This window comes from Gossypium arboreum, chromosome 6 (genome assembly GCF_025698485.1).
Source record: "Gossypium arboreum isolate Shixiya-1 chromosome 6, ASM2569848v2, whole genome shotgun sequence".
NCBI classification, from domain to species: Eukaryota; Viridiplantae; Streptophyta; class Magnoliopsida; order Malvales; family Malvaceae; genus Gossypium; species Gossypium arboreum.
This window is the reverse complement of record NC_069075.1, coordinates 141,882,591-142,007,213: the sequence shown is the minus strand read 5'-3', so window position 1 is coordinate 142,007,213 and position 124,623 is coordinate 141,882,591. Positions and strand designations below refer to the sequence as shown.

The following is a 124,623-nucleotide window of genomic DNA, read 5'->3' as shown; positions in this document are numbered from 1 at the left end:
ATATAAATAAACCAGTTAAACTATAAGTAGATAGATGAAATGTTTTTTTTTTGTGGCGCTTTTTAAAAACGCCGCTAAAGATCGAGCATAGGTCAATACAAAACGTTTGTAAAACTCTTTTGCGGCGCTTTTTGAAAAACGCAGCTATAGGTGTACCTATAGCGGCGCTTCTAAAAAAACGCCACTATAGGTGTACTTATAGCGGCGCTTCTTAAAAAACGCCGCTAAAGATGTACCTAAGCGGCGTTTTTAAGAAGCGCCACTAAAGCCACTAAAAGGTCAATACAAGACGACGTTGTTTTGTAAAACTCTTTTGCGGCGCTTTTTGAAAAACGCCGCTAAAGGTGTACCTATAGCGGCGCGTGTTGAAAAACGCCGCTAAAGGTGTACCTATAGCGGCGCTTTTTAAAAAACGCCGCTAAAAACGCTGCTAAAAACCTGTTTTGCTGTAGTGTATCTATTAATAAATATAAAGTGACTTGTTTGAAATGCAATCAATGTGAACATCTCCTCCAATAAATCATTCATTAAATCATTCATTAAAAATCTAAACAATTTTGATCAAAACATGTCAATTAAATAAGGCAAGTTACAATAACATGCTAGATATTACTTAAGTTGCAACTAACGTTGCATCTAACAATTGCAATTGGCACTAGTAATCTCCTATTGGAAAAAGTGTTTAGAAATTTTACTAAAACCAACCTTTATCGTGATATCTACCGTAATAAATCTAATAAAACTAAGAATTTGTGCCCTAAGGTTGGGGGATGATGAAATTGCAAGGACTTCTAAGAAAGTACTTAGATTTGTCAATAGACTCAAACTAGAGTTTAAATCCTTCAAGCTTTCAATCAAATAATCTTTTCTGTTATTCTCGAAACTTTAGATGTTTAGAGAGTGGGCTTTAGCTCAAAAAACCAAACACAAGATGAAATCTCAAAACTTTTCAAAGGATGCCTACTTCTATATGTAGGGATTCAAGACCGAAAACCAAATTATAAATTTGAATTACAATCTTTAGATAGTTGCAATTGTAATCTCACAAATCTAGAACAAGAAAAAATATAATTTATTTGAACTTAAAGAAAAGTAACTCAAATAATTTCTTTCACTAAATTTCGACAATGTACCATATAATATTTATGGAGGAAATATTGCAAGAGTTTTACTTTAACTCAGAGTACATAAAATCATTATTTAATAAGAATTTAAGTCCTAGTAGTACTCTTAGGCCTAGAAGTTAGTAACATTAAGGAATTTTACTCCCTATGTGTCGTGGCACCCTACCCTATGCGTAAGTCACATATAAGAGACTAAAGAGGATTTTAAGGCTTTACTTAGTAGATTGAAGAGGAAATTAGAAAGATGGAAAATTAAAAAGATAAAAAAAAATAGAAAGATAAAAAATACGTGCATCTAAAAAAAAATTGATTTCTATCTATTATTTAGTAGAGTTAAAAATGAAAAAAAATTAATATATTTGAAAAATACATATTTTTAATTAACATTCAGATTTCTCTTATTTTTTTCTCCTCTCATCATTCTGCATTAGAAAAATTGATTTTTATTCATGATGATTCTTTTCACTTTTCTACTCCCTCCTCTCATTTCTCTCTCTTTTTTTTTTTTTTACCCAACCAAACACACTCGCTTAGCCACCCCTTGCTCATGACTGGTCAAGGCCGATATCCTTAGTTGGCAGAGTTGCTCGTGCTATTCGTTTGCTGCCCCTACCATCTTATCCTAGCCAAGTACTATTGTCAGTTCTTAATGGAAAACCCAGTAATTGCCCATTGCGCCATTACTATCTACTTATGAATATTCTTTTCTCTTGGGCTGGAAAACATATCTGGGCTTCATATCTTTAGTAACAATCTATAGAGAGAGAGAGAGAGTTGTTCATATCAACAATCCATTACATTAAGATATTGGCGGCAAGGGGAAATGACTCGGAAATTTGAATGCCACAAGAAGACTAACTTCAATTTGGCTTTTCAATTTGTCTGGAAACAGTAAGAGATTAAGACAAAAATGAAAAGGATAAAAAACGGAAGAGATTAAGACAAGAAAAGAAGCTTCAAAGAAAGAAATGGACCATTCGCTACAAAAGTATTTTGTCCAAAACATTTGTTTTCAACGGAATGATATAATTGTAATGATAAAAACAGCCTAGAAATTTCGTAGTGAGCTGCTAGAAGAAAACGTTTAGTCCAAAATCAAGGCTAATCAAATTATAATTTAGATTTTAAATTGGTGGAGGGATTGATTTTTACAAGAGAAGACCTTGAAATATTGTTCCTCAGTGAAAATTTTGTCTCTCGTATTTTATAGAAACCTAACATACCGTATAAGGTGTGATAGTAATTCTATAAATTACTTGACGGACTTATAAGATTTAAAAAAAAAAAAAGACATCAGTATAATGTATGATAGTAATTCTATAAAACTTATAATTCACCTGCAACTATGGTACCACTGGAATGAAATTATTCATGGTTTTTATAGCTTTTGTCTGTAAAAACGTAACGCTGTCTTCTACACACAGTTTCCACGCAACAGACAACCATGCAATCATTGTCGATGTAAAACAAGGACCAGTTCCCAATTTCCAACACCATTTCTTTTCATCTTTTGGACCCCCCATTTTTCAAACAGTGTCGAATAGGCCCATAATAATGTTTGATTTTTCAGCATTGCAGTCCCCACCATAGATATTCAACACAGAATCGAAATTGGATCTAACGGGCCTTTTTCTTTTAACCTTTGTAAATGCAAATTGTACAAAGTCATGGAGGGTAATAAAATATTGAAAGCGACCCTTCACCTTATATCCAAAGAAAAAACAGTACCAGAAGCTTTTCAATTTCTTCATTGCAGTGATGATGAAGAAAAAGGGCGTGGGCAATTACACGACAACCAACAAATGGGGAAAACTTGTAGGTTTTGCTTTTTTTATAGTCTGAGCGTGTTTCCTCCATTTATCACTCTTGTCATATAGTACAAGGTATTTAGGTAATATTCTTTACCTTTGCTTCGGGTTTATAATTATCTCTTTAAATAATATTATTTTCATGATTCGAATCTAAATTTTTTCTTTTAAGATTAAGAATGTAATGCATTTATAATATTAACAGGTTAAAGTATCATGAAAATTTTTATATTAGGAGTCGGATTAGATTTTATCCCTTTACTCAAAATGGGTGAATTAGTCTCGGTCATTCTGTTAAAAATTGGTCATCGTACGTCAAGTATAAGTGGCATATTACGTGTTACTATCTAGTTATTACACAAGTCACACCAGTTTTTTACCATGCAAATAGATGAAGTTCTTAACAAAAAGACTAATTTAATTTTTAATTTAATGTATAATAATTAATTTGTCTATTTTTTAAATATAAAAAAATATAATCTAATTCGTAATAAAACAACTCCATGATACTTTAATCAATATTAACATTATCACTATCCCTTTAATTTTAAAAAACCATCGTTTCTTGTGTTTCCAAAAGATCTTTGATTTGCCTTTTTATTTGAAAACATGAACAAGCCCTCAAGTATACTGGAGAGGATACCTCAACCAAATCAGCCTCATTTCACCGACATGTATGTTTGTCTGTATTAAGCTAGGAATTGTGTAAAGTGGGTATGAGATAAAATTTTAAAAAAGATGAGGTGAAATTAAAAAATTTATATTAAAATGATTTAATCAAGTGGACAAAACACCTACTTGTGTCATGAGGTTAGAATGAATTGCGGCTCGTGACATTTGCACCTAAATTAACATGTTCTTTTATTTCTCGGAAAAATATCATTTATATATAGCATTTTGATCTAATATTTCAATTCTTTCATGTTTCAATAGTTGTATGTTGTTCCGTAAAGCTAAGTTTCAAAATATGGAAGAAATGAGTGTTTTCGTAACGCTATCATCTGATTAATTTCATTTCACTCAATCTTTATTTCATGGTCACATATCTTTCCAATTAAGTAACGGAAACTTTCTTCCTCTCAACCATTTTGATTTGATTCAATAGTCTTCCGTTAAATAAAAACATATTTAATAAATACTAATAACTCCCGAATGGATAATGATGAGAAAATTCAACTATTGAGTCTAAAAAGAAAGAAATCCTGGTAAGTTGTATATGCGAAATTAACGCTTAGATTAGAGTTTTGAAAACTTTTACTTGCTTCTCGAAAAAGTGTTGCAAGGGATTGAAATTTCAAGAAGTCGAATCACGATTTTAACAACAAAAATTAGAATGTTTTACTCATTTAGCATTGCTTTAGATAGAATACCTAGCTTTAACCTTGAAAATTAGGGATGAGTATCAAATTTATATATAAACTTTAGTTTAATCTGCAATTTGATACATAAACTTTGATTTAGTATAATTATACACACGAAACTTAAATTGTGATTCATATGTATATATAAACTTTAATTTTGATTCAATTGTACACATTTAAAAATAAATACAAACATTTATTTTCATATTGGATTAATATAATTGTTTATCTTGTGGTGCTAATTCAATAATATCGTTAGTGATGTGTGAAAACTTAATCAAATTAAAATTACATGTATAAAATATCATAAAATTAAAGTTTATATATGTATGAAATTACACATTATATCGAAATACATATATAATTTTTATATTCATCTCCAAAAACTGTAATAATAGTAATACTAAACAAAGCCTAAATCGGTCTGAATTGAAACAATTAACAAGCAGCCAAATTTGGTGGTCCCTTTTAAGTTTCTTCTCTGCATATATTGGCCCAGGGTAGTAAATTTAAGAAACAATTAATCATCATGATTCATGACTATTCTGGAAAAAAATGGGTCCTAAATGAATATGATCACACTTTCTTTTGCATATGTGTTACTTTAATTAATACATAGGATAGGGATAGAGCTATTATTACAAAATTTCTCCATGACCCCTCTGCATGGAGCATGGACCTGTCTCTTTATCAAATTTTGTACGTTCAAAATGTTATTCATCATATAATTAATGTGTCATAACTCACAAAATCAGCTATCCAAAAAAATCTAAACCACAAACCCAAAGAAAATTAAAAGATAATGTCATTGATATTTTGATGGTGGTACAATGCTTAATATTGTCTATAAGTCATTCTCAACTCTTAAATAAAAGAATAAATATATTTCAACATGCTCGAATCTACATCTTCTTACACTGACAACAATATCATTGTCAACCAAACTAAAACTCAGTAGGCTATTAGTTAAAGATAACTAATACAGTTCAAACCTTAACATTTCTTTCCCCTTTCTTGATATTGTAATGACTAAATAATACATGGAAACAAGAATAAGAAAAAAAGGGGGCTTCACCTTTTGTGTTGTTTTTCTTTTCATTGCATGACAAAATTGAAAGAACAGGAACAAGGCTAGTTCATATTCATACAAGTTAGATATTTCATCCCCAAAATAACAACAACAAATAAAGCAATATATTTGCTGGTTTTCTTTTGTTTTTATTATTAAAAACATGTTTTTTTAACACTTGAGAAGAGTTAAGTCATTTGAAGATTCATGAGCAAAGCTTGGCCTTCCAAGGGTGAATTCTAGGTTAAGCAACATGTCTGGATTTGACACATGAAGCACTTTATTGTCTCCATCCACCTATGAAAGAAAAACACACAAAATTAATATTCATTATTAACACAATGTTCCATTCTTTTCCTTTCAATGAAGCAATCATACCTTAGCATCATTTGGATGTAAAGTCAATCCATTCCCATTGCTTGATATGCTCAAATTATTCACCTCCAATGATGGTAGCCAAGAACCACTGCAAAACGAGGAAATCACTAATTAATAACATGAAATATCACTCTACAGATCATTTACTTTTATCATTTGACTATGTGGGCTCTCTTTATTACAACCTTACCTTATTTGTCCGTTAAAATTTTGAATGTTATTAAGAGTTGCCGTTATATACTTATAACAGCATTTGAGACACTTATAAAAACATTTGAGATTCATATCATATTTATTTTAAAAAATTTAACTTAAAATACTATTAATAATAATATTAAGCACCAAAACTCTAATCATATCTTTAATAAAATTTATAAATATAATTTCATTTATTAAAGATTATATCATTTAGTAAATATATGATTAAACATTTTATTAAAATAATGTCTTAAATAAAATTATTATTTTTATTTCACTTAAAATTTTAGATAAAATATTATAAAGAATTAATTTAGTAAAAATTTTACTCCATATTTTATATTATTATTGTTATTATTATACAAAACTCATCGTTTAGGGTACTTTTCGTAAAATGTAACAAAAGAATGGCATTGAGATTTGAACAGAAAAGCCTTGACTTTGATTATGAGGATTAATACATTAATTCCACATCTAAGCTTAATTAATTACCTCATCTTCATCAAAATCTATGAAAACTTAGCCTTATCTACACACCATAAACAATGAACAGACAACATGTTGGACCAAACACAGTTCTCCATGGCCAAGGATGTGTGTGTGTATATATACACGTTAAGTTAATATGATCCTCACCTTTGGGTCCTTTGTGGTGTCGGTTGTGGTGATATTAGTCTACCATCCAAATCAACAATCCCTGACCTTTGATTCAAGCTCATGTCTGTTTGCATTTGTCCTGAAATGGTGATGTTGGCAAAAAATGATTTCACATTTTAGATTTTTTAGGCTCAAGCTATGTCTAATAGTACCAAATGAAAAATGGAGCTGTCATAATTGTGTATGGAGAAGACAACAAGAAAATAATTGAAGAGATATAAAAATGTTGGAAAAAATTTCCAATTACCTGATCCTTTGTCAGTGCTCTTCACTGTTCTATACATCTGCATGAAAAAACCAGAAATAAAAGTTAACTCAACGTTTATATAGGTGGTGAAAGCTTAATATCTTAAAACCTTAAGCTTGCCATCCTGGCCAAGGACTAATATGCAAAAGGAAATTGCATTGTTAAGATTACCATTTAGATACCCTTTTGTCCTTTCCCTTTGTTTCTCTCCCTTACCCACTACAATTGAAACATATATAGAAATACAAAAATAGAACAAGATAAAAGTGCTAAAACAACTCTCAAATCATAAAAAATAACAATTTTCATAAAATATTGTCAATTGAGTCTTAATTCAATTATTGCAATAATTAAGAAAATATGGATTTAAACCCGCTTAAACACATATCTCGGGGATTTATGGGCAAAAACAGGCATTGTATACAAAAAGACTGAAGGATTGCAGAGTTAAAGCCCACCTGCAAGTGACTCTTCACGTGAGCTAGGGTTAGATCCTTAACATTCATCAACTCTAAGACAGATTTTGGTGTTGCTCCTGTTTCAGTTGCCGAAAACATGTAAGAAAAAAAACAAAACAAAAATAGATATATTGCATATATGAAGTGTATATATGTATATGTTAGTACTTTCATGGCCACCAAGAAGCTGGACTGCATGAACAAAATGAGCATGAAGTGTTGTAGTCCATCTCATCCTAGGAGCTCTAATACTTCTTTTGGCTCCATTGATATTCGTTCTTGAACTTCTCTTGAAATCACGACCATAGATTTGTGGCTGATATTGATGATGATGGTGATGATGAACCATTTCAAACCCTAAGCTCAAAGTAGGCTCTATAGGATTATTGAAGTACCCATTTTCCTGGCTTAAATCACTCCCACTGCTCCCAGAATCAGTAGTTGAACTCCTATCACTGTAAATAGATTTCATCGACAACCCATCATCGGCCATTTCTTTAACCGATGGTGGGCTAATCTGCAAAGATAGATCAGGCAAAGCTGTGGTTCTCATCATTGTGGAAGGCTGAAAAAACCCAGATACAAAAGGGAAAAAGTGGATTGATTAGATCATGAGTGGCTTATGATTAGTTTGCATGAATGGTGCTTGGTTATAAAGAGAATATAGGCTTTTTTATTAGGATCTACACTAGGGTTGATAAAAAAAAGGATTGCAGGAAAAGAGAGATTGATTTTTTATGGGGATGATAGTTTTGAAGAGAAAAGGTTAGTAAAAAAGGGAAACTTATGCATTTAAAGGATGCAGAGAAAAAAGATCAGAGCCCTTTTGAATGGAGAAAGATATATATATATTGTATATATATGTATAATAATGGTGGTTTTTATACTTATGCTATTGCCAGAGGAATGGTTGGAATTCGAGAAAAAAATAAATAAAGGTCAATATTTAATTTTTAATGGGAAAATGTATTTTTAGTCACTCTCTCTACTCTTTCTTTTTGGGGTCTAATTGTTTTTTAGTCCTTGCACGTTTTGGACATTTAAGTTTAATTTTTCTAATTTGCGTTTCCGCAATTTAGATAATTTGTTGTTTTGATTTAATAATTGAAATCTAATTGATAATAGCGTCAAATGAATTTTGTTAAATTGAATTGTGTGACATTTTTAAAATGAAAAATTTGCTCACGCGATAATGAATTTTCAATCTATAGTCAAATTCTGGATCTTAAAACATCATATTCAAATTGAGATTTAAGCATTGTACTTAAAAGGGTGAAAATTAAATTTTCCTCCTCCTTTTACAATTTAAGAATTCTAATCCAATCATTAACGGCAATAGTATTTGTTGACTAGAATTATGGCATCCCAAATGAATGTTGCTTAATCGACATGTCAATTTGATAAAATTTAAAGAAATGTACTAATAATGTTAATGATTGAATTAAAATTTTAAAAAAAAAATAAAAGAACTTCGACACATGTAATATTAGTCACGTCAATAATTACTTTTTAAATGTCGCATAATCCAAGTTAACATAAGTCCTTTGACGTGGTTATTAATTGTATTTCAATTATGAATCAAAAGAGTAGAAAGATTACAATTCTAAGATTAAAATAATTGTACTAAATTTTAAATATGCAAAAATTTTAAGGATCAAGAACAAAATTAAACCCCTTTTATCTCTCCTTTTCAATGGAATATTTGGAATACATTTTTTTATTATTAAATCAAAAACATGATAATAGCTGCATTTATTTAGTCTTATTTTTTCCCATGCACACGTGGCTTAATTTATTCTTTTAATTTTTTTTTCTTTGAAAAGGTTATTACTGCCTAACACATGATGTTTATGCTTAAGCTGCTATGATGTTGATATTTAATAAAGTCACAAACTTAATTAATCAAACTCATAACCATAATCATTAATTAATCCCCTTTCTATATATACCAAAACATACTTAACCTTCTTTATTATATTTACGACACATCTACAATGCGGTGAAAAAAATATGTAATATATATCATATTTGAACGAACGAAGTCAAAAATTCTTTTTTAAGATGAATATGGGAGTTAAAATTCAATATTATCATTGTGTTGACTTATATTTTACAGTTTCGAAGGGGAAGTTATAAAATTTAAGGGTCTAAAACAGAATATTTTTTTTTACTTTGGGGCCCTTGCGTCTGTTTATACTTAGATTAAACTCCTGGCTAAGTTGGTGTCACAAGTCAACCGGATATTAATTCAGTTTACGAATTACTAAGAGGCCTCTTTATGTACAAAATAAATTATATTATTATGATAATATTTTTTCTATTTTCACTTTTTTATAAATCAATAAAAACTCAATCAAAATAAGATTTGAGCTCATGAGTTATGACACAATGAACTTTAAACATTTAATTTCGTAAAGCATCTTTTGATTAAAAAAAATTCACCCACACGCAAGCATGCCATAATCTAAAGATCAAATAAATTTTTAGTTAAAATGTTAAAGTTAAATGTTCAAAATTCATTATATTGCGGGGTCAAATTTTATTGTGATTGAGTTTTATTATATATAAAAGGGTATTTTAATAACTTATCAACTATATTAGTTTTCACTTGACTCGTGACACAACTTAATTAATAATTTAATATAAGTATAGATAGATACGAATGTAACATGTCTATAAATTGAGCTACATTCTCAATTATATTTATGAATTTACTACTTTAATATATTTTTTTAAAAAAAAAAACACATTCAAATTCTTGGATATTTGAACCAAACACGACCATTGACGCCCTTTGCGTATTTGATATTTGATCACCCCATTCCATTGCTATCCTAATTGTCGATTCGGCATGTATGGCAAAAACTCAAATTGCCCAATGAGCGTTGAGCTGTACACGTGGGAAGAAGTCTCCTAGTGTGGGACTATAACTATTTAGGAGAAGAGCAATGTCGACAGATTGGCCGGAACGTTCGGTGATACCAGGGCTGCCAGTCCCACATTCACATGCAACTATTTGTTAATTGCCTTATGACCCTATTTTCTTTAGTTTATTTTCCATTTTAATCCTCTAACCAACAAGCTCAAACCATCTAATTAAATCGAGTTAATCTAAATTAGATCAAATTGAGTTTAATTTTTTTTAATCATTTCGAATTATGATCAATTTCAAGTTCGAATCAGTTTAATCTTATTTGCCAAATAAATTTAACTAATTAAACCATTTCAATTTTTTCGTTTAAAATTTACATTCGAGCTTAGTCTACTCCAATGTATTGGGACATATTTCACAAAATTAATGTTTGAGGAATGATGCCAACAAAAATATCAATATGTGCCCCATGGTCAATGCTACATTAATTGATTTGACTCATTTATCAACCTCATAATTCTATCCAAGCATAGCTATTTTCTAGTATTAAAGCATAAATAGTACTTATTATTCTAACTAAATTTGGAATGAACATTGAAAATACATAAAATTGTAGTATAAAATGCACTGATTTCTGAAAATTTTGTAAATAATAAAACCAAAAAAGGAAATAGAAAGAGAGATATAACTTGTACATTATTGACAATTTAGTACCTTATATGCATTGAATTATATGGTAGGCCATATAAAGTTTTCCATACAGAGTCATTAAATTTGATATATTTTTTTTAAAATCGAAAATTAAATTTTGAATTCAGTAAAATAAATTGAGGATATTATTGGAAAAAATAATTAAACCCTTGCAAATTTTAAATGTAAATATGGTTGTACATGAAAAAAAATTGCTTAAATGCAACATTGGCTCTCAAATTATATCACTTTTTTCACTTAGGTATATGAAGTTTTTTTTATTTTTTCAAAAGTAGCAAGCTCAAGCTCAACTAAAAATTCGGGGCTAGATACTCAACTTAAACTCAATCAAACATCAATTGCTTAGCTCAAGTTTAGCTTGAGACATAATCAAGTTACTCGAGCTCGAGGTCAGTTAAACTTATTTTTCAATTTTCATACTCAAGCTCAATTAAGCTGATTCGTATTCATGCTCGAGCTCGTTCATACTTAAGCTCTTTCTATATGATAAGAGTAAGAACATGCTAAAATGAAAACCTCGTTTAGGCTCATGAGCCAATCGAATTAAGTATCACAGTGCTCGAATTCGACTCGAATGGTAGCTCGAGCTACTTAATCTCAAGCTCGACTCAATGATTACTAAATCAAATTTGAGTTTTTTTCAAGTCAAACTTAAATAACTTGTAACCACCAATATCTCATTTACACCTCTAAGCTAAACAATCAATTTTATCCCAAATCATGATACCAATCAATAAGAATGTAATATATGTCATACACTTTTGGGTAAAATGAGACAAAATTGATAATTTATATACCTCTTTTGACTAAAAAAACTATTAGAGATTATGTGACCTGAATCTCATCACTTGTTGAAGAAATAAATACAGTGGCAAAATAAGGGAATCAATAGGGGCAAAAGGCCAAGGGTCGTACAGCACAAGTTGAATCCGTATAGAACTACTCTTCTTCTATTTGACTTTGATTAGAACATGACTTTTCAACCCTTAAATTGATGTAGTCGAAACTCCTCTTGTATCATTCGTTTTTCTACATTAATGAATTTCTCCTCCTCTGCCCGTGGTTTTTCCCTGAAAAAGTTTGTATTATTATTTTTCCTTTTTTTTATTGCTTTGCAATCATTTTACTGCCATTATCGACGTTTATTATAACAAAAACTTTATATACCTAACTGAGAAAAGAAAAACAAAACAATTTAAGGGCCAATTTTAGAATTAACCGAATAAAAAGATAGATAGAAGGCGCGTTGAGAGCACGTGAAGGGAAACTTAAAGATTGAAATAAAAAAGGGGTAGTGTTTGTCGAATGCGTAATCTTGGCTGATGCCCCAATATTCCCTCTCCGTGTCCAAATATTCCTGTTTTTAATTTTGCATTAATTAATTAATTAATTAATTATGCTGTCGAGCCCCACCCGCGCGTGGAAATCCACAACCATAAATTCATATTCCCTAAAAAATAAAACATATTCCTCGGCGTCAACATGGCTCTTATTATGGTCTTAACCTCTTCTTTTGGTCAAATTCAAGTTTTGGTCCCTTTTACTATATTCAAATCTTGATTTACTCTCTGTAATTTAGAAAAACGGACCAAAACTTGAAATATGACTCTTATTATATGCAATTCCAGTGCAATAAAAAAAATACTCCACAAGCAGATAGTGTTTGGCACGAAAATTCATACATTTTAATTAAAATAGTTAACTATTCGGACTAATTAACGACATTATAAAAACTAAAGTGATCGAATTATTTAAAATTAAACTACAAGAACTAAATATCAAATGTAAACATCATATAGGGATCAAAACCGAAATTTGCCCCCTTCTTTTGTTCTCTTTCTCTAGTTCTTTTATTTCTTCAATTCCCCCGTTTTATATGCTGATTTTTCCCTTTAATTTATTCTCAATTCTCCAACTCCAATGACCTCCCTTCCTTATTCTATAATCCCATTTGTTTTTAATTAAAGAATTTCATCCATAATTTTTAAATTTAGTCCCTATAAATTTATTTTTAGGAATTTAGTTTCTCTTTTTTTTAAATTTTAAAATCGAGCTAACTATTAATATTGTCAAAATTATTTTCTTAAATTCACGTTCATTACAGCATCATTTTTGTACTTATATTGCCTCAAAGTGAATTTTTTTCATTTTAAAATGTCACACAAACAAATTTAACAGTGTTAATAATTGGATTTGAATTTTAAAATATATAAAACAAAGGTACTAAATTTCTAAAAATAAAAGTATAAGGAATAAATTTTAAATTAAGTGAAGAGTACAGGACCTATCGTGAATTTTAACCATTATAAAAAAAATGTAGATTTATTTGAAATGCTTAAAATCATATATAATAAAAGTTTTGGAAGCCATGCAGGGTCAGCGGCTGATGCGCTCTAGATTCTTTGGGAAATGAAAAAAATAACCTTTTTTTTTCTTTTTCTTTGGTTGCTTGTGTTGGGTTTTATTTAAAATTTAAGAATGTAATTGAATTCCTTTGTTATTTGTCTTTTTATTTATTTGTTTGTTAAGTTAAATTAATCTTTCGCATTCTGTAGACTTATTAAAGGGTGGATATTAATCGCGAATTTTAAAGCTGCTTCATACTCAATGTGAGGTTCAAACTTTCAACTACTAATTAATATAGAAGAGACCCTCACTTTCTCACTTAATTCTGATTGGCTTTTATTCGTCTTGATGTAAGGGTTTTTTATATTTTGGATTAATGAATTCATAGGGTTTGCATTTTTGCAGTGAGGTTAATTAATATCCGGTCAACATGTCTCTCTATGGCTCAATTGCTTGGGTTTTATTCCATATTCCATGTGTTTGTCTTATAAGAACAATTTCCTATAACTTCATGTAGTTTTTCGATATAATTTTTTGGTAGAACTAATTTAAAAATTTTTGTATTAGGTGTGATTGTATTTTACTTCTTTTATATAAAAAAATAATAAATCAATATCTGTACACTAAATTAAAAAGTAAATTGATCATCTTTTATTAAAAATTTTATTTATTTCTATTGTTAAAAACAAGCGTAGCTGACAAAATAGTCAAGTTATACATGACATGTCATGTGTACCTCATTCTAATATACGAGGGCTAGTTTTTAACAATAAAAATGGATGATATTTTTAACAGGGAGATTAATTTACTCTTTAATCTAATGTGTGAAGAATAATTTATCCATTTTTTTAATAGAGGGAGTAAAATGCAATTCAACTCTTAGAAAAGGGCCTCCATGATACTTTTACTCTCTCTTTTTTTTTTTTTTAATAACCCATCATCAACAAAGCCTTAGTTTAATGGTAAAGTTAAGGTTTTGAGAATTTTAAAATTTTGGGTTTAAACTTGCTATATATACACACTATGTGTTCTCAATTCAAATTTTATATATCCAGGTTTATTGGTCTAGATCTAAATATTATTATGATTATCAATCCGATTGTTTTGAACTTGCAACCTTTGATTATACTTGTAACTTAAAGTAATAATAATAATAAATAGAAATTATTTGAATCACATCAGATAAAAATTGATTAATAAATTTATTTAAATATAGGGTTTGAATTAACCTTATCGGAACCAATAAAAATTAGATATCGGACGAAAAATTAACGATTGAACCATTTTATAATTTTTATCATTTATTTAATTATCATTAGACCGGCGACAATTAAACTAATTGAATAAAAATTAGTGATTTGATTGATTCAACTATCAATCCAATTAAAAAAATATTTATGTTTATGGGCTTTTTTTCTTATATGAAAACAACTACGCCATTTAAATTGATCTCATTTAGTAATAGTGTTTATTTTTTATTTATGGATGATCACCTCCTCCAGTTGATAGCTGTAATTTAAATTATATATATATATATATATATATATAAATGTATTTTAGTGGTGTGATGTTTGTCCACTTAACAAGCAAGAACAAACATGTTAATTACTTTTGCTAATTACCAAAGTCATCTGCTGGTAAATGCCTGTCCACAACACAAATAATTATAATAATAATAACAATATTCAATGACCTAGCTTTATACCTAAATATATGTTTAGAAAAACCAATAACACTAAAAAGTCAACTTAATATTTACACAATGTACGAGTAAGTTTTTTTTTTAAGTTATATCGATTCCGATTGTAAAAGTATCATGAGTTTTTTTATATTAGGAGTCAAATTACATTTTATTTTCTCTACTTAAAAAATAGCAAATCAGTCCTTGTATGTTAGAAACCGCTTTCTATACGTTAGCATGAATTACATATGACATACAATGTGTCACTATTTGATTATTCTGCCAATCATGTCAATTTTTAACACTACAAATAGATGAGAAACAAAATGTAATCTGACTTCCAGTACAGGAATTCATGATACTTTTATTCGATTTCAATACATTCAATAACTAGCTTAACAACTAAATTGAATAACTAATTAAGTAGTAAAGTAATTGAAAGAACCCACAAATTTTACATAAAATGAGACTCAAAATTATAACATCTCAACCTTGCTATCACTATTGAATGAAAGTGTGAATGGTAATGTACTGGTAAGTTTTGGTTTCATACATACTTTGTCTTGATTCTTGAAGGTTAAAAAGAAAAAGATGTGTATATTCCTGGTGGAAGAATATTAGGTTGTACATGGTGATTCGTGAGTTAGGTCTATAGGGCATGTGTTGCTTTGAGATTTGCATGTACATATATATATATATATAATGACCACTACCACCACCTTCTCCAACAGTGTTTAATTAGAGAGAATTTGGGAAAGAAAGTGGACAAAAGAGAAAGCAAGGAATCACCGAAATCAACGCCGTTTAGGCTGACGTGCTCCACGACATTACATCACATGAATCACTGTGAATGTATAAATAAAACCCCTGGCGGGAGCTGGATCCGGATGGCTCCCCATCCCACATCGTTCCCGTTGGTTTCTGTAGAATTTTCTTCTGTCTCAATCTGCAATATTTGTTTATTTTATCATCAATGTATTTTTTTATATTTGTTTTACGGATTTTAAAGGTTAATAATTTTCATAAGCTGATGGTTATTTCATTTCATTATTATCACTTTTAAAATTTAAATTTAAAGTCTTTTTACCACTAAAGGCTTGAATTATCTAATCTTATTTGAATTTAAAAATCGATCATGACTCAATTTAAATTTAAAGTGTCACCGAGATTCTTATATTAGGGGTTAAATTGTATTTGCCTATTTTATTCAAAAATGGGCATATTAATCTTTACACATTAGATCAAATATTAAAATAATCATTTTTGTTAAAAATTTCATCTATTTCTACAATAAAAAATTAACATGGGCGACAAAATAGCCAAACTATTACACGAGGTGTACCACGTGTACCTTATGTTGACATATAAAGATCAATTTTAAATAGTAAAAATGGATGAAATTTTTAAAAGAATGATGAATTTACTTTTTGATCTAATGTATAAGGACTAAATGGGACAAAATGTAATTTAACGCCTAGTATAAGGACATCCATTGTACTTTTATCAATAACAAGTGTTAATAATCCAAATTTGCTTAATTCAAACTGGAACGAACCTAAAATCAGGAGTGAAGTCACTAGTTTTGCCCCTTTAGTTAAATGAAATAATTTTAATTTTAACCCCTCTTAATAGTTAAATATCTAAATCTTCTCACTTGATCCGCTGGTTAATTGAGATAATTTTAATTTTAGCCCTTTAAATAATTATTTATTTAATTTAAACTTTTATTAATGATAAAATTATATTTTAACCCTTAATAAATCTAACAATTCAATTCAAACCCTTTTAATAATTTTTGAAGCTTTGGTCTTCGAAAATTTTATATTCTTTATCTCGATTCCCTTTAAAAATTCTTTAATTCCCTTTAATCTAAACTCAAAATTAACTTAAATAAATAACTCAAATTAACCTTAAATAAACCAATTTAAAAAATTTGAGTGTCAAACTCAAATGATCCAAAGCTCAAACTTTGAATACTTGATCCAAAATCAATATGATGCAACCAATAATTAATGCATGAGAAAAAGAAAGTAAAAGGACTATAACTATAATTAAGATGTTAACCATAGTAAATTAATCAATGAGTAAAACTAGGTAGAAAACACAACTTGGTCAAAACTAGCATTTAAAAACATCAATAATATTATTAAAATAATGTTAATTATTATTAATATTATGAAAAATAATATTTTTGAATAATTTCATTATAAGTTCGATCATATCTATTTTATTTTATACAATGTCTATAATTATTCATAATCCCTCCCCAACTCATAAATATGAGGATAATGTGCTTCAACGCACTCAAACTCACATCACTCTACATTAATAATAATATTTGTACTAATCAAGTTAAGACTTAATCCAAAAAAGAAATTAATATTAAATGGACGTAGGCAATTATTTTTTTTTTGCTTTGTCAAAGGGTTAGGTTTAAAAGAGGGAGAGTTCCTAGGTAAACATAAAAAAGAAAAAAAATTGAGTTTTGAAAATAACAACAAAACATTAATTACGTCATTGTTAATTAAAATTAATTGTATTTACTAAAGATAAATGAAGTCAAACCCTACACAACACTTAACAGTATAATTTTTTTTAGCTGTTGAGCTCAAAATTGAAAACGATTTCAGACCTTGAGACTTGAAAAATCTTATATATTATATTATATTTTGGGTAATTTGCTTCCATGGCCATTGAATTATTAAAAAGTTTTTGATTTAGTTATTTAACTTCAAAAATTTACAAAATGGTTAGTAAACTATTTGACAATTTTCATTTAAATTATAGGGCTGTTAAAATTATCACTTTATGACCTTCTTCGTTCTCACCTCTAGCACTAATAGAAAGGGTAAACTTTCCCTCCTCTTCTATAATTTAATTTTTTTTCATCAAACAGCTGAATGTCATCAATCTACAAATAAAAAGTCCAAACAACTTTCTGGTCTAATCTCCAGCACCGACCATTAAATCAACTTGGATTTGAGATATGTTTTTCTATTCGTTGATCGGTATTGTTCTACTGTACCAATTGACAAATCGTCACTCGAAGCTCGCTGACTGAACTTAAAAGAAAAGACTTAATAGTCTAGTGAATTAAATGAAAACATACAAATAGTTAGTGATCATTTTGTAACTTTTTAAAATTGAATGATCAAAATGTAAACTTACTAAATAATTTAGTGACCTTGAGTGTAATTTACCCTTATACTTTTTAGGCTTAATATAACATTCGGTACCTGAACTTGACAATTTTTCTTGATTTGGTATCTAGACCTTTTTTTTGGTCCAATTTGGTCCAAACTTGACATTTTTTCCTAATTTGGTACCTAATCATCTTCTTTGTTTGATTTGATATTTGAACTTGTCAAACTTTTTACAAATTACTCCAATATGCTACAAATGTTATTTTTTTATGAGGTAGCAAAAATAATTAATTTATGACCGACATGTGACGAGATGATATGATATTTTTTTGTATTTTATATATTTTATAACTTTTAGTTTTATTTAATTAATTATTTTATTAATCTAAAATAATGAATTTCTTTTAATTTGGGTTTTTAAACTCTTTTTATTTAATATTAATTAGTTAAGCATACCTCAATATTTATTTTTCAACATGAATTTCCTCTAATACTTACAATATTTTTGTAGCATAGCAAAAACATTTTAACATCATTAGTGTTTTATGTAATTTGTATAACGTTTAATAAATTTAGGTACCAAATTGAACCTAAAAAAAAGCTTAGGTACCAAATTAGGAAAAAAAATGCCAAGTTCAAATATCAAATTGGGCCAAAAATTATTTAGAAACCAAATTAGAAAAAATTGTCAAATTTAAGTACCAAATGTTATATTAAACCTATTTTTTTTATGTATTTTTATATATAACTAGATTTGAATAATTATGATATTGGAATGTTACTATCATTGTGAGCTTGCTAATTGGTCCGTCAAACTTGGTTGGGTGATTATTAATAACTTCAAGAAAGCGAAATACAGTATTGACCAAACCATATGATGCCAAAAGAAAATTTTAAATTTTTTTCACATTGGGAATAATTTTTAATTTAATTTAATTTACTACCTAATCAACAATAGATTCCATCAAAACATCCCAACATTAATTGAGTCAAGCTTTCAAATGTGGAACTAAAATACCCTTTCTATTTTGGATTCTATTGACTTTAACTTGGAGTCCTTTTCAATCTTTATTCGAGTAATTTTGAGTTTGAATTTAGGGGGTTGAAATTAATTGGGATTCAAGTAGGGATGGTGCTAAGGAAGCAAGTGCCTTAGCCTCAGAAATGGTGAAATTTTAATATAAGTCCTTTTAAAATTGTAAAATTATAAATTATTAAAATGATAAAATTACAATTTGATCCATCAAAAGTTATATAGTTGAGATTTTTTCCTAAAAAATTTCTATCTTCATCTTTTGGTTCAAGTTGGACAAATTCGTATGCATGGACAAATCCCTTTTTTTTTTTTTCTTCAAGAGCCAGAAGTAAATTATAAATGTTTGGGAGCTAAGATAAAATGTTGCCAACTTACTAACTTATATTCTTACAATTTTTAAAGGGGCTCTAAAGCAATTATACCAGTAAAAGTATCATGGAAACCATTGTACTAGGAGTTGGATTGCATTTTGCCTCCTTTACTAAAAAACCAAGCAAATTACCCCTTGTATGTTAGATCAAAGAGTAAATTGGTTATTCTGCTACAAAATTCATCCATTTCTACTGTTAAAAATCGTTCCATATACGCCAACATAAGGTACACATGGCAGGCCACGCGTAACTGTCTGGTTGTTCCATCAACTATGCCACTTTTTAGTAGTAGAAATAGATGAAATTTTTAACAAAAAGAATCAGTTTACTCTTTGATTTGATGTATAAGGACTACTTTATCAATTTTTTAGTAAATGAGGGCAAATGTATAAAGATCTCACCTTTTGAGTAATTCCACTATCATTAATCACGAATACAACAAGTGATTCACACTCGTCTTCCTCCAAGTATAAAGATTTCACATTTGTACTTAAATACTAAAACACTTACCTCCAAATCCTCCCCTTGAGAACTTGGGTGGTAAACACTTAACAATGTTTATACTTAACAATTTGCACTCTTTCACAAAATAATTCCTTAATGAACAGATTAGAATGCATTCAATAAGCTCTCATACAAAACATAACTCCTTGGAAATAGTTATTACAATCTCAAAAATCAAAGTACAATCAAGCTACATAATCTTCATCGATCTTCCATATTCTAAGGGTTGATTTGATTCACACGTATCAAATCCAATCTCCATATACCAATGATTGGTTTTCCATAAATGGACCAAATATCTCCAATAAAACAACACACAAACAGGTCCAAAGATTTTCTTTATTAAGTTACCAAATCAAATAAGGCAAGTATTTAACCAACTCAGTAGCGGTATGTAGTTGACACTACCGAGTGCCACTTAGCAACTCTCAGCACATTTTAACAAATCTTATATTAAAAAATTCTCTTTCTAGCAAAAAAAAATCAAATTGATGTGCGATTAATTCATGACACCAACTCAATCAATAACATAATAATAGTACAAATAGATAGATAGATGCCATCATGGACTTTTCTTCAAAAGACATCTTCTAACTCATCATAATGACGTTTTTTTTTTAATTTATTGAAAGAGTGTTTTTAAGAAGAAAATCATATAAACATCGGTTTTTTATAAAAAAAAAAATAGAGGTCAAATTATATCAAAGTAAAACATAGATACTAAATATCAAATTTAAGTATAAAAGAAGAACCAAATTAAGAATATGACCAAAATGACATAAAATAGATAATAATAAAGAGTGTTGAAATTTGAATGATCAATTTTCCTAATTTCAAATACCAAATTAGGAAAAAAATGCCAAGTTCAAATACCAAATTAGCAAATTTAAGTATCAAACATAGATACTACTCCATTTGCTACTTATTTTTGTTGCTTAATGCAACATTATCTCCCTTTGTGCAATAATCATCAGAAAATGACATAAAATAGTAAATAATAAAGAGTGTTGAAATTTGAATGATCAATTTTTCTTTTATTTAGTAAGTGGGATCTGCTGCCGACCGCCAATTGCAGCATTTTAAAATATTCCGCCAACCGGCCGGCCGACTAAGGCTTTCATTTGGGATTTCATTCATTTCATCGTTTTATATTTGTCGCTTTGGGAGGCAAAAATCAAATATGAAAATAAATAGCTAATATCCAATTAAACAGATTAAATCCAAATGTAGCTTTGGAAGAAGAAGGGAGTGATCAAGCACAAACATATATGGTTGAAATTACAATCTCATTAAATCACATTATATTTCAAATGTTTTGGACCAAAATATTAAATTCAAATAATGACTTTTGGTAGTTAAAAAGAAATTGGTATGTTTAGAATATGTATCGAATTTGATTTTCAGTATTCAAAATTCAAATCTGATCTGATTTGTGTGAATTTGATTTTCAGTATTCAAAACTCGAATCTAATCTGATTTGTGTTTCATGATGTTATATTATATGTTGGTACATTCAAATTTCGAGCAATTTTTTTTATAATGTAATGGGAATTGGGTTATTTATATTTGATCTCTAAATTTAATGTATTTTGCTTCTAAATCAATAGTTTGATTGATTCTAAGATAATACATGTATAATCAATTAAAAATAAAATTAACTTAATAAAAAGCATATCGGACTAAAAATTGAAATATATTTAGATTTAGACTAAAATAAATTTAAACTACACTTGTTTATGGGTCAGGTTAACTGTTCAAGCTTGAAGGCCTATTTGAAATATGGAAGGTCTTAAACAAAAAAAAATGAGACTTGAAAAATAGGATTGGGTAAAAATTAAGGCCCATGTTTATTTGGGTCAGGCCTTGGGCATAATTATTAGGCTTGCCCCAACCCGAGATATAATAATTATATTTATTATATATTCATAAGAGCTAATTGCACTAAACATCCTCAAACTTCAAAATATTTTAATTACATCCCAAACTATCAATGTTATATCAATTAAGTCCTTTTGTTATTAAAATTGTTAAACGACACATCAAATCCTATATAGCTAAATTTAAAATGAGAAATTTAAAGAAATGGAACATTATCACATAACTTTTAAGCGTAACAACTAAAAATAAAGTAATATTGAAAAAAATATATGAACAATAAAGCTTCTATAAATGCTTCAAAAACCTTAAAACAAAGATTTCTAAAACATCAATTTTTACAATATTCGTTTTTTCATAAATTTTTCATTTTAAATCATGTCACATAATGTCAATCATGTCATTTAACAATTAAATTAAGGATTTTAGTGACGAAATGACCTAATTGATATAATATCAATAGTTTAGAGATGTAATTAAAACAATTTGATGAAATTAACTCTATTTATAAATATGATGTCAATAAACCCAAACTCAAGTACCCAACCCAAAGTCCAAAACTCATTAATCTTAAAACTTAAATTTTAATCTAATAAATATAATTGTAGTAAATTATGTAATATTAGATAGATTATATTAATTTTATGTTTGATTTTAGTATATAATTTTAGATTATATTGAATTTAAGTTTGATTTAATATAATTTTGTGTTAATATTATTTTAATTAAATCATTTAGTAAAGTAAAAAATTAAATATTGGTGGGCTGAGTTTGGTTTGGGCAAAAAAATTAATGTGAACATTTTGTATAAGTCCGACCCAATTTGATCCGTGTACAAATCTAATATGAACACATCTCACATATTATAAGACTTAAATCCAAAATAATTGAGAGAATTTACATATAATATTTATGTATGATAAAATTCAAATTTTAACCGTGTAGATATTGTTAATCTTTAATTCATTAAAATTTATTAAATTAAAGAGTGAAAAATAAAGTTTAGGATACGTAATCTCTTTTTTTTTTCTTAAGTATTTACCAGAACGAGTTCAGTAACTAATTCTCCATATTATATATTAGAATTGTAATTTAATGCATGTAAATTTTAGAAAATAACTTTTAGCTAACACAATGGGTGCAAAAAGTTAAAGGTAAAGTATATTAAAGTTATTAAACTATCAGTAAGTTTACACTTTAGTCAGTCAATTTTAAAAAGTTACAAAAATAGTCATTAAACTATTCGAAAATTTTCATTTAAGTCATTGAGTTGTTAAAATCGCCATTGTATAGCCTTCTCCATTCTCACTATTGACACCAATTGAAAGGGTAAACTTCACCTCCTCTTCTACGATTTAGATTTTTGTTTCACGAAAAAACTTTGAATATCACAAATATGCGAACTAAAATCCAAACAGCTTTCTTCTTCAATCTTCAACACCGACCATTAGATCGGCTTGGATTTGTGATATGTTCTACTACTTGTTGATGGGTACTAGTCCATTGTACTGACTGTCGAATCATAGCTCGAAGCTCGCCAGCCTGACTTAACAATCCAGTGACTTAAATGAAAACTTTTGAATAGTTCAGTGACTATTTTGTAACTTGTTGAAGTCGAGTGACCAAAATGTAAACATACTAATAATTCAGTGACTTTAGATGAATTCACCCGAAAAAGTTAAAGCACACATAAAATTTGGAGTCCCAAAGGCCCATTGCTCATGATATACTAATCGGTATTTTCAGGGCTTATTGAAGGCCCTAAACAGAAACAATTAAACAAAACAAAACCATCTGCTCGTCGCAGATTCAGATCGAAAATTGGGGCCAAAAAATACGAAGAAAAATGACGATGTTTCACTTCTTCAATTGTGCGATCCTCACTTTCGGTCCTCACGCCGTCTACTACTCCGCCACTCCCTTGTAATGTCCCTTCTTCCTCTCTTTTTTTGCCTCATTTTTATGTAATTTTTGTGATTTGTTAATCGATTAAAGCATTTTTTTAATATCGTTTAATTTTTGTAATTTAATAATAAATTAATACTGATCTGGTGTTCAATTCAAAATTTGAATGAAAAACAGAAGCTGTTTCGATAAAAAATGTTTCTTTAAAAAAAAAATTCCACTGTTAAGTAGTAATTGCTAAAATGAACTAAGATCTAGAGCGAAATGTTTAATTAGTTTGATTAAAATGCTGAAAAATATTATGTTGAAGGAATTTGTTATTTTCTACTATAATTATGGCGATGGTAATTTATGAATCAGTGTATTTAACAGTAAATCATGTTTATGTAGATCGGAGTATGATACTCTTGGTACTTCTGTTAAAGCTGCCCTTGTTTATCTTGGAACAGCTTTGGTAAAGGTGAGTACGTGCTAAAAATCTTTACTCTTGTGTTTCTCGTCACTCTATTTGGATTGTTAATTTGTTTTTTTTCTTTTGGCTTTAATATGGTGGCAGCTTGTTTGTCTCGCAACGTTTTTGAAGGTTTCTGAGAATGATGGCTTCGATCCGTACCAGGTACTTCTGTTTCTTTTGTTCTTAAATCGGAATTTACATGGAAGAACGTAGATATTGGGCGGATTATTTTTTTGTGATGTAGTTGAAGATAATCGTATTCTAAAGTTAGAAAATATTTTGAAAATTAGTACCACTTTCTTATTTATAGTTGCATGCTGTAGGTTACAGATGTAGCGTGTGCCATGTAGTAGTACTATGAGTCTTTTTTGGAAACAATCTATGAATTTAAACTTATCAACAATTTGTGTTGTTTTCGTTATTTTCAGGAACTTTTGAAGGCAGTGATTGGTTTTATAGATGTTGCTGGTCTTTATTTTGCCTTAACACAGTTGACTCATAGGAACATCTCTCAAAATCATAAATTTCAAGCTGTTGGACTTGGTGAGTGAGATTGACTCGGTCATCTTACTTGAAAATAATGTGAATCTTTGAAATTTGGTCTTACTAGTAGATGAATGAACTTATATTTGAAAATGTGGCAATGAAATGCTCTGTTTACTCGAACTCAGGTGTGAGTGTTGAATACGGGTTGCATCAGATACAGATGTGCTTAGATTTTTCTTAGTTTTGCATCTATCCAACGTATTTTCTAAGTTTTTCTATGTATTTGCAGCATGCTCTAAGCTTATATCCCACATTCATATGTCGAACATGGGTATTTCAAGAAGAATGAAATGTCTTAGCGAAATAGCATATATATTATGGTTCTTTTCACTTTTCTTAATTCTTGAGCACTATGGCTTCTTTCTTTTATGTTGATAGGATGGGCATTTGCTGATTCGGTTCTACATAGATTGGCACCCCTTTGGGTGGGAGCTAGAGGACTTGAATTCACTTGGGATTTCATTCTACAAGGCTTGGAAGCAAATGCTAATTTGGTATGTATATTTCTTCAATGATTGGAACATTTCTTTTGTGACCAGCTTGTCGGCATTCTTGATGTTATATCAGTAGTTTGTTTCTAAGTGCTTTCACAAATTAGAAAAAAACGACCATGTAACGGCTAGAATTTATCTCTATCCTTTTATCAATTCAGGTGTTAAGTATATCTCTTGCTGCATTGGGATCTTTAATGTGGCTTCGCAAAAACAAGCCCAAGACTTTGATTCCCATAATATACGCATGTGCCGGAATCGTTGCTACCATGCCATCCATTACAAGGTCTGTTTTAACTTTCTCTATACATGGCCGCCTTTGCAATGAATACTAGATGATAATTTTTCGGTTTTTGGTTGGCTAAATCTCGGCAGCTATCTAAGGCGAGGATTGGGATGGCACTTCCCGAAGGTGGTAGTCTTCGAATTGTTCACGTCTTTGAGTATGGCTTTCATTAGTTGGCAATTGTTTTCTGCATGCCAAAGGCCCTCTTAATGAGGAGCACAGTTTATACCCTCCACTTGATGTTTGAAAGAGATTTTATTGCCTATCAATTTTTCAATCATCTTTGATGTACTGTTGGAACTATCTTAACATCAATCTGTAAGATTTTTGCCAATGGCAGAAAAACTCAGATTTTGTATCTCTAGAAAAATTAGCGAGAAAAAAAAAAAAGATTTTGGATGTAGAATCTGGGAGCATTATTGTTTTATACCTCATTCTTCAATGACCTTTTACATCACATAAAAATGTTGGCATTAATTTGGAAATTTACATGTTCTGTATGATGGATTGGATCTTCTTTACCTACATATATGGGGTTGTTGGTATTGTACTAGTATGCAGGGACGAAGCATTTTTCTTAGTTTGTGCATTTTTGAAATTTTGAAAATTTAATTCTAACCAAACAGTGGCAATTAAATACGATTGGTTAAATTTTACTATTGATCTTGTCCTGTGTGTAAAGTTAAAAATTTAGTCTATGTTCTAAAACATAAAATTTTGAAATTTTAGTCTTAATGTTAACAATTGTCATTAAATCTATTAATCAATTTATTTATTTTTTGTTTTTAATAGGTGAAGACAACCGCTTGAATTGATATGTTTAACACATTAAATTTTGAAAATAACAAGTTTAACTTAATGAATTTATAGTTATAGTTGTCATTTAATTAGGATTAATTTTAAAATTCTAAAATATAGGAATTGAAAACTGACTAAATTAAAATACAAATAAATCCAAACTTAATCAAAATAAAGGGTCAGATAACATAATTTAATAACTCAATATAATACATTGAAATGTGCATTCAATGCTATGGTACTAAATTCTCTTGGTTGTACAGATGTTTTTTAAAATTTTTATTATTATTTAATTTAGTACTTATAATAATTAATTGATTTTATTTATTTCAAAATTATTTTGATCGCACAAACCAGCAAAAATTCACATCAACATTACACCAAGGACCTAAAAGAAAAGAAAAAACAAGGGGTTGTGCTCACTCCTCGGATTCCTCTAGCCATGCTTCAATACGCAAAAGAACAAACCCAACTGCAACCCCAACCAAAACGAGTCCATTCATTATAGCCGCAATCTTGAATATCTCAGCCGTTTCATTGCACGTAGACGATAAACCACCACCACCCTTTCTTCCTTTGTCATTCCCTTTCAAGTTGCTAACAACATGAGCAAACCACTTCTCGGTACTCACCGGCATCCCAAGTGAAACCACGTTGTTATGTGCTTTCAATCCACCATAGCAACTCATTCCACCAATGTAAACCACTTTGGATGTTGTTTTTCGAGCTTTGCTGCCGTAATTCACCACCGACGCGATGACCGTGGTTGGAGCGACAACAGCCGAAGTACTTGTTGCCATGTTCACAAAGCTATAACCTTTTCTGGTGAGTTGGATCGTGTAGGATGTTGGAGATAGAGGAGAGGGAAGAAAAAGATAGTGTGGCGTATGTAGGGAGTGATTTTGGATAAGGTATGTTGGATTTTGGTTGGCTGCCAAAACATGAGATGAGAATATGATGGGCCCTTTAAATGGAACAAATTTATTCTATTAGCCTAGAAATCGGTAAAAGTATTATGAAGATTCTTATATTAAGAGTTAGATTGTATGTTATCATTTTTATTTAAAAAAAGGATAAATTAGTTCCTTTACGTTAAATTAAAGAATAAACTAGTCTTTTCTGTTAAAAATTACATCTATTTCTACTATTAAAAATTGGTATAACTAATAGAATAACCAGACTACAAGTGACGTGTCATGTGTACCTTATGTTGGCATATAGGAATCAGTTTTTAACAGAAGAAATGGATGGAAATTTACTCATTTTTTTTTAGTGTAAGGACAAAACGCAATCTGACCCCTAATATAAAGACTTCCATAGTATTTTTACCCCTAAAAATCCAATTCAACTAATTAAAATTTAAATTTAATTCAATTCAATTTAACTACAAAATCAATTAATACGAACTTCTCCAACTTGAGTCCTCATATATTTGACCTAGAAATTATCCAAACAAAAAATGATCGTAACATGAAAATAACTAAACCCACAACCAAAATAAACTGCAAAAGTAATTTGAAAAACTTAAATTTAAATATCAAATTTGAAATTATCTAATTTCAAAATAATCCAAACTCAAAAACCAAACTAACATATAAAAAATTTATGAGAAATAACTATTTTAATCCTATGAAAAATGAATATTAGTATTTTCTATTTTCAGTATCTTTTAAAATTTTTTGATAATCGGTAATTATATTGGATCCTAATTAGATTAGATGCTTAACGGAAGATAAAACTCTTCCAATCTTGTTTTCTTTGTTTACAAGACACGAACTTATCTTAAGGAATGTCAATGTTTCCTTGAGTTTATTTTGAGGGTGAGTCAAATGTGAAAGCATAAATTCTCTTTTAGATTTATTTTGATTATAGTTAATTATTTTGTTCCATATTTATAATAATTTATTATTAAAATTATATAATTCTTTTTATATATTTACAATTGACTCGTACACCCGTAACAGAAACAAATCACTATCAACTCACACCACAAACAAGACTACCCCATCTAATAGCATTAGCCCAAGAGCCGAGTATTTTATTAACTCAGTTCTTAGTCATTATTGGAAGTCATATTCCATTAGTAAAAGTACTATGAAATCCCGAAGTATTAGGAGTCGAGTTGCTTTCTGTTCTCTCTATTTAAAAAATTGGTAAATTAGCTCTTAAGTATTAGACTGAAAAGCGAATTGATCTTTTTTGTTAAAATTTCATCCATTTGTATTGTTAAAATTTAACGTACTAATCAAACTACGACACATGGCATGCTACGTGTACCTCATGCTGACGTACAATAATCAATTTTTAACAACAAAAATGAACGAAAATTTTAACAGGACTAGTTTGCTCTTTGATCTAATATACAAGAATGAATTTGTAATTTTTTTAAGTAGAGAAGACAAAATGCAATCTAACTCCTAGTACAAGGGTCTCTACGATACTTTTACATATTTAATTTTCTTTCAATTGTTTTGGACCAACCAAAAAAATCAGTAAAAAGAAAAGAAACTTAATTGAATTTGAATCATATATTGAAATTATTTCAAGCAAAGCTTATTGTAGGTTCAATGGCACATATAAACACCCAAACCCCCACCCCCCCCCCCCCAGAAAAAAGGACTTCTCCTTATACCCAATGTCAAATTTCTTGCATATGACAGTGACTTTACCTTTTACCTATAAAACATCATTGAACTTAGCATAAAATGGACAAAAATGGTAGATTAGAAAACAGGGACTAAGATTGGAAAATACAAAATTTTGTTGACAAAATATACCATTTACTAATTTAAGTCATGTGATGAGTCAACAAAACCCACATACCTAACTCACAATCCCACACAATTATCATACAAAAATAAGGTCACCATAATGAAAAAATATGATCATAGATATGCATGAATTTCAAGTTCATCATCAAACTATATTTTTGTGTCTTGAAAATCCCTTCTTCTTTTTTTTTTTTCTCAATTCTATTTTGCATTACAAATTACTTGACTCTTAAGCTAACATGCCAATTGTAAACCAAACTCTACATTACACTAAAAAAACCCATGATTAAAAACACCCGAAAAAGGCAAAAAACAAAAGACACACCTCGGTTTTACGAGAGCAAATCCTCTTGGACTCATGTTCCTGAGCCTTCAGATATCGCGGATAAATCGTTTTCTTCGATGAATGATGGATTAAGAAACTTAGCCACAAAAGCCCATGTCTTGTAAACATCTTCAAAGTTGGTTAGGAAACCGAGTGATGCTGTAATTACTTTAACTCGAAAGAATAAGCTTTTTCCGTCTCGGCAATTGTTAGCCATTGGTTGACAAAGGGCTGAATCTTCGAGCTCGAGTTCCTTGCATTGTTGCTTCACGTTGTCCACAACTCGTACGTGACTGAGTATACCGATGCCAAGAGAAATACCGCTCTTCTCAGCTAGCTGCTGAACGATTTCCGGGTCAATTAGTCGTCCTCCGTTGCTGTCACGCACGTTGAAGGCTACGGCTGCACCTCTTTCGTATTTGATCTTTGGGCCATATATTTGCACGAGATGGACTCCCTTGCTTTCATCTGAACTAGGTAACCGAAGTTGAACTAAAGACGTAACGAGCCAGTTGATCAGGTAACGTAGTCTAAGAGTCGTTTTGTTTAGACCCAACATGTTGACGTGGTCGAGGTGCCGGCAAATGATCTCAGGTTCCTTTCTACTGCACTCTTGGTCATCGTAATCGTAGTCTTCATCGGTACCGGATTCATCATCAGGCAAGGTAGTCAACGAAACTTCACCAGGCTCCAACCGGCTCGGAATTTCAATACTGCTGTCTTCCATGCTAAAAGATACCTTGCGACCCAAGCTTGCCACTTGGTCGTCATCATCAAAACCGAAAAGTCTACCATTGGCGAACCTGCTCCCTTCTCTCCCGCCCAACAGTCTAAACTCACCCTCAGTCTCTCTCCTAATAGCACTTTCCTTCTCGAACATACCATTCTTCGGTTTGAATCCATTTACCTTAGAACTCAAGGTAGAATTAACTATGTCCGACTCAACGCTGATGCCGGATTCTTCTTCAATCTCCCCGTACTGAGAATCTTTATGCTTCCCATCATCTCCTGAAGCAGGGTCCATTTCAGCAGGCTGCTCTTCAGGGATCTCAGTAATTTGGTCTGGCTCATGTGACACGGACAATACAGCTGCATCAAAAGATAACACTGTATCACCCCGCGATCTCATGTTTATTTTCTTGTCATCACAAACCGGACTCGTAGACAATCTCGAAGTCATTATTGGAGACAATCTCTTATTGTTTCTCTTCCCGGAAAACCACGACGGTAGTAGGGTCGAATCTGTTTTCAATCTGGTTAGTTGACCAGAATTATCAGACCCTAACGGACTCTGCCCCAAATCAATCCAATACGAATTGTCCAACGATTCATCTTCACTAAAAATCGGACTTTTCATAAGATCACCAACCGAAAGATTCTCAGCTTCCTCGAAAATAGTACTTGCTCCGTCTCTATCCGAGCTATTATCATGATCCATCTCAGTTTCAAACACATCCCTAACTTGATTTGAAGTAAAAACACCCGAAAAAGCCGGCATTTGAGACCCACCATTCCTCTCCGGCAACCCTTCTTCCTCATGTTTACCTCTTTCATCATCAAGTCCAACTAAAACATCAAGTCCGTCAATAGAATCACTCAAATACTGCGGATAAACCGGTAATATCTTCACCAAACCAGACCCGGTATGTCCATACGGTATCTGCAAGCTCGCCATCACAGATTTCTTAATCAAAAGACAACCGAAACCAGTCGGATCATAACCAAACAACCTATAGAATGAAGTGATAATAAAGTCTGGCCTAAACAGCGACAAACCAAGTGAATCCATATCTTTAGGACCTAAGGAACCGGCATCAAGCAATGTATGCCAATGGTTTTGTTGAGCAAGTGCCATCCATTGATACGAATACTTTGCACCCGTCACTCTAGATTGAACCGGAAACACGAAAAGACCATTAGCATGCCCTTTCTTCCTCTTTTTCTTATTTGAAATTTGCTTCCTCAACTCCCTAGAACATAGCTTCAACGAAGGCCATTTAAACCAAGCATTGTAAACCTTAGCACCTTTCTCTTTAGCACATTGAGCCATCCAAATTACAGATTGACTTTCATGATCAAACATGGTCAAAAGTTTCTTATTTGTCTGAAAAGGATAAACTTCAGCCAACAATTTAAAAGCAGACCCTCTACTAACAGTAAAAACAAGACCATATTCATTACAAGGTATGTTCAAATGCTCCAAAATCCTAGTCTTTATGTCATGTTCCATGGTACCAATCTCAGCACCACCATATAAAGCATGATTACTCAAATTTGCAGTCACTTCAGACAAATTAAACATAGTTGAATCCCAATTCAGTTGTGTTTGGTTATAAGAAAACAAACCAAAACCACAATAATCAAGACATACCTTAACTGAAGATTCAGACAAGTGACCATATTCTTCCATTCTCAAATGATCAACTTTTTCAGTACCCTGAAACTTAGGGTACACTGTAATGAACTTTGAAAAAGCATCATTGAAGCTTGGAATTGAATCTTTTGAACAAAAAATACGGTCTGCAACAAGAGAAGTAGCATTCAAGAACTCATTTTGAGCACGAAGTCTAGCTAATGATCTTGACCGTCCATTGGAACCATCTTGATTTAATGATGATGGATCAATGTTTTGTGATTTTGAAAGTGACCCATCTTCAGATGCTTCTTCAAGTGCTTCTTTAAGCTTATTTTCTTGTAATTGACGAAGGACTGATAAACTAGAACCACCACCATTGTTTCTTCTTTTGGTCTTCTTCTTCTTCTTCTTCTCTGCTATTAAAGCTGCACAATGAGATATTGGTTTCCATAGTGAAAAATGCATGAATGGTTGCTCCTTTTTTTTTTCACAAGAACCAAACTTTTCTTGGGCAGTTTAATTCAAAGAACCAAACATTCAAATGGGGTTTATGTTTTTTGGTTTTCAAGATTCAAGCTTTAACTTTTTTTTTTTTCTAAAGCCCTTTACTTTATTGCCTAAAAACATTCAAAAAACCAAAGATTGTTGAACACTCAGAGCTTTAATAAGATCAAAAGGAATAAAAAGCAAAGATAAGAATTAAACAAATAAAAAAAAAGCTTTAGCTTTCATCAAAGAATTCATCTTTAGAATAAGAACCCTTAACTTTCAATTCAAATTCAACTTAACCCCCCCAAAGATACAAAACCCAGATTTGAAGACATTAAAGGAGAAAACACAATGAAGAAGAATGGGAAGAAAATGGGGTTTTTTCTTTTTTCAATAAAATTTTTTATAAAGGAAAAAGGTGAATCCTTTGAGACCAATCAATTCCTACATTTACTAATGGCAGTTAATACAAACATGTCTGCATTGAATGCTGTTTGCTGCTACCTTCCTTCCTTTGCCCACCATTATTATTACAACCTTGCTTTTTTTGTGTACCATATTTGCCCCTCACATTCAATAAAATATTTAAAAAAAACTCCTTTCAGTGTTCTTTGCTTAGTTTTTTTAGTCAAACTCTTGGTTTTAAGTCTTTTTGACAAATATGGAAAAATCAATGATAAAAACAGAAAAGATCCGAGTTGAAATGATGCCATGGTTGCTTATAACATTTCCTCTCATAATTCTACCCAAAAAAACGAAAAATTAATTATTATACACTTACATTAAATAGTAAATTAATTTTATCTGTTAAAATTTTTATTTATTTGTACTGTTAAAATTTGAAATAATAACATCTAATGTGTCATATATAGTTCATGTTGACGTTCAAGGCAAGGACCAAGCTATAAAATTTGGGGAGAGCAAAATTAAGTTGTATAATTTTATAAGAGCTAAAATACAATTTTATTATTTTAATAACTTATATATTTATGGTTTTTAAAAGATTAAATGAAAATTGTCATTTTAGGAGTCAAAATATAATTTTATCATTTACTAATTTAAAATTTTATAAATTTTAAAGGTCTAAAATTTAAATTTTCAACTTTAGGGGACGGAGTCCATAGCAACCTCTGCTACTAACTTTAATCTAACATATAAGGGTTTTTATGATACTTTTACCTGCATTATCTTATATTGCGAGTACATTTTGAAATTTTGAGTAGGTTAATCATTTGATTTTATTATTTTAATTAATTTTGTATTTGTATTGTTAAAAATAAAAAATCCCTTTTTTCAAAATTTATGAAACACAATAGAGGTCATTTTAAATTATATTTATTATATTTATTTCTTAATATATTAATTATAAATATAAATTATGATATGAGTTATTATAATAATGATTTATAAATATATTTTAATAACATATATTCTCTTTTTAATATATACAAAATTGTAATAAAATTATCATAAATTATCATAATTGTATAGAAATTGAGTTTAAAGCTAAAAATATTAAAATAATTAAACTTGTTCAAAATAATTCTATAACTATGGCGATTTACTAAAAATAATTATAAGTAATTTTACATCCGTCTCCCAAATACCAAACTCTAACCAAACGAACCAAATAGCATAATTTAACATATATGATATTTTATCTTATAATCTTACATTCTCGAAATCGTATTACCAAAAGCAATCTTACATTTCTTAAACTAAACACACCTGATGGTTTACATAATCACACTGAATTTTGATTATATTCAAAATCAAGTCAAGTCAAACCGTAAAACAATTTTTCTACCTTTTTTTTTAATCTACAATACTTAAACTCGAATTTCTTACTATTTAACTCGATAATCTCTAATAAAATAAGTTTAAATCATTGAAGAATCACATAATTTTGAATGTGACATGTAATGTAAGTACCCCATCCAATCATGCATCATGCAATAATTCAAAGTTGTTGTTAGTATTATTTTTCTTTTAAAGGGAAACTAGGAAACATGATTTAGAATTTAGATTGAATCTTTGGCCCACCATTCCTCCAATTTTTACCTAACTAATAATGTTTATAGCCAATTTCTATAAATAAATAAAAGGGTAGGAATGTCATTTTGAGTTCCAACTGTGATTTTTATCGCTTAGGATTCCAACCAATTTTTTTGGAAGAATATTTGAAAATAGACACTATTCATCTAATTCCTTTTCGACATTTTCTCACATTAAATTATGATTTTTTTATTTAATATCTTATTATTATACAAAAAATTATATGATGTTATTTATAAATATTTATATCTATATATTATATATTAAAGTCGATTAAATCTTAGTTCGATTGACATCGATATTATTGTCAACACAGAAAGACGTAGATTTGAGTGCGTTGAAGCGTAGCATTCTTTTATTATAAATTAAGGAGAAGCTATACCTAATTTTAGATGTTGTATCAAAAAGAACAAATAATCTTGAAACTGTTAACCTTATTTAAGAAGGAGTTCGCATTTGTTCTAATTTTACTTTAGTTAGAAGAATTTTTTTGTTTTTAAAGCTTCTGAGTCGTTGAAATCTTCAATATATTCTCAAATAATAGACATGATAGTTAAGCTTAGGCGAGACAGAGAACCGGGTTTACGGTTGGTTGATAAGGATTATGTGTTGAATTTTTTTAATACTTGATATTTGATTTGTAATTTATTTTTCAAAAAAAAAATAGAAATAATAAGAATTTACAATGAAATTAATATTAAGAAATTACCTAAAATTTATTTTATTTATAAAACAATAATATTTATTTTAAAGGTATAATTTATTTATTTTTATCATAATTGACTATTTGATGATGAGATAATTTGGGGATAAACATCTATTGACCAAACAATGAACATAATCAAAACTTTTAAGGATGTGTTAGATTTCGAGAACTTCAAAGTTCAAACCACGTGACTAACCTCTGTCGTTGACCTTTGGTTCTTTGGAATATGGAAAATGAAACATTTCAACTGTTGATAATTTACTATTAATGTGAGTTTAAACGTGTTTAAATACGTAATTTTTACGATTTAAAAGTTTAAGAGTTTATGAATATAGGTATTGAATCAAATAATATATTTTTACGGTATCTTAATATTATTGATATTGTTTTTATCGTAATAATTTGGAGGATGTGTTTAAACAGTTAATGTCATTTACTTTAGAGATTAAAGGTTATAAGTTAAGCAATAGAAATTTAAGTTATTAATTGGTATCTCATTTACTTTCATTTCTTAAGATTAATATGATTTGACACTCAGGGTTGAAATTAGGAAAAAAAATTTAGAGGTCGAAATTAAATTGTAATTTTTACGATAGCAAAAATGTAATTTAATCATTTTAATAGTCTATATCTTTATAATTTTTAAAGAATTTAAAGGGCTTAAATGAAAAAAATTTCATTTTAGGATGCCGAGTTTCACCCCTGTTGACACTCCTCTGGAAAAAAAACTATATAAAAAATATGATGTCGTCTAATATAGAATCTTATAATAATACGATCTATTTTAAACCTAGGGTTGTGGTTTAAAAATAAAAATGAAAACCTTAGAACCATTAGATGAAGCTATGTCAAGAACTCTGAATATGTACAGGTAATCTTGAATTTGTTCAATCAATTATCGAAAAAGAGAAAATATGTGTCTTCTCGTACAAAAACTCATTCTATTTCGCTCTCTCTTTATTTGATGTTAAAATTTATTGAATTAGTTGAAAGATAAACGTACGTTTTTTCGCAATTAATTTTAATCTTGTCCATGTTAAGATTTATTTAAAGTTGTAATATACATTTAATAATAGTAGAGATTTGTCATCAATCCATATACTTTAACAAAGTTTCAGATTTAATCCATTTATGTAAAGAGTTCATAATTAAGTCCTTTTTCTCATCAATTAACCATTGATTTATCTAATAGGATTTTCATAATTTCAAAAGTTACTCATTAGATTTGAAAGGTGAAATGAACCAAATCAACAATTTTTGAGCTACAAAAAATTTTGAAACTAACACATTAAAGTTTCCAACTTTAAAGTATTAAGCTTTTACTTTTCCTCTTTGTCAAAGGATTTTTCTTTATTAATGACCTCGAAATTTTCAGTCATCTTTTTTTTTTCAATGCAATTAATTAAACCCTAAATCTATGTTAATCTCCAGCAAACATTTAACATTGAAGTTTGTTTGGCTTTTAATGATTTCTTTTTTTCTCTCAATGTTTTATCATCATTTCCAAAATCTAGATTCTTTTGTTTTCTTTTGTGGTAAAATTATTATAGAGGTCCCTATATTAAGAATTAAATTATATTTTATTTTTATAAAAAAATATAAATTAGTCCCTATATATTAAATTAAAAAGCAAACTGGACCTTTTTGTGAAAAACTTTATCAATTTCTACTGGTAGAAACTGGTATGACTAATAAAATAATCAGACAGTTACACGTGGTGTGTCGTATGTACCTTATTTTGATATACAGGGACTAATTTTTAACAGTAGAAATGGATAGAATTTTTTAACAGAAAGACTAATTTGCTTTCTGATCTAATGTACAGGAACTAATTTACCATGTTTTTTTTTATAAATATATTTTTCACATGTTTTTTTCGCGCACAAGATGTGCCATAATCTAGTATAATTTAATCCCTTTAGCCTATTTGTTTAATAAAAAAATTTACATTTTGACCTTTTTTAAAAGTTAAAAGTTTTCAATTAAGTCATTTTACTACAAATACTTTAGCTTGGCCCCAAAAAAATTTTTAATTTCATATCAACTCCCAATCACACAATTCCTAATTTGAATGTATCTAATAATATAATCCCTCTTTAAAGTATTTAGACAAATATTTGAATAATGATATTAAAGTAGAAACAAAAGGAATATAGACAAGCAAAAAAGAAGAAAATAACAAAGAAACAAGCCAAAAAAAGGAAAAGAAGAAAAGAAACCGACCAATCGAAAATATAACTTGGCTTAAAATGGTTATAAATTGCTTTATGAGGGATCAAAGATAAATCATAATTTTTAGGGGGCAAAATGTAATTTTTCTATTATACTAATGTGTAATTTTTAAAAATTTAAAGGGGTTACAAGGTAATTTTATCATTTTAAGGGTCAAGGTCATTGCCGCCCTTGTCTACGCCTCTACTTCACTCCAGTTAGAAGTTGATATCATTTTGAGTTCAAGTTATTTTATGTTTAGATTAATTTGGTTCTAGATCAATTCGAGTTTGAGTTAAATGAAATAAGTAAATAAATATGTATATTTAAGTTCATATCGGGTTAACTCTAATTTACGTTCATATAAATTTGTTATATTATACATTGATGAAGATTTTACGTGAAAAATCATTATCAAGAAAATCACAGGTAGAGGATGAAAAATTTACTAATGTTGAAAAAACCACAATACAAGAGGTTTTCGACTAAACACATTTTAAGGGTTAAACAACCTTGTTATAATCAATGTTTAATAGATGAAGTATAGTCTTATACAAATTCAACTTGTGCGGCATGGTTTGTTCGACCGTCGGTCCTTCACCCTCACAAATCTCCTATTTTACCTCTCTATTTTATTTCTTTATCGAATGAGCTACACTTCAAAATTTTTAAACCGAATCAAGATGAGATTCGGGTCACAACTCTAACAAAATCAAATCAAAATTTTGTGTTAGATTCAAAATTTTGTATTATATTTATACTTTTTCAATGCTAGATAGAGGTGTATATGTTTAAAATTTGTAAGAAAATTAGCAATGGAGGGGTTGAAAATTTGTTTTAGTTTGAATCACTTTCCCTATAATGTCCATTTCATATATGAATTTTTTAAATCTTTTAGGGCATAAAGTTCATCAATATCCATGCCATTGGGGATGATGCTGAGGCTCTTTAAAGTTGTTTTCTTTAATTATCGAGATGAGACAGACAGCCATGCAAATGTTGGTTGGTGCTGTCTTTTCCATTTCTTTCTTTATTACAACACTTACATTGCTATGTTTTTTTTTTAATTTATTTTTTTATGTTTTGGCCATTTCCTTTTGCAAAATCATGATCTTACCAGCTCCAATTACCTTTCAAGAAAATGGGCAGAAAAAAAAAAAAAGAAATCCCAGAAACCTCGTAAAGATTAGCTATTGAATCTTGAGGTTTAATTTTTTTTAAATTTCAAAATTTAGTATATGAACAAATTGGATATGATATATTTAAGAAAATACAATTAAAATTTAAGAGTTTTATTTCTTTTCTTCTTTTAATACATCAGGAGGACGTCGGTTCGAGTACGTTGAAACGCATTATGTTTCTATTTATGATTTGGGAAGGGACTATTGGTAGTTTTAGACATTATGTCAAAAAGAACTGATATGATTAGAACCTATAATAAATGAAATTATTAAAAAAATCTAAATTGTTCATATGATCTATACAAACATATTTAAACTTTAATTCACGTGTTTTAAACAAGTTTTGTAAGTAAATTTGTTCCTAAACTATATCTCAATTTTCATAGTATTTTTTTTTGGGTAAACTACATCATAACTATGGGTCATTTTTTTTTTTTGGTTATCCAACTATGAACCATAGTGCAATCAACGGAAATTGATAAAAAAAACCAGTCTTGATTAATTGAGTGGCTAATTTAAAAAAAGCATAACTCTGTGACAAAAAAAGAAACAAATCCATAGTTAGGTGACCAATTTAAAAAATTCATAGTTGGATGAAAAAACAAAAGGCTCATAGTTTGGTGACTTGTGATATAGTTTACCATTTATGGAGGAGTCAGAAATAATCCTAAACATCAATTTTATCCATTTTATCAAAAAAAAAAAGTATTTGGCATCCAATAAAAATGGTAACATTTGTCATATTCTTATTAGTTGATATCATGATAAAATAGGAGAAATTAATAATTTAGGACGATTTTGACAAAAAAAAAACTTTAAAAAACCATTTTGTGAATTAGGGTATAGTTTGATAGCACCAATTTACAAATAAAACTTTTAAATATGTTATGTTATATTCGAACTAGTATTTAAGTTTCAAATTAATAGTTAGATCGATAGAAAAACATTAGTAATATGACATAAATACTTTAGAAAATCGAATAATGTGTTATAAAGTTAGATTATTTTAACCTTGAATAGGAGGATAACGTGTTTCAAAGCACTCAAATTTACGCTCTTCTATACTGATAATAATATCGATATTAATCGAATTAAGACACAATCGACATATCCTCTTAATTATTAAAACAATAACGATGGGAAATGAATAAAGGTTGAATCCACGCTTAACCCTTCAATTTAATATGATTTTCCCTTCTGATTTTGTCTGTCAATTAAACATATGATATAATTAAACCCTTGAATTTAATAAACAATGGAAGAAATAAAGACAGGAAAAAGGACATAATTGATGCGTTGAAGAAACCAATTATTGAGACAAATTTTGATCATAGTTGGAACCCTCTGTTATCTTTTACACTTCATTATTATAATCATATGATTCTTCTTCTTGATCCATTTTAATTACAAAATATTGTTTATTCCAAAAAAAAACTTACAAAATATTGGGACATGTTGCTTTGGATAGTGGGTCACTTTTCTTTATTTTTAATTTTCATTATTTAAATAATAATAAAAAAACCTACAAATCTCAGTGTTCTTAAGAAACAAAGTTCCAGGATTCAGACAAAACAACAACTTGCAATGAGAAACAGAGAAGAAAACAAAACCAAAAAAATGGTAGAAACGAAAAAAGTATAAAATAATGTTAACTGGTCAGAAAATTTCCCAATATCAAAGGGTCCGAAAGACAAAAAGTGAAAATTCCAATGTACCAAAAGAAAATTAAAAAAAAAAAGGAAAAAAAATGCTTGGGTTTTTCAGAACTGAAAATTTCTTATTTGTATGCTTTAGATAAATTTGCATGCAATATAACTTCTTAACAACATAATACTCTCAACCGTTAGATCAAAAAGTAAATAAAATTCATTCTGTCTGTTATCGATGATGTCATGTTTGAAATTTTCTTTGAACCTTTTAACGTTTGAACTAGTTATTGTCTGAAATCCCTAAAATGGCAGTAATATACAAGTTTAGGATTTAAGATTAGAGCTGATGAAGTGTCGATAAATTAATAAAAAGAAAACTTATTTGTCGATTATTTTGAATTGGGCTTATTCTAAATTTAGATTATTCCGGTTTTTAATTATTTTTAGATTTGAGTTAAACAAATCTAAATAATTATTTTTTATGATCAAATTAAATTAAATTAAATTTAAATCCATCACATCGTATTTTCGAGTTGAGCCAAATTTTATTAGAGCAAAAACTATAGCTGTATTTCTATTTCTCTAGACTCTGAATCCAAATTGTTTGGGCTACATTCAAGGAAATAAACAAACAAGCCGAACCCAATCTATTGAATGCCTTAGCCACAAGCCCTGAGCCTATGTGATTGGGCCTCATCCAATTCAATCACCCAATAACTTTCCATAAATAAAAAAAAAGCCCCAACATAATTTAAACCCTTAATGTTTACATATATTGTTAGTTTGGTCCTTATTTTTTAATTAAATTTGACCTCAATCTTTTAAAAGGAATCGATTTTGACCATCATCCTTTCAAAACGAGTCAGATTGACAAAAATACTAACTATAATATTAATTTTTTACATATGGCAACTAACATGACAATTCACGTGTACTTTATGTTTTTTTTTTATAAACTTTATTTTTATTTTTAAATCATTTGTTGATGTGGCTATATAAGACAAATAGTATTATGTTAGCATGAATTACATGTGGACTTCCGTGCAGGTTGCCACGTTAACATCATTAAAAAAATAATATTTTAGTCAACATTTTCGTTAAAAGAAAGTAATTTAACTTTTTTTAAACGTTGATGACTAAATTTATTTCAAAGAAAGAACAAATGTCAAATTTACCCCCAAAAAAAGTAAACATTAAATACTAAATTTATCATTATATAAAAATAAAATAAAAATTAATATCTATATTTATATAAATTATCTTGTTAAATTGGTGCCGCTAGTCAACTCATCACTAACTCGATTAGTAAATTACTTAAAAGCCCTCTTTTAATAAATAATTGAATATAATTAATCTATACTTATATAAACAGGTTGAATCGGACTAAAAACCTATTTAAACCGATTAAATTGATTTTCTTTATTTTTAAATTTTTATGATATGTTAATTATTTATTTAATTATACTTCTATATCATTAATTACTATAATTTTTATTGGCGAATGTATCGAAAAGGTCTCTCAATTATAAAGACTAAATTAAATTAATCTCTCAATTATTATATGGATCAATTTAGTTCTTATCTTGTTAAAAGAATCAACTAGAGCTGAATTGAATAGGGTTAACATTTACTATTTTAAAATATATCATTTACTACATAATGGAGTTAACATTTTTAAAGTTTTTATTGCTCTATAAATAAAATTTTTGTTTGAAATCAAACTGCAATTGAAAAGAATAATTTTCAAGACATGTTTTATACAAGAAATATTAACTTTATTACGATTTAGATTTATTTGATTCTTTTTAACGTGTATGGATTAATATTACGATTTGGATTTATTTGATTCTTTTCACAATATATGGATTAAATCAATTTATTTAATAAATAAATAAACTAATTTAATTGAATCCCCATAATATAAGGACCTCCCAAATACTTTAACCACCTTTCATTTATTAAAATCTTAAAACAATAAACCCATTTTGTTTAATAAAAACAGTGACATTAATACATTAGTATAGGAATAATTATGAATTCCATCCATTTTTATCTTTTACGAAAATTGAAAAATTAAAGTTCAAGCTTAATTCATTTTTTAAATTTTATATTTTTGTCTGAATCATCTCATATTATGAGTAAATAACTTTATCAATGAACAAATCAAGCACTATATAACTAACTAGCATCACCTTTATAAGGATGAAAACACCAGTTTAAACTTCGAAAAATTATTTGTTGAAGAAACTTTACGTTGATCGTTTTAGACTCGATAAAAATTAATCTCAAATTCAAAATTACTCGAAGATTCCCTAAAAAAGAAAATTGTATATTTTATTCATTTGATTACTTCCCAATGACAAAATTCACAGTCACAAGATATATAAAGCATCTAACTATATATAAGATTCCAAAATTTTCCTAGCATCCAATTTGTCACTATATGTATATACATATGAAAAGTGTCTATGGGTATCATCATGGTGAGACATGTCCAGACAGAAAATGTTGGTGAGCATTTGGGATAATGAATAATATACTAATTTCAGATTCAGTCCCTGACATTTTGTTATTTATGAGACTAGGTTCATACTTGAAGCATTTAGCATGCTCATTTAGGTTCATGCCATTAATTAATTTATTTAGACCAAAATAAGTTATATTTGCTCAAAATAGTAGAATACTAAATTTGGATAAAATTTCATTAATTATTTAGAATGATAAATAAGGGAAAAAATAATTTATTGATTTAATATTTTAAAACTATATTTACAATTTTAAATGATAATAAATTCAATGTTGTTATTAAATTTGTATAAACAAAATTATAATTTTAATTAATTCAGAGAGCAAGGCAAAGTTTAGGGAAAAAACAAAATTAGAAAATGCTTTTAATATTATTAATATCTTAGCCATAATCACCATATTCTTTCTAATTTAGATTCTAATTGGTAATCTAATTTGAAAATTTTCCAATGGAGTCCTTTAATTATCAATATCATACCAATTATGCTATTTTTAACCTAATATATAGTTCAGATATTAAATGTTAGCTCAAATATGACATGTAGCGTACTTAAAAAACACATTAATCGAATTTTATACGCCTCTATACTTATCATATGTACAAATTGGATCTAAGTCGTTAAAAAAATAGCTCTAATCTATTTTGTACTAAATTTAAGCCTTTTTTTGAGTTAATGTTAGCCGAGAAATAACCAAAAGATCAATTCCTTTATAATGTAATAAATATAATTATGAGCGTATTTTTGTCTTTTACATTTTATATAAAGTCTATGAAAATCAAAATTTTCCTAAAATATATAGATTTGAACAATTTAACACTTGAACGGATGATTAAACTGACAGAAAGACTTAATGACTACTTTGAAAAGTCAATTACTTTTTCTTTTCTTTTCTTTTTTTTCAGATTCAAGATTAATTTAAAACCCAAATCATAACTTCAAGGATGCTTGATGCAATTAACTCTAATCTTTCCCCAACTTTCATGTATATTCCATATAACTGTCAAAAAAATCACCACGGAGACCTTTGTAATATGAGTCGAATTATATTTTGCTTCATCTACTAAAAAGTGAACCAATTAGTCTTTGTACATCAGATAAAAAAGTAAATTGATTTTTCTGTTAAAAACTTCATCCATTTTTACTATTAAAAATCGATTCATGTATGTCAGCATGACGTGCACATAACACACTATGTGTAACTATTTAATTATTCTATCAATCAGTTAATTTTTAACAATAAAAATAAATAAATTTTTTAATAAAATGATCAATTTATTTTTTCATTTAAATTACATAAATTAATTTACTTATTTTTAATTAAATCAGCAAAATACTATTTACTAGCAACTTTCTTAAAAGGGTAAAAAACATTTTTTGTTTATATTTCTTAAACAAATATTAAAATAAAATAAAACAAAAAGCCTGTGAAGTTGTCCATTTCTATAAAGTTCACCACCACGACTGGTTTCATCAATACTCATCAATACTCAGTACTTTAAACTAACTATTATGCTGCCTTCTCTCAACTCAGTCGCCGTCGCCGCCGTACCTTTCTTCATCTTCTTCCTTTTCCTTAAAAGGTTCCTTCCTTCCGGTCGAAAAATGGGATCCAACACCCTCCCAACCGTCCCTGGTATATATATACGTACAGACCCTATATATATATTATTGAACCCTCAAAATTTTTTTTTAAAAATAAACTCTTGCTGGGATTGTTGTTTTGTTGTTGCTGCAGAGGTGCCAGGGTTGCCGATCGTCGGAAACTTGCTGCAGTTGAAAGAGAAGAAGCCTCACAAGACGTTTACGAAATGGGCAGAGACACATGGACCGGTTTATTCTATCAGAACTGGAGCTTCGACCGTTATCGTCATCAATTCGCCGGAGACGGCCAAAGAGGTTCGCACTTTTATCTTCTTCCTTACTGTGCTTTTAATCTTTGGGTTCCTTGAATATTTTGATCAAGGTTGGTTTAGTTTCTAATTCGAATTTTTTCAATTATTTATAAGTTTAGATTTGTGTTTGAGTCATTCGAGAGTCGAGTTGTCTGAGTTGGATTATTTAGTGCTTTTCATTCTAGTGTTAAATTAATTCGAGTTTAGATAATTTTGACTTTGATTTATTTAAAGTTTAGATTGTTTTATACTCAACTTATTTTAGATTCAAATTATTTTTAAAATTCGAGTTATTAATTTTTATTTAAATTAATTTGGGTTTCATAATTTTTTTAAGATATTTGGACCAAAATTTGTTTTGGTTTCGTATTTGAGTATTTCAGATTTGTAGGGTTTAATTTGGTTTTGTAAGTTAGATCATCTAGTGCTTTTCATTCTAATTCGACAATTGAATTGAATTTTTCAAAGTTCAAATTGTTTCATACTCAAATCATTTCAAATTGAGTTCGAGTTGAGTCTTTATTTAAATGAATTAAATTAAAATTTTGAAAATAATTAAAACCAGTAATTTTATGGTAATATTTAAAGAAAAAAAAACAACACATTTTATGACAGCATGTAATTCCTCCTAATCAAATAAAAACTCAAAATGATTTGATATTAAAATACTCAAATCCAATTAAGTTTTAGTTCAATTGGCATTATATTGTTGTCAGGACAGGAGATCGTGAGTTTGAGTGCCAAGAAGCGCATTATTCCAAAAAAATTCCAAAAGAAAAATTACATACAATCTTTCACAATTGATTTTAAAAAGTTACATTTTACTCACTCTACTCAAAAAATCGATAAGTTAATCTCTATACATTAAATCAAAAAACAAATTGGCCTTTCCGTTAAAAATGTTCAGTTTTTTAGTAAAGAAGGTAAAATATAATTTGACTCCTTTTTCTCATTTAAGTCAATGAAAAATACTTTTTTATTCTCAAAATTAACTAATTTTTCCGAGTCCAACGTAACGAGGGTCTATAATTTTATGCATTATTATAAATAAAGTTTGATTTTAAATTTTTCTGACTTATCATTTGATTTACTAATATTCGTCCCTTACAGGCCATGGTGACCAGATTTTCATCCATTTCAACAAGAAAGCTATCAAATGCCTTGAAGATCCTCACATTCGATAAATGTATGGTCGCGACAAGCGACTACGACGAGTTTCACAAGCTCGCTAAACGTTGTTTACTAACAAATACTTTGGGTTCAAACGCTCAGGTTTACTCGAATTTCTCGTTTTTGTTTTTGTTTTCGATTGCCATTATTGTTTTTTTACTCTTCGGTATTACCTTAGAGACGACATCGTCACCTCAGAGAAACCATGATCGAGAACATATATAGCAAATTGCACGATACGTTGAAGAAAGATCCTATAAGACCTATCAACTTTAGGGAAGTATTCGAGTCCGAACTTTTCCGATTAGCGATGAAACAAGCTTTAGGTAAAGACGTGGAGTCGATTTACGTTGAGGAGATCGGTACGTTGTCGAGGAAAGAGATACATAAAGTTTTGGTCATGGACATGATGGAAGGCGCTATCGATGTAGATTGGCGTGATTTCTTCCCATACTTGAGATGGATTCCGAACAAAAGTTTCGAAATGAATATCCAACGGAAACATTTCCGAAGGATGGCATTAATGAATGCTTTAATCAAAGACCAAATGAAACGAATCGATGCAGGGGAGGTAATTTCGATTTCCTTTACCATGTTCTAATTCGAGATGTAATCTCTAATACCAACTATGATCCAGGAAGTGAATTGTTACCTTGATTACTTATTATCCGAAGCAAAGACACTTACAATGGACCAATTAGCGATGTTGTTGTGGGAGACAATTATCGAAACAGCGGATACGACTTTAGTCACAACAGAATGGGCAATGTATCAACTTGCAAAAGATACGACCCGACAGGTTCGTTTTTCATCACTTTATACTAATCCGCTCAATCTCTGATTCCGAAATTTTCTCGTATCTTAAATAGGACCGTCTTTATCACGAACTCCAAAAAGTATGCAGTTCCAACAAGGTTAAAGAAGAAAACTTCTCACAAATCCGATACTTGGATGCCGTTTTTCATGAAACTCTTCGGAAACATAGTCCGGCGCCGTTAGTTCCGTTACGATACGTGCATGAAGACACACAAATTGGAGGGTATCATATACCAGCAGGAAGTGAGGTTAGTTTCTTTTTTGCCTCTTTAAACTCGCCAGTCAGCCATATGGCGGTGAATTTGTTCCCGGACCTTGCTATTAACGTACATTTTTGAACAGATTGCTGTTAACATCTATGGTTGTAACATGGACAAGAACTATTGGGAAAACCCAGAAGAATGGAACCCGGAAAGGTTCCTCGACGAGAAATACGACCCATTGGATTTGCAAAAGACAATGGCGTTCGGAGCTGGGAAAAGGGCGTGTGCCGGTTCACTTCAAGCAATGTTGCTAGCTTGTGGTGCAATAGGTAGATTGGTGCAGGAATTCGAGTGGCAACTGAAAGATGGCGAAGAGGAGAAAGTCGACACCGTCGGCCTTACCTCACAGAAACTGCATCCATTGCTTGCTGTCTTGAAACCAAGAAACTAGAAACTATGAATGTTAGATCTCTTACAGGCTTTGAACATTGCAGTGGAACAATTAGAACTTGAGCTATATGTATAGATAAATATGAAAGTCTATACAGGTTTGCTTTGATGCATCATCATTGGATTATGGGGTTGCAATCACTGCTAGAATTGAAATCAAATTTACAGAAAAAATAATGCATTCATTTTAGTTTTTTGGGCTCTAATGTTTTAGTTCTAATTATTTAATTAGGAGACTAAATCAATTGAAATGGCTTTTAATATTGTTAAATGTTTTTTTTATTATTTATTTAAATGAATAATCTGAACCGAACATACCGAGGAACCGATGGTCTAACCAATTCAAGTATATAAATATTTTTAAAATAAAATTTTAAAAATTAAGTGGATAATAATTGGATTTGAATAATTGATATTTAATAATTAATATCTGAATTCGCTTTGAATTTTGTTGCAGATGGTAATTAGAATATCTTAATTTGAATACTATCTGATATGCAAAAAGAAACAAGTTGGATGTCCACAAACATCTGAATTTGCATTATCCATTGCCATCTCTAGATTCGACCCACTTAATTTTAATAATTTGAAGCAATCCAAATTCAAAAATTTTAATTTGAAATAATTAAATTTAAAATGATTTAAACTCGAATTGATTTGAATAAATAATTTGAAATTACCCGAACTCAAATATCAAAATTGAATAAAAAAATTAAATGAAAAAAATCCAAAATTATCTGAACTCAAAACAATGCAACTGGCAAGTATGAATAACCCAAACCTCGAATAATTTAAACCTAAATAACTTTGACCTGAAAAAATTTGAATTGAAATTGACTAGAACCCAAAATCAAAATGACACTAAACCTAAATAATCTATACTCACAATTTCTAAAAAAGGCATAATAATAAGTTTAGCCCTTAACATTTATATCTTTTGTCAATTTTTTTAATTAAATCATTAACCTTTTAAAAAGAGTCAGATCGACATTTTTAACGAAAATATTAACTAAAACATTAATTTTTAAAGATGGTATGGAAACCCCGTGTAGCAATCTATATATACTTTATGTTGATATGACATTATTTGTCTTATATACCACATTAACAAATAATACAAAAATTATAAAAATATTAAAAACAAACATGAAATACATGTGAATTATAATACAAACTGCTGTGTTTAAAATTTTAAATTATATTTTCAATAAAAATAATAATAATTTGACTTTTTAAAATACTATGAGAAAATCAAGTTTATGAAAAACTTTAACATGCCTTTTTTCAAGTTAAAACATGCCTTAAATCATTGATGCAACTTTTTCAAGTAGATTCATCATTTTCCATCATCTATAATGTGATCATACATAAGAACAGTACCAGGACAGTCACAATGAAACACTACTGACCACGCATGTCTGTTGCATGCGCATTCTAACATGTTGCCCGCAGTTTACGGGTCTATTAACCTCATAAAAATGACATACTTTCATGCGGCTCTTGTATTAAAATTAAATTATATTTTATTTCTTTTATTTAATAAAAATAAATTAATTTTTACATATTAAAATAAAAATAAATCGATTATTTTATTAAAAATTTTATTCATTTCTATTGTTAAAAATTAAGAGTTATTGTTTTATTATTCTCTTAATTATGCTAGTTTTTAATTGTACAAAGAAACAAAATTTTTAACAAAAAATAAATTTACTCTTTAACCTAACGTACGAGATTAATTTTCTCATTGCATTTAACCATACAACATTCTACATTTATCTGATTTAATGAAAAAAGGAATGCATATATTGTATATATAAAATAAACCCAACTCAATACTTTACAAAGAATTTTAAGACACTTGAAAAATATTACACCCTCAACAACATTAATTTCAAACATCCAAACATTCAAAACATGTTTCTTGACAAACAAGCAAACATCCAAAAAGACTTTGTTTTTTAATTAGGTTTGAAGAATTTCAGTTTAAGACCATCATTCACTATGCTCCAAATACCACCTATGGAGAAAGCTAAGCTAAAAGCAATACCAAGGCAACCAAGTATCCAATTGAAATACCAATTGAAGCTATATTTAGTCGGTCTTTTTATTAGAACCCACATGAAACACGGGTACGCGAACGTAACCGGGAGCGTTAGTCCTCCTAATAGTCCGGCCAGACTCGAAAGGAACGGCAATGCTACTCCTATGAAGAAGTTGACGAATCCGTAGAAAACTCGAAAACCGGACCGAACCCAGATTGAACAAGGGCGGTTTGTACGACTTGTGTATCCAGCTTCGAAGCTATCGAAAACCGGCATTGAATATATTTGGAAACTGCTTAGACAATTGAATACTACTAGGAGGAAAGCTAGCGCGAGAAGACCTCTTGGAATGTCGTGACTGTGGAATCCATAAAGTGCGTTTAAAATCCCTCCCGATGGCATCTGAACCGACATAGAGAATGGCGTTACCTCGAGGTACCGAAAAAAAGATAAACTATACTAGGTGGTCATCCAACTAGTAGTAATTTTTTTTTATCACCCGATTACGAAAAGTTACAAAATAGTCATCCACAATTTAAGCTAAAGATGATAGCTTTTAAAATTGATATAATAGCAATTTTAACCTTCAATGTTTATAAATAGTGTCAATTTAGTCTTGATTCTAAAAAGAATTTTAACCCTCAACATTTACACATTGTGCAATTTGATTTTTTTTGCAATTTTATTACTTTTCTTGAAAAACAAATTTATTAGCTAAATTTTATTGAAAATATACAAAATAGAAAAACCCAAAAATTCAAGATCATATAATTTTATTTTTTCTTATTCTTTTAAAACTAACCGTCAATATCACAAAGGAAAATAAAACTAAAAAAAAAAGACCAAATTAAATAACGTGTAAATGTTAAGAGTTAATCTTTTATAGATTCAAGACTAAATTGATATAATTTATAAATATTGAGGGTTAAAGTTGCTATCATGCCAATTTAAAAACTACTACTTTTTATAGTTGAATGAAAAATCCTATTTAGTTACTTACAAGGTTACCGTAAGCCCAAAAACCTCCAATGGCAACAGGGAAAAGGCACATTGCAATGAAGAAATAAGCAACCTTGGCTCCAATCCACATCGGAACATGAGCCGGATGTTTAAACGTCGATGGCATTGTTGCCTGAAACGATATCGAAAACATGTTGAACACAAAGAACTATGGGTAAAAAGTAAAAACGAGTGACACATTGTGCATATACCTGAATCTCTAAGACTAAGTTATGGCCACGGAATGCAAACGCTACGATTCCAAGCGCATTCATTACCGAGAAGAAAGCAGCGGCAGAAGATGGAAACGAGAGAGGTTCATAAGAGATCGTTGGCGGCCTTTCTTGGCTAACAGAAAGCACCCAAACCATAGTCGAATACGTAATAGCAGTCACGGCTCCGACTAAAGAAAGACCCGCGATTGAATTAAGATTAGGTAGTTGAGACAAGACAATGCACAACGAAGTGAACACCAAATACCACTCCACCGTCGTTAAAGGATTCGACGTACAAAGTGGCCCGCAAACGATTTGAAAGAACAGTTTCATAGTTTCCCCTCCAATTAAAATCAAAGCTGTTGCAGTTCCTGCCGATAAATAAACCGTTGGGAATAAAGCAAGCCAAACACCTAACCTTTCTCCTACAACAAAAAGAACATTACACATTACATCCGTGTCCAACTAACATAACAACATTAAAGACATGTTTTTTTAAGCTTAATGTTCTTACCAAAAGCTGCTTGTGCAAGCTCAACATATCTATTGTACCTCTTTCCTGGTACAGCTTCATGTAATTGAACTAGAATCCATAAAGTGTAAAGTTGCCAACAATATGCTATGGTTAAAGCCAATATACCCCAACTCCTATACAAACAAAACAAATCAAGTTGCTGTTACAATTATTACATATCTGCAATATATTGGACAAGGGAAGAATCTCTGTTCCCTCGAAAAAGAATCCAATGAAAATTAATTTCAGTCCAACCCACAACAATGGCAGGACAGCATAGTTTTTTTTTTTTGCAACAATGCTTATCAGCTGATATGATGATGTACAAAATCATGAGCAATGGAACATCATGGATCATAATAATGAACCAGGAAAAAGCAACACAACTAGTAATAATAAAAAATGAAGCGCCTTGCAGGCCCCTACCCCACAGCTTAATCACGCAAAAAGAACCAGAAAACAATAAGTGGACCATATATTTTTTAAGGGTTAAATCACTGTTTGGAGACTAAATTTAGAAAAAAAACTCACATTAGGATCTGATTTTTTTTTCCTACAACTTAATCTTTCAACCTTTGAACCGTAATTATTATCATATTAGAACCTAAATTAGGTAATTGTCCTCACATTGGAGCTTAAATTTTTTTTATCCAAATTAGTTCCTAAATTTAGCGTTTACTCTCATATTAGGGCTTGAATTTGACAATTACTCTCACGTTAAAGCTTAAACTTTTAGGTTTTCAAGGAGTTAAGTTGGATAAAAAATGTTAAACCGAAAACAATTGTTAAATTCAAGAATTAACTTATACCAGTGAAACAATTGCTAGGTTCAATGACTATCTTAGATAAAATAAAAAAATTAAACCCTAATATGAGACAATTACTAAGTCCATGGAATAACTTGAACAGAAAAGAAAGTGATTTAACCCTTTCCTTAATCTTCCGTGCTCAATTCCTCTCCCAACAATATCGTTTAACATGTGCTGTCTACTTTGGAATGCAACGTGAATTAACACTAAACCGGACCACTAGATCTTATCCTCTACGTTAATGCTACTTTCAATTCAAATCTATGATAAACTATAGAAAAAATAATAATAAAGGATAACTTACGACCACCCCACAATCCCACATAAACATTTAGTCAAATACAAGAGATTCCAAAGCAGAAAAAGAGTGACAGATATTAATGCAAGAAATAGAGATAAACAAGCAAGAAACATAGCTGAAAAAATCCTATAACATCGCCATTGTCATTGCCATTGCCAGTATATATAATCTTAAAGCAAAAATGTTTAAAGATATTGATACCATCCCAAAAACGCAAAAGCAACAGGCAAAACCAGAGCTTGAAACCCAACACCAGCATTTAGATTATGAAACGCAGCATAATGAGCATTCCCATTACGAGATTCGGTAATAGGAAGCCAAGCATCTTGTGGGTTAAGCTTAGTAAGGTGACCCACTTCTTCTAAATAACCTTTCATGTTGATTAAAACCCTTTTCATCGGCGTTCCGATTGGACTTAAAAACCTTGGTGAAATAAACGACGTCGGTGTCCATGCCGATGATTTCGTCTCTTTTGAAGCTGGTCGCGGTGACCTTTGACCTGACGGCGTTTGTATCTCCGGTGTAGATACACGTGGTGTCGCCGGAATCGATATTAACTCCGTTTCCGGTCTCTCTTCCATGACTGTGAGTGAGAAGGTGAAGTGGGGGAGGTGGTGTTTTGTTCGTCGGATTTTTATAGTACGTGAAATAAAATTGGCTAAAAATGAAAATAAAAGGGAATAATTATTTTTAATCATGGCCGTTGATCGACAATGATGAATAATGAACGGTTGTGATGTAGTTTTTGTATAAAATCTAGGTGATAAATGGAATCATATGGTGGTGCTGGAGTGTATGACTTTGACTGATGGGTTGACTGCAAGTAACATGATAATTAAATATTAATTTATTTTGAGGTTAAATAAAATTTTGTAAATTTAAAATTAATTAATTTTTTATTTTTCGAAATTTAATTTTGTTATATTTTAGATATCAAAATTTTTATTTAATTATTAATAGTATTTAAATTATTTTGTTGAATTTAATTTTATTAGGCATATATTTTTAGTTGAATTGCTATTAAGTGATTATTTTTATTATTTTCAAGTGTCATCAACCAATTTAACAAAAAGAAAATTAACAGAATTAACAATTGTATTTAAAATATTAAAATTTAATATTAAATTTTGAAAAATAAAATATATAAATTAAATTATAAATTTATGAAAAGTATAGGTACCTATAGAAAAATATTATAGGGTCCAATGGTGTTGGTACGCGCGTATTACGGTTGTGGTGGGACAGGGAAGAATCACGCGATGTCGGGGCGCGTTACAGAAGAAAGTAACTTTGTCTTAAAACTTTGAGGCAACTAAGGCTAGGCGTGAAATTCTATTGGTTAAATTCTGCTATCAGACCCTGTATTTTGTGCAAATTTTTGATTCAGTAGCTGCATTTTAATTTGATCAATTTTAGTAACTCAATGGTAACAACTAAATTTGTTTAGTTAAATTATGTTATTAGTCCTATATTATGCGTAAATTTATAGATTTAATCTACATTCACCAATTAGATTATCCTTAATGGCTATATTTTTTGAATTTTAAAATTTTAGTCTTAATGCAAACGGCGGTCCTTAAATCTTTTAACTGATTTTTATGAGTAATATATATGAAACTAACAAATTGACTTAGCATTACACATATAATAATATATTTAACAGATCAAATTTTAACAAAAACAGCATTTAGCTTAATGGATTTAATAGTTATCATTTGCTTAGGACTAAATTTTCAAATTCTAAAAGTACAGGACTGAAAATGATCAAATTAAAGTATAGATATTAAATCTATAATTTATACAAAATACAGGGTCTAATAACAGAATTTGACCAATTCTATATGGGGTAGCACTGTCGCAGCCTTTTTTAAGTTCACAAGTTGTAAGCAAACGACACTGTATGTTTTAACTAAGATACAAATTCACTTGTCCTAAAATCATTTTCAGTTTTAACTAACAAAATCCCTGTCTTTTGCTTAATTTACTACGCTCATTTTCCCCACGTCTTATTCCAAAATATTTTTTTATTATTTAAATTAATTTAAAAAAAAATTGTTTAAGTCCGACCTAAGTCGTATCTAGTCTATTGAATCAATACTTGGAATTTTGAATATCAAATCCAAATCCCTTCATATGTAATATGTCATTTTGTGTTCTTTCTTAAATTATTCTAATTTTATGTCTCACTACATATATGTTCTATCTAAATTTATTTTAATTTAGATTTAGATATATTCGATTTTTAGCTCAAAATAATTTTATGTTGAGTTAATTTTAATTTTAATTGATCGGATATATATTACTTATAATCTATACTATACTTTTACATAAAAATTCTTTAAAATATATATTTATTAAAATCATATTATTAATATGTTTAGAAAATTAATAACAAGGATTTATTATTATTATTATTATTATTATTATTATTCAATCACATAATTAAAATCATTTGGAAATCCGATTAATTACGTTGGAGCGACAATAAATTTATATGTTAACTAAATATTTAAAATTATTATTTTAGATCATTTAACAATTAGGAAAAAATTGTTTATGTTATGAAAAATTATTTTCATATTTATGTAGTAATTAAGCAAGATTTTAAAACTAAATCAATAGTCGAATTTGTCCATTGACACATATAGTTTGTTTGAATAAATCATTAAGAAAAAATATTTAAAAAATAAAAAAAATCAGCTCAATCAATTTTTTAACTTAGTTCAACTGATACGTATTGGTTTGCGAGTCAATTGGTCTGATGCCTTTATCGAATCGATACCTTAAGTGGTTCAAACAATTGTAACTTTAAGTCTCTACACTTCGTACATTTAAATTTAATATTACTTTTATATTTAAGAATTTAATCTCTACATTTTAAATTTATAAATTTACTTTTAAATTATATATAGTTAAGTCGCATTTTAATTAAAAAATAATTATATTAACTATTTAAATTAATTAGTAAATCAATTAAAATTAAAATATAAAAATTAAATCTCGTAAACGATTTTCTTTAAAATAATTATTACTTTCATCGTTAAAATCATTTATGGTTCTCGAAGAGCGCGTGAGGAAATGGAAAGTGGTCTATTTACTAAGCACAGTCATCGATGTTTTGTGTGACGGTAACTTTGAAAAAACAAAAAACTGGAATCCGAGACCAAAGCTGTCAGATTTTACCGACATAAGCACGTGCCACCGTCTCGCGTGGCGTTGCTCCAAAAATGTCTTGCCCTTTTGATAATTACATCACCGCGCGTGACCACTGTTAAAAAACATATTTTTTTTTTTGCTAAAAATCAAATTTTTTTATCCTTAAATTTATTACCATAAGAGTAGAGCACTACTAATTATTGTAAAACAGCATGCTTAATTATGTTTTTATGGTAAGCATGCGCATATTAGCCTTATTAGCAATCATCCAATTTAAAAAAAAAAATTGTCACATAGTAAATGATTTTATATATCATATAAATATTTTTTTGGTAGATTATAAGAGAATGACAAAATTCTAACAACAACGTGACAAGCACAACTTGAACCCAGATTATATTTGAGACGGTGAACTTCTTGATTATTAATCCAACAGACGAGAATTTTTTTGAAATTTTAGTCAAATAAATTTAGATTGTTAATTTTATTAATTAAATCAAATTGAGTCAAGTTTAAATTCATATTGAAATTAATAGTTTTAGGGTAACGTAAAATTTTGTTATGATTATTATAAGTGGTTAAGAGTAGTTCACGTGTCCCTAAATATAAATTTACTTGCATAATAACACGAATTCATATAAACAAATTGTATAATTTAACTATTAAAATAAAAAAAAATCAAGTTGGAAATGACTAGAAACAAAAGTCAAAATCAAATAGCTTAAAATATTATTCCCTAGCATTTGCCTTTATTATATGAAAGTGGTATAGGATGACAAACATATTCAAAGATGCTTGCTATTTGACTTTTGCTACATTTATTTTTGGACATTATTATGTACCTCAAATCCATTTTGCATTTTAACGCTGTCCAAGTCAAATCCCAATCCATACTATTTGCTTTAGAATTGTAAATAAATTATATCCATTTTCAACTTTGACAATGCTTGGTAAAATTGAATATTCCTGGTTAATTTTGAGAGGAAAAAAAATGAAAATTATTCATATGTCATATCGATATGTCAAATAGATTATTCATGGACCCACATTATCTTGAAAAAATTAACACTTTTCTCTATATAAGTTTATGTAGGTGAATGTTCGATTGAATCAAGTCTAATTGAGCAAAAAAAATTTCGAGTTAACTGAGTTGATGAGTCATATTTTATCATCTTAACTTGATTTGAATTTTTTTCAAGTCGAGTCAAGCTAAATCAAATTCAAGTCCAATCAAATTGAGTGAAATTATTCGAGTTAAATTAAAAATTTATATATGTCAAATTAAAATATTGTTACAATATAACTAATTTCATTTAGAGCATGTAAATTTGAAACCTTATATATTTGAAAAAAAATTCAAAGCAAAATAATAATAAAAATAATAAAAGACTTTAGTATGGTAAACTTGAATTATTAATTTATTTATTTAGGTTTCCATATTTATTGTTTTAGAAATTTTTAAAGTTTTAATTTTCTTTATATATTCTTTAGATTTTTAATTTTTTAATTTTTAAAAATATAAATTTTGAATTTTTATAAATTTTTTATTTTAAAACTATTTTGAATTATTTTGTAATTTTGTTGAAAGAGAGACCAATTTGTTTATTTTCAAAATTGACAGGGACCAAAAGGGTATTTATACAAGTTTGTTATTCAATTGTAAAATTTAACTTGACTCTAACTTGAATTACTTATTTGAGTTTACTCGAATAACTCAATTTGATTTTTTTTTTTATTTTTCAAATCGAATCGAGTTTTGCCCACCCTTAAGTTTGTGTATTGTTTATACCTATTCAATAATTCATCCTCGCGATAAATAAAGTTCATATTCATTTAGCCAAATGAAGCTTACTTAAACAATATCATATATAACATAATTTTGTTTCATTAACCTTCGAATGACTACAATCTCATAGTATCGTATCACATTATTTCAATATCAACCTTTTAAGCTAATCACATCAAGTCCCCTAAAATAAGAAATTTAAATTTTAATCATTTATTATAAAATTTTAAATTAATATAAGATAAAATTACACTTTTACCCAAAAAATTTCTCACTTCACCTCTACTTTTCTCAATACAACCATGTGAAGCATTCACAATTATCAAATATTGTATCACAATGTATAAATATGAAAGTATTGTTTATTTAATTTTAAAAATTGTTTTACTCTGAATATTGTTTTATATTTTTATTTAATTAAATATAAATATTTTGAATTACTAAAAGCTGGTCAAAGATTCTGTTGAAGTGTTTAATAGTATTATTAACATTTCTTGATAGGTGAATAATAAATGTTTTTAAAGTTGATGTTAGTATTAAATTATTAGTAGTTAAAGACATTAAAGAAAAAATGGCAGGTGATCCATCAAGCATGTATTTCTAATTAAATTAATAATATTAAAACATCAAATATTAATTCGATTTGTATGGGTATTATTGTCAATATAGGAGGGAGTAGGTTTAAGTGCACTGAAATGCTTTAGTTTCTTATTATGGGTTGAGGAGAGACTATTGATAATTTCCGATATTATGTAAAAAAAGAAAAAGAACAAATTTGATCAAAACCCATAATAATATTGATAATAATAATAATAATAATAACCCAATAAACTACAATCCAATTGTGTTCAATTCTTCCTCTCTTAAAGCTTAAGCTTATTTTGATTTATAAATGATGTACAATAAACCTTTAATTGCATTTGGAATGATTGAGATTTTGAGTACTTAAGTTTGAGCCTCACTTAAAGATGTGATATGATAAAAAAAAAGATTTGGGATAAATTCTTTAGTTGGTCATTCAACTTTTAGAGTGCTTTCATTTTGAGTAACCAAAAAGAAATCTTTGCAATTTTATTACTCAACTTTTAGGGCGTTTTCATTTTAGTCACCCAACCGTTGAATCCCTCCCTAATTGTAGTTAACTTGCACATGTCATATCATGTTCACACTTTCATTTTGGTCACCCAACTTCCAACTTGCTTTAATTTTAGTCACCTAAAAAATATACTTTTTAAAGTATTGATTGAGGTAAAAAAATTAAGAATTAAAGTAAAAAAGTGGTAGAAACTAAAATATTGCATTAAAATTTGAGTTTCATTTACAATTATTAAATATGATTTATTTGAGTTGATTTTAATTTGGAAACGTAAAATAAATTTTTAAGATTTCAAGGAGACTAAATTAATTAATTAAATTAATTTTAATATTACGATAATAAATCGTTTGACATTGTCATGAGATAAAAAATTATCAATTACTTATTTAATTGATTTTGATATTTTAAAATTTAATATTTAAATAAAAAGAAGTTAAGAACTTTTTGCAAATGAGTAAACAATTACAATTTGACAATTTTCAAAGCATTATTTTAGTTCCTACCACATTTTCATTTTAATCTTTAATGTCTTTTCATCCCGATCAATATTAAAAAAAGGATATTTTTTGGGCGACCAAAATGAAAGCAACCTAGAAATTGGGTGACTAAAATGAAAATGTGAACATGGTGTGGCGTGTACAAGTTAACAATCGTTAAAGATTTAACGGTTGAATGACTAAAATAAAAGCTCCCTAAAAGTTGAGTGATGAAATTGTAAGAATTCCATTTTGGGTGACCAAAACAAAAACGTCCTAAAAGTTAAATGACCAACTAGGTAGCTTACCCTCATTTTCTGAAATCGCTCAACTTGTTACGCCTAAAATAATTACCAAAATACCTTTATATATAATATTAATAGGGACGAAACTAAAAATTTGTTTAGGGGTCAAAAATGAATAATTCTTTTTAGAAGGTCAAAGTGTATATAATTTTCTAATAATTAAAGGGATCAATAAATAAATTTTATTTTATTTTTGTAGCCACGACCGAAATCATTAAAATTATTTATTCTATTGTGATAAAAAATTAATATTTAATTTTAAGTATTGAGTATAGTTTTGATTTTTGAGTCGAGTTCAAAACGAATAAATTAATATTTAATTTTAAATCAGATCGAATCAAATTATGTTGGGAGCATATTAGATCGGAGTCGGGCAAAATATCGTCACGTCTCATTTTCATATTTAATGAAATTAATGAAATAATTAATTAGAAATTGTTGTAATTTGGAAGGGAAAAAAAAAACCACAACACTTAAACAAGTGATTCCTTAATTAATAATATTATTAACTAACCTTAATAGAAAAGCAATACTATTAGCCATTAAGACAAGTCAAACTTTATGTGGTCAACTTATTTATGGCTGATGTATGCGCTTACGTCACTCACTAAAAAGTGAGTGATCGCTAGAACAATTTTTTTATAATATATCCAAACACTCCCCTTTCTTTTCTATACTTTGCAATTCCATCCAATTTCTCAGTACACCTTCTCTTCTCTTCAACATCTCAACTTATTTATGGCTGATGTATGCTAGAACAATTGTTCTGTATTTTTCTTTTATGTTTTTAGTTTTTTTTTGGGTAAACTACATACAACGTCACTAAATTATTGATAAATTTACGTTTTGACCATTTAATTTCAAAAAGTTACAAAATGGTCACTAAATTATTCGAAAAAATTTTATTCAATCATTGGGCTATTATATATATATTTTAAGTCTAGATAGCGAGCTTCAAGTGACAATTTGACGATCGATACTATGAATCAGTATTCATTGACAAGTAGAATAACATACATTGAATCCAAGTTGATCTGACAGTCAGTGTTGAAAATCGAAGAAGATAGTTGACATTCAAAGATACGTCATAAAAAAACACTGAACTATAGAAGAAAAGGAGAATAATAACTTTCGATTGGTACAAATAGTGTGAATAGAGAAAGCCAAATGATAATGATTTCAATAATTCAGTGACTTAAATGAAAATTTTTAAATAATTTTGTATTTTTTTTAAATTTACCCAATAGTTTACTATTAGAAATGAGATTTGCTTTGAGGAAGGAATCTTCGAAGAAGCCACGTCTTTCCCATTAGTGTTATTCCGAGAAAAAAAGGAAAATGAAAACCCGAAAATGCCCATTTGTATTCAAAGTCAATCTAAGTAATAGAAAGATTGAAAATACAAAAATACCCTACATCTTGCACAAATTTACACAATCAAACCACAAAGCAACCATATCCTTTATTTTTGTATTTTTTAATCTTTCATTAATTACACTTTCATTTTGGTCACCCAACTTCCAACTTGCTTTAATTTTAGTCACCTAAAAATATACTTTTTAAAGTATTGATTGAGGTAAAAAAATTAAGAATTAAAGTAAAAAGTGGTAGAAACTAAAATATTGCATTAAAATTTGAGTTTCATTTACAATTATTAAATATGATTTATTTGAGTTGATTTTAATTTGGAAACGTAAAATAAATTTTTAAGATTTCAAGGAGACTAAATTAATTAATTAAATTAATTTTAATATTACGATAATAAATCGTTTGACATTGTCATGAGATAAAAAATTATCAATTACTTATTTAATTGATTTTGATATTTTAAAATTTAATATTTAAATAAAAAGAAGTTAAGAACTTTTGCAAATGAGTAAACAATTACAATTTGACAATTTTCAAAGCATTATTTTAGTTCCTACCACATTTTCATTTTAATCTTTAATGTCTTTTCATCCGATCAATATTAAAAAGGATATTTTTGGCCCAAAATGAAAGCAACCTAGAAATTGGGTGACTAAAATGAAAATGTGAACATGGTGTGGCGTGTACAAGTTAACAATCGTTAAAGATTTAACGGTTGAATGACTAAAATAAAAGCTCCTAAAAGTTGAGTGATGAAATTGTAAGAATTCCATTTTGGGTGACCAAAACAAAAACGTCCTAAAAGTTAAATGACCAACTAGGTAGCTTACCCTCATTTTCGAAATCGCTCAACTTTTACGCCTAAAATAATTACCAAAATACCTTTATATATAATATTAATAGGACGAAACTAAAAATTTGTTTAGGGTCAAAATGAATAATTCTTTTAGAAGGTCAAAGTGTATATAATTTTCTAATAATTAAAGGGATCAATAAATAAATTTTATTTTATTTTTTGTAGCCACGACCGAAATCATTAAAATTATTTATTCTATTGTGATAAAAAATTAATATTTAATTTTAAGTATTGAGTATAGTTTTGATTTTTGAGTCGAGTTCAAAACGAATAAATTAATATTTAATTTTAAATCAGATCGAATCAAATTATGTTGGGAGCATATTAGATCGGAGTCGGGCAAAATATCGTCACGTCTCATTTTCATATTTAATGAAATTAATGAAATAATTAATTAGAAATTGTTGTAATTTGGAAGGAAAAAAACCACAACACTTAAACAAGTGATTCCTTAATTAATAATATTATTAACTAACCTTAATAGAAAAGCAATACTATTAGCCATTAAGACAAGTCAAACTTTATGTGGTCAACTTATTTATGGCTGATGTATGCGCTTACGTCACTCACTAAAAAGTGAGTGATCGCTAGAACAATTTTTTTATAATATATCCAAACACTCCCCTTTCTTTTCTATACTTTGCAATTCCATCCAATTTCTCAGTACACCTTCTCTTCTCTTCAACATCTCAACTTATTTATGGCTGATGTATGCTAGAACAATTGTTCTGTATTTTTCTTTTATGTTTTTAGTTTTTTTTTGGGTAAACTACATACAACGTCACTAAATTATTGATAAATTTACGTTTTGACCATTTAATTTCAAAAGTTACAAAATGGTCACTAAATTATTCGAAAAAATTTTATTCAATCATTGGGCTATTATATATATATTTTAAGTCTAGATAGCGAGCTTCAAGTGACAATTTGACGATCGATACTATGAATCGATATTCATTGACAAGTAGAATAACATACATTGAATCCAAGTTGATCGTCGATCGGTGTTGAAAATCGAAGAAGATAGTTGACATTCAAAGATCGTCATAAAAAACACTGAACTATAGAAGAAAAGGAGAATAATAACTTTCGATTGGTACAAATAGTGTGAATAGAGAAAGCCAAATGATAATGATTTCAATAATTCAGTGACTTAAATGAAAATTTTAAATAATTTTGTATTTTTTAAATTTACCCAATAGTTTACTATTAGAAATGAGATTTGCTTTGAGGAAGGAATCTTCGAAGAAGCCACGTCTTTCCCATTAGTGTTATTTTCAAGTAAATCTAGCCCTCAATATTTATACATTTATCAATTTGGTCTTGAATCTAAAAATAAAATAATTTTAATTCTCAACATTTACATATTCCACTAATTGGTCCCGATTCTAAACAAATTACCGATTTAGTGACAAATAACTTGTTTATGAGTTGATTTAGTTTTAATTGGTTGACATCATCATTGTTACAACAATATGAATGGTCTTGAGATCAAGCACGCTTAAGCGTGTAATATTCTCTCGATTTAATTGATTTGAGGATTTATAAGTAACTTTTAAAATATCTCTAAAAATTTGATGGTATTAATTCTAAATTGACTTGAATTTAGAGTTGAAACGCTACTTTACATTGAATCTCCTCAATTTTATAAACATTAATTAAGAAAATTAATATACTTATTCGTAGTAATTAAAAATTTCTACCGTCAATGTATTAAATAATTATCTAATAAAAAACTAAATTACATTACACTCGTTTTGAGAGTATAGGAAAAAAATTATATAAGATTAATACCAACAATCAAAAATGCTAATATGTATCATCATCATTATTATTATAAAAACAATACCAACCCGAGCAACAGGGGTATAGCCAAGGGGGCTGGCATGGGCCCCGACGCCCTTAAAATGAAAAATTATATTTTAGGCTCTTAAAATTTTAAATTAGTAAAGGTAAAATTTTATTTTAGCCCCCTAATAAAATTTTTGGCTTACGCCTTCACCGTCAGTTTCTCCGGCTACGTCGCCCAAAATTTAGCCTCCACCGCCGGTTCCGTCTCGGTTCTTGCCCTTCCCGGTCAGTCCACGAATGCTGGCTCCGGTCTCGTTTCCTTTCCCCAAACAAAAATCCGACGTCGGCCCATCCCCTCCTCGTACCTACCACGCCACCGCCGCAGCCGACCTCCGCCGCCCGCGGTCGACCATGTGTTCGACCCTAGCTGCTGAATTCCTCAAAGACGGTTACAATAACCCAATCGTCGCTGCTTTGATCTCGTTAATGAAGTCAACGGCTTACAGCTCTTATTCCTCATCTACCAGTGTGGGAATCTTACCATTCAAAGCCGCTTCAATTATCCCTTTCCTTCAAGGCTCCAAATGGTTGCAGTGTAACGAATCCCCTCCGGTCGGACCGGAGAGTACCGAGGTGGATAAAGGAGGAACAAACGACGATGGTAATCAAAGCTTAACCTTGGAATTAGATCCCAAATCCAGTTGGATTACAAAGATGTTAACTTCATGCTCCAAAGATGCCAAGGCAGCTTTCACTGCCGTCACCGTTAGTATACTTTTCCGATCATCTTTAGCTGAGCCAAGATCGATTCCTTCATCTTCTATGTGCCCTACACTGGATGTTGGTGACCGCATTTTGGCTGAGAAAGTATCTCCTTTTCTCCAATATCACTTCTATAGAGCACTAAAATTAAAGATTGTATGCTTAATTTTGTTTCTTTTTAATTATGAACAGGTTTCATATTTCTTTAGAGAACCAACTTGTTACGCCTAAAATAATTACCAAAATACCTTTATATATAATATTAATAGGACGAAACTAAAAATTTGTTTAGGGTCAAAATGAATAATTCTTTTAGAAGGTCAAAGTGTATATAATTTTCTAATAATTAAAGGGATCAATAAATAAATTTTATTTTATTTTTTGTAGCCACGACCGAAATCATTAAAATTATTTATTCTATTGTGATAAAAAATTAATATTTAATTTTAAGTATTGAGTATAGTTTTGATTTTTGAGTCGAGTTCAAAACGAATAAATTAATATTTAATTTTAAATCAGATCGAATCAAATTATGTTGGGAGCATATTAGATCGGAGTCGGGCAAAATATCGTCACGTCTCATTTTCATATTTAATGAAATTAATGAAATAATTAATTAGAAATTGTTGTAATTTGGAAGGAAAAAAACCACAACACTTAAACAAGTGATTCCTTAATTAATAATATTATTAACTAACCTTAATAGAAAAGCAATACTATTAGCCATTAAGACAAGTCAAACTTTATGTGGTCAACTTATTTATGGCTGATGTATGCGCTTACGTCACTCACTAAAAAGTGAGTGATCGCTAGAACAATTTTTTATAATATATCCAAACACTCCCCTTTCTTTTCTATACTTTGCAATTCCATCCAATTTCTCAGTACACCTTCTCTTCTCTTCAACATCTCAACTTATTTATGGCTGATGTATGCTAGAACAATTGTTCTGTATTTTTCTTTTATGTTTTTAGTTTTTTTGGGTAAACTACATACAACGTCACTAAATTATTGATAAATTTACGTTTTGACCATTTAATTTCAAAAGTTACAAAATGGTCACTAAATTATTCGAAAAATTTTATTCAATCATTGGGCTATTATATATATATTTTAAGTCTAGATAGCGAGCTTCAAGTGACAATTTGACGATCGATACTATGAATCGATATTCATTGACAAGTAGAATAACATACATTGAATCCAAGTTGATCGCTTTCATTAATTTTTCAAGTAAATCTAGCCTCAATATTTATACATTTATCAATTTGGTCTTGAATCTAAAAAATAAAATAATTTTAATTCTCAACATTTACATATTCCACTAATTGGTCCTGATTCTAAACAAATTACCGATTTAGTGACAAATAACTTGTTTATGAGTTGATTTAGTTTTAATTCGGTTGACATCATCATTGTTACAACAATATGAATGGTCTTGAGATCAAGCACGCTTAAGCGTGTAATATTCTCTGATTTAATTGATTTGAGGATTTATAAGTAACTTTTAAAATATCTCTAAAAAATTTGATGGTATTAATTCTAAATTGACTTCGAATTTAGAGTTGAAACGCTACTTTACATTGAATCTCCTCAATTTTATAAACATTAATTAAGAAAAATTAATATACTTATTCGTAGTAATTAAAAATTTCTACCGTCAATGTATTAAATAATTATCTAATAAAAACTAAATTACATTACACTCGTTTGAGAGTATAGGAAAAAATTATATAAGATTAATACCAACAATCAAAATGCTAATATGTATCATCATCATTATTATTATAAAACAATACCAACCCGAGCAACGGGGTATAGCCAAGAAATGGCATGGGCCCCGACGCCTTAAAATGAAAAATTATATTTTAGGCTCTTAAAATTTTAAATTAGTAAAGGTAAAATTTTATTTTAGCCCCTAATAAAATTTTTGGCTTTAATAAGCTTTTTAATTAAATCAAAACAATCCATCAAACCGTTGGAACAGAAAGCTGGTGGGATGACTTGGTCGGTCCGACCACCTGCCGATGACAAAAGAAATCCCTTTTAAAAATGATAAATTGGGCAATTTCGTAAATATGGCAAAAACTCTGTCCACTATTGAAGTGTAAAAGAACCCGCCGTCTCTTATAAAACCCTAACCTTTCTCCTTATTTGACGTTATTGAAGTTTCCCTCCCAAACCGCCGCCCGCGGTCGACCATGTGTTCGACCCTAGCTGCTGAATTCCTCAAAGACGGTTACAATAACCCAATCGTCGCTGCTTTGATCTCGTTAATGAAGTCAACGGCTTACAGCTCTTATTCCTCATCTACCAGTGTGGGAATCTTACCATTCAAAGCCGCTTCAATTATCCCTTTCCTTCAAGGCTCCAAATGGTTGCAGTGTAACGAATCCTCCGGTCGGACCGGAGAGTACCGAGGTGGATAAAGGAGGAACAAACGACGATGGTAATCAAAGCTTAACCTTGGAATTAGATCCCAAATCCAGTTGGATTACAAAGATGTTAACTTCATGCTCCAAAGATGCCAAGGCAGCTTTCACTGCCGTCACCGTTAGTATACTTTTCCGATCATCTTTAGCTGAGCCAAGATCGATTCCTTCATCTTCTATGTGCCCTACACTGGATGTTGGTGACCGCATTTTGGCTGAGAAAGTATCTCCTTTTCTCCAATATCACTTCTATAGAGCACTAAAATTAAAGATTGTATGCTTAATTTTGTTTCTTTTTTAATTATGAACAGGTTTCATATTTCTTTAGAGAACCTGAAATTTCAGATATTGTCATATTCACGACACCTCCCGTTTTGCAGGTACGTCTCAAAATCTGAAAATTCATTGCCTTATAATTTGTAGAATTTGTAATAACGAGCATTCGCCCGATAATCCTATAATTATCTTAAGACCGATAGACTATATGAGTCAGGATGGATATAGGTATTGGCTTTTGGTTTAATCTACTGACTAAATCTGCTTGAACCGAACTCCTTCATCGACTAAACCGAAAACTGATAAAATTGAAATTTATGGCCAAATTGGTTTGGCTCAATTTGGTTTAAATGCTTAACCTTTTCTTTTGCACCTCCCTTGCATCATCTTATAGATTAGAATTGCTTATTATCATCTTAAAATTGATTGAACCAATAGACTATTTGGGTCAGGATGGATATAGGTACTGGCTTTCGGTTTAGCTTAGGTTTCAAAAGTGAAAATTGACTGACTAAATCTAGTTAAACCGAACTCCTTAATCGACTAAACTGAAAATTTGGTCAAATTGGTTTGGTTCAGTTCAGTTTATATGCTTAACCCATTGGTTTTGCATTTCCCTTGTATCATTTTATAGATTATAATTGGTGACAGTGTTTACTTCAATATGTAGGAAATCGGGTGCAGTTCAGGTGATGTGTTTATAAAAGGATAGTTGCAAAGGCGGGGACTGCGTCAAGTAAGCGAGCAAGATTTTTGGATTGAGGACTGGTTGGTATAACAACCCAAAAAATAGAGGTTGAATTGATTAACTTGTAGACTAATATACACCGATTAAATCGAGTTTTTTTTATTTTTATGAAGTTTTAATAAGCTTTTTAATTAAATCAAAACAATCCATCAAACCGTTGGAACAGAAAGCTGGTGGGATGACTTGGTCGGTCCGACCACCTGCCGATGACAAAAAGAAATCCCTTTTTAAAAATGATAAATTGGGCAATTTCGTAAATATGGCAAAAAACTCTGTCCACTATTGAAGTGTAAAAAGAACCCGCCGTCTCTTATAAAACCCTAACCTTTCTCCTTATTTGACGTTATTGAAGTTTCCCCTCCCAAACTTTCTAAATCTCGTCTTCGTCGCCGCCGCCGCCGCCGCCGACGCAGAAACGCCGCACTCTCCACCCGCTCGCCCGGGAACGCACCCAATTTCAGAAAACGGCTTCCGTTTCTCATCCCTTGGCCTAATCAAACTCCTCAATTCCCCGTTCTTGTCTCTCCTTCACCGATTCCATCCTCGAAAATGGCTTTCATTTGCTTTTAGGGTTTTTAAAATCAAACCCATTAGTTTCGGAACCCAATCTGTACCACTTATTGTTCTACTTTATCCAATTCATCAATATGGCTATCCGTTTCACCGTCAGTTTCTCCGGCTACGTCGCCCAAAATTTAGCCTCCACCGCCGGTTCCCGTCTCGGTTCTTGCCCTTCCCGGTCAGTCCACGAATGCTGGCTCCGGTCTCGTTTCCTTTCCCCCAAACAAAAATCCGACGTCGGCCCATCCCCTCCTCGTACCTACCACGCCACCGCCGCAGCCGACCTCCGCCGCCCGCGGTCGACCATGTGTTCGACCCTAGCTGCTGAATTCCTCAAAGACGGTTACAATAACCCAATCGTCGCTGCTTTGATCTCGTTAATGAAGTCAACGGCTTACAGCTCTTATTCCTCATCTACCAGTGTGGGAATCTTACCATTCAAAGCCGCTTCAATTATCCCTTTCCTTCAAGGCTCCAAATGGTTGCAGTGTAACGAATCCCCTCCGGTCGGACCGGAGAGTACCGAGGTGGATAAAGGAGGAACAAACGACGATGGTAATCAAAGCTTAACCTTGGAATTAGATCCCAAATCCAGTTGGATTACAAAGATGTTAACTTCATGCTCCAAAGATGCCAAGGCAGCTTTCACTGCCGTCACCGTTAGTATACTTTTCCGATCATCTTTAGCTGAGCCAAGATCGATTCCTTCATCTTCTATGTGCCCTACACTGGATGTTGGTGACCGCATTTTGGCTGAGAAAGTATCTCCTTTTCTCCAATATCACTTCTATAGAGCACTAAAATTAAAGATTGTATGCTTAATTTTGTTTCTTTTTTAATTATGAACAGGTTTCATATTTCTTTAGAGAACCTGAAATTTCAGATATTGTCATATTCACGACACCTCCCGTTTTGCAGGTACGTCTCAAAATCTGAAAATTCATTGCCTTATAATTTGTAGAATTTGTAATAACGAGCATTCGCCCGATAATCCTATAATTATCTTAAGACCGATAGACTATATGAGTCAGGATGGATATAGGTATTGGCTTTTGGTTTAATCTACTGACTAAATCTGCTTGAACCGAACTCCTTCATCGACTAAACCGAAAACTGATAAAATTGAAATTTATGGCCAAATTGGTTTGGCTCAATTTGGTTTAAATGTTAACCTTTTCTTTTGCACCTCCTTGCATCATCTTATAGATTAGAATTGCTTATTATCATCTTAAAATTGATTGAACCAATAGACTATTTGGGTCAGGATGGATATAGGTACTGGCTTTCGGTTTAGCTTAGGTTTCAAAAGTGAAAATTGACTGACTAAATCTAGTTAAACCGAACTCCTTAATCGACTAAACTGAAAATTTGGTCAAATTGGTTTGGTTCAGTTCAGTTTATATGCTTAACCCATTGGTTTTGCATTTCCCTTGTATCATTTTATAGATTATAATTGGTGACAGTGTTTACTTCAATATGTAGGAAATCGGGTGCAGTTCAGGTGATGTGTTTATAAAAAGGATAGTTGCAAAGGCCGGGGACTGCGTCGAAGTAAGCTCTTTATTAAGATCTTTGAGATTCATTCTCTTTAACATATAAGTTCTCTTTGTCCCTCTTCATTTATTTCACTTTTTGCCCTTTATCCCTTATCTGCAAAGTGCATGATTGTTAATGATTTTCTAATAGGCTCGTGATGGGAAACTGTTGATAAATGGTATTGAACAAGATGAAGATTTTGTTCTAGAGCCTTTGGATTACGAAATGGAACCATTGGTTAGTTTCTCACTTATGATTTTATATTGCACAAATTATTCATATCCATATGTTTCTCTTGTTCTTTGTCATGGTTTTGTTACACAGTCCTCGAGTTGATGCCGTTGGATAAACAGTGTTTTATGGTCTTGTGTGTGGCTGGCTTCCGCAGGTTGTGCCAGAAGGTTATGTTTTCGTGTTGGGAGATAATCGTAACAAAAGTTTCGATTCCCATAATTGGTAATCCTAACATTTCTTACCACTAATAACCATTTAGTTTCAGCAATGCGTTGGGAAGGATTATAATGTCATGTTTTGAATTATCTTCTTCCACAGGGGCCCGCTTCCCATTGATAACATTATCGGGAGATCAGTATTCCGCTATTGGCCTCCATCCAAAGTTTCAGATACGATACGTTATACACATGTTGGGAAAGATGCTGTAGCAGTTTCTTGACATCTGAGATAACTTAAAATAGACTCGGTACTTACTTGGCTCATATCGAGCATCTTCGAATACCCTTCAGACACGGAATAGGCCAGATTCGGCAGAATCAAGAAAAGAAAAAATCCGGGTTCATCTCTGTTTCCTGAAAAAGCTTTTTTTTATTGCTTATATCATGCTAGAAAGTGGGGGCTGCCCTTACGTAAATGGTTGAATTGAAGAGATCTTTCAAGGTTGGTTGATAAGACAGATATAAGGATTGTGTAAACATGTAGCAGGTGGATTACGTCAGATTTCATGGCTGGAAAAAAGAGGAACTTTGAGGGCTAACATTTTGAATCAAGCAAATGAGGTGTTGACAGTGGAAAGAGGAGGCTGTTAAATTGTATTACAACCATGCTTTGAGATCTTTTGAATCTGAATTATCTTTTTCTAATATTCATATGTATTGGTGTTGGTACTTGGTTGTTTTATGCTCCTGCATGTTCCATTGTTTGAAACTTTCATTTTCCTAATGCAATTCATTCAAGTGTGTGTATAATTCTGGTTCTTCTTCTGTTTTTCTTTGTTCTTTGCATTTTCAGTGATGAAACATTCAGATTTAATTTTATGTTTATTATTATTGAATAAAATTTTATATTTGTTAATTTTGACCTGATTTTGAAAATTTGATGTACTTAAATGATTTAGACTCAAAATAATTTGAAAAAATAGAAAAACTTGTTCATCTTGTCTAATTTTCGTGGTTTATTGTATTATCTTTTCAAGATACAATTATAAGTCGTAGTTACAATCAATACATTATATAACTATAATTAAAATTAAATCATTACAATGCATAAATAAATTGGTGAATTGATAATTAATTTTCGTCACTTTTAGTTCTTAAACTTGTATTTTTATCAAATTATCTCAAAAGATGAAAAATTAGCGCGATAGTCACGTGTCTACTATGTTAGCAATTAATTAAAATTTTAAAAATTAAAAATACTAATATATATTTATACTTTTAAAAATTTTATAAATTTTTGAATTTTAATTTTAAAAATTAAATAATTACCGATGTGGCATCCACATGACAATACATATATGTCATATCAATAAAATTAACAAATATGTAATTTTTTTGTCTATTTTAAGACAATTTAACAACAACACAAATTAAAAGTTAAAAAAACAAAAATAATTTTCTTATTTATAGAATTAGAGGTGCAAATAAATATTTATACTTTTTTATTATTTTAGTAAGGTGATATTGTCTTGTTGACCACACAGCGTTGTGAGGGCATGCTTATACGCATGGAAAACTGGAAATTTCACGTGTAATTGCAGTTTAGCCGCATGCATCTCCCGCCTATCGATTAGAGAGATTATTTTATGCATATTCTTACCACATTATTATTTTTATTATAAAATTATAAATAATTTATTTTATAAAACATGATATATCTAAATTATTAAAAAAAATACACGAGGGCAGTTTTTGAAAGCCCTGTTTGCCTAACTTCAAAGTCAACGACTTGAGTCAACTATTATATATATTTAATTTTAAAATAAGGTGAGATGTTTTACTTAGGTTAAATATTGCTGTCAGAATTTTGTATTATGTATAAAATTATAAATTTAATTCATATATTTTAATAGGTTTAATTTTAATATTTATATTTTTAAAAATTAAATTTTAATTCTAGTTAAATTCATTGAGTTATTTTTTTAAAAATTGTATCTGACGACCATATTTTCACTTGTGTAATGTCATGTCAATTTATTATGTTTGCATACTACTTACAAAAAAATAGTTAACTAATTTAACGGTTGTCATTCTCAACCATAAAATATAATTTTATCATATTAACATATAAATTTATAACTTTCAAAGGGATTAAAACATAAATTTTCAATCTTAAGAGATCATGCCCTTACTTAACCTATGTTGCCGTACTTACGAAAAATAATAAAATTAAATAATATAGATTAAATTTACAACTTTATACGTATATAAAATTAATAACTAAACTTAACCAAACCAACTTTAAATATGGTGACTTTCCTTCCATTTTAATAAAGCCCACTTTCCAACCAAAATGTTCCATGATGCAAGCTTGATTTCAACACTCAAGGTCCTTCATTCTAAGCCCACTTTCCCTTTTAGGAATACATATTTTCCTCAGAATTGCTTTAGATAGAATGAAGTGCTTGCATCAAAAGTTCTGACTCTGAAACTCAATTTCTTTGTAGTTCAACTTGTAATCTTAACCTCGAATCTTCTGGTCAAGTCGAATTGAGTCAAAAATTTTTGAGTTAATCGAGTTGATGAATCTTATTTTAGCAACTGAATTCAATTTGAATTTTTTTCAAATCGAGTCAAATTGAGTTAACGAGTCCTACTATTTATACTCAATATTATATTTATGTGGACTGATTATTTAATTACATAAGTAAGGTTGATGGATAAACATTTATCAAAACGACGTACTTTTACTTCTTCTTATTCGAATTTTCGGATAACTCGAATTGTGTAATTTATATTCGAGTTAAACCGAAAATTTTGATTTTTTTTATTCGAGTTGATCCAAATTACTCAATTAACTCGAATTATTTAATTCAAGATTTAAATTTTGTATCGAGTTTTTCAAATCAAATTTTATTCCCTCTTAGACGTAGCATAGTCTATCTAATATATATAACTTTTTTCTAGAATTCTTTATATCTATTTTACAGTTTCTATTTAAGTTTTGTGGTTATTTACTTCAATAATGTCATGTCTAAAATTTAAACCCGAATCTCTTCTTTTTACGATATGCATTATCATTGCATCTATTATCAAATTCTAGCGAATTCTATAAACAAATGTAAATCATGAATGAATGAGTTGAAAATTAGAAAGTTGATAAGGTTGATGATGAGACCCCATAAATCTTAAACTTAGTGTTTGTGTTCATATTACATAGGGCTAAAAGGGAAAATGCATGCAATTATTGAAAGAGTTAAAAGCTGGTATAAGTGGGGAGGTTATCTGATCTGTTAGTCGGTGCTTTGTCTCTTAATACTATTCTAGGATTATTCTATAATTCCATTTTAATGGCTTAAATGAAAAAAAAATCATTTTATTTAATAATTGAATAATATAAGGGATGAATAGAGCGAGACAAAAATTGTTATTTTTGTCTCGTGTTTACGTATAAATTTAAAAATATTAGTTATATATGTAATTATTGTATTCTTTCTATATTAGATTTATTTAAAAGTAGAATTATCCGTCAAAGCTTGAGATCTGTCTGATTTTGAGATTTAAACAAATATATTAGTGGGTTTAAATAAAAAAGTTTAATCAGTTTAAAATATGGATTGTGCTTGATTCTCGACATTCAATACTTAAACATGATTCGACCCATTTTCTAATTATGTAATTTATTTCATATAAAAAATTAAATTTATAATAATATGTAATGACAATTTAATGTAAATATTAGAATATATGCTATATTTAATTTTTAAATATCAAATTAAAAATAGCAAATTTCTAATAAAAACGCTAAAAATAATATGTGCAGGCTTGACAAAAATTGAGGATCGTATTTTGAGTTAGGTTAGGCTTCAACAAGTATGGAGTGTGCTAAAAACATGCATAGGTTGCTTTGAACCTAGCTTGACCTAGCACATGAACAACCCAGAGGTGGTGTCGAGTGGTTAGCAAGGGCTTAACCCCTTAAAATGTGAAATTATATTTTTGGCTCTTTAAAATTTATAAAATTATAATTTATTATATGATAAAATTGCACTTTAATCTCTCAAATATGAAAAATTTTAATTTAGTCATTTTACAAAATTATAAAGATATAAATTAGTAAAATTGTAAAATTTTATTTGAGCTCTCATAAAAATATGTAACTTAATTCTAGTCTAAAAAAAATTCGACTTTTTTACTATGCTTTTCAATTTAATATTATAGAAGTATTTATAATTTATTCATTAACATAATTTTGCTATATATAATTCTACTGTATATATAATGCATAGATTTTATATATAAAATTATATATATAATAATATGTTTGTCGCATCGATTTTAAAAATAACAGATCGTAACTAAATGAATTTAGCGATTATTCTTGATGAAGACCCACATTTTAAAATTTAAAAAGTATAGGGACTAAAATGACAAAATTAAAGTATATAGATTAAATCTATAACTTTTGTAAAATATAAAGATTAATAGTAGAATTTACCCTTTAAAAATTTCACTTTAAAATTTTTCTCTTAATTATATGAATAAACTCAAAGTTAAAGATAAGTGGACCATCATTAGGTAGGTTAGGGTTTTATAAAAGTGCTTTTTAACTTTTAAGTGGTTTTTTTTATTTTCAACTTGTCTAATATATAATCAACAATGCAATCAAAAGAAAATTTATTGGGTAAATTCAAAGAAAGCTAAATTTAAATTTAAATAAAATAAATTAAAATTAAAAAAATTGAATGATAAAACTTCTAAACAAATTTGAAAATCTCAAAATTAAGAATTTCAAAACACCCATTTTAAAATATTCATTTGTCTTAAAATTTAAATTACGTAACATAAAATCGATATGTCATTTAACAATTAAAGTAATGATTTTAGCAATGAAAAGATATAATTAATATAACCTTAATCATTTAAGAATGTAATTAGAATGATTTAATATTTAAATATTAATTTAAAATTTTTTATACAAGTCAAATAAAGTCTAACCTTAAAAAAAAATTAGATTCAAAGGTTTCACTACAATCCACATAAAACCATGGGCTGACAACATACCCATCAATCAACAATTCCATTTCTATTTTCTAATTTATTATTATTATTATTTTTTTTTGGTGATCTAAGCTATTAACTGGAGCGAGTTCAATGATTAATCTTTTATATTTGATAGATTCATTAAAGAGATGGACGCTAATCACGTGTTTTAAAACTACTCTATATTTAGGGTAAGAATTGAACTTTCAATTACTGGTCAAAGTAGGGGAGACTTTTGTTATAACACTTAACTTCATGATTCTAAATTATTTTATTTTCTTAAAATGAAAAGGACATTAACAAAAAAATTCTATATTAAAAAGGATTAATAGTAAATTTAGCCCTTTATCACTTATTTCTTTTATTATTTTCACCCTAATTATTTTTATCGTTTTGACTCTTAATCTTTAAATTTTAGATATAAAAATTAATTAGATACTAATGAAGCAAACACGTATGATAATTTACATATACACTATGCATGCTATCATGCTAATGCTATTAAAATTTAACAGTTTAATTATTTATTTCATTTAAAATAAAATAATTTAACTAAAATTTAAAGGATAAAGTGATCTTAAAAAAAAAAAAAAGGACAAAATTGATAAATAAGATAAATTTATTTTTAGGAAATAAAAACTGAAATTTCAAATGCCCGCATGGCATAAATGTTATTTTCAACGAAATTGAAAGGTAAATTCGACAAAAGCCAACATCGTAAGATTCTCGAACATCATCTAATCTACTGTGAGAAAAACTGAAAAACAGAGTCCCCACGCGCTTTGCCCATTCCCGGTTTCCACATTATTTAATTTTGCACCCATCCACAAAAAAGGTTAATTTCATTACACATCCTCAAACTATTGTCTCAATTTTAATTTGATCTCTATAAAACTCAAAATATTCTAATTAAATCCTTAAAGTGTTAATATCGTATCAAGTAGATCTTCCGTCAATTTAAGTATTAAATGTTAGTTCAGATCATGCTGAGCATATTTAAAATATAAGGATAAAATTGAAAACACGAGTGTATTATTGTCCAGACAATTTAGAAGAGCTATTTTCTAAACGTATCATATTTAGGTTATTTATACAGTAAATACACCTGTATTTAAAATTTTATTCATGTGTTTTATACATGTGAAATGAATTAATATACTATTTGGTACCTGGGTTTTGTTTCAATGTTACATTCGATACGTAGGTTTTTAAAATTTGATACTTGAGTTTTTCTTTATCCCATTTAAGTACTCAAGACTAGCATCCTCGCTTTATTTTTTGTCATGCTTTTTTAATTTGATTGTGAATACCAAATTGAACATCGAAACCAAATTCAAATACCAAATATTATATTAGCTCATACGAAATTTATCATCCAAGTTGATAGAAAGATCCAGTGGTAGAGTGTAGTATGTCCCCTAAAATGGTAAAATTTTAATTTAGGCTCTTTATAATTTATAAAATTTTAAATTAGTAATGGTAAAATTACAATTTAGTCACCTAAAATGATAAAAATTTGATTTAACCTTTTAAAATTTATAAAATTTTGACTATTAAAATGATGAAATTAAATTTTTACTATCGTAAAATATATAATTTAATTTCGCCCCAAAAAATTTCAAGTTCTGCCACAGAAAAGATCTAATTAAATTTTTACTCATATTTGAAAACAGATGAAATTCAGGGACGAATTTAAAATTTACACAAAATTCTTTAAAGAAATTGAGTATTATATTCTTTACGAAATACGACAAATCATAAACATAACGTAATCCAAACTCACTTTTTTAGCTTTTTCTTTATTTCATCTTCTTCTCTCATATCTCTATATATTTCAAAAGATTTCATTTTTAATTTGTCTCCAAAAAAAAAGATTTAATTTTAATAAAAAATATAATTTTGAGCTCAATGAACTTTCTTTTGTTCTTTAATATTTTCCCATCATCGAAGCTATACAGAAGGTAATTTCTTTATTCATAATCTATGTATTTAAGTTCTTATTTATTTATTATTTTTTTCGTCGGTGATTTATTATCAGTTCTGAAAAAAGAATATAAAAGTTACTTGGAAGAACACTTTCAAAGTTCAAACCTTTATTTTTTATTTGTTAGGAATCTGAACAAAAAGAAGATTACAAATAGCTGAAAAGGGTAATTGAAAAAAGTTTAAAAAAATGGGTGAAACGGAGAATCATCAGCACCACCACCACCCACCGCCGCCACAAGTGGTTGCTCCGCCGGCTGCTCCTCCTCCTAATTTCGCTCTTTCAAGGGGACCTACTTGGACTCCAGCTGAACAACTTCATCAACTTCAATACTGCATCCACTCCAATCCTTCTTGGCGTTAGTTCCCTTTTTATAAAAAGTTTAAGATTTTATGCTTAAAGTTGCTTGCTTTTTATTTGGTATATCCAGTTTTTTTTTCTTTTGCATGTTAGTCCTTTGATGGTGAAATTACAGAATCAAATAGATCCCTTTAAGAATCAATAAAATTTTCTGTATGTATGGCAGAAGTCGGAGTTTGCATTTTACCTCTTTCACTCGAAAGATAAACAAATTAGTCCCTGTAAACTGGTCTTTTTGTTAAAAGTTTCAATCATTTCTACGGTTAAAAATTGGCATGCCTGACAGAATAAACAGACTACGTGTAACTGTAGAAATGAATAAAAATCTTAACAAATAAGACCAGTTTGTTCTTTGATCTAATGTACGGGACTAATTTGCTCATTTTTTTAGTCAAGAGGGTAAAATGCAATTTGACTCTTCGTACGAGGCCTCCATGATATTTTTACCATGTATATATACATGTGTGTGTGACACTTTTTTCTTGGTTGTTGTTGAACAGCTCAAGCACTTTTATTGGCATTCCAACACTTCATTGTGAATCTTGGTACAACGGTGTTAATTGCAAGTACTATGGTGCCTCGTATGGGTGGTAATCATGTATGTTATATAAAACTGTATAATTTCGATACTTGAAAAATGGAATTGATGCATGTTTAACCTCTAAAACCCTTGCATTGTGTTATGAATAGGGTGATAAAGCTCGGGTTATTCAAGTATTGCTGTTTATGTCAGGCATTAATACGTTACTTCAAACGCTTATTGGCTCGAGACTTCCCACAGTGATGGGTGTATCGTTTGCTTATACCTTGCCGCTGTTGTCTATCATCAATGATTATACCGATGAGACCTTTGCAACTGAGCATGATGTATGTATACGGTTTAGTAGGATATATATAAGTTGAACTAATAGTAAAGACGAATCCAGGAAATTTTTTTAGCAGGGGCTGAAATTTAATTATAATTTTCCATAGATCAAAATATAAGTTCATTAAGTATTAATTTATAATTTCATCATTTTGAAGGGACTAAACAGAATTTTTTCATTTTTAGGGGGGCTAAAGCGCAATTTTACTATATGTTAGTTTATAATTTCTTTATTTATAAGAGGACTGAATTGAATTTTTTTCATTTGGGGTGTTCAAAGTGCAACTTCACTATATTAATTTATAAGAGGACTGAATTAAAAATTTTCATTTTTGAGGGGCAAAGCCCCCTGCCTCCCCCCCCCCAAAAGATTCGCCTATGCTAATAGTAACGTATAAATGACTGACTTGGGTGCTTGTTTGCTTTATTGTAGCGGTTTATTCGCGGTATAAGAACCATTCAGGGATCACTAATAGTTGCTTCCTTTGTTAATATCATCCTCGGGTACAGTAGGGCATGGGGCGAGCTAACAAGGTAGTTTCGAGTATAAATTCATACGACCTATATTATTTATTGCTTGCATCTTGTTTTTACTTGAACATGATTCTCTCTAGGTTCTTTACTCCCATAGTCATGGTACCAGTTGTTTGTCTCGTTGGTCTCGGTCTCTTTGCACGAGGCTTCCCATTGGTAATTTTTCTTTGAACACTTTAATGCTTGGTTGGGACAAATAATATGCTGATATAAATAATGCAATTAATGTATGATACAGCTTGGTAACTGCGTGGAAATCGGCCTGCCTATGCTTATTCTACTGATTATTTCTCAACAGGCACGTAAGCTACTCCAAGAATAACATCGTTTCGCGCCGACATTCTTTTTCGTTGATTTGATTATTGTACTTGTTTGCTGCAGTACCTGAAGCGTGTCCACTCGAGAGCCCATCTAATACTCGAGAGGTTTGCCTTGCTTATTTGCATTGGAATTGTGTGGGCTTTTGCTGCTATCCTAACCGTGTCTGGTGCTTACAACAACGTTAAGACTGCTACTAAACTGAGTTGCCGCACGGATCGATCTTACCTAATGTCTTCTGCACCTTGGTATGGTCATAACGTGCTGTTCTGCTTGCTTAATCGCGTTCGGTTTTGCAAAAACCCTCTTTATAACACCTTATTTAATGTCATTGTTTCTAGGATTAAAATCCCGTACCCATTTCAATGGGGCACGCCTATATTCAGAGCTAGCCATGTGTTCGGGATGATCGGTGCTGCACTCGTTTCGTCTGCCGAGGTATAGTCACTATCTATTTAGTGATTTTATTTTCTAAGTTTAATGTTTCAGTTTCGCTTGATCCAATTGATGCTTTAGTATAGCAACTGGTCGGTAATTGAACTTTCTCCGACCTTCAATGCAGTCAACTGCAACCTATTTTGCAGCAGCTCGGCTTTCGGGTGCCACAGCCCCTCCGGCACATGTACTCAGCAGAAGTATTGGCTTGCAGGTCTTTTCCTAGATTATCGTGTCATTTTTTTTTAACTTATCGTGAATGGCATGATATTATTTTTTCATCAGTGAAGATTACTTACTCATCTTGCTCGTAAATGTAGGGCATCGGTATGTTACTCGAAGGACTTTTTGGTTCACTCGTTGGTACTACTGCATCTGTGTAAGGAAAAAAAATCTGTTCTTTATATAATTATTAACCATAAAATGCCGTTACAGATAGACAACAATACTTAAAAAAAATTATTTCCGCGTCTTATCTAAATGATATTGCAGTGAAAATGTCGGCCTTCTCGGACTTACACATATAGGAAGCAGAAGGGTGGTACAGATTTCCACCGGTTTTATGATATTCTTCTCCGTATTCGGTTAGTTCTAGTACTTTCTCTTTAGTCGTTTTGAAAATTTTGTGTTATATTTATCGTGTCGCCATACATTCTTCCAGGGAAATTCGGCGCATTCTTCGCCTCTATCCCGTTACCTATATTTGCAGCCATATATTGCATTTTATTGGGTATTGTCGGTAAGTAACTCGATAATAATGATATTTCTTGTATCTCGATATTTCATTTTTTCTTTAATCGGGAATTCCGTGCCCCGTTTTTTTCCCTCTTGATGCAGCTGCTTGTGGGATCACATTCATACAGTTTGCAAATAGTAATTCCATGAGAAACATCTATGTTTTGGGTGTGTCTCTATTCCTCGGGTTATCGATTCCTCAATACTTTGTAATGAACACAACCGGTGACGGTCATGGACCCGTAAGAACAAATGCCGGATGGGTAAGTCTTCCTGATTTCTTCTTTGTTTCACTGGTCCAATATTCACTCGATTCTAATTTTCCAAACACATGCAGTTTAACAGTATATTGAACACCTTCTTTTCATCGCCTGCAACCGTGGCCATCATCGTTGGGACTGTGCTCGATAACACATTAGAAGCAAAACAGGTGGACGATAGAGGAATCCCGTGGTGGAAACCGTTCCAACACAGCAAAGGCGATTCTCGAACCGAGGAATTCTACAGCTATCCGTTAAGAATAAATGAATATATTCCGACCCGGTTTCTCTAAAGCATTATCACTAAATTGTTTTTATGTTAGCTACAAAATACAGGGCATATTTTGTGTTCCATATGCATGAGGCTCAGGTTAAATCGGTTCTTGTAAACTGGTGATCAGCACCGGTGAATGTCGTGTCGGTTTTTCAAGGTATGTAGAGTAGCGAATGTAGATGAAATTGGCTGAGAAAAAGAAACAGGGAACTGGTTAGAGCTATATTTATCCTACTGAACTCTTTTAAGCAAATAATATTGGTCAAATTTTATAAAAGGCCCCTGTACAATATAATTTTGGCGATTCAGTCTCTTTGTTATTTATAATTTGATAGTTTTACTTTCTAGTCCCATTTAAAGTTATCTTCTTTTTTTTTTTTTTTATCATTTGATGATGTGATATATACATTTTAACAATTTTGATATGGGTAGGACATTTTCTACACATTTAAAAGAAAAAAAGTTTAATGTTGTTGAATTATAAAAATGTGCATAATATGGGGACTTCTTTAACAATTTATGTTTTTACTTAATATAGGGACTGTTGACATATTTTTACCTAATCTTGTTATTACTCTCTTTAAAAGAGTTTTGGTATAATGATAAATTAAGACATGCATTTATTTATTTTAGTTGATTCAGTCCTCAATCTTTTAAAAAGAGTCAAATACGATTATTAACTTTTCAAAATTATTCGATTATTGGTTTTCAATAAAAATATTAACTAAAATGTTAAAATTTTAAATCTGGTAGCCACATGATAATTTAGGTATATTTCATATTTTTTAAAAAATATTTTTATTATTTTAAAATTATTTATTATGTCATGTCAACAAAATACATTTAGACTATTATGTTGGTTGTCATCCCAATATCACTAAACAAATAATGTTTTTAACATTTCCGTTAAGAAGTGATTTGATTTTTAAAAGTTAATAGTTAAATTTAACTTAAAAAGTACTAAATTAACAAAATATGCAAACATTATCGGTTAAATTTATCTTTATGCCAACAATCTTTTCCGAACAATTGAAACATTTGGCCCCTTAGTTCAATACAAAAATTGCATTTTTACCTCTTCCAAAAAATTAATAATAAAACTTAAGCCTATTGATTAAATGGAAATTTTCATTTCTAGTCCCTCTCAAAAACCAATAATTTAATTAAAGTCCTTTCAACACCAACTTCTTTTTAAACCTCCAAAAATGTTACAATTTCATCTCGACCCCGTAATATTAAAATCACCAACTTTGCCCTTGAAGATGAATTTAAGATGCACAACAACGAACAAAAATTCCAAATACATTGAAATGCATGTGCATGTGATTTTCTCTTACAGTATATATATATATATATATATATATACACACACAGATGATATTGAAGATGCAAATTGGGCAGTTTTGTCGTTTATTTACAAAATGGTATCTGCAATTCTTAAGAGATTTTAAATTTACAAACCTATGACCAGACACCATTCAATGTTTTGCTAAAAAAAACACAAATTTGGTAAGAATTTTTCTGCAATTAGGTTTTGAAAATTGATTGGTTTTTAAAGAGAATGAGAGGTGGGGATTACTATGAAGTAGGGTTTGGTCATTGGTGTAAATGTCTATGAATGAGGTAAAAACAAGTTATAAATATTCAGCACTTATTATTGTAATATGTATATGCTTTGACTCCATTATTACTTGTTTTTTTATTTTTTAGGTTAAGCTACCATAACTGTGAAACTCAGGTCCCCCACTTATGACCTGCAATAGCCTTTTTAATAATATGGGTTTTCAAGTTTTTGGTTTAATTTTCTTTTAGTCCTTTTAATATGATGAATTTTGTGACTTGATCCTCCCCTATTTTAGTTTGACATAATTTGGATTAGAGGGATAACTACAAAATTGCCCCCCCCCCCAAAACTGTACTGCTTTTCCCAAAATAAAGTTTTTTTTTTTGGTAAAAAGGCCTTTCCAATCCCTCTCATTCGAAATTGAGCAAATTAGTATCTCTCAAAAAAATCAAAGCAATTTAATCTCGTCAATTTCAAAAGTGAGCAACCAACTGTACATGATTTTGATTGGTATAATAAAAAATTTAGCCTTCAGAGTTTATGTATTTTGTTAATTTGGCCTAATTTAACAAAATTATCCTGCAACATTTGTGTAAATATGTAAATGTTAAGGTTGGATTTGTTGATTTTCTAGAATTAAAGCCAAAATAACAAAATATGTAAACATCGAAGGCTAATTTGTCACTATGTCAATTAGAATTAAGTACAATTGATGAATGGCATTAACGCAGTGATTAATTATTCTTATAGTTGCTCACTTTCGAAATTGACAAGGATTAAACTACTCTAATTTTTTGAAGAAACCAATTTTCTATTTCAAAATTGAGAGGGACTAAAGAGGTTTTTTTACCAAGTTTTTATGGGGTTAAAAGCAATACCTAAACTATCAATTTTGTCTCATTTTATCTAAGAAAATATCTGATGTAACTTTAAAATTCGTAAGTAACATCTACCTTTAATAGACTTATAAAATGTAGAATATTAATTACTAAACTCGGTTAGATACATACATAGAAATACTGATTAAATCCATGTTTTTATTGGCTGAAACAAAGCATCTAATCAGTTATTTCCAGGTTTCTGACCACGTATTAGCATGCACTATAAACCCCTTTTTCAGATGTTGGAAAATAGCCTGCACCAATGCTAATTTAGCCTCTTCTTAATTGTCCCTTGATGTGTTGCAAAGGTTGTATATCTTGGCTAAATTTTCTACTAGGTCCCTATTTTTTTTTTTAATACTTAACTGGCATCTAAATTTAGAAACCAAAAGTTAATTTGGTACTTTTTTTAAGTATCTGATTAACACTATTAAAATACATTGAAGTGACACTGACAACTGATAACAATGATGATACATGGTAGCTTCAAATTTGAAAACATGGTAAAAATATAAAATCTATTATAAATTGAGTAATTTAATCTGTATATAGCACAAACAGTGATGAATTTCATGTATTGTAGATCGTCATGCAAAGTTTATTTTTTCATGAATTGTAAATTTGATTTGATTATAAAAAATTGACAATTCGAACTTGAAAAATGTTTGAACAAGTAGCTCAAAACCAAGTGTAAATGGTAATGATGGCCATGGGGCCTTGCCCCTTGATAATTTTTTGAAAATTTTAATTAAGTTCTCTTAATTTTTTTTTGTAAATTCTCATTAATCTCATAAAAATTTTAATTAGACCCTAAATTTTAAAAAATTCGTTAAACTTTTAAAATGTTTGAAAATTTTAATTAGACCCCACCAAAATTAAGTCCCAACATTCCTATTGCATAAAACAATCTTAAAACTTGAGTGTCAAACCCTAATGATAAAAATTTAAAATAATTTAAACCCTAAAACAATACAATTTTAATTTTTTTTGATAAACCCAAAATTAAAATAACCTAAACCCAAAATAATCTAAATTTAAAATAATCCAAAACTTTGAAATGATTTAAAAATTGAAAATGGCTTCTCAAGGAAAAAGGCTTTTCCACTGTTTTTTTAATTTCTTCTTTTTTCTTAAACCTTACCCTAGACATAGTCCCATAGATTCCCCACTACCTTTTTCTGATTACATTTTGCCCTTTCCTTTGTCCTTTTACTGAAACTACCCATCCTTTCCATTGGTCACCAGTAGGCAGTAGTACTCAGTAGAGAGCTGATCTATGATGTTTCATTCACTCAAATCTTTCATTTGAATCTTGGCCATCAATCTTTTCAAATGGGTCAAATTGTGATTTTAGTCCTTTTATGCTTAAATTCGAGGTTTAATCACTATAATTTGGCATAATTCATAGGAAAGTACTTGTAGATTCTTTTATCGTAGAGACTGGATCAAATTAATCATTATATTTTAAAATACTTGAGGGTAAAAGTATTTGGTAGGTCCTTTTATTAGAGGAATAGGATTAAATTAATCTTTATACTATTAAAAGAATCAAATAAGATTGAATTTTAACAATTATTGTTTAAGAAATAATATTAAATTTATTTTACAGTTTAACTCCAAACAAAATATTTTATTTTCAGAATCATAATAGTTTGAGGCAAAATCAGGAGGTTAGCAGAGGCCTTGACTCCCCTTAAAATGGAAATTTTTTTATTTAGGCTCTTTGAGATTTTTAAAATTTTAAATTAATAAAGGTAAAATTACACTTTGGCCCCCAACAATGATACAAATTTGATTTAATCTTTTAAAATTATAAAGATAGAGGCTATTAATATGATGAAATTATATTTTTACTATAGTAAAATTTACAATTTAATTTCGACCTCCTAAAAAGAATTTCTAACTTCGCCATTGATAATAACTTTAAAGATGTGAACTCTATTAAATAGTAAAAACATTTTTTAAACAATAAATATTGATTTTGCTAAAATGACTTTAATTAATTTTCTTTAATAGTAAAAGGGATTAAATTGAACTATTTAATAATAAATGTGGTAATTTAATTCAACCCCTATATAGTGGGCATGTCAAGTATTTTCACCGATAATTCAATCCCTATATTAGGTTAAATGAGAAGGATCTCTAAGTAATGTCTTAACTTGTTTATTTAAAATGGGCCTAAACAATCGAGATGTCGGTACAAATCAATTGAATCCAGCTAAAAAAATCTATTAAGTTAATGATTTGAATTGATTTTTAATTTTTTAATTTTAATAATTTATTTAATTAAACAGTCTAAATTAGTAAAATTGACGAACCAGTGGCCTAAACAACCCAACCACCAATCTATTTTTGAAAACATTATGTTTTGAGTTCAGATGAGACAATAATTTTAAAACTTATCTAAGAGTTTGATCTAACTTAAACCTCAATTTAATCGAGACCCAATGTGATTATCGCAAGAATCTCGAAAAAAAAAAAAAAAGTACATTCCATGAAAAAAAAAACTTAAAAAAGTCATGATATTTAAGCTTCTTTTTAAGTGATAAAGTTACAACTGTTTTTGTATGTTCTTCACAATTATATAAAGAATCTCCCTTTCTTCACTTTTTTTTTCCTCACATTGTTCCATTGCTCTCTTTCTTCTTCATTTCTGCATTACAAGCACCACCATCAATCATTTTCCGGTTCTGGGTCACCACTAAAATGTCAATGACGGTAACCCAGCAACCACCACCACCGCCGCCGACGGTGACTTTACCTGACCAGCAGCCATATCACAACTCTCAAACCACCACCCATCCTTCCCTTCCTCCTCTTATAGGTGTACTTTTAGTTATCATAATCCTAGGCATTATCGCCGGCATGATCGGACGTCTATGTACGGGCAGGAAAATCATGGGTTTGGGTCATTTCGACATTGAAACTTGGATCGAAACAAAGTGTTCTTCTTGCATCGACGGTAGGGTTTACCCTCCTCCGCCCCCACCACCACCGCCAGCTACCTCCGTTTTATCACCACCAATTCAACAACAGCCACCACAGCAAGAAGATCAATCTCCACAAAACCCCACCACTTGACATTGATTCTTAAAACATAGGTTGTTCTTGTCTTGTAATTTATGTCCTTTTTTTGCTAGATTTTTGTCAACTTTGTAACATTTTTATTGTTGGCATTGCTAGTTTTTGTTATGAGCTTCAAGCTCAATTGGTGATGATTATGGTTTGTAGGTTATGGAACTTTATTTTTCATTTGAAAATGTTTGCCAAATCTTTATTTTATTTTGTTCAAGACCCTCCCCTAACCATATATTAAACCCCCTAATTATTGCAAAATCAAGCCAAATCCGACCTCTAATAAGGTTTAATATAAGAGCAAATTAGCCATTTTCGCTAAAAATTTTATTTATTTTTATTATAAAAAACTAGTGTAGTTAAAAAAATAACTAGACAATTATGTGTAACTCGTGCTAACGAGTATAAACTAATTTTTAACAGAAGAATCAATTTATTTTTTGATCAATGTATAAGGACTAATTTATCTTTTTTTAGTAGAAATGATAAAATATAATCTAATTCTTAATTAAAGGAACTCCATAATACTTTTACCCCAACATCAAATATCATGAAAACCAAGAACGCACATACACCAGGTAAAAAGTTCACTTTATTTATCTCTATCAAAACGAGAGTGAAGCCCTGCAGGTCCCTAGTGCCGAACATGGCATGAGTCGCGGTTAAAGGGGGATCTTGTTCATCGCAATATTTACAGTACACAAATAACAGCATGTCCTCGTTCCTACTTATCTTCTCAAATGTCGGGCTGACAACGTAGGAAAATTTTGTTACATACATTGATTATGAACATAAAGACAGTAGTCAGAATTGCATCATGGATAACAGTAGTTAATATGTTGGTTTCTAACTCTTCATGTAAAGGACTAAGGCACTGTAAATACGAGACTAAAAATACTTTCATTGATGCGGGCAAGAGCTACCCATCGGATGTAGGACGCTTTATCTTGAGAAGATGAGAGAGGCCTGCGATTACATGGAGTCGACTACTTGGGATACCGGTCTTTGCCAGTGCCAATCCGTTTTTGTCCAACAGCACAAAGCAAGGAACATACTTGATGTCGTAATGGAGAAGCTATATGGAAACAAATATCTGTAAGTAATCAACCCGAGCTTATATATACAGTTTTTACAACCCCTAGCTGCTGTTTGTTGTATGAAACATAAAGTATAGTAGCAGAATTTTTTCTTTATTAGATAGATAATGAAAACAACATTGCAGAGAGTGTTTCCTTTTAGGCACCAGAAAGAAACGAGATTGGGTTGTACATTAAAAGCCGTAAATATGACACCTACTACTACTAGAGGCAATCGGCTAGATGTTGATCCAACGTGTGATGGGCACAGCACCAATCACCACTGCCCATTATTTTCTTCTTTCCACATTTCAACCCAATTGCGTTGAGCTTCTTCCAGTCCCAGCAAAGAACCCTTCTTCTTCGGGTCCCAACTCGCAGACAAAGTCCCATAAGCAATCCCAAGCGTTGATGCCCCAAAAGTAATTAATGTAGTCAAGAATGGCAGCCACAACGGCGCATCCCATAAGTTTTGCTCTTTCACTACACCAAATAGGTGCAGTAAAGCCAGACCCGTGGCCATTGGAACTCCCACAGAGACCAAAATCCTTGCTATCATCCTCTCAAACACTACCTGGGGAATTTCCTCATCCTCATTCTTCTTCTTGTTGTTGTTTGAGCTTTTTTCGGCAGCGTTTTCTTCCACGTTAGCCTGTGGTGTGCTGGAAAATCCTTTGGCGTTGGCTTGAAGTTTCCATGTTGATGAGAGTTGGTTTTGTTTCTGGGTTTTGATGATTGTAGGGAGGATTGTTGGCGATATTGAATCCCATGAAGAAAGCTTTGGAAGGTAAAAGTGCTGGGTTTCTAGTGAGAGTGTACTCTTCATTATTTCTGTCAGGTTACTTTCCACCAAGCAACGTTCCATGTTCTTATAACTTAATTATCTTATCCAAAACTTTGAATGGCAGTGCTTTCTCCAATAATTTTAGTATGAGATATTTCCATTTTAGATTTTACATTTGTTGAAGAATGAAGATAACATTTATATTTTAAAATATAAATTTTTATATTTTGGATTAAAATTTAAAATTTTATATTAATACAATTTAATTATATTTGAATAAAAATATTATAATTTAATAAAATATTGTGCCAAAAAAATTATTCAAATATATAAAATCATATTAATTTTACATTGATATAAGATTACTATATAATTTTGAAAGAAAAATATTATCTTCATTCTGCACTTCACTAGTATAACTTACAATACCTTCCAAAGCTTTCTTCATGGGATTCAATATCCCCAACAATCCTTCCTACAATCATCAAAACCCAGAAATAAAACCAACCCTCATCAACACGGAAACTTCAGGCCAACGCCGAAGGATTTCCCGGCACACCACAGGCTACCATGAAAGAAAACGCTGCCAAAAAAAGATCAAACAACAACAACAATGAGGATGAGGAAGTTCCCCAGGATGATAGCGAGGATTTTGGCCTCTGTGGGAGTTCCAATGGCCACAGGTCTGGCTTTACTGCACCTATTTGGTGTAGCGAAAGAGAGAAACTTGTGGGATGTGCCATTGTGGCTGCCATTCTTGACTACGTTCATTACATTTGGGGCATCAATGCTTAGGATTGCTTAGTTAAGACCCGAAGAAGAAGGGCTCTTTGCTGGGATTGGAAGAAGCTCAATGCAATTGGGTTAAAATGTGGAAATCCAAAATATAAACACTCTCTGCAATGTTGTTGTTTCCATTATCTATCTAATAAAGAAAAAAATTTCTGCTACTATACTTTTTTTTTTGTCTCATACAAGAAACAGCAGCTAGGGGTTATAAAAACTGTATATATTTGGTTCACTAAGTACATGATTTTAAGAAAGAAAAAGTGCAATAACAAGAAAGTTATGCAAAGAGGTCTCTTCGAACTTTGTTACTCAAATCATGTTGTTAAACACACTTCCTTCAAATAGCAAACCGAGAATATCCCGAGAACCTCAAACACTGCAACGGCCAAAGGGCTGAATATCGAACTTAAGAGGTCTTTTTAGGTCCATATAAAGCCATATAAAATGGGGGGAAACGAACCTCATTCACCAAAACTAGGAAAGAAAAGGAGTGCTACAATACTATCACGAGAAATTCTGATATTGAAGCAGAACAGGAACAAAAGAGATTGACCTATGGATAGGAAATATGATCTAATACTGACCCTAAATACCAACCGACTACAACCTATAGTAATATCCGTAATCTGAGTCCATGTCCATCAAAAAACTAAATGCAAAACATGTCAAGCATATACATCATAGGCAAAAACAATAGCATTTCGTATTTCAATCTCGAACATATAATAAAAAACCGGGAGATAAAAAAGTTACCTCAGGCAACCATTTCTCGTTCTCGGCATCAGCCAAGACAATGTTCAACCAATCCGAGTTCCTGTTCTCCACTTCCATGACAAACTTAAGCAAGGAATTACATAAACTACATTTTGGCGAGTAAAACTCGATCACCGTAGCAGATTTCCCACTAGCCAATGCCGATGCAAAAGCCCTCTGTTCAGCTTCCCCTTGTTCATCAGGACTCAATGGTTTCCTTTTAAACTTCAAGTTCTCATTTTGACTAACCCCAAAAGCTATTTGGGTAGGGTTTAAATTACTAAACCTTAAACCCGAAACTGAATTGAATGAATTTAGAACAAAGGAACCAAGATTTTGCATAGATTTGAATAACCAAGGACCTTCAAAGGTACAAAGATTGGAACTTTTAGACTGTTTGTTAACATCCCAAGGCCATTTTAGACAAAACAAACCTTGTTTAGAACCAGAATTCATCTTCTTGTCTAATTATAACCTCCAAAATCCTCTTTTTTTTTCCACAATAGAGTAAGAAACCTAGATTCAAAACAAATATACATAACATTTAAGATCATATTTGTAGTTGATTTTCACAATTATAAGAAATAAGGAAATAAACCCAGAATTGTTAACCCAATATGAAGAAAAAAAAACAAGGGCGTTTTAGGAGAGTTACCCCTCTGAACACTTCAGTTCCAAAACTGAACTCTGTCACCAAAGATTTGCAAGGAGGAAAACAACAATGGTGTAGGCTATGGGGACAACATAAGCCAACAATGATTTCTTCATGTTGTTGGGCTGAGTTGTATTATTGACTTCCACGGGTATATTTCTTTGGTGTGAGATAAGCCCTTTCTTTTAGGCCTTAAGGATTTGCTCTTCTTTGTTCAACCCTTTAAGCCCAAACTAGAACTTCCATTACGAGACCCAACAAATCTATAATTTGATTAGATTTTCATGTGGTAAGGCGAGGAATTTAGTAGTGAGAGGCTAAAATAAAATTATGATTTTTTTGGAGGGCTTTAAAAGAATTTAAATTGAATTATGGATAATGGTAAGGACTAAAAGTGTTATTATTTCATTTAACAAAGGGTATAAGGTTTCATGCCTCGACCTGTGCATAAATGGTCTAGAAAAATGGGTTTAGTTTAATCCACCTGACCCAATACTTAAATCATTCTAAAAGCCCATTTACTCAAAGTTCGATGACCTAATAAACATTTTGATAAGTTATAAATTATGGGGTTAATTTGAATTTTAAAGATAGAAATCCTATAAAGTTTAAATTTTTTCTTGAAAATCTTGTAAGTACGTTTAAATATTAGTTGTTGATGTAATTTAATTTGTACCACTAATTTGAGGAAGACTCAACTATAACTAAATGACTCCATAACCTAGTACGAATCCTCCATAAGAGAGCATTTACTCTTAACTGACTTCAACTCATCACTTTAAAGACAATAATTAATTGTATTATTATGTCTAATAAAGTTCTAAGTAGACTTGTTAAATTATGTCAAATTAAAATGAAAAGATTAAATCTCAAATTTGAACGCAGTAAAAGAACTAAAATAAAAATTAGACCAAAGATCATTAATTAACCTTGTAATTGAAATAGATTAAAGTCTTAGTTTGATTTTTGACTTTAGAGATAAATAAATAAAAGTTAAAAGGCATTTAGTTAACATCCAACTCCAAATAAATGAAAGTTAGGAGAAAATGCCATCATTTGACAATTAAGTCTTCAACATTGAAAAAAATTTCATCTAACTAACCCACAATTGTATTTTGATGACCCAAAGGACCCCCTAATCATTTCCCAGTTTTTGTTTCAAACTATTGGATTTCCACCCAATTTTTTATGACTAAAATGCTGTTCTTCAACTCATTTCAATGACAATTTTACACAATGTTCTATTGGACCGTTTCATGTAGGTGATATTAAGGTAATTTAGCTAATGAGAAAAGAATATATATATATATATATATATATATATATATTTGATTCTAGATGAGGATCCCATTGTCATGCATGTCTTTCCTAAATATATATATATAAGGTTTTAACTCCCTTCTCCCATGGTCATCATTTCAATTACCTAGCAAGTTTTTTATTTCCCTCCAAGCAAATCAACTTGAGAGATGGCTTCAATTGGTTTCAGTGCTCAACAAATCATCCTCTTGGTTGCTTTAGGTGCTTCTCTTTTGACTGTCACTCGAGCTGCGACGGTGATTGTCGGAGGCTCTGAAAACTGGCGTTATGGCTACAATTACACCGAATGGGCGGCCAATACTGCACCTTTTTACTTCCAAGACACCTTAGGTACTTCATACAAAACTAGAGCTAATTTAGCATTGTTGGTGCACTTAAAAACTGCTTTTGCTAAGTGCTTTCTAAATTATTTTTAAACTCCAAAAGCTACGTTAAATACACCCTAAACGCCATTATTTATTTAACCATTTGTCTACTTGCTGCCGCACAGTGTTCAAATACGAAAACAGCACCCCACCACACAGTGTTTACTTGCTGCCAAACTTGTGGAGTTACTCGACCTGCGATTTCAGCAAAGCAAAGCTATTGGCTAATCCAACACAGGTGAAAGGTGATGGGTTCGAATTTATGCTGAATCAATGGAGGGTTTTCTATTTTGCTTCTGGCGAAGCTAATGATTGTAAAGAAGGGTTGATGAAGATGGTTATTGTCCCTTGGCCACGTTTTTAAAAAAGAATATCATTTGATATATATGGATAGATATTATTGTGTCTTTCATTAGAATGTTTCAATCATTTGGGAGAGGATGATATATCAACCATGATTGAATATATATAATAAATTAAGGGTTTTTATCATTGCGAATAAAATTGTTGTATGTTTAGTATGCATTTTGTTTTTTTTGCTTTATATTAATGTACTTTATAAGTGGTGAAGTATTGGTGTATGTTTTTTGTTAAACAAAAGGAATTGAGTTTCTTTTTCCTTGTTGAATGCAATCATATATGCATAAGAAGTATATATATATATATATATCTTTTTCCATCTTAACCATACATTTTTAGTAGTTTTCTATTAGCTAGTTTTCTTCTTTGTTGAATTTGAGTTCTTGTTTTAGTATATTATGGATTGTTTTGAGCTTCGATGATTTCGAATTTGGGTTAATTTTAATATGAATTGAATCAGATTGGGTTGTTAATTGTCTATGGTAAATTTGAGTTGGGTTAAGTATTTAAGTTTGGATTTTGATTGATCAAATTGAATTCTTGAGTTCGGGTCAAAATTGATAATTTTATAGACACAATTTTGAGTAAATTTTGCTTTGACGTGAACTTAAATCCGAACAACTAGCAATAGTAACAAAGTTGCATGAGATAAACTTATAGAATCTTATAGAATTAAAAAAAAATCTAATATTTTATATAGTTAAAATGTTATAAAGTCTCATAAAAGTTCAAATTTCCTTATAACTGTGCCAAGATTGTATTCAGTAAGGTCTCTAATGGAAGTATATTTATGAGAAATGTGGAGTCTCAGTTCCAGAAAAAATTTCAAGCTTCAAAAAATTTGTTTTATTATTTAAAATTAATAAAATATTAAATATATATTTTAATTAACATTTTATATATTTTTATATTTAAATTTAAAAAATATTTTTTATTATTCAAATTGAAATTGAGTCGAACAAGTGAGTTACTCGACCTATGAACAGGTCAAAAAAGTTAATGCTCTAAAGTGGGATAATGTTTTGATTGATTAATTGAATCTATTTCCAACTAAATAGAAAACAATGAAATTTTTTATTTGAAATTAAACTGTAATTGGAAAAATAATTTTCAAGATAGATTTTACACAATAAATGTTAGCTTTATTGCAAATGGTTTGAATGTGTGCCTCCCCTCTCTTTAATGCTTTTGCTTTTTTCGAATTTTAATATTCAAACTCGAAATCTTATTTAAGAGATATCAATATCTTTACCATTCGATCCAACAAGCGTAATGATTGTTTTTTGTTTTAATTTCTTGTTTAAGCTTTTGAGTAGCAGAGAAAAAGATCTTTTAATATTTAATAGCAACATCGAATTTCAACAGTTTCAAAATTAAATCGAGTTCAATTGAAAAAAGTTTTCTCCCATCTCTATTTTTTCTATTAACAAAACTTTTAACCCTTTTGTTAAAAAAAAATTCCTTTTGGTTGACAGCTATTTCCAGTTTGAGACACAATTATATAAGTTGGATTTTGTTCTTGGAGAAAAAAACTCAAGTAAATTTCACTAGTAATTTGATTTGTGTTTTGAAACAAAGATCACTACAAGATTCTTACAATAAAATAAAACAAATTGATTTACCATAGCTGTCCAAGTATCAAACCTAGGCCTCCAACTTGATGATGGAAAAATAAATCATTCTATCTTTCCGATTTATAGTTAATTTCATCCGTGTTTTCTATTGAAATTTTATATTTGTTGAGAAAAGATAGACTCTTTTTAAAAAAATTCTCAAATTTTATAAATTTCTTAATAAATTGGTATTGTTTTTAGTGAGGATTTGTCTCCTGACTTTATGGAGCACCTGAGTGCTTAAGGCTACTTAAAAGGACAATGGATTCAATAGAGAGGGAGCATCTTGTCCAACTGAACTATGCGTGGTGCTTGATCACCTTGTCACCTTCCAAAGAAATGTGGGTATTTGCAATTAGTAAGGTTTAAACCTATGCCTTATTCCTTGAAAGATGGTTTTCAAGTAGCCTCAAGCGCTCAAGCTCTCCAAAAAAGTCAAGAGTCAATTTTCCATTGAAAACAATACTAAACCGGTGAGGAATCCCTCAATAACATTCATACAATCATGTCATTTAACAAAAAAAAAAACAAATTATTTAATGAATTCAAGATAAACAAATTCTGAAAAAATACTAAATTAAAATTTTGAATTATAAAATTATTTAAATTTTAATTACATAAATTAAATCTCAAACTTCAAAATATAAAAGGTTGTAAGATGTTCAATACTTTTTAATATGTTTATTTTGTACTTATTTTTTGAATAAATTTCGTTATAGATTATTATCATATCTTTTTTTTATGCAATGCCTAAAATTATTCATAGCCCCTCCCCAACCCTTAAATAAGAAGATAATGCGCTTCAACGCACTCGAATCCACGTCCTCCTGCACTAACAACAATACCAATGTCGATTAAGTTAAGACTCAATCGCCAATTTTAAATTATAAAGTTTTTTAATATTATTTCAAACAAGTAAAACGAAAATGTAACACCCTTCGCCCGTATCCCTCGCCAGAACAAGGTTCGAGGTGCTACCAGATTTAAACTCATCCATTTATATAAAACCAGACCGTAAAAATTTTTGATCAATTTTAAACTTTTCATACACACGTATATTATCCTTTAATCGGGCTTACAAGGCCCAAAATATTCATGAGGCATTATTAAATATTTACCAATATCTTAGTCTTGTATCATTTACTTACTCAACTTTACAACCCTATACATGTCATAGACTCGAAACACTAAGATTTACTTACGCCGATAGCGTAGACTTGACAATGTGATAATATCTCTGACGGCCTTCAACCCGAGTTAACCTGGCAACCCTAGGGAATATGGGAAAGAAAAGGGGAGTAAGCTTTACGCTTAGTAAGTTCATAAGAAAACAATAAGCAACTCATTAATAAGTTTTATCAATGTTTACAATATAATCACAAATTCACTACAAGTTGTCTTCCTGAGCAATAGTCACTAAATTATTTATATCTGGAGCTACAAAACTCCAAATCAATTGCCGTTAATTTTCCCTGAAAATAGACTCATATATCTTCCATACATAAAATTTTCAGAATTTTAGGTTTGGCCAATCAATACCAGATCTTTCTTAAAGTTTCCCCTGTTTCACTGTTTGACTAATCTGACCACTCTTCACTACGAATCAAATTTCTCATTATACAGAATTCAAAATATGTTCTATTTGATTTCATTTGAAACTAGACTCACCAAGGAGTCTAAGCATATAAATTTTATCTTATAACCATTTTTGTACAAATTATAATGATTTTCTAAAAACAGAACAGGGGACCCCGAAGTCATTTGACTCTATCCCACGCCACTTCAAATATCTCATTATCAACAATTCTTTTGCTTACACAGTTTCTTTTATAAGAAACTAGACTCATTAAGCTTTAATTACATAATTTATTCAGCTTCTAACTCAACTCCAACAATTTATGGTGATTTTCCAAAATCACGTTACTGCTGCTGTCGCAAGCAGATTTATTACAAATTTACTCTTTCACACATTCTTTGCATTCACATTATTTAAACATGTATATCACCAATCAATTTCATCACATATCTATAATTTCACTCAAGCATAATCTCAATACAATACATCATGCTCAATGATTCACACACAACCGTTCAAATTAGCAATTATAAGATGATTCCGCACATAGTCCACCCTTATCGATAATTTACGATGGTTTTGCCCTTACTCACATATATGATATAGGCATTTCCACCTATGCTTCTCATTTCACATTCATGATTCAATTCCAATCGATCTAACATGCATAAGAATATATCACATACCTGGCCAATTTAATGCATTGAACAATTTCAATTGCCGATTTAACACAAGGTCTCATAGTCTTAGACTTTTATCAAATCACTGGCATTTAACCTGCTAGGTTTTAAACCCGATAATATTATTCACCAGCTTAAAGCTTGCTAGGCTCAAAGCCCAAATATCACCATTATAAAGTCGTCTCATAAATAATTCATATAATATAGCATGTAGACCTTTTCACTTTGCTCTATTTAATCATTCAATCACAATTTATAATTTCCCTTTGAATCATTCGATATTTTGCACACTAAGTGTCATTCTCAATATCTCACACACTAAGTGCCATTCTCAATATTTCGTACACTGAGTACCATATTTGATTGCCCCGCACACTAAGTGCCACATTTTGTCGATATGTCGTCAGACATTAAAATATTCACGTATATACAATTTATGCAATATTAAAGCATTAGAAACATCAATTTAACAATGTTTATTGCATACGAACTTACCTGCCTAAATTGTAGAGATACCAAAGTTCAGGGGCATTTTGGTAATTTTCTCATTTTTCTCGATTTTCCACCCGATCTTGATCTAAATTAATAATTTCATTCAGTATATTAATTTAGACATTAGAACACCTCATTTCATACAATTTGGTCATCTTTGTCATTTTTACAAAATTACCCCTAAAATTTTACTTTTATTCATTTTAGTCCCTGAGCTTAAAACATGCAAATTAACCATTTTTAACCATAATTAAGCTTAGCCAAATGTTCATGGTATCAAAACAGTCCATAATTCACTTTGTGGCAAAATTATAGTTTTGCCCCTAATATTTCAACTTCTTTACAATTTAGTCCCTATATCATAAAAATGCAAATTCATGAAATTGAGTAAAATTCTACTATAGACGAATATCACTAGTGTCTCTAGCAGCCCACACATTTCATTTATTTGACATTTTAACCAAAAAGTTTTCACATTTATCAATTTAGCCCTTAATTGTCAATTTCACAACAATTCACTTAACAAAAAGTGTTTAACTATTAACAAGGACTCATATTCTTCCATTAAACTTCAAATCCCTATTATACTCATCAATGGCAAATATCAAACTATTCAATGGTTTTGCAAAATAGTCCCCTCATTAGATAGATTAAGCAACAACGATCCCGAAAATATAAAAATAATTAAAAGCGGGACTAGAAATGCCTACCATGCATTAGCTGAAAGTTGGAAGCTTCTTCCATGGCTTCTCAAGTCTTCATATTCGGCTGGTAAAAAGAGAATGAAAAAGATGACACCTTGATTCTTTTATTATATTCATTTTATTATTATTTTTAATCAATTTACAATGTTAACCTTTATACACTTTATTTATTACACCAAATGGCAAGCCATCATATCCCACTATCTCTTTAATGGGCTAATTACCAAATAAGAACTTCTACTTTTAAGTTCTATATCTATTTAATACCTTTAGGTTATAGAACACAACTTTTGCACTTTATACAATTTAGTCCTTTTTGTTTAATTAACTATCGAAACGATAAAATTTTTCAACGAAACTTTAATACCATCTTATTGCCACTACGTAAATATTTATAAAAATATTTACGACTCGGTTTATAGAAACAAGGTCCCGATACCTCATTTTCTAAACTCACTTGACCTTAGGGTCATACCACTTGAACTTAATAAATCACTTACAAAACAAAAATCACAATATCAAAAATATTTTTAAAATCATAATTAACTTGTAAATATTAAATATAATATTTACCAACCTACTCATTCGGATTTGGTGGCCCCGAAACTACTGTTCCGATCAACCAAAAAAAAACGGGCTGTTACAACGAAAGTAAATTATATATATGATATTGTTTGTAAATTGAACTTGGAATATTCTCAAAATTTTAAATTGGTCCTTAAAGTCCTTTTTAGTCAAAAGTCATATTTAAAGTATCAAAATTGATCCTTTACAAATTAATATGAAAATTGAAAGTATAATTCTAAGGACCAAATTATGAATAAACCTTTGTATGCACGTGAACCCTACTTTCGTACTTATATGTCGTCATGAAAATCAATATTGTCCGAACAAAATCTCCTAGAATAAGGAGAAATTCTCATTGTTTTGCCCCCAAATCTTTTTCAAAATTTCAAACCACTTATTAACTAATTAAAATTTACATTGATATCGATATTTTTATCAGTATAGGAAGACGTGGCTTTAAGTATGTTGAAACATATTATCCTCTTATTTAAGAGTTGAAAAAGAATTATCGATAGTTCTAGACATTATATAAAAAATACCTTTAAACTAAAGCATATTAATTTCATAAAAATCTTAAAATTACCTCTCTTCTTTTGCCATTTTAAAGTAAAAAACACAAAATCCACCATATTAACATCAAATACAAATTTAAAACCCCAATAGAATACATAAATAACATTTTTATCAAAGTAATTGAAAGGTCCTGTATTATAAGGATTGAATTAAATTAAATTAATCTCTCTATTATTAAATAAATTAATTTAGTCCCTATACTATTAAAAAGAATTAAGTAAGTTCAAATTGTAACAAAGTTATAAAAATATCTTTAAAAGTATTATTTTTCAATTAAAATTCAATTCTAAACAAAAGATTAATTTACAAAACCATAAAAAACATTATAATTATCAAGTTTGTTAAACAATAAAGGTTAACTATATTTCAATTTAGGATTATTTGATTCTTTTAAAAGTACAAAGACTAAAATAATTCATTTAATAATATAAGGACTAATTTAATCGAATTCCTATAACAGAAGGACCTATCAAGAAATTCACCTTTATTTTCATCAATGAAGCTTCGATGTGTTGCTTGATAATGTAGAGCTCATATGGTCTCTAACTTCGCTAGCAATCACACCCTTCATCGCATCCCAAAACTCTGCCGTTACTTCCTCTTCTCTCCTCCCCTCCACCGTCAACCCCCCACCACTCCCCGGTGGCGCAAGAGTCAACGCCGTCAACACCTCCTCCTCATCCACCACCACAGATCCCTTCTGTTCCGTTTTTTGCTCCCTTATTCTCCTCTTCAACGTCGAGTTCCAGTGATTCTTCACAGCATTATCTGTCCTCCCCGGCAACAACTTAGCAATAGTAGCCCACCGATTACCATAAACACAGTGAGCAGCCAATATAGTCTCATCCTCCGCTTTTGTAAATGGACGGTGTTCAACATTAGGACTGAGCTGATTACACCACCGTAACCTACACGATTTCCCTGAGCGACCCTTTATGTATCGGCTTATCAATGACCAGTTCCAAGCACCGTATCGTTCAACAAGACGAGTTAAAACCCGATCTTCTTCAGCACTCCATGGACCTTTGATCCTTGATGACTCCGATGAGGATGTATCGGATGATGATGTTGATGATGAACACCCATTCATCGCTAATGAAAGTTTGCAATGAAGATTATGGGGAATTTGAAGTGGATTTTTTTAAGTTAAAGATGGAGATTTTGAAAGGAAATGGTGCATGAATGTAGCAAGGCAAGTAGCGAGTGGGTACTTCCAGGAAATAGGGTTATGGCTCTTTTTTTGTAAAGTTGGTGGGGGGGATCTAAGGCAGGTTTTGTCTAGTAGATGAGTACCCTTTGGCCCTAGGTTTTATTTGTTGACATTTTTATTTTGTTTTGTAAAAGATCTGTCTTGTCATTCTGTTTTGTCCTTATTTGTTAATTTTACCAATATGGGTCCAAAATTCAATTTCTTTCTCAGTTGGAATGTTGAGAATTTTGATTGAAAATATAACGTGTTTACGTTTTGATCATTAAATTATTCGAAAGTTTTTATTTAAGTCACCGAATTATTCAGAAGTTCTTTTTATTTAAGTCATTAGATTGTTAAGTTCTTTAAAAAATTTGGCTAGCAAACTCCATGTGATAATTCAACAATTGATACGGTGGATTAGTACCCATCAATAAGTAGAATAACACATTTTAGGTCCAAGTTAATCTAGCTGCTAGTGTCGAAGACCAAATAAGAAAGTTGTTTAGATTTTGGTTTATAGATTCATGACATTCAAAGTTTTTTCATGAAAAAAAAATTGAATTGTAAAAGAGAAGGGGAAGAAGAGCTTCTGTTGGTGTAGGCAGTGCGAACAAATAAGGCCATTTAGTAATGATTTTAACAACCCGGTGACTTAAATCAGGGCAAAGTCAGAATTTAATTTTTAGAGGGGCAGAATTAAATTTTATATTTTTATGAGAGTTAAAATGCAAATTTTCCATTTTAATAGCCTATATGTTTATATGTTTTAAAGGACTAAATAAAAAAATTTTCAATTTTAGGGGGCCAATGTACAATTTTACCTATACTAATTTAAAATTTTTATAAATTATAGAAAGCCAAAAATAAAAAATTCTCATTTTAGAGGGGCTAGGACCCCTACTAGCCCTCTCTAATGTCACCCCTAACTCAAATGAAAATTTTTAAAAAGCTCAATGACCATTTTGTAACTTTTTGAATTTGAGTGATCAAAACGTAGACTTACTATTAGTTTAGTGACCTTAAATGTAATTTACCCTATATTTTTAATATCTTTGGGTATTCGATAGTTACATTGAACTCAAATGAGGATTATACCTCAATTGTTCCTTTCTTGTTTCCGTGGAGATTACTTCTGTTAGCTAGCTCAAGTAATAATATTTTCACCTATAAGTGTCTTATATCCTATAGGGCATGGGTTCAAGATCAACTATACATATTGCGTATGATTCGTTTTCTTAAGTACCCAACATAACACTCTTTATATATAAACTTGTCATCTCTTTGATTATCTTTTCAAGCACTTAGGCTTTCGGTAAAGTTGAGAGACAAAACCTCCAAAAATAATACAATACTTGTTGAAGAGTTCACTAACTCCAAATGAAATACATTGTTGTGAAAAATGTTGGTTTAATAAAAGTTTAGGTTGAAAAAAAATTGTGATTTAAAAGCATGGTGAAAGAAAAAATTATGGTTTTAAAATTTTATAGATGTTTGACATTGTTGTGAAAAAAATGTGATAAGAAATTATTCAGAGGATTGTTAATGTTAATTTGGTTTATTTCCTTGTATGAGATTGTCGATGTTTGGTTCGACTAAGCTTAAAGTTGAGCTAATCGAACCCCATTTTGAGAGACAAGCTCTTACAATGATTTTTTTTATCTATAAAATTCGATAAAAATATCATACAGACCTTTATATTAAGAGTTAGATTACATTTTGTCCCCTCTACTTAAAAAATGGACAAATTATTCCTTGTATATTAGATCAAAGAGTAAGATGGTTCTTCTATTAAAAATTCCATTTGTCTCTCCTATTAAGTGATGACGTATGATAACTAAATTGCCTTTTTTTTTTAGTAAATGAGGTAAAATATAATATAACTCTTATAGGGATCTCTATGATATTTTTACCACAAAACTCTAAATTCGAGACATAACTTAAGAGGTATTAAATTTCTTACTACCGGTTAATTTAAAATTTTAAATGTATGGAGCAAATATTTAGGGAAATGGGTGGAAAAATTAAAAAATTTCAATTTAGTCAAAGTATGGGTGTTGTTGGAATGAAAGGGAAACCAAAGGATGAAAAAAATAATAATAAAAATCATTCCCGTAGACGACAGGAAAGGCAGAGCTGTTTAACACATAACATTAGAACAAAACGTTTTAAAATGGAAAGTGGGGCCTCCCACCCTCCTACTTTTTCAACCACTTTAGTTCTGCCCGCCGCAGATTTTCAGCTGTAAGTCCAAATCCATTGTCACTGAAATCAACGGCTCTCATTCAACTTGCCGTAAATATCCGATTTTATTACCGTATAATGTTTTTAAAAATATTTAGTTTATTTTCTTCTTTTTTTTTCTCAAAGCCGTTTATTTCTTATATTTTGTTTTACTTAACGGCGGTATCAGTTTTCGAGTTGGCTATCGTTTGCCTTTTCCCTCTCCTATCAATCATTTCTTTTTTTCTTCTTCTCATTCACTATACATAATTTCTCTCTTTTCAGTTTACAGATCTATTTTGTTGGTATCTTTGTTGTCTTCACAAGTTGTGATGGACAGATGGCGGTGTTTGTTGTTTGCTAAAACTCCACTAGCCACTAGTAGGTTTTCTTGGAAAGTGGGTGACTCTTCGTCAACTTCTTAATATGTCTCTATTTTGAAAGTATTTTAAAATAATAAATAATTTCACATGTCGATTTGGACTCGTGTTATCTTAGTTTTATATGTTTTTTGTTTGTTTAATAAGTTTTCAGTTTTTGAAGTTTTTATTTGCTCTTGTAGCTCGTTTTTTAGTATTGCTTATGCATGTAATCTTAGTTTTACAAGTGATTTTAAGAATGGTTTTGTTGTCATCCTATCTAGTTTGGTGAATGCTCGATTCTTTTGTCGATTTTTGCTTGCTGCTTTGTATATCCGAGGTTGATTTTCTTGTCGCATTAAGTGCTTGCAATCACTCCAGATATGTCGTGCTTGAGTTGTCACAAAGCCAACTGTCAACATGTCATAATGTTCTATTGATGCTGAGGCTAAAGCCTTTGTTGTGTTGATAGAGCTTGACCTTCACTATCTACGACGAGTGTTTGCCATTTTTTTCTTTGAATTGTATGATTCTATTCATTGAATGAATCAGTGAATTTACATTTTAAAAACAAATTGTTTAAGTTTAGAGTAAACTAGGGGTGTGCAAAATTCGGGCAAAACCGAAAAAATTCGATTAACCGACCAAATTCGGTTAATTGGTCGGTTAACCGAATTAATTCGGTTGGAGGTCGGTTAAAGTTTTTTTGAGTTTTCGGTTACCGGTTAATTCGGTTCGAAACCGGTCGGTTAACCGAAAAAAATTAATAAAAAAAAATTATAATATATAAATAGCTCACTATTCACTCAAACCCAATCCAACATAAACTCAAGTACCAGATCTAATATATATTAACCCAAGTATCCAACCCAACCCAATTACCCAACCCAATCATAAAAATTACAAATAATTGAATAAATAAAAATAAAAATAAAAAACTAAAAATAAAAATGAAAAACATATAATTTTATACAAATAATTCGGGTAATTCGGATAATTCAGTTAATTCGTTTAATTCGGTTAATTTTATACTTATTTTAACCAAAAATTAAAAAAATATAATTTTCGGTTAATTCAGTTAACCGACCGAATTAACCGAAATTTTTTTTTGAAAAAATTTCGGTTTGGTTAACGGTTAAAACTTTTGAAATGTCAGTTAATTTGGTTAATGTTATTTCGGGTCGGTTAACCGATTGAACACCCCTAGAGTAAACTACAACAAATGTCACTAAGTCATTAGTGAGTTTACATTTTGGTCACTCAATCTCAAAAAGTAACAAAATAGTCATTGAACTACTTGAAAATTTTCATCTAAATTATTGAACTATTCGAAATATCTTATTTAAGGCACTAGGCTATTAAGTTTTTTTTTTTTTTAAATTCTGCCTAGTGAGCTCCAAGCGATTAGCCGGCGATTGATATGATAGAACAAGATCATAAATGAGTAGAAGAACATATCTTAGATCCAAATAGATCTGATAGCCGGTAGTGAAGATAAAAAAGAAAGAATTATTTGGATTTTGCTTGCAGATCCATAACTTTCAAAATTGTTCCATAAAAAAAACACTAAACTACAAAATAAAAGAGGAATGAGAGCTTTCGGTTAGTATAGGCAGTGTGTATATATAATGTCATACAACAACACTTTTAACAACCTAGTGACTTACATAAAAACTTTTGAATAATTTAATGACCATTTTATAACTTTTTGAAGTTAAGTAATCAAAACGAAAATTTACTAACAATTTAGTGAAAATTAGTGATAGTTGATGTAGTTTGACCTAAAAATATTTCTTTTGAGTTTAATTAATTAATTATATAACAATAAACAACAATTTCAATTTGTTAATCCTAAAATATTTATTCTGAGTTTAATTAATTAATTAATTAATTATATAACAATAAACAAAAAACATCAATTATTATATTTTTAAAAAATACAAAAGGATTAAATACTAAAAGGAACAGGTCTCCACATAGGACGGGCCCCACTTCCAGCCTGTAAGAATCTCACACGATTCGAGTTGAATCCCTTTGACTTTTTGGTCTATTTTTTTTATCCAACAAGTCTCTCGTTTCACTCTCCACTACGGAGCGCGTGTCTTACTCCCTTCATCATTGCCATCAAATTTAGAATATTTATTTATGATTTTAGTCCCTCCACTGCACTGAAATTTAGGGCCTAATCACCTACATTAATTTGACATCTAATCAGAGTCACCTGAAAGTTATATATATTTATAAGTTGATTTAAGGCTAAAAGTTATTTTGATAAATATTTCACATCATCACTTTAACAAAAATAACCGATGATATTATTAATTGGACCTATTAATAGCATTATAAAATGTAGAACTAAATTATATATGTCAAATTTTAGTAAAGAGATTAAATATCAAGTTTCATAATAGAATAGGGACTAAAAGAAGAATTAGCCCTTTCCAAAACTAAATATTATATGTGACATATGCATAGCAAAAGAGAATAATCACAATTTTTTGCTATTAAGTACTTTAGAAACTTCAACATTGAAGTTCGAGTCTTTTTATGTAAATTAAGTGAAGTGAGTTAATTTACTGAATAATTAATTAATTCAATAACTGTAATGAATAATTCTTACAATAATTAATGACATAATTTTACAAAATTACAAAATGAACAATTGAGCAAACAAAAATGTGTATTTTTTTATGTTTGTTTTATAATTTACGAAGACTAATCCCTTTAAGGTTTGTGGCTACTATTGCCAATAATATTTTTTACGAGGTTTCAACTTGAACTCTCTTTCTAAAAAGGTAACATGTTTTAATATTGCACTTAACACTTATTGGTTAATTGATTATTTGTATTTGTCCACTATAAAATATCCATTAAGGATGTTTGAATTGGATTGAATCAGCGAGTCGAATAGATGAAAATGAGAGTTTATCAAGGAATCAATCCAAAAAAGACTTTAAATCAATTAAATCAAAAATCAATATAAATCAATTAAATTAATATTTTTTAAATATTTTTTAATAAAATTGGTGTTCCGCTAAATTTAGAGGGCCAAGGGGGTGGCTTAATTAGGGAGTATGATGCACGCGGTAGCGAAAAAAAGGATAATGATAAATTGGAGTCTAGCAATGTGAACCGGGGATTGATACATGATTGCATCTCTACCGTACACGTTTCAGACCCACAGACATTTAGTATTTTTTTTTTAGAGTTTTAGGTGGGCCTGTGATATTTCCTGCTGGGCACCAAAATCTTAGGTAGAGAAAATCGAGGTAAATTATGATGATTTAAACTTAATTAAAAGGGTTTTATTTAATCATTTTACAGTGTCAAAATAAATATTTTATAAGAAATAATTCGTTTTAAAAATGTATCTTTAAAATTTATTAAGTAAAAAGTATTATAGAGTTACTATATTATAAATTAGATTGTATTTTTATATATTATATAATTTATAAAACATAAAAATTAAATCTATAATAATCTATAATATTATATGTATCCACGTATTTTGAGTCAAAAGTCTTAAAAATTTGGAATTAATTTTATTGATAAATTTATAAATAGGTTACAATTTGTGAAATTTTTTACAAAGAAAATTCATTTGATTATTAGAGCTTCGATTCAAGAGTTGTCGACTTGATCTTGGAATGATGCAATTTTTTTTAAGAGTCATCGAGACTTAATCTCGAATTAATGGTGTTTGTTTCGAGAGTCGTTGAGATTTAATCTCGAAAACAGGTTTGGACCATTTTATTTAAATTACTCATATTATATACCTCATACATATCATTAATCTATATAAGCACCAATCTGAAAATAACATTTGAATCGATGAGAATAATTTTTATTTTTCATCGTATTACTAAATTCACATTTAAAAATAAAAAGTTGAAGTAAAATAGATGTTGCAATAATTATTCATTAAAGACTAATTATAATTTATTAAAAGTTGGAGTTGTGAGAATTATATATTTAAAAATAATTATAATTTAATTTATAATTATTAAGTAAAAAATATTGTTTTAATTTTAAAATAAAGTTATTATGAATCTAAGTATAAAATATAACGAAAAATTTAACTATAATTATAATTACAATTACTAATTAAAATTTGATGAAGTTGTTTTATTAATGTAAAATAAAGTTATTATTGAATAAAATTCTAAACATTTGAATAAATTATCATTTAATTAATATTAAATTATCTATGTTAATTAGTTATTATTTTGAATAATATTATGTGGCATTATTTATATAAAGTAAAATTATATTATAGTTTAAATATATTAAAATGGCGATTTGAAAATTTTTATTATAATATTTGAATCGATAAATTAATATATTTTAATTATATTTGATAATTTAAATAAAAAATATTATTTTATGTTAATTATAACAAATAAAATAAAATATTTAAATTTAATTAAATATTAAATTTGTAAAATCTTGTTTATAATTTTATTTATTTTAATATTAATATTTGTATTTCATAATTTTGTTGATATATTTAAACTATTATAGATATACACATCAAAAGCCATTGATTTCCGAAAGTCCAACGGTATGGATGATTCCACGATGACAAGAACTCAATCCTACCTAAAATACACCTGTTTACACCTGATCCACTATCAAATTCTTCAATGGCTATTTCGAGCCTCACTCGCTTAGCCACTTCCACCATTACTTCACCACCTCCATTCACCACCGCTCTCATAATTTCTCGCTATTTCACTAAAAGAATCATCTTCACCACCGCTACTCAAAAAAAGAATCCACCCCGCAGTTTCAAAACAATGTCTTCTTCTCTAAACAGCAAAGTAATAGCACCGTACGGTTCATGGAAATCACCCATCACAGCCGACGTCGTTTCGGGTTCATCTAAACGGCTCGGTGGCACCGCCGTTGACCCTCAGGGTCACCTCTTTTGGCTTGAGTCACGACCTTCTGAATCTGGGTAATTTCAATGTTTTTGAATCGCTTATATAATATCTATTTTGATATCGATTATGAGTTTTGCCTTTTTTTTTTTTTGGAAAAGGCGGGTGGTTCTTGTCAAGGAAGATGGAGATGAACCGATTGATATTACTCCACCGGAGTTTGCTGTACGGACGTTGGCTCAAGAGTATGGAGGAGGAGCGTTTAGGATTTATGGGGATACTGTGATTTTCTCGAACTATAAAGATCAGAGATTGTATAAGCAATCAACCAGTTCCAAAGGTTCATACTTTTACTGTGTTTTCACCTTAAAAAGTTAGGATTAGGATTAAATAGATAGAATTTGTAAGTTTAGAGTGTTGAATTTGTTGAATTTTTAGAATTAGGACCAAATTGGAAATGTTAGGGTCTAAATTTGTTATTATACCAATCAAAACCGGTGACCAAAATAATAACACCCTCGAACTGGGTGTCTATCTGGTAGTTTATCCTAAAAGTTAAGCTTTTTTATTGGCTTTAATTAACTGATTCCAATGGATGGCAGAGCAGGTTCTTGTCCAGTACCAATCACTCCAGATTATGGAGGACCAGTTATAAGTTATGCCGATGGGGTTTTTGATTCAAGGTTTAATCGTTATATCACCGTAATGGAAGGTTAGTCACTTTGTTTTGTATGCTCCTTTTCTCTAGAATTAATGGGTTTTTGAATTGGCCCTTTTTATTGATTCAATCTTATCTATCACAGATCGCCGTGTAAGTAGTACAAATTCAACCACAACAATTGTAGCAGTGCCGCTTGACGGGAATATCCAAGGTACTTAATTTCTCTAGAAATGCAACTTATCTTCTTTGTAAATTATGTTGCATATGATGTTAACGTTATCTGTTATTGTTTGTTGTTTCGTATGTTTACAAGAAATGAATTTTGTTTCCTTTTGTCAACTTTCAGAATCAAATGTATTAGTGAGTGGCAATGATTTCTATGCTTTCCCTCGATTGGACTCGAAAGGTGAAAGGATGGCATGGATTGAATGGAGTCATCCTAACATGCCATGGGATAAATCGGAGCTCTGGGTTGGCTATATTTCTGAGAATGGGTGAGTTGAATTCTTTCAGTGGTCACATAGCTCGTCTTTGGAATTCTTTTTGTTTCGTATAACATTCCTTGTTTAAATTGAAAGCTTAGTTGGTATAGAGGTAAAAGTACCATAGAGGCCTCTGTAGTAGGAGTCAGATTGTATTTTGCCTCCCTCTACTAAAAAGGGGGGAAAATTAATCCTTGTACATTAGATAAAAGAGCATCGTTTCTTTTAAAAAATTCATTTATTTTTACTGTTAAAAATCGATGTTTATGATGGAATAAGTAGATAGTGATGCCATGTATACGTAATGCTATGTACAAAGACCAATTTTTTAACAGTAGAAATGAAATTTTTTATAGGATCAATTTGCTCGTTGTCCCTTTTTTTTATTAAAGGGAGCAAAATGCAATCTGACTCCTACTATAAGGGCCTCCATGGTACTTTTACCATGTTTTTGATTGTTGAATCTGTTCATCTTTGATACTATAAATATATTGATAACTATGGATTGGTATGTCACACAGAGACATACACAATCGTGTTTGTGTAGCTGGTTATGATCCTAAAATCGTGGAGTCTCCTACTGAACCGAAGTGGTCCCCTACAGGTATTCTGTGATAATTTTCTTATTTTATGAACAATTCTAAATATGAAATATAGGCTTCCATGATACTTACGTAAACATTTTGGAGTTTTCATGAATGAAACGGTATGTTCTTTAACATCTATGTTATTGGGGAAAGTCCGTCCTCCCCCCCCCCCAAAAAAAAAAAAAGTACGGTCATTTCTGCCTGGTTTAGCCAATTAATTCGATGTTCTTCTCTCTTTTTGATATTTTCTTATCTTATAGGTAAGTGACGATTCATGTATCAGTTGTTTAATAATTTATCAATGAAATATTAAAATATTTTTGAATTTGTGCAGGAGAACTATTTTTCATTACAGATAGAAAAAATGGATTTTGGAATCTCTATAAATGGGTAAGTTCCTTTTTGTTGATTGCTTGTAATAGCTCTAATTAGTATTATAAGATCAGTTTCATTAATTTTTTTTGGCATAATGATAAATTTAGCTTTAAAAATTTTCATTTTCTGCTAATTTGACGCTTATTCCTTTTTTTCTGAGCTAAATTTGATTATTAACCTTTTAAGAAAGTGCCAAATTGCTTTTCTTTAACAGAAATATTGGCTAAAACATCAATTTTTTAATGAAGTTGGCATGAAAAACCGCGTGGCAATTTACGTGCAATTCGTGCTGACATGACACTATTTGTTGTATATGTCACTCTCAACAAATAATTTTAAAATTATAAACTTAAAAAATAAATCAAATTGAAAAAGAATTATAAGAAGTTCTTAAAAATAAAAAATATTAACATGAAGTACACGTAGATTGCCACACGGACTGCTATGTGTAAAAATTTAACATTTTAGTCGGTATTTCCATTAAAAAAATCAATTTGACTCTTTTTCAAAAGGTTGATGGTCAAATTTTACTATTTTTAAGAGGTTGAAGGCCTAATTTAACATACACAAAAAAAGAAAAAAGAAAAAAATGCCAAATTGACAAAAAGATATAAGCATTAAGGGCTAGATTTGATATTATGCCATTTTTTCCCATTCTCTTTTCTCCCTCCAAGGTGGTTTGTCCAGGTTTTCTGCATTATAGTACTTGTTTGTGCATTTATCCAACCTTAAAAGAGTGTCTATCAGAATTAATCACCTTTTATCATCTCTTGGAACAGGTTGAATCTAAGAACGAGGTGCTTCCACTTTATCCTTTGAATGCTGAGTTTGCAAGACCATTATGGATTTTTGGGATGAATTCTTACGAGTTCATCAAGAACGAGGCTGGAAAAACCTTAATTGCTTGCACTTATAGGTAATTCCGAGAAAATTACTACCCAACATACTTTGATATACAAATAAGATCTTTGTTGGAAAGAGAAAAAAGAACATGTTTTTAGTTTTTTGTTGATTGATACCTTGAATGTCTGAATGCAGGCAGAATGGGAAGTCGTATCTTGGAATTTTGGACGATGTTCAGGGTTCATTTTCACTGCTCAATATTCCTTTCACGGATATAGACAATATTGTACTTTCAAAACCCCAGATTTATTTGTAGGTAGGAAATTATAATGACTTTCTTTTAAAGATATGCTTTTTCATTTGCAGGCTTCATGGAATGATTATCTGTATGTCGAGGGAGCCTCTGCGGTTCATCCTTCATCAGTGGCTAAGGTAAGGTTGCCCTCTTCTTCTACATGTAGAGATCTTTTGATTACGGTCTTAACATTCTTTTGTTGTTGTTGAAGGTGACTCTAGATGGCCGTAAAGTAGTTGATTTCAAGATTTGTTGGTCGTCTTCGTCAGATTGTTTAAAGTACGAGTCCTACTTTAGTCAGCCGGAGTTAATTGAATTTCCGACAGTGGTTCCTGGTCAAAATGCCTATGCTTACTATTATCCGCCAACTAATCCTCTTTATCAAGCTAGCCAGGAAGAAAAGCCGCCATTGCTGTTGAAAAGTCATGGTATGATATTTGCTAAATCTTGAAAACTGGTTAAATGCCCCTTCACTTAATGAGTGTTGTCCCCCATGCATTAGCAAATTCTTTGGTAAAAGTGCCACAAAAGACCTTGTAAAAGGAGTCAGATTGCATTTTACTCACTCTACTAAAAAATGGGCAAATTAGTCCTTGTACATTAGATCAAAGAGCAAATTGGTCATCTTGTTAAAAATTCCATCCATTTTTAATGTTAAAAATTAGTCTTTGTATGTCAATATAATGTACATGTGGCACTCCACGTGTCACTGTTTGGTTTTTCGGCCAAGCACACTAGTTTTTAATAGTACAAATAGATGAAAATTTTAACAGAAATGACTAATTTGCACTTTGATCTAATGTACAGGGACTAATTTGCCAATTTTTTGAGTAGAATAGGCAAAATGCAATTTGATTCCTAATACAGGGGCCTCTATGATACTTTTACCTAAATTCTTTCCATATTTGATTGCATTATGACGTATATGTTACGAAATATATGGCAGGAGGACCTACTGCTGAAACTCGTGGAATTTTGAATTTAAGCATCCAATACTGGACTAGCCGAGGTTGGGCATTTGTGGATGTTAACTATGGTGGAAGCACAGGTTTGTTCTCCTTGCCTAACATGCAGACACATTCATTTTTGGTTTATATCTGATTAAGTATGGCGCTTTGTTTGGACTACACGACACAATTTTGTAGGTTATGGAAGAGAATTTCGTGAACGACTTTTGGACCGTTGGGGAATTGTCGATGTTGATGACTGTTGTAGCTGTGCTAAATTTTTGGTAATTTGTTCAAATATTCCCAAAATTCTAATGAATGGAGATATATCGTATACAATACTGCTCTGTCATGATAATGCATGTTTCTTTTCTCTAGTTGGAGAATGGGAAGGCAGATAAGGATCGACTTTGTATAACAGGAGGCTCTGCTGGTGGGTACACAACCTTAGCAGCCCTTGCTTTTAGAGATACATTCAAGGCTGGAGCTTCCCTCTATGGGGTAATTTATTTCTCATTTTTTGCAATTAAGAGTCCACCGAAATATCCTTCAGTTTTGTATTTTGGCGCTGTATGCATATATCTTGAATCTTATAAGCACGAAACTGAAAACCGACAGTTTTATATGGTATAATTCTTTTCTGAACAGGTAGCTGACTTAAACTTGTTGAAGGCCGAGACACATAAATTCGAATCCCATTATCTTGATAAACTCGTTGGTAATTAGAAAAAGTCAACCAATCACTAGTTTGATTTTAAACTTTTATCCTTTTAGTTGTTTATCATATCCCTTGCCATTTGCAGGAGATGATAAGGCTTTCTTCGATCGATCACCCATCAATTTTGTAGATAAATTTTCTTGTCCCATCATTCTCTTTCAGGGACTCGAAGACAAGGTACATAAATTTTGTTCTAAAATTCTTTTTTGGTACATAATAGTGAAGATCAAGGGGTTATTAGTTAAGACTTGAGTTTGTAGAAGTACCATGGAGGCCTCTATACCAGAAATCTGATTGCATTTTGCCCTCTATTCAAAAAATGGTCAAATTAGTCTCTGTGTATTAGATCAAAGAGAAAACTGGCCCTTTTGATAAAATTTCATCCATTTCTACTATTAAAAACTGGTCATTGTCTGGTTATTCTGTCATATGCCAGTTTTTAATTGTACAAATAGATGAAATTTTTAGCAGAAAGGACCAGTTTATTCATTGATCTAATGTACAAGGACTATTTTGTCATGTAGAGGGGGCAAAATGCAATCTTACTCTTAGTCGGGAGCCTCCATGGTATTTTTACCCCTTCGTCACTTGAAATTTGTCTTAGAAAATTGTTATTGCAATTCAAGCAGACTTCAGTATTTTGAATAACCTTTACGTGTCACAGGTTGTACCCCCGGATCAAGCTCGTAAAATCTACAAGGCATTGAAGGAAAAGGGTTTGCCTGTTGCTCTTGTCGAATATGAAGGCGAACAGCATGGTTTCCGCAAGGTATATATACATCCCACTGTTATATGTATACTTCGAATTTTTATCATACCGAAATATGATCGATCCTTGTGATACGTACGTAAACAGGCTGAGAACATTAAATTCACGATAGAACAACAAATGGTGTTTTTTGCACGTTTGATTGGACGCTTCAATGTTGCCGATCCCATTACACCGATCAAAGTAGACAACTTCGACTGAGCACCGATATAAGTCTTTTAGTTCATGGAGTTCACTTACGTACGAATTACTTGTAACATATTACTGTTTTATAGTTTTCAGGTAGCTCGATTACTAGAGTCTGCACTTAGAACACGTAAAACTCTTTTCATCACTTTAAACCCGAAAATGTAGCCTGATAACCGTAACGTTTTTCTATGAATAAGAAGGGTCATTTTCATATCTCTAAGTTCTCAAAACGATCATTTATTATTTAGGGCCACCACCGTGGTCCTCATGGCAATGGCTTTAAGTACATTTTCATTTTCGTCACAGCATAGCAGAAGGTAACATGGGTGAATGGATAAAGTATGAAATGTACCAGAACCACCATGAGAAAACTAAAGGCTTCATTGCTTTAATAGCTTTAGTTATATGCCCACTTTGCAAAAGCTTGAATGTTCTTTGCCCCACATAGGCTTTATAAATCAGGACCACCTTATTTTGATATATAATTGTTTTGAGCCCAAGACAAAACTTTTGATCCTATCAGCCTCTAATGGTTGGGACAGCACTACTTTATTGAACCATGATAATTAAAGCTCTAAGCTAGCTTTGTCATATTCCCACCAAAATGCCTAAGGGAAAAAGTATTATGGAAGTCCTTGTATTAAGAGTTGGATTTGGTTTGCATGTTGCCATTTTTTTTTCTAAAACATAAGTAAATTAATCTCGATACATTTGATCACAGAGTAAATTGGTCTTTGTGTTAAAATTTTCATACATTTTTATAGTTAAAAACTTGCCTCTATACATCAAGAGGTACATGTGGCACTTTACATGTCTGTCTTGTTATTCTTTCAGTTGTGTCAATTTTTAATAATACAAATGAATGAATTTTTTAACATAATAGATTGATTTTTTTTTGATTTAATGTTTAGAGATTAATTTACTCATTTTTTTTAGTAGAAAGGACAAAATGCAATCTGACTAAAACTTCCTTGCTACTTTTATTCTTTATGTAAGCTACAGATATGAATTAATGTTTCAAACGTGGATTGTTGAGCCCTTTTACTATTAATTTCTATATGGTATTTGATCTTTTGCCCAAAAAAGGTCATTATCAGCTTCAATTGGTATTGACCTTCAATGGTTGTCCAAACAGACCATAATGGTCTAGCCTAGAAAAGGGTTTTTAGGTTGCCTGCTTCTTATGGACCATAAGGGATAAGTTTTGGATATCAACAAGGTTAACCTGCATCAGGTATCAGTAGCTTTCCTTGAATGCAAAGGCTTAATAATGGGTTAAAGTATCTGGAAGGTCCCTGCATTTTAGGGACTAGATCAGATTAGTCTCTATATTATTGAAAAAATCAAATAAATTCAAATTTCAACTGAGTTAACATTTACTTTATAAAAAGACTAAATTAATTCTTTTTATTATAAATGTTAACTCTGTTTCAATTTAATCTTATTTGATTTTTAATAATAAAAGAATTAAATTAATTTATTTAATAATAGAGACTAATTTAATCAAGTCCTTATAATAAAAGGACCCCTTAGGATACATTCACCATTAATGTATGCTAGAATTCCAGTTCAGTTTCTTCTTTCAAAAGAGACATAAATGCTCACTAGCCCTAAACATTGTAGACAATTAATGATGCTGATAATGCTTACACCTACTTTTCTTCGATGGTTTAACTCATTTTCAATGAGTACAACTTGAATATATATATATATATATATATATATATATATATATGCGCGCACGTGTGCCAGATAATTATCCATAGAGAGAAGTATTTATTAATTACATGTAGAAAACCCTGATGAACATTCTTTTCACAACTACTTTCCAATTACACTATACTTGGTATTTGATCTAAGACTGTACAGAAGTTGATACCCTTCAACAAGTTCCAAGTGAATGCCAAAATGATATATTTTATGTGCATAAAAGGTACCTAAAGTTGAACTCATAAGGTATAATTTGAACAAACTTTACAAGAGACTCTCCTTGAGCTCCTTCTAGATATTTAATTGCTTCTTTCCCCAGTTCATTAGGTAATTGAAGGCAAATCCAATCAAGCAACGAATCTAAGTCCTTAGCAAAGTCAAGCAAGTACCAATCTAATAGCTTTGGGATTGCAAACTCTGTTGATGAAATCCCAACTGCAGCCTGCAAGTACTCTCTCTTTGCCACTTCCAACTCGTTTTCGACTTGAGAAGCGGTAAAAACACGAACCTTCATGCAATGGAATTGAAAAATTTGGTATTATGTCACAGCCAAAAGACAGTAAAGAATGCATTTTGCATCCTCTACTTGAAGATGGGCAAATTAGTCATTGTACGCTAGATCAAAGAACAAATTAACTATTTCTATTAAAAATTTTATCCATTTTCACTGTTAAGAACTGATATAGTTAATAGAATAACTACACAAATACACGTGATGTCCCACGTGTATCTTATTCTAACGTACAAAGATTAGTTTTTAACCATAGAAATGAAAATTTTTAACGGAAGGATCCGTTTGCTCTTTGATCTAATGTATTGGGACTAATTTGCCCATTTTTTAAGTGGAGGGAGCAAAATACAATCAACTTTTAATATAAAGGCTTCTATAATGCTTTTATCATCAGTAAAGTGCTTTGGAGTCAAAATAAAGAAAGAAGGAAACAATGGCAATTGCATTAAAACTAGGTGATACTGATACATAGAATCAACTATCAAAGTATCAAGGACCACCGAGTGTTTTGCAATACAAGAGTTGCGAACTTACAGCAGGAGAGGACCAGCTTCCACATGCAAGGGCAAATGTCACCAATGGTTCAGATAATTCCAATCCGAACATGCCCCTGGCTGTCATTTCATCATTTTTGGTACCCTTTGGAAAAGCCTATATCAAAATTCAAGTACAAAATATAATGGAAGACTTCATTATCAAGCTGAAATGACATTATTGAAGTTTGTAAAACAAATTGGAATGAGGTACCACTTACAAATTTTGAGTGGTAAGGCAATCTGAGAATGAAATGTTCTATAGTTATTGCATTCAACAGGTGTCCCCCAACATTTATGGTTGCCTGTTACATAAAAACATGCAATTGAGTTGTTGTTTAGGACAAGTAGTATTCTATTTTACTTTTTTACTGAAAAATAGATAATTAGTTTTTGAATGTTAAATTAAAAAGTAAATTGATTTTTTTTGTTAAATTTTTTATCAATTTGTACTGTTAAAAATTGACATTAGTGATGAAATAATTAGATAGTGAAGGGAAAAGGTTTTAGTAGTAAATATGGATGAAACTTTTAACAGAAGAATCACTTTTTTCTGTTATCTAATTTAGAGGGACTAATTTACCTATTATTTGAGTAGAATGGATAAAATGCAATCCGATTTCTAGTATAGGGGCCTCTATATTGGGACATCCTTACCTTTCTCATCAGTTCCACAACCATTTCTGGACTTTCTGGTACTCCTTGTTCTAAGAATGCCTGAAATCAACATCAAGAAATAAGTGAATTCCACATGATAGCATAAACTAAATGTATTAAAAGATAAAAAAGTACCATCATGATGATCAAGGTTCACATACATTCATCATGCAAGAATTATAAATATTTATCCAAAATGCAAGCTTTTCTTGATGGTTAAGGTTTTGCAAGTCCAATGAGGCCAATCTTGCAAGGAGGAGTCTGTGAAATACAACACAATAAACCATCAACAGTGTTTATAAAAACATCAAATGAACAAAGAAACTAAATGTAATAACATATGACTTACTTCAATCTATGCAACAGAAATAAAGAATTCGATGTTCGATTTAGATTGATCGAGTCATCACTGATCGAAACTAAATGCTTATATGGTCCAATATCTCTTTCTCCATAATCCGAACAAATACCGTAAGGATCACGAAATCCGGTTTCTTGAGACCCCAACATTGATAATGAAGGAAAAGTTTTCTTTATTGAGTTCATTCTTAAGAAAATGCTGGATAAACATCTTATAAGGTCCTCCGAAACTTTATTCGGTCCATCGTCTCCCGACTGTCTCTCATCAGGGATGCTTATATTTCGTGTTTCTGCATTGCTTTGGTCTCTCACTCTACATTCCATCTGAGTGTAAAACAAGTCATCCACACCTAGCTGCAATTACAATAACTTGAATCAAAAGAAACCGGTTTCGTACCTGCAATTTTTGAGGATCTAAACGCTTCTCCGATGACTTCGAATCGATCAAAGGTCTCTTCAAAAGAGGTCCCTTATTGCTCTTTGCGGAATTAGTCCGAGACTGATTCTCTTTTCCTCTTTTATCATCTGAGAAATAACAATGGATGATCAAATATGCTAATGGCATTGGCATCGGCATTGGCATGACTCATCAGAAGTTAAAAAACCCGAAAAGACTAACCCGAAAAGGATTGTGAATAACTTGCCATCGATGTGCATCGAGTTAAAGTTTTCTGTTTAGGATTATCCAAGCAAGGCTCATTCAAATCAACTGAACTTTCCATGTTCCTTTTCGACGATGATGTATAAACAGCTTCTCGATACAAGTCTTGTCGGAAGTGTACGACCTGTTCTTCGAGCCGAACGATCTCTTCTTCGAGTACTGCCACTTCAGCCAAAAGCTCCAATGTCTACAAAAGTCAGAATCAACAATGTCATTCACCAATATGTGAAGTTTTTAAAGGAAGCAACAATGGTGAATTTACTAACTGAAGGAGGAAGATATGGAGGAAGACGAGGTAAAGCTCCCAAAGGTCTATTAAAAGCTCTCTCTAAAGCTCTATGAATATTCTCTTCTTGTCTAAGCTTCTTCTTCAATTTATCAACCTGATAAAAAAAAATAGATTGAAATTGCTTTCAAAATTTCAATACAATCAAGTCCTAATTGTAAATTTTCCATGAGATAAGAAAATGTATATACATCTTGTTGAAGGGCCATCTTTCTCTCATTGATCGAAGCTCGTTTGTTTTTCATTGCCTTTGTAGTAACCACTGACTTGGTACCCTGCATATCTGCTTTCTCCTTCAAAGAGAAAAAAAAAGCAAACAGTCAGCTTTGTTTAAGCCTAGAAAATTCACAATTTCCTGGAAAATTTGGAATTCCACAAAAATCCCAGTTTAACCATTGGATTAAAATGCTTGAACATTTACTTTTTCATGCTTCAGTGGAACTTTCTTGGCTTTGGTATTCATATTTTTCAACACTCAAACACCTTATCTGCAACAATAAAAAGAAAGTACCCAAATTCAGAAAAACTTCATATAAACGACAACAATTTAGCAAATTCATTAATTCACCAACAGATTCAGACCACTTAAAAGGGTTTCAATACCAAGTAAAAGTTCTAAATGAAACAGCTTTCATCAATGGAAGAATCAAAATGAAAAACAACAAATTCTAAAAAGAAACAAAGGAAAGAATGTTTCTATGTATGAATTTTAAAGTTGAAGCAAAGAGAGTTAAAAAAAAGGGGGGGGTGTATCTTGGAAACAAGATAGAGCCGTACATAAACTCCATGAAGAAGAAACACTCACTTGCCTGTGTCATCATGAATCAACGTGAGTCTTTTATTTTATTTTTTTCTTTTTCACTTCTCTAACTGTTAAATACTAAATAATGATAATATATTCTTCGGTTATGGCTTTTTTACCTATAAGGTCCCCCTTCTTCAACTTTTATTTAGTTTTGGGATAAGGCAACTTTTACTCTCAGAATTTGATATTTGTTAGGCATTTATGTTCAGCAGCCCGAAAATTAGATAAGGTTCGGGTTGCCTACCCATGACCCAGATAGGGCCCACCAGTCGTATACATGCAAGCCTTACGGAATGAAGCTCGCAAAGGATGTTTGCAAGGAAGCTTGTAGACCCAGCTCGCACAGGACAAGAGGAATTTGCAAGGGGAGCTCGCAGGAGCCCAAAGAGTGTCCAGTAGACGGCTTAGAGCAGAACACGTATCCCGTATGTATAGAGTTTGTTAAGAGCGTCAATTCTATAAATAGAAGCTATGTATTGTCCCCTCTAATGAGACACAACGAACAAATTACTCAACAATATTTTTTTAATTTGGTCCCTAAATTTGGAAACTTTCACAATTTTAGTCTATGTAATGATATGACACTTCGAGATTATGTCGCATGATTAATTAAATTTTTCTATAAAAAATATAAATTTTAGGTTATGATGTGGTAAAATATAAGAGAGCCATGTCATCATATGGATCAAAATTTTGGAAAAATTGTCAAGTTTCAAGATTAATATAAACAAAAAAGCTGAGGGACTAAGTTGGAAAAAGGTTTCCAAATTTAAGGACTAAATTTCACACGGGACTCTTAAATTATGGGTTAAATTCTAAATTGGGTGTCTAAACTTCAACTTTTTTCAATTTAGTCATCAAATTACTATTAGATCAACTGTTAGCTTTCACATTAAATGTAAAAAAATCACATGTTGGGTTATTATATATATATATATATATATACATAGTAATGAATATAATGATGGGTTATTGAATGTTGGTTTTTTTTTTTTCTTAAACATTTGGAAAGTAATTTATGGATTGAATTTTGTAGGGAAAAGCTGCACAAATCACATGTTTGCCAACTAAACATTTTTTAAAAAAATTACTTATAATATGTTTTATTAATGTAAAACATTAATAATATTGATGCAATAAATTATTAGAATTGTACCACCTTGTATTTTGGGTAAATTTTAGAATTTCCCAAAAAAAAAACACAATACTTTAGGAAATACAATTGACCTATATATTTTTATTTTGAATAAAACCTATACTTTTTAAAGATAAATACAAACTACATTTGAGCTATATATTTCCTTTTAAGAAAACTTATGCATTGACTCTAATTAGATTTATTTGTTCTAATTATGGTTTTAGTCGCTCTATTTTGCTAAAATTTATGGTTTAAACCGTCTATTTCAACCTAGCATAATTTGATTCGTTTGCTTTTTAATAATATTATTAATAGATTAAACTAGTAACACTTTTATTTGGTCACAAAATTAGTGTCACGTGGAAATCCAATCAAATTGTGTTCAATAAACAATAGATTTATATGTCATAGAATGTTTAATATTTTAAAAATATCATATTATCACTTTAATAAAAACAATTAACAATTTTATTAATTTGGGCCTACTAATAATATTATAAAAGGTAGAGTGTGACCAAATTATGTCAAAGTGTGACATAGTAGTTGCTTACTCCATCTCTTAATCATATAGTCAAATGTTTGATTTGATCCCGCTCATGAAATGAAACACATTTTGTAGCCAGCTGTTTACTTCTTCGGAGAGCATTTATGGCGAGGGAATTAGTTATTGCTACCAGAACTAGAAACCCTGGTTTCGACAAAAAAAAATTAAAATAGAAAGATTAAATCTCAATTTTCAAGATAATAAATGGATTAAATGCATAACTAAACCTATTTTTTTAATAGAATTTTCTTGTTTCATGATTAACATTGGGATGATTAATACAATACGTTTTAACGTGTTCGAACCTACGTCCTTTTACATTACAATAATATCAATGTCAATTAAATTAAGACTCACTCGACATAATAAAATTAAAAGATATATTTGATTATTTAAAAAAAAACTTATTTTGTGATATGTATAAATGAAATGGACGCACCACCCACAAGCATGTGATGGCGACTATTAAACTAAAATAATTAATTAATACGCTTTAATTTAATTTAATTTGTTATCATTATTAGCTGTTGGGAATTCAGTCAATTCTTCACATTTTTTAAAATAATGGGTTTTTTATTATAATAATTATAATAAAATTTTTAATTTTAATTTTATTCTTTGAGAAGATGATTTTATCATTGTTAATTGACTACTGAGGTTGATAATAGACCTACTACGAACAAGCCAATTGGGTTTGGACAATTAAAGCAGACAACTTTTATATATATATATATATTTATAAATAATAATTATAAAATATTTTGGATTAAGTTATAATAAAATGGAATGATAGATTATGAAAATGATTAGTGAAATTAAAATAAAATTGTAGTTTTGCTGATTGAGTCTTAGCTTAATTAGTATGAGTATTGTTGTCAATGTAAGAGGACGTTGGTTTGAGTATATCGATCATCTAATTTATAGGTTGGGGAGGGCTAGACATTGTACCAAAAAAAAATAGATATGATTAGAATCTGTTATAAAATTATTCAAAAATATATATAGTTTTCTCATTGCATTTTAATGTCTAATAAAATTAAAAATTCATTAACGGCAAAATTAGTTTTATTGTAACATAAGTCGCATTTAATTTTGTATATTTATTGATTTTAATTTATTAAATATTTTTGATTTCATGTAATTAATTTAAGGAAATGTAATTTAAAATGAGTATAAAATGTAATTCCAGTTTTAATAAAATATTCTAATATTCTAAATTTAACAATAAAATATATATTTTTTAAAAATGATTATTTTAAATATATTTTACAAAAAAAAATTATTAATGTTAATTTCCTTATTTTATGGAACTTCGTTATTTCTCTTAATTTTAAATAAATTGTTACTAACACTAAATTTAATCAATATTTTTAATACATAATATATATATATGTGACATTAGAAAATAACCCAATATTAATTATAGTTTGGCAAAAACTTTTTTTATTAATTATTTTTTCTTTGAAAATAATTGTTTTTGTTTCATTTTAAATAATCTTATTATAGATTTTGATAATATATTCTCGTTTTGAAACAATATCTAGAATTACTCATAGTCTCTCCTTAACTCATAAATAGGTGGATAATATATTTTAACGCATCGAACCCACATTATTCTATATTAACAAAATATCCATATTAATCGAACTAAAAATTAAACAGTAAAATTAACTATTTTTGTTGAATCATATAATGATTAGATTGTACTACGTTTTGAACCATTATATATTGAGTTAATAATTAGTGTAAAAATATGGTAACGTGCTTAATAAGTTACCAACCATACATGTGTAAAAAGATGTTCGATTAAAATGGCTGTATAAACAGCTCATTCATAATTACATGCTTTTAAAAATATGAATAATTCAATAACTTTAGATGGAGATTAGAATCGAGTTATAAATTTGTGTGAGAATTAAAATGTAAATTTACTGTTACATTAGTTTATAATTCTTCATTTTTTAAAAGGATTTAATTAAATTTTATTATTTTAAGAGGCTACAATGTAATTTTATCATATATTTTATAACTTTTTAAGGGACTAAAACATAAACTTTAGAAAGATAGAGCCATTCATTTTGGCACTCAAGGGTAATCACCTGAGCCTTGCAAAGAGGGAAGGGTGACGAAAAAGGTGCGAGGGACGAAGCTAGAAAATTGTCTTACCATCTTTAGGGGCAAAATGTCAAAACCTGTCCTTTATCTATGCCCTTGGTCTTTGAGATGACAATTGAGTGAACGGTGAGGATGTTTCTAAAAAGACAATGAATGCTAAAAAACAAAAACCCTTATATTTTAAAGATAAACTTTTCAAGAATGAAGAGATAGATGATTGTGATGTTATTAGATTAAACACAACCCGATTTAAACACATTAAAATGTTTTAAAATCGGACAGTAGTCTAACTCAACTTGATTAGCTAGTTGACCAATCTCTTAGATGATGAGATATCAATATCAAGAAATCTAATCAAAATTGAAATTTCTGATTATGTTATAAATATTTGATGAAACTAATGGGGTTTACATCATATCTCCATAATACAACAATAAAAACAAAGATAATAAATTAGATTATCACTTCAACAATCTCAAAGAAATCACAATTATTGATTATTATTATTATTAATGTCCACAAACTTATGAATTTATCCTCTTATTAATTAAATATTTTAAAAAAATCTTTTCATTAATTATTAATTAATCATGCCATTGTTAATTGTTGTGAGGAGCGAAGTTGTAAATGACAAAGGAATTGGATCAAAGGGGGCCATAGTGGAAACATGAAAAAGATGAAACAGCTTCTTCTTTAGCATCATTGGATGAATTTGTTACCAAACATTACTTCTTTTTTCATTATAAACAAACATATTGGGACCTACCAATTCACCATCCTCTCCTTTCCATATATATATATATATATCAGTGTTTGTAATTATTCGATTAACAATGTTGGACAGTCATCCATTAAAATTTTAGGTCTAATTTTGAGATTTAATCCTTATACTTTAATTTTATATAATTTTTTTTACTTTTATAATGTTTTTAGGATACAAAGTCAACTTTCATTATGTTATTAATAGGTCTAAATTGATAACACTTTTAACTACTGTTTTAAAGTGATGATGTGGATTTTTTTTTTATAAAAATAGTTGTCCAGACTATCTTTACTATAAGAGAGTTATCAATATAAAAGAACTGCATTATCATTTTAATGACAACCATTAGCAATGTCAACAATTTTGCATCTATTACTAAAAGTAGAGAAGTCCAATTATGTCAAATTAAAGTAAAATGATTAAATTTCAAATTTCAACATAGTAGGACTAAAAAGTCCAAATATGGTAAAAAGTAGGATCAAGCTGGTTTTGGGTTTGATCAATTAGGATCAGATTAATTCGAGGTCTTTGAGTCAATTTTGGATTTAGGTCATTTCGGGTTCATTCCATTTGAATTTGAGATTCAATTTTTTTTTGTGTGTTTTAATCATTTTAAGTTCATATAAATTTCGAGTTTGAATTAGATTGAATCAAATTTAAGTTGGAATGGATGAAATCAAGCTTTTGGGATAAGGTAAGAATCTATAGATCTAATAAAAAGTTCAAACAAGTTATGAAAAAAAGCGTGAAATGGAAGCCTAAAAAGTAGACACGTCAATTGGTGGATAAAGTTGGTTTTGGATCTGATCAATTTTGGGTTTATTTCATTTGAATTTGAGATTTATTTTTCGTGTTTTGATCTTTTCAAGGTCATATAAATTTCGGGTTTGAATTAGATGGATTTAAGTAATTAATATTTTTATACCCAAATCATATTGAATTAAATTTAAGTCGGTATTAATGAAATCAAAGTTTTGGGATAAGGTAAGAATGTATAGATCTAATAAAAAGCTCAAACAATTTATGGAAAACGCGTGAAATGGAAGTCTAAAAAGGTAGGTCCATGGTTGAGCCCCCAAAAGAGAAATATAAGTAAATAGATTGAGAGACAAGGGGAATCATTAATAGGTGTAATCAACAATGTGACTATTCACTACAACCCCATCAATTTTTTTGCCATTGGTCTGGTCCTGTATTAGTAGGGCTTCCAACAAGGTCAAGAAATAAAGGAAATGATGGTCCAAGACCATAATACCCTACCAACACATATGCTTATATACAACTTATATAGGGCTCTAAAGCTTAGTCAATGTGGACATGTGGGCACCTTTTCTTTGTGAAATGAAATAACATCATTTGTCATGCTCCTCAAAATCATTGTACTTCTTTCACCAAAGCTGCCATCTTATGTATATATATATATATATATATATATATATATATATATCATAATTTGAAGCGAAGAGGTAAAATTGAATGTTAGAAAATTCAGACACTTATCAATTAGTTTTGTTGAGGGATATTCGACTCTTTTAAGAGAAGTTTGTGAAGTGTTGGGAATCAACGAATTCAATAATATAGACGGTATTGTATTCTCAAGTTTTATATATTCCATTTTAACCTTGAGAACTCTTTCATAGAGAAGCCTTTGAAGTATTATTTGTGCCCCTAAAGATGGTATCTAGGGATGGCAAAAAAATCTAGACTTCGCGGGTTCTGAACCAACTCGATCCAATAAGGTCAATTTTTTTTTTTTGGAATTTAGTTTTGGGTTAGGTCTAACTCTTCAATTAGTTGGGTCAATCAGGTTTAGAGAAAATCCACCTCGCCCCAAGATATTTATCAGAAT

At 30.0% G+C, this 124,623-nt stretch overlaps 17 protein-coding genes and 1 long non-coding RNA gene across 23 annotated transcripts; 9 read left to right on the top strand and 9 right to left on the bottom strand.

Annotated features, from left to right (window-relative positions):
• Positions 1 to 5,369: 5,369 nt before the first annotated feature.
• LOC108482193 (probable transcription factor KAN4) lies at positions 5,370 to 8,177 on the bottom strand. Its single transcript, XM_017785311.2, has 6 exons — positions 7,469 to 8,177; positions 7,301 to 7,377; positions 6,843 to 6,879; positions 6,575 to 6,674; positions 5,741 to 5,828; positions 5,370 to 5,659 (listed from the first exon to the last, which is right to left on the bottom strand). The coding sequence occupies exons 1-6, from the start codon at positions 7,854 to 7,856 to the stop codon at positions 5,534 to 5,536; spliced, it is 816 nt and encodes a 271-aa protein (XP_017640800.1). The 5' UTR covers positions 7,857 to 8,177; the 3' UTR covers positions 5,370 to 5,533.
• Positions 8,178 to 23,567: 15,390 nt separating this feature from the next.
• On the top strand, positions 23,568 to 25,986 carry LOC108481977 (uncharacterized). Its single transcript, XM_017785078.2, has 7 exons — positions 23,568 to 23,762; positions 24,135 to 24,204; positions 24,301 to 24,360; positions 24,627 to 24,741; positions 25,123 to 25,238; positions 25,397 to 25,521; positions 25,611 to 25,986. The coding sequence occupies exons 1-7, from the start codon at positions 23,686 to 23,688 to the stop codon at positions 25,729 to 25,731; spliced, it is 684 nt and encodes a 227-aa protein (XP_017640567.1). The 5' UTR covers positions 23,568 to 23,685; the 3' UTR covers positions 25,732 to 25,986.
• Positions 25,987 to 26,620: 634 nt separating this feature from the next.
• LOC108482281 (uncharacterized) lies at positions 26,621 to 27,267 on the bottom strand. The gene has a single exon (XM_017785407.2). The coding sequence runs from the start codon at positions 27,117 to 27,119 to the stop codon at positions 26,739 to 26,741; it is 381 nt and encodes a 126-aa protein (XP_017640896.1). The 5' UTR covers positions 27,120 to 27,267; the 3' UTR covers positions 26,621 to 26,738.
• A 1,946-nt stretch (positions 27,268 to 29,213) lies between these two features.
• LOC108483497 (uncharacterized) lies at positions 29,214 to 32,949 on the bottom strand. The gene has a single exon (XM_017786938.2). It carries the CDS (start codon positions 32,234 to 32,236, stop codon positions 29,447 to 29,449), a length of 2,790 nt encoding a protein of 929 aa, XP_017642427.1. The 5' UTR covers positions 32,237 to 32,949; the 3' UTR covers positions 29,214 to 29,446.
• Positions 32,950 to 43,993: 11,044 nt separating this feature from the next.
• On the top strand, positions 43,994 to 47,298 carry LOC108480403 (ent-kaurene oxidase, chloroplastic-like). The gene is made up of 7 exons (XM_017783394.2): positions 43,994 to 44,223; positions 44,326 to 44,486; positions 45,593 to 45,754; positions 45,831 to 46,223; positions 46,290 to 46,451; positions 46,522 to 46,716; positions 46,811 to 47,298. The coding sequence occupies exons 1-7, from the start codon at positions 44,100 to 44,102 to the stop codon at positions 47,120 to 47,122; spliced, it is 1,509 nt and encodes a 502-aa protein (XP_017638883.1). The 5' UTR covers positions 43,994 to 44,099; the 3' UTR covers positions 47,123 to 47,298.
• Positions 47,299 to 48,968: 1,670 nt separating this feature from the next.
• Positions 48,969 to 52,641, bottom strand: LOC108480779 (lysine histidine transporter-like 8). Its single transcript, XM_017783876.2, has 5 exons — positions 52,203 to 52,641; positions 50,892 to 51,025; positions 50,375 to 50,802; positions 50,164 to 50,295; positions 48,969 to 49,565 (listed from the first exon to the last, which is right to left on the bottom strand). The coding sequence occupies exons 1-5, from the start codon at positions 52,580 to 52,582 to the stop codon at positions 49,080 to 49,082; spliced, it is 1,560 nt and encodes a 519-aa protein (XP_017639365.1). The 5' UTR covers positions 52,583 to 52,641; the 3' UTR covers positions 48,969 to 49,079.
• Positions 52,642 to 63,132: 10,491 nt separating this feature from the next.
• On the top strand, positions 63,133 to 63,828 carry LOC128293847 (probable thylakoidal processing peptidase 2, chloroplastic). Its single transcript, XM_053029402.1, has 2 exons — positions 63,133 to 63,702; positions 63,790 to 63,828. Exons 1-2 carry the CDS (start codon positions 63,133 to 63,135, stop codon positions 63,826 to 63,828), a joined length of 609 nt encoding a protein of 202 aa, XP_052885362.1.
• A 1,957-nt stretch (positions 63,829 to 65,785) lies between these two features.
• LOC128294097 (probable thylakoidal processing peptidase 2, chloroplastic) lies at positions 65,786 to 67,031 on the top strand. Its single transcript, XM_053029993.1, has 3 exons — positions 65,786 to 66,252; positions 66,341 to 66,409; positions 66,976 to 67,031. The coding sequence occupies exons 1-3, from the start codon at positions 66,100 to 66,102 to the stop codon at positions 67,015 to 67,017; spliced, it is 264 nt and encodes an 87-aa protein (XP_052885953.1). The 5' UTR covers positions 65,786 to 66,099; the 3' UTR covers positions 67,018 to 67,031.
• Positions 67,032 to 67,311: 280 nt separating this feature from the next.
• Positions 67,312 to 70,352, top strand: LOC108483427 (probable thylakoidal processing peptidase 2, chloroplastic). 2 transcript variants are annotated; one of them, XM_017786816.2, is made up of 6 exons: positions 67,312 to 68,375; positions 68,464 to 68,532; positions 69,097 to 69,165; positions 69,301 to 69,387; positions 69,539 to 69,606; positions 69,703 to 70,352. In XM_017786816.2, the coding sequence occupies exons 1-6, from the start codon at positions 67,701 to 67,703 to the stop codon at positions 69,821 to 69,823; spliced, it is 1,089 nt and encodes a 362-aa protein (XP_017642305.1). In that variant the 5' UTR covers positions 67,312 to 67,700; the 3' UTR covers positions 69,824 to 70,352. The 2 variants fall into 2 exon arrangements, with proteins under 2 accessions (XP_017642305.1, XP_052885951.1); XM_053029991.1 differs by having other exon boundaries at positions 67,362 to 68,273.
• A 5,997-nt stretch (positions 70,353 to 76,349) lies between these two features.
• LOC108483518 (nucleobase-ascorbate transporter 3-like) lies at positions 76,350 to 80,627 on the top strand. The gene is made up of 15 exons (XM_017786967.2): positions 76,350 to 76,546; positions 76,697 to 76,927; positions 77,430 to 77,527; positions 77,620 to 77,796; positions 78,228 to 78,328; positions 78,409 to 78,484; positions 78,567 to 78,626; positions 78,710 to 78,894; positions 78,988 to 79,084; positions 79,209 to 79,295; positions 79,402 to 79,460; positions 79,574 to 79,665; positions 79,743 to 79,820; positions 79,919 to 80,079; positions 80,154 to 80,627. Exons 2-15 carry the CDS (start codon positions 76,759 to 76,761, stop codon positions 80,367 to 80,369), a joined length of 1,656 nt encoding a protein of 551 aa, XP_017642456.1. The 5' UTR covers positions 76,350 to 76,546; positions 76,697 to 76,758; the 3' UTR covers positions 80,370 to 80,627.
• A 4,596-nt stretch (positions 80,628 to 85,223) lies between these two features.
• Positions 85,224 to 86,055, top strand: LOC108482535 (uncharacterized). Its single transcript, XM_017785668.2, has one exon. The coding sequence runs from the start codon at positions 85,502 to 85,504 to the stop codon at positions 85,874 to 85,876; it is 375 nt and encodes a 124-aa protein (XP_017641157.1). The 5' UTR covers positions 85,224 to 85,501; the 3' UTR covers positions 85,877 to 86,055.
• Positions 86,056 to 86,398: 343 nt separating this feature from the next.
• On the bottom strand, positions 86,399 to 90,056 carry LOC108483729 (uncharacterized). Its single transcript, XM_017787289.2, has 3 exons — positions 89,928 to 90,056; positions 89,273 to 89,788; positions 86,399 to 86,945 (listed from the first exon to the last, which is right to left on the bottom strand). Exons 2-3 carry the CDS (start codon positions 89,726 to 89,728, stop codon positions 86,790 to 86,792), a joined length of 612 nt encoding a protein of 203 aa, XP_017642778.1. The 5' UTR covers positions 89,729 to 89,788; positions 89,928 to 90,056; the 3' UTR covers positions 86,399 to 86,789.
• On the bottom strand, positions 87,042 to 87,826 carry LOC108483730 (uncharacterized protein PAM68-like). Its single transcript, XM_017787290.2, has one exon. The coding sequence runs from the start codon at positions 87,809 to 87,811 to the stop codon at positions 87,224 to 87,226; it is 588 nt and encodes a 195-aa protein (XP_017642779.1). The 5' UTR covers positions 87,812 to 87,826; the 3' UTR covers positions 87,042 to 87,223.
• Positions 88,075 to 89,262, bottom strand: LOC128294051 (uncharacterized). Its single transcript, XR_008284242.1, has 2 exons — positions 88,431 to 89,262; positions 88,075 to 88,313 (listed from the first exon to the last, which is right to left on the bottom strand). It is a non-coding gene; the product is annotated as an uncharacterized LOC128294051 (long non-coding RNA).
• Positions 90,057 to 91,270: 1,214 nt separating the features above from the next.
• Positions 91,271 to 92,237, top strand: LOC108482761 (early nodulin-like protein 2). The gene is made up of 2 exons (XM_017785873.2): positions 91,271 to 91,574; positions 91,735 to 92,237. The coding sequence occupies exons 1-2, from the start codon at positions 91,394 to 91,396 to the stop codon at positions 91,971 to 91,973; spliced, it is 420 nt and encodes a 139-aa protein (XP_017641362.1). The 5' UTR covers positions 91,271 to 91,393; the 3' UTR covers positions 91,974 to 92,237.
• A 2,341-nt stretch (positions 92,238 to 94,578) lies between these two features.
• LOC108482504 (transcription factor MYB44-like) lies at positions 94,579 to 99,478 on the bottom strand. 2 transcript variants are annotated; one of them, XM_053029455.1, is made up of 4 exons: positions 98,657 to 99,478; positions 97,041 to 97,098; positions 96,334 to 96,415; positions 94,579 to 94,853 (listed from the first exon to the last, which is right to left on the bottom strand). In XM_053029455.1, the coding sequence occupies exon 1, from the start codon at positions 99,262 to 99,264 to the stop codon at positions 98,668 to 98,670; it is 597 nt and encodes a 198-aa protein (XP_052885415.1). In that variant the 5' UTR covers positions 99,265 to 99,478; the 3' UTR covers positions 94,579 to 94,853; positions 96,334 to 96,415; positions 97,041 to 97,098; positions 98,657 to 98,667. The 2 variants fall into 2 exon arrangements, with proteins under 2 accessions (XP_052885415.1, XP_017641128.1); XM_017785639.2 differs by lacking the exon at positions 96,334 to 96,415.
• A 7,089-nt stretch (positions 99,479 to 106,567) lies between these two features.
• LOC108483753 (uncharacterized) lies at positions 106,568 to 112,904 on the top strand. The gene is made up of 18 exons (XM_017787318.2): positions 106,568 to 106,902; positions 106,987 to 107,165; positions 107,433 to 107,537; positions 107,629 to 107,697; positions 107,833 to 107,980; positions 108,490 to 108,572; positions 108,890 to 108,945; positions 109,710 to 109,846; positions 109,969 to 110,059; positions 110,140 to 110,205; positions 110,280 to 110,496; positions 111,015 to 111,116; positions 111,214 to 111,299; positions 111,394 to 111,516; positions 111,664 to 111,733; positions 111,819 to 111,910; positions 112,398 to 112,502; positions 112,590 to 112,904. The coding sequence occupies exons 1-18, from the start codon at positions 106,589 to 106,591 to the stop codon at positions 112,701 to 112,703; spliced, it is 2,157 nt and encodes a 718-aa protein (XP_017642807.1). The 5' UTR covers positions 106,568 to 106,588; the 3' UTR covers positions 112,704 to 112,904.
• A 1,543-nt stretch (positions 112,905 to 114,447) lies between these two features.
• Positions 114,448 to 118,345, bottom strand: LOC108480954 (uncharacterized). Of its 4 annotated transcripts, none has more exons than XM_017784110.2 (12): positions 118,219 to 118,345; positions 117,831 to 117,897; positions 117,601 to 117,702; positions 117,390 to 117,506; positions 117,082 to 117,310; positions 116,860 to 116,987; positions 116,452 to 116,786; positions 116,264 to 116,363; positions 116,103 to 116,162; positions 115,667 to 115,750; positions 115,447 to 115,563; positions 114,448 to 114,909 (listed from the first exon to the last, which is right to left on the bottom strand). In XM_017784110.2, exons 2-12 carry the CDS (start codon positions 117,870 to 117,872, stop codon positions 114,610 to 114,612), a joined length of 1,614 nt encoding a protein of 537 aa, XP_017639599.1. In that variant the 5' UTR covers positions 117,873 to 117,897; positions 118,219 to 118,345; the 3' UTR covers positions 114,448 to 114,609. The 4 variants fall into 4 exon arrangements, with proteins under 4 accessions (XP_017639599.1, XP_017639597.1, XP_017639595.1 ...); XM_017784108.2 differs by having other exon boundaries at positions 118,215 to 118,326; XM_017784106.2 differs by having other exon boundaries at positions 118,187 to 118,320.
• Positions 118,346 to 124,623: the final 6,278 nt, after the last annotated feature.

Coding starts and splice junctions, on each gene's coding strand:
- LOC108482193 (XM_017785311.2), bottom strand. CDS start 7,856: ATGATGAGAACCACAGCTTTGCCTGATCTATCTTTGCAGATTAGCCCA. Junction 6,880..7,300: donor ACGTGAAGAGTCACTTGCAG/GTGGGCTTTAAC, acceptor TTTTTCATGCAG/ATGTATAGAACAGTGAAGAG. Junction 6,675..6,842: donor GAGCACTGACAAAGGATCAG/GTAATTGGAAAT, acceptor TCACCATTTCAG/GACAAATGCAAACAGACATG.
- LOC108481977 (XM_017785078.2), top strand. CDS start 23,686: ATGACGATGTTTCACTTCTTCAATTGTGCGATCCTCACTTTCGGTCCT. Junction 24,361..24,626: donor ATGGCTTCGATCCGTACCAG/GTACTTCTGTTT, acceptor CGTTATTTTCAG/GAACTTTTGAAGGCAGTGAT. Junction 24,742..25,122: donor ATTTCAAGCTGTTGGACTTG/GTGAGTGAGATT, acceptor TTATGTTGATAG/GATGGGCATTTGCTGATTCG.
- LOC108482281 (XM_017785407.2), bottom strand. CDS start 27,119: ATGGCAACAAGTACTTCGGCTGTTGTCGCTCCAACCACGGTCATCGCG.
- LOC108483497 (XM_017786938.2), bottom strand. CDS start 32,236: ATGCATTTTTCACTATGGAAACCAATATCTCATTGTGCAGCTTTAATA.
- LOC108480403 (XM_017783394.2), top strand. CDS start 44,100: ATGCTGCCTTCTCTCAACTCAGTCGCCGTCGCCGCCGTACCTTTCTTC. Junction 44,487..45,592: donor CGCCGGAGACGGCCAAAGAG/GTTCGCACTTTT, acceptor CGTCCCTTACAG/GCCATGGTGACCAGATTTTC. Junction 46,452..46,521: donor CAAAAGATACGACCCGACAG/GTTCGTTTTTCA, acceptor TATCTTAAATAG/GACCGTCTTTATCACGAACT.
- LOC108480779 (XM_017783876.2), bottom strand. CDS start 52,582: ATGGAAGAGAGACCGGAAACGGAGTTAATATCGATTCCGGCGACACCA. Junction 50,803..50,891: donor GCTTGCACAAGCAGCTTTTG/GTAAGAACATTA, acceptor TTTTTGTTGTAG/GAGAAAGGTTAGGTGTTTGG. Junction 50,296..50,374: donor ACTTAGTCTTAGAGATTCAG/GTATATGCACAA, acceptor ATATCGTTTCAG/GCAACAATGCCATCGACGTT.
- LOC128293847 (XM_053029402.1), top strand. CDS start 63,133: ATGCTGGCTCCGGTCTCGTTTCCTTTCCCCAAACAAAAATCCGACGTC. Junction 63,703..63,789: donor ACCGCATTTTGGCTGAGAAA/GTATCTCCTTTT, acceptor AATTATGAACAG/GTTTCATATTTCTTTAGAGA.
- LOC128294097 (XM_053029993.1), top strand. CDS start 66,100: ATGTTAACTTCATGCTCCAAAGATGCCAAGGCAGCTTTCACTGCCGTC. Junction 66,253..66,340: donor ACCGCATTTTGGCTGAGAAA/GTATCTCCTTTT, acceptor AATTATGAACAG/GTTTCATATTTCTTTAGAGA. Junction 66,410..66,975: donor CGACACCTCCCGTTTTGCAG/GTACGTCTCAAA, acceptor TTCAATATGTAG/GAAATCGGGTGCAGTTCAGG.
- LOC108483427 (XM_017786816.2), top strand. CDS start 67,701: ATGGCTATCCGTTTCACCGTCAGTTTCTCCGGCTACGTCGCCCAAAAT. Junction 68,533..69,096: donor CGACACCTCCCGTTTTGCAG/GTACGTCTCAAA, acceptor TTCAATATGTAG/GAAATCGGGTGCAGTTCAGG. Junction 69,388..69,538: donor ATTACGAAATGGAACCATTG/GTTAGTTTCTCA, acceptor TGGCTTCCGCAG/GTTGTGCCAGAAGGTTATGT.
- LOC108483518 (XM_017786967.2), top strand. CDS start 76,759: ATGGGTGAAACGGAGAATCATCAGCACCACCACCACCCACCGCCGCCA. Junction 79,461..79,573: donor GTTGGTACTACTGCATCTGT/GTAAGGAAAAAA, acceptor ATGATATTGCAG/TGAAAATGTCGGCCTTCTCG. Junction 79,666..79,742: donor GATATTCTTCTCCGTATTCG/GTTAGTTCTAGT, acceptor ACATTCTTCCAG/GGAAATTCGGCGCATTCTTC.
- LOC108482535 (XM_017785668.2), top strand. CDS start 85,502: ATGTCAATGACGGTAACCCAGCAACCACCACCACCGCCGCCGACGGTG.
- LOC108483730 (XM_017787290.2), bottom strand. CDS start 87,811: ATGGAACGTTGCTTGGTGGAAAGTAACCTGACAGAAATAATGAAGAGT.
- LOC108483729 (XM_017787289.2), bottom strand. CDS start 89,728: ATGAATTCTGGTTCTAAACAAGGTTTGTTTTGTCTAAAATGGCCTTGG. Junction 86,946..89,272: donor ACGAGAAATGGTTGCCTGAG/GTAACTTTTTTA, acceptor GTTTCCATATAG/CTTCTCCATTACGACATCAA.
- LOC108482761 (XM_017785873.2), top strand. CDS start 91,394: ATGGCTTCAATTGGTTTCAGTGCTCAACAAATCATCCTCTTGGTTGCT. Junction 91,575..91,734: donor TTACTTCCAAGACACCTTAG/GTACTTCATACA, acceptor GCTGCCGCACAG/TGTTCAAATACGAAAACAGC.
- LOC108482504 (XM_053029455.1), bottom strand. CDS start 99,264: ATGAATGGGTGTTCATCATCAACATCATCATCCGATACATCCTCATCG.
- LOC108483753 (XM_017787318.2), top strand. CDS start 106,589: ATGGCTATTTCGAGCCTCACTCGCTTAGCCACTTCCACCATTACTTCA. Junction 107,538..107,628: donor TTATATCACCGTAATGGAAG/GTTAGTCACTTT, acceptor TATCTATCACAG/ATCGCCGTGTAAGTAGTACA. Junction 108,946..109,709: donor TTTGGAATCTCTATAAATGG/GTAAGTTCCTTT, acceptor CTCTTGGAACAG/GTTGAATCTAAGAACGAGGT.
- LOC108480954 (XM_017784110.2), bottom strand. CDS start 117,872: ATGAATACCAAAGCCAAGAAAGTTCCACTGAAGCATGAAAAA. Junction 117,311..117,389: donor CTCCATATCTTCCTCCTTCA/GTTAGTAAATTC, acceptor TGACTTTTGTAG/ACATTGGAGCTTTTGGCTGA. Junction 116,988..117,081: donor TTATTCACAATCCTTTTCGG/GTTAGTCTTTTC, acceptor GTTATTTCTCAG/ATGATAAAAGAGGAAAAGAG.